General features: G+C 45.7%; 3 protein-coding genes across 9 annotated transcripts; all 3 read right to left on the bottom strand.

The window, feature by feature from the left end:
• Positions 1-4,993: 4,993 nt before the first annotated feature.
• LOC139061094 (uncharacterized) lies at positions 4,994-40,894 on the bottom strand. The gene is made up of 10 exons (XM_070540617.1): positions 40,847-40,894; positions 38,496-38,580; positions 32,949-32,997; positions 31,713-31,795; positions 30,287-30,376; positions 24,439-24,468; positions 21,486-21,518; positions 14,857-14,931; positions 7,835-7,885; positions 4,994-5,189 (listed from the first exon to the last, which is right to left on the bottom strand). The coding sequence occupies exons 2-10, from the start codon at positions 38,547-38,549 to the stop codon at positions 5,133-5,135; spliced, it is 522 nt and encodes a 173-aa protein (XP_070396718.1). The 5' UTR covers positions 38,550-38,580; positions 40,847-40,894; the 3' UTR covers positions 4,994-5,132.
• Positions 40,895-51,116: 10,222 nt separating this feature from the next.
• Positions 51,117-79,474, bottom strand: LOC139061095 (uncharacterized). 5 transcript variants are annotated; one of them, XM_070540620.1, is made up of 11 exons: positions 79,362-79,474; positions 76,104-76,186; positions 69,707-69,755; positions 68,811-68,893; positions 67,440-67,529; positions 64,329-64,358; positions 62,590-62,622; positions 56,653-56,715; positions 54,754-54,824; positions 52,635-52,685; positions 51,117-51,322 (listed from the first exon to the last, which is right to left on the bottom strand). In XM_070540620.1, exons 2-10 carry the CDS (start codon positions 76,155-76,157, stop codon positions 52,676-52,678), a joined length of 483 nt encoding a protein of 160 aa, XP_070396721.1. In that variant the 5' UTR covers positions 76,158-76,186; positions 79,362-79,474; the 3' UTR covers positions 51,117-51,322; positions 52,635-52,675. The 5 variants fall into 5 exon arrangements, with proteins under 5 accessions (XP_070396721.1, XP_070396719.1, XP_070396723.1 ...); XM_070540618.1 differs by lacking the exon at positions 54,754-54,824; XM_070540622.1 differs by lacking the exons at positions 52,635-52,685; positions 54,754-54,824.
• A 7,881-nt stretch (positions 79,475-87,355) lies between these two features.
• On the bottom strand, positions 87,356-112,646 carry LOC139061093 (uncharacterized). 3 transcript variants are annotated; one of them, XM_070540614.1, is made up of 10 exons: positions 112,523-112,646; positions 109,184-109,266; positions 102,825-102,870; positions 101,858-101,940; positions 100,488-100,577; positions 96,950-96,979; positions 95,213-95,245; positions 89,243-89,305; positions 88,892-88,942; positions 87,356-87,561 (listed from the first exon to the last, which is right to left on the bottom strand). In XM_070540614.1, the coding sequence occupies exons 2-10, from the start codon at positions 109,235-109,237 to the stop codon at positions 87,508-87,510; spliced, it is 504 nt and encodes a 167-aa protein (XP_070396715.1). In that variant the 5' UTR covers positions 109,238-109,266; positions 112,523-112,646; the 3' UTR covers positions 87,356-87,507. The 3 variants fall into 3 exon arrangements, with proteins under 3 accessions (XP_070396715.1, XP_070396716.1, XP_070396717.1); XM_070540615.1 differs by lacking the exon at positions 88,892-88,942; XM_070540616.1 differs by lacking the exons at positions 87,356-87,561; positions 88,892-88,942; positions 89,243-89,305 and adding an exon at positions 93,136-93,557.
• Between the last annotated feature and the right edge of the window lie 7,877 nt (positions 112,647-120,523).

Genomic DNA, 120,523 nt, shown 5'->3' with positions numbered 1-120,523 from the left:
TAATGCCAAAATTATCCTCTTAGGTGACATGAATGCCCGCATGCAGGATCTAGATGGATATACCGACAACAACTGGAAGTCGATGTGAACTTTGTGAGCAGCATAGCCCCGTTATCATGAGTAAAGGGCCTAAGTGTGACGGGCAGACCACGCGGGAAGTGAGAAACCGGTGATCGACCATTGATTACTGCCTGATGACAGAAGGAATTCATGATAAGTTGAGAGAAATTATTATTGAAGAGGAAGAGTGTAGAAGTATAGAGATTGACGCTAAAGCATCATTTTGAAAAGGGTATATATAGTCGGGAAAAAAAAGCAAGAAGCGCGAAATGGCCATTCCAAATTTGAACAATGAAAAAATAACAAATATTGTCACAAGAGTCGAGGATGAACTTGGCAATTGGCTAAGCAAAGAGTCGAAATATAGTGAGCTTGGAACTATAATATTGTTACGTAGGAAGACGCAGACGACAAGCTATGTACAAATATATTTGCAAGGAAAATACGCTGCGCTTGGCCAAGAGGCAAGAGCCCGCGCTAGCTTCTAAATCGTCGTCGTCGTCTTCACACTGCTGGCCTTTCGTGATCGCACATATTGTGCCGTAGACAGTTGTTTTTGGCTTCCTCTTTCTATGAGACCATGACTACATATATTTTGCGAAAGGTTTTGCAGATGCAACTGCAAAAACGCCTTACCGACAACGCTTACCATACAACGGCCAGAAAGGTCATCGGGAATTTTCGCGAAATTCTCGAAACATATTTGTCATTGTAACACATCGCGTCTGTGAACCGTAAGCGCCTGTATAAATAAATAGTTGATGTCCTGTTCACAAAGCCACTATATAGGGCTCTTCACTGTGAAGGTCGAGGACACGATGTTTTATAACAAGCCAGGCAAATGCCGATCAAACGAACCACAAAGCATTCTTTCTTCAAATTACATGTTGGCACGCTACAGGTCATAATATGGCTAGAGGATAAAAAGATTCCTTTGCGGCAGTGACAGTCAACTGCGTCCTCTGCAAAAAATCTCGTAAACTAGAGAACTCGCATTCACATGATTTCTGAAGTGAAGGCGCTAAAATGACGGAGGACAAAGAAGAAACACACGCACACACTTCTTTGTCCTCCGTCATTTTAGCGCCTTGACTTCAGAAATCATGCTTAACCAACACGCCCAACTATCCATCCTAACGTCGAATTCACAGGTGGCTCGGATCCAATGTTGCTTTGGGGCGTTCAGTGCCTGCCACCATTGTGTAGGGCGTGCGAACGCCGGCCACCAGGGATGCTCCGGAGCCACTCGGCGACGTCTAACGGTAGTGGCTGGGGACGAGATTAGGTACGTTGGCCGAACGCGCCCAGACGCTTCTTAATCTCGAGCCCAGCAACCACCGTTAGTCGTCGCTGGCTATCGCCGGAGCGCCCGGGCGGCTGCCGTTTCCGCGCTCTACACAACAGTGACGCGCACTGTACTCTTGAAAAAAAAACTTCCCCTAACACCGCATGGAACTGGATCCTTGACTCTAGACGATGCAAACGGCGTCTCCTACGATACGTCCATGATCCTCGGTCTTCACAATGTGTGGTAAAGAAGGATGCAAGTGCGTCTCGATGATGTTAACGCACTTTCCGCTAGAGGAAAAATCTATTGAACGTGTTGCATACATCCGGTAGGCCCTACCAAACTCCACCTGAGCTGCCTTAATGGCTCGCCGTATTAGGTTAACTTCCATGGTTAAGGAAGTTTGAACCACAGCTATTCCTTCTTTTTTTATTTATCTTGGTGTGTCGGTCTAAAGAAGGTCACTCGAACGGAGATATCACTGTCATGGTATAAGCACCCCCAAGTGAAGCAGCGCATTGCATTGCTCAACCGCTGTTTAATTGGCACCTGGCCCTTAGAGATTTCATGTAGTGTTTTATCAGTACAAAATTACGTCAACGGTAGCCTAAAGTAACGCCATCGAGGTAGAGCCAGTACTGCTCCTGAAAGGACAAAAGCGATACGCACGAAAAGAATGTTATTAACGCACAGTCGTGCATATCGCTCTTAATACTTCTCAAGGCAGTGACATACAACAATCGGACAACTGTAGAAATTAACAAACTTCAACTAAAAAATAAACACGAGGCAAAATTATACATAGCGTACAACGAAATAGTATGAGCTATCATTTAGCTTCAGAAATTTCTTCAACGATATCTGAAGAAAACTTTCTTTATCACCTAAAGCGCATTAGCGAGGCTTACTACTTTGTCTTAACAGTCAAAATCTATGCAGTTGCAGCGCCTTTTTTTTTTTTAATTCGCGATAATTGCAGTAGGTCCGCAGCATTCGGTTATCGTAATAATTTTAATGTCACAATTTTGGAAGTTGTATGGGTTATATGTCCTTGCATTTTTTTATTTATATTGTTACCCACTTCGCCAATCAATATTACATTAGGGGTGGCGGGATACAAGTCAAGGCAGTCTGCAGGTAAAGGAAAATTGGTTTTAAGGCATTTTACAATTTAGATAGCAAGGATGCAAATAAAAACGATAACGCACAAAATATAATCACTCCAATTCAAACGCTTTATATATATAGATTTTTTTTTCGTAAGATAATCGTAGATGCTTGACTTAAAACAGTTGTTGCAGCGCCAACGCGCCGCTTGTTCCATTCAGAAATTGAAGCAATAAAACGACGGACACCTACAAAGGGAAGTACTCAAAAAGGAATTAATCTAAACAGCGTTTCGGCTTCCCTACGGAAGCCTTGTTCACAATGGGATGAAGGAAAGTTCACGGAAGCTTACGTATACATCAGAACGTGACGTTAGCAGCGCGCGTATGAAGGGGGGGGGGGGGAGGGGTGTTGCCTCATTTCGATCGAGCGTGTGACGGGTTTTTTGTAACTCCAGTCATTCCCGATAGAGCCGCGATTTCCGGTTTCTTTTTTGGCCGTAGGGAAGCCGGAACAACTTTTAGATTTATTCCTTTTTTACTACTTCATTTGGTCGGTTTCGACGTTCTATTGCTTCAGGCTTGATCCCCACCAGACGGGCTTCCGTCGAAACCTCAACTTCATTCAGGAATTGCACGGCGGGAGAAAGGCTCCCGAAAGAACTTAGTTCTACAACTAACTTCTCTAACTTTATTTGCATGGTTTTACGAAGGGACACATAACAGCGCTTTTACAAGTATCGGTCTCTCTTAATGCATGCTTTCGAATAAAATGTTAACAAGAACAGTTAATCTTAGTATTTTTCTGCGTTCCTGTATGCTTCCTAATTTTAAAGTTTTATTGTCCTTTTACACACTGAATGCACGAGAGTACTTATTACAAACAAACCTGATGCTTATATTTTGCCCTCGTATTTTTACTACGTCAACTTTCGTCCACAGATCCCACACTGTACATGCGTACCCAAGCACTGACAAAAATTGTCTCATAGAAAGTTATGCAGTATCTTTTGTACACCACCTATTATTTCGTCACGACAATTCCAAAACACCACGTGCTTTCCCAGCCATGTCATCGATATGGCGTTGCCACAAATTTTCTCATGATAAAAAGACGCCGAGGTACTTCTATTTCTTAACTGTATTTAGTTTTCTTCCTTTGATTGTGTTTGCGCAGGGTTTGCTCAGCGACATTCTTTTGATGGTAGTTCTCGGTACCCCCCCCCCCCCCCCTTGTGTCATTCTGAGACGCATGCAAACTAGCCCGAGGTTGAGGATTCAAACCTAACTGTTTACATATCACACATAATGCAAGGGCGTGGGTTCGTATTCCACTTGCTTTAGGTTGTTTTCTTCGTCCACTTTCATTTCGCTTATTCAAGATTTAAATTAAAACAAATAATTCACCCAATGCTCTACATGCAGTCAATGTCTCTTTGGTTCATAATTTGGTGAATTACGAATATCATGCGCCTTTTTCCCTTCATCTCGTTCAATTCGTAGCGACGGCGTCTAATTCTGCAGTCTTGATGGGTCCAAGTAGCATACGAGGATTTTTTTTTTTTCATTCGAAAACGTCAAATGGCCGATTGAGCAAATCAGACGCCGTCTGTAGCAGCGAAACGGTACTTCAATTCCCATTGGATACGACGTACGACACGTCTCAACCGCATTTCGACGGAGCAGATACGACGATGCGAACCCGCGGGGTGAGGAGGGTTGCTGTCGACGAGGCAGTCACGTGACGCTCGCTTGCGGGTGTCGCCGTCTCGCTCTCGGAAGCCGGCGCATGGTGCCCTGCACTCTCTCTCTCTCTCTCACACTGGGCTTAGCTACTACGCGTGCCTGCTGGTTTGTTGGCCGCTGCTGCTTCCTAAGTCTATCGTCGCGCATCACGTCGGTGGCATGCGGCACCGCAATATAGACCAAATAATTTTGTTTAAAGCGAACGTGATAAAGCAGACATTGGGCAAAAGGTAGCTCGCACAAATTTAGCCGGGAGACTCGATAACATAGCACAACGGACCATCCAGCTGTGTTCACTTGCACATTAATGCTTTCGCATTCGCAAGTCGTAAGAATTGCTTAGGTGTCATTGAATTTTTTACCTGGGCGCCTGCAAATTTCACGTATCACGCGACGTCTTGCAGCAGAAACGATGTTACACACCCGCCGCCCAGTGTGCGATTTGTGGTGCAATCTATCACCTCCGTGCCTAGATCTTGCACATATAATATTTGAGGAAATGGATGTGAATATGGGGCCATGGTAGCTTCGCTGGCCAAAGCTTTCCGCACGTAATACGAAAACATGGGTTTCCATCCCTTTTATATCCAGCTATTCTGTCGTCCACTTTCAATTTCTGTTATTTACTAAGTCGACAATTCAATCTAACCTGGTAATTCAACATATATTTTCCTTGATGCCACTGTCAGTTTCCTTCAAATGATTGTGACTAGCCCCGAAAATGTTCCTACTTCATTGCCCTTCTCGCTCCTTACATAATGCTACTTTAAAGAACGTCGACGCAGAGGAAAACTATTATCGAAAATTTTAATTAGAACACGATGCTACCATAGAAACAAAAATGATGTAATAACAGGTACATCGAGAGGCACTACTCGTGTGCCACTGGCCACAGACGCTCTTGCAGTCCCATTCTTTCGCCGCAACGCCTACTACAGTGTTGACCACATCCTGTTGGAGAAGACTTGAAGTCGGTGGAGGACGAAAAACTGCACAAATGAAGGCCGGTATGATTGTTATTCAAACCAGATGCTGTAAATCCGGCACTGGAAAACGCCATTATTTTGTTTTTACTTTACAGCTCTGGCTCTGCGATAAGTATGAATAACGAGACTGTGCGCAAGTATTACCCGCAGTGCCAAACCCAAATTATCGGTTATTTATAAGCCTGAGACCTTGTAGCGTAGATTTCATACATACAAAATTAACAAAAGTGAAACCTATCTGCCAGGCACGAAATATACGCAACAAAGAAATGGTAAGAAGATAATCTGTGCTCAAAATTATTGCAGAACGGCACGACTTCCTAAAAACCTACGAATAGGATACAAACAATACCATGTGGAGGTTGTGTGGCATTTAATTGGCCGCTCACATGCGATTTCTCCAGCGTCTTTTCGGGCTCGCTGTGAGTAGGTAATGAAGATGGTGCTAGTATCCCGGCAGTCGAGCTGGCTCCGTGCAGCGTGCATAAATCGAGCAAAGTACTCCGGTAGTCGAAACGGTTCGGCTGTCGCATAGGTAAAGCGAGACGAGCTAATGCTAGCCAACGTTAAGCTGTCGTCGGAAGCACAACTCAGCAGAAATCCAAGCCAGATAGAGGCTCAATGAGAAGACTAATGAAATAACAGTCGTGTAAAAATAGTTGTGTCTAAGACATAGGTCTACGCATTAGGTGTGTGTGTGTGTATGTGTGTGCATGCGTGCGTGCGTGCGTGCGTGTGTGTGTGTGCGCATGTGTGTGTGCGTGTGTGCGTGCGTGTGTGTGTGTGCGTGTGTTTGTGTTATGGTGCTGTACATCGACAGCATGTGAAATTCGGCTTTTTACACGCTCTGGAATTTTGTTGCGTTCCTATCTCCTTTAGAAGAAAGCTATCGCTCATAGATGACAGGCATTTTCTTCGTAAGAATAAAAGCCGCACGTATATGTCCCTCTGCCGTCCCATGATTAGCAAAAATGGTAAACTTACTCTTCTTTTTCTTCTTTCTTCCTTTCTTTTTTGTTGTTGTTCACAAAGAACAGTTATTAATGTCGGATTCGACGAATATCCTGCTCGTCGCGCTCCCCGTGCCGAAAAGAAAGCTGCGAACTCTCATCGCTATTTGCTCACCCCCCGTTTACGAAATGTCGCGCGGCGAGAAAAACGCCGTCAATGGCACGCCCTTGTGCGTCGCGATGCGTCTTGCGAGGGCTTCGTCCTTACTGGCACAGCCGGGGTCGTTGCAGGCATAGGTAACTTCAAGAAATATAAAAAAAACATGTAGGCAGAATTCTAGACTGTAACAGATACAGCAAAGCCTGAGTAACTCAAGAAGGCTAGGTGACTATCTGTCGCCAATCCGTTTCGAAGGCGACGCCATTAGGGGATGTCTGCCCATTTCAAAGAGCATGCCACCATCAGCCGTGGACGGGAAGCAAAGCGCCGGATTCGGGCAAGCAATGCATTTCGCCGCAATAACACCAAATTTCGTCTTCTGCCGTGAAGAACCTCGTCGGCAGGGTGTTTGAAGTTTCTCAATAAAGCCAGCATTCCTTCTCCTTGCGGGTTATTTCTCAATCTAGTGTCCTTTAGTGGAGTGCGAAAACTAGTCGCACATGCCGTACGAGATCGCCTTCTGTGCATGGCGCCCTGTCATTGTTCTGAGATTCAGGTTCTCATGTGCAAACCTTGCTCCGTGCAGCGTATTCTTGAGTGGCGTTACGAGATTCTACCTCATAATGGCGGCCTGTAAAACGATCTAAATCATCTTTTGCACACTAGTACAATGTACACGCAGCATATACAGACTTCCTCATATTTAGAAGCCACGAGCACACTACCAATGGGCGTGCCTCGTTCTCAAGCGAACAGCGCAGTAGAAGACGCTTTCACAGCAGAAAGCATTGTGCGCCTATGCGTACTTCTGGCACTTACTGATTGTCGCCGTCGTAAGGAGCTAAAATATAGTACGGTCATTGCTCACGTGACGTAGCTGAAAATGCAGGAGACAGTACTTGTTGGGATGTTTCTCTTCCGTTTACCCAGCACCCATTACATGACCATCGTCTTTCAGTATGTCCCAATATAACTATGATTCCCCAAAAATAAATGCTATACGGAAAGCTTCAAAGGGCACGCAGTCCCTATTTACACCGCTATGATGTATAAATGATGCTAAAAAAAGTTAATATTTCGTTGGCCAATGGGGTTATGGCGAATTCAGATCGCTTACCTCACTAGGTGGTGGTAACAACTTTATTGAGATTCTGCTCAGTGATGTTCTGGCAGGCCCGAGTCGTAAACATATCAAAGCTCTCAAATGTCATTGAACCGGATCTTTAAGTAATAGAAGATAATGAATAATGGCGGCAAATTAGCTTCGGTTTTCCCAGTGCTTGCACTATCGAGCAAGAAAAACGTTTGTTCGGAAGAGTACCCATGTAACATGTGGCTTCAAGAAAGACGAATCGAGTGATGAAATCCAGCTGCAGAGCAAGAGTAAGTAAATACAAATTGTACACAAGCTCTGCTACCGTTTTGTGTTGTTTGTAAATATATAACCAGGCGCGATATGTCTCGTTGCCTACGAAAGGGATAACACTACTTAGCTGCTGTCATGCCCGAGTGGCGCCGTAGGTCGGACGAGTACTTACGTCAACTATTATTGTGAAGACCACGAACACGACTTCCAGCTTGAGATAATCCTGCATAAAACGAAGGATGCTTGGACCTTCCTTCCATGCACAAGATGCGGTTATGGTCTGTTATCAAGAAACCCCTAAGCCACTAACCAATGTAGTAATGTAATAAAAATTGTGTGATATAGTGGATGAGAAAAAGCCAATCAATTTGATATCGCTCTGCTAAGTGGGGCAGTGTCCGCCTGCGGTGACATTACATGGTTATACGATACTCAGTCGTTTTCGTGATCGCGGCTTCGGCTGCTGGATGAAACCGCCGTCTGCCGATAAATCGGAATCAGAAAAACCTCCTCATTTCACCAGCGTTCACAGCTAATCAAAGAATTCCGAGTGTCGAAAGATATCGAAAGCCAATATTGACAGCGTGTCTAATGGCATTAGTGGGATCTTGATGAGGGCTAGTTATTCGTATCTTTAACTTAGGTTAAACAGCGCGAATAAAACAAGGACATAAGGAAACACATACCACTGACAACATACCACTGACATACCGCTGACTGGCAACTGGAAGTTTATTCGAAATTCACCAGCCTTTATAACTTATTCGGCATAGGCATAAGCAACCAGTCGCAAAAACATCTGCAAATCACCAACATCATAATTGTTCATCCAAAAATGCTATTTCCTTTCCCGACAAGGCAAGAGAGGAAGGGCTTACACATTTATCTCCTTCTTTTCTAATGTGATAAGCCTCTACTATTTCCCTTTCCCTCTTGCCTTTACCTTTGCCTACGAATTTTGTTTTTTCAAATATGGGAGTGCAGTAACACCTGTTACAGTGCCCTGCTAAATGACTCCCACAGCCATTCTTTAGGTTACTTCTGAGCTGGCGAGCACTTTCACTGAAACACTGTCCCGTCTGATCTATATAAATGTTTCCACAGCTGCGCGGTATCTGATAGATAACGTTGCGCCTGCACTCAGTGAAACGGGATTTACGAATTGTGGTGAAAGGGGCCTGTCACGCTTTTTCATACCATCACATATCGAGAACACCTTATACGGGGCACTTGAAAGCAAATTAATGTTATGTCTATCGGAAATTTTCTTTAGCTTGTGTGACAACTCGTGTAAGTATGGCAACACATGCGCTTGTCTGTTGTTTTCATTCTTTTCTTTCTCGGAAGTTTCGGAACTTCCTTGCTCTTTCTGCAGGACGGCTTCGCATACTGAAGTGATCACAGAACTGGGAAAGCCTGCTTTCTGTAATCACGCTGTCTGATTTAAAGAACTTTGATTGCACTTATGCTCACACGACTAAGTGCTGTCTTAATGCGCGTGGTTGCTATGCCTCTCTTAATCAATTTAGACTGCAGCAAGTGTCACTGCACTCTCATATTTGAAAAAAAAAATTCACAGGGAAAGGTAAAGGCAAGAGGGAAAGGGAAATAGTAGAGACTTATTACATTAGAAAAGAAGGAGATAAATGTGTAAGCACTCCCTCTCTTGCCTTGTCGGGAAAAGAAATAGCATTTTTGGATGAACGATTATGATGTTGGTGGTTTGCAGACGTTTTTGCAACTGGGTGCTTATGTCTATGCTGAATAAAGTATAAATGGCTGGTGAATTTCAAATAAACATCCAGTGGGCAGCCAGCGCTTGTCTGTGGTATTTGTTTCCTAGCATCCTTGTTATATTCGCGCGATTTACCCTCAGTTCTCTAATGGCATTTGTGTTGTTTAGTGTGTTCAAGAGCTATGCTATATAGCTATCCTATGCTATATATGCTATGCTGTGCTATGCTATGCTATGCCAAGAGCTATAAATAAAGCAAGAAACTACTCAATCAATTCGTAATATTGTGGAGACTCTAGGCCACTATGGCAAGTTGCAGGTCAATCTGCGTAAGACAATAATTTATAACCGCAAAGCTGTTAGTGCTACTAGAAGTTCTTTACCAACTTGTGGCAACCTTTTCACGATGTCCTGCGACAACATGTCATACACTGAATTTTATTTGGAGGCAAAATGGCCATGTTAGGGCTGATGTTCGGAAAAAGATACACATATGTGAGTTAAATTATTGTTGCACAGAAATGCATAAACCATCGCATTCTACCTGTTTCTAGCCCGATTCGTACAACGCTTACATTCTTTCTACGGTCCCAAGGGAGTACAATAATTGTACAGAATTTTGTATGTGAATAATATACAGTCTTTGTTATGCGCGATATGCGCATAAGGTTTGTAGTGTGTCAATTTGCCGAATTGTCGATTTCTTTCTTTATTGAGACTTTATACGAGCCACGTTATTTCTGCATTATCTTTACAGAATTAAACATTTCGCCGACTATAATCATGCATAGGTATGGCGTCATCCTGTCACTGATATAGTTTCATGAAAGTTTAATCTGTTCAGTGTATTTACACCAGATGCATCAAGGTTGTTAGACAAGCGTCCCTGGTCGTCAGAACGGCGTGTTATGAAGCGCATAAGAAGTTTCGCCGCAGTCCTCAAAGCACAAATTAAGTTTTACGTTCTCTGGAATCGACATCAATATCTTCAGAATCATCACCGGCCTATTTTTGATGTCCACTGCAGGACGAACAGTTCTTCCATTGATCTCATCTAACCCACTTCTTGCGCCCGCGGAGTCACCCCCTCGGCCCCTCCCATATTAAGGCTGACGTGATGGCGTGATAGCGTGATGGAGATGTGTTTACGTAGAGAATCGCGGGCCTCTACTCAGGATCGCATGTTCGAATTCCCTTATTGCTGCATTTTTTCAGTCTCGGACAGGCGTCTCAAACATGGAAAAAGAGAAAAATTGCTGGCAGCACTTTGTGCCATACTGTTCGAGGTGCAATCACATTAGGAAGCTCCCCCGAGTTTAAAAAGATTTAAACGTCAGAACGTACACTGACCCTCTAGCGGAGTATTTGGCTGTCACTTTCCCCATTACACTTACGATCCCAAAGAAATAGGCGCATAAAACGCATGAGACGCGGCCCTACTTTAAAGAGCGTTAGATAAATAAGCAACATTCTGATCTTATATATTATCTACTGCAGGACAAACATTTTACACAGAGATATCGGTTCAGCCCTGTCCTGCGTCAGATGCCTGGTTCTATCGTATGCCTGCGAAATTTTTCAACTTCGTCACAGTGCCAGATTCGATGTCGTCCTCGACTGTCACTATCGCAGAGACTTGATTTCCTTTTCTTCGGTACCAATGATTTAGTTTTATAACGCCGCCAGGTATCTGCTCTATTATTTGTATTGCCTGGCACAATTACATGCTTCCCGTTAATACCTGTTATTCTGTACAAGCCAATATTATGTGGCGTGAGTAAGCACAATGTAATGTTCTCGACCACAATCGCCGCGAGCGCGAGTCAATGACCGAATGCAAGAGCACTCCCGTACCATGCACAGGTTGCATGTTAAAAAGACAAGGTGGGGAAAATTGGTCCCGAGGCCTTTACTACGGCATACGTCATATTCACACTGTATTGTCGGCACAACAATCCGCAGACGACCATCAATTTTTCTCTTAACTTAGGCAGGATTATGGCTCGCGCAGTTCGCACTCTAATGCCGTCTTGTCATATCGTGCCGTGACGATTATCATTTGTTGATGTCAGTGCAACGTCCAAACATCGCTCAGTGGGGAGAACCTACTTGTGTCCGATCATGTGATGGCAGGCAGTGGTGCAGCCAGGGGGCGGAAGTGCACTTCGAGAGCCCTTCCCCTTTCCAGAAATTTCTGTATACCAGAAGAATGTGCCATCCCTATTTCAAACCCCAGTGGTACGTATTTTGACTGCCCGTTTGTTTTCCTTTCGGTTTTATTTCAACAGCAGTGAGGACCAGAAACCCCTATAAAAGGCACACTCCGACAGTGGTGCCCTGAGCTGTACCAACGGCCACTTCCCAATATTTTCACCGGAGAACGACAAACAAGCGCACGTGTCAATGCCTCCATCTCAAAAAGCATCGTCCCGATTACGCAAAGTATAAAAGCGGAAAGAAAACCCTAAATAATAAAGAAGTCAAAAGGCCGGTAAAGAAACAGTTTCTAATTTTGTCAGCACACGTAGAAAGGCTCAAGACGCACCACGCGGACGAATTCAGGTACTGTGCCGCGCTTCTGTGATAGCGAAATACCGTCTGGCACGACCTCATATTCAAGTTCGCCAATACGTCGGAGGATCTTGTAGGATGAGAAATAGCGTCGTAAAGTTTCTCCCTAAATCCTTGTTGGTGTATCGAAGGTCCAGACCCACACATGGTCGCGTGCTGGTACTCGACGAAGCGTCGTCGATGATTGTAGTGCCGGCTGTCGGTCCTTTCTGTTCGTCTGTGACATGCGGCAGCATGGCGTCTAGTGTCGTCGTCGGATTCCTGCTGTAAACCAGCTTGGACGCCGTGATCTGCGTTGTTTCTTGCACTGCCATGGCATATGCAAAGGTTGCACCCTTAAGAAATATCCAGGGAAAAACGGGAGTAACTGGGCCGTTAGTCCTAAAAACGGCGCTTTCGTCCCTCAAAGGACTAACTGCATGAATGTGCGTGCCATGTGAAAATTTCGGAGAGTGAGTGTTTATTACCTTTATGGAAAGAGAGCAACGGGAAGACGAACGATAACAGTTACTCCCCATGCATTTCGCACACAATCATATTATAAAAGGTGCAGCGATAGCAGAAAACGGCTAGAACTATCGATAACATTCGAGAAACTTCCGATACATGCAGGCGCCTCCTGCGCTGGGCGATAACGTTTCACATTTGTCAGCCGGTGAACCGCGGCCGCCGGTGGAAGATGAAGAAGCACACGTGTCGATATGACCTGGACTGTTTCTTGTAGCAACCGCTTTGCTTACTTCTATCAGATAGTATGCGTGGGCGTAAGTGAGCGAGCTTACGAGGCGTCGAAAACAACGCGGTCACCATATGTCTGTTTGCAACCTTCTTCAGGTTGTGGGATACACGGTGCAATTATGGCGTAACATCAGGTCTTGGCATTCTGTGCGCTAGCTCTGCCCGTCTTGTATTCTTCGAGATCTTGAGTTTCTGGGGCAGTGACTCGGCGAAGACGGTCGCATTCAGGCAGATGATCGCATTGTCGTGTAAAAGTTGCCTGTACTGCGCGTTGGCGCGACCTTAGGAGATCAGATTCTAGGCAGTGACCGGCTATAGTTCACTTGGCTGTCTTGGAATGTGCTGAATCGTATGGCGTCAACTCATTCCTTACCCGTGGCGAGTTGCCCAGCAGGTGGGACCCTTCTGGAAAGTGATGTTGACGTCTGAAAACTGTAATGAATTTTCAGACTGCAGCTCATGTGCAAACTCCAATCCGTTCTCATGGCAGCGAAAAGCCGTAACGTCATCAACGATGTGCTGGTACGTATCTACACATTGATACTTTAAAATAATTAAAAAGATCATCGACATCTCTAAATATGCGCGAAATATTCCCCCCCCCCCCCCCCAATAAAATGCTGGTGTAAGGTACGGTCAATAGTGGAGAAAAATTGCTCACAAAGCACAGATGCGACGCAGGAACCAATGCGGATACCTTGTCTTTGTACATAAAATTCATCTCTAAACCTGATGAAGGTTACTTTTAGCCAAAATTAAGTAATGACAACAAAGCGTGGACCGTCGAACCTTGTGCATTTTGGAAAGCAATGATGCTGTTCTCGTCAGTGCAGTTGCTGACACTGGCAAACAGCCTATCGCGTGGGACAGAATAAACTCAATCCCGGCGATCAACAGAGAACAAGTATCCAATCGAAGAAGTTATTTGCGAAAATTCCCTGACATCATTCAAGTTTTCCGTTGCAAATGTGTCACTAACCCGAGGTGAACTAAGGTGCTTTAACAAAAACAGTGTAATCGCGTTCCGCCAAGCGCTGCATTTGGGACTGACAATTGTCCCAAATGTAACTTCAGTTTAGTGTGTTGTGGCTGTGAAAAACGCAGCCAAGGCATTTCTCTTACAAATACGAATAGCCCACGCAAGTTTCGTCAATTCTAAGTCTCTGCGCAAAGGAATTACATGGTTGCTTATCACCCTCGTTTCACTGGTATTTATCCTGAAGAAGTTATTGGCCGCACCTCATCCTGCCTTCATGCTGCACAAACCTGCTGGCATCACTACGACGCCCCCAACTCTTGTCACCTTGGAGTAGGCACGCCATTTTCTTTGCTTGAAAAAGGACACCACAATCGTTATAGGGTGTTTACGTTGGTCGGAAGAAGGTGTGTCAACAGTCCTCGAAAGAGCGCCCACGGCCTCTTGTAGGCATCGGTCCTTGTCTTCGTTCTCATCTTTCGTCTCAACTCGTCGGGTCATGGCTACCAACGCGTGAACAGGCAGGCAGGGCTCATGGCTGAACTTTGGCTCCTTAAGCAAGAGATTCGATACGTTCTCCGTCATGCTAATATTTCAGGTGGGGGCGACGCCATCCTGCGTTGCGCGTTCCGCACAATGGAGTCGATTCAGCCTTGGATTGGCTGAATAACGCCTTGCGGTACTTCGTCAGAGCCAACCATGAAACGGTAAATTTAAGCACAGCGCATGAGGCAGGCCATAAAAGTCCATTCATTTAGTCATTCTTCTTTTCGTTTACTTTCGTCAGCGGTGAGCGCCATAAACTCTAGAAGTACACGGAAGACATACCACGACAGTGCCGCCCACAATTGTACCTATAGCCACTTCCCGTTAATTTCTTGGTAAATAGGCAAATCGTTCCAGCTCAGGTGTAACGCTTATTTGTGTGAACAAATGAACAAAAAGTTTTTTTTTTTCACATTGCCATTTTTTTCAACAAATGCGTCGCGCGGTACGTACAATGCAATTGATGGAGCTCGAAAACTTCATCTAGGCGTCTGCAGTCGCGACGAATTAAAGGGCTTTCTTTGCTTCTTTAATGAAATCACCACTGTCGCTCTTGAACGCCTCTCTGGCATAAGAAGCGTGTCAGCCTCTAATATGCAAGAATTTACGACTAGAGGAAGACCAATACTTGCGCACTGAACCCCGCCTTCTTCTGCTCGAACTTCCCTGCGGCCAACCTTTCGCCAAGTCTTGTTGGAAGAAACTGAAAGGCATAATCTAATAATTAATTCATCATTACTTCTATGATATCCATTTTCATCTTAAAAATCAGTATACAAAATTTGCGCTTAGACCACGACAATCTTGCTAAAATTTAAGGCTTGCAATTCATGATCCCAATTCTTCAGTCGGCACTAGTCACTTGTAATGAAACAGGGGTGCGTCGTGCTTTCGGTGGCAGCTTGAAGACGATGATGACGACACGCGCGGTAATTGCGAGGCAGATCGTGCTGTTCGCTGCTGCTAGGCTGATTGTCACCTTTGTAATTTGATTTCCTTACATTTCGTGCAGACACTACGTGGGAAGCGTAGGAGACCGCTGCCAACGCAGAAGCTTCTGGACGAACAGAGGAAGTGCGTCAGATGTCTGGGCACGCATGGTTTGATACACGGCGGCACTCAGTGGTAGGACAGGCTCCTGGCTATGAAGCAGCAGCGAAAGCTGGCCGTTCCACTTCCTCTCGAATGAAATCTTTCCGCTGAAGTACGAGAGCAGAAGGATCGGCATGGGGGGCCAGTGGGAAGTGCAATGGCCGATATGGTGTCAGCCTGCGAGACGTTTGGTACGTTGTCGCGCATTTTGTATAGACTCTGGCACAGGTTGAGGAAAATGGCGACAAAGGTTGGACTCTTGGAATGCCGCATTTTACACGCGTCGTCCTCACTGCCCTTCAGAATATTTGTTTGATCTCATCCTCCGGCATGGTTAGACTAACACAGCTGCAACGGCCCAATGCAGTATCAATATAGCTGGGAAAAGTCTCGCCGGGCTGCTGTACTGGCTGGCATAGACGCTGTTTGGCGCGAAGCCTACGGACAGTGGTGCAGACAAAGCAGTTCGGTATAATGTGTCCTGCATGCGGACGAAATCGAGATACGCTCATAAGAGGACAGCCGGTGTTCGACGTGATGTTCTTAGGTCATAGCCGGGTCGCGCTCACGGCGAAAACTGGCGCAAGTGATAGCAGCCATGGGTGCAGTTGGTGCGTTGGTCGCGGCACTCATGGTGTTGCTACACAAGGTACGAGTGCAGAGCTCCAGGGAGACTTCAAGGATATGAACGAGACCTCCACGAAATGTAATGATATTTAGTTACAAATTTGTTAGTAAGTCTAGCAGCAGCCAAGCAGCAGCGAACGGCACGAGCTCCATCGCAATCACCGCATGGGTCGTCGTCGTCTTCGCACTGCCACTGAAAAGAGGCGCGCCTGCCTCCTTACGCTTGTATTTTTGTTAGGAAACAAATGCAAAGTTGCCTAATTTTAAGCTTCTTGCAATGAAAGGTTTCACTAACAACGCGACTATGTGGTCACCTGGTCACTTCCGCCGTCTACGCTACATAAGCAGAAGGCTGCCTCGGAGATCAAACTCACGTACCTGCTGAGAGGTGTGACTTCCATATCATAAGAGCCTTAAGGCAATCCGTATATATATATATATATATATATATATATATATATATATATATATATATATTGCAAACCAGGCAAGTGTACAAAGCACAATCGCGCATGATCAGGGGCAGACATCGCGGGATTTTGCATATTTCAGCGAAATTCATACTTTCTGGCGGACTAGTTGGATACTACTTGAATTATAAAAGTGCTGCTCAACATGCACAAGAAAATAAAAAGAGTACGGGACAGTACCGACTGCTAACTTTATTTCGTGAAACCACAGACAGCTTCTATAAAGTCAAACTAGTCAGATGCACTACCTGGAGGCGCGAAAACAAGAAAATCAGATTCCACCCCCGAAACGAAGTGTGCACACTATCTTTCACTGGCGAAAAAAAAAATTATACGACAGGAAAAACCTAATCATCAAGGCCGCTTTAAAAACACAACAGCAAAACAGAAAAAATACATCATAAATAACGCATAAAAAGTAAAAAACAAAATGCTAACAGAAACAATTGACAAAGAAGCTCATAGGAAGTTAATAATTGATGCGAATAAAAACACAAAAACACTTGATGATGCAAATACCATGACCTGAGCAATGCGAAAAGCATTATAACTCACAGATGACCGTCGAGAAAAGCAAATACTTTTTCTTAGAGTGAAATAGAAGGCGTGCCTATGCACTTACCCTTATGTTTCCTGATAAAGACAGCTTCAATAATCTGCCTTTCTGGCTTGTCATGTGATTTTGCCATGATCCTTACTTGATCGACCTCTATAAAGGCTGATCGAAGATATATAAAGGCTTTCTGTCGCTTCACGAAATAAGGTTAATAGCCTGTGCTCTGTCCTATCCTCCTTTTCCTTTCATGTGCATCTTGCCCAGCACATTTATAATCCAGCGCAATTTAAGTGCCTGGAGACGCTTAGTCTTTTCTTTTCATCTAATTTTTATGAGAAGAAACACGCTGGTCACCTCGTATATGTCTGCGCATGTGAGCGCCTGCACATAGGGTTCGTAAAATGACTAACTTTCTGGAAAAATCTAAGTTACTCAACGGCGCTCGAGGCGCCGGCAGAACGCGAACATGACTAGAAAAAGAAGGACAACAGAAGCGCCCTTCCTCTCGTTTTATTCTTCAGCGTATCACACGTCTTGACCTTCCCATACATTGATCTCTACCAACTTGGTGAAAGTCACTTACCTTCAACACTTCGGTAATGTTTTAAGTTTGATTCGTCAAATCGCCAAATCTCTTGAATATCACATGATTTAAAGTTCGAGCAACACAAAAGAGAAAAAAGACATAGCACCCACGAGACAGCCTAAAGCACCCGCAAAAGTTTCACTTGATACAAAAAAAGCCTATTGGCAACCCCCAAAAATTGCGTGTCATATTTTAAGAGCGCCACGCTAATGCAGCATGCAGTTTCCCTGAACAATTGTATGAAGGGAACTTCGTATTCTGTAGCTAAGGGTCACTTAAGGCACTTAAGCGGCTTCTGCAGCCCTGTGTTCTCCTTAAGACATGTTTTACCCAGCCCTACGCAATGCGGAGATCATATACCAACAAGCCCAAATTTCTACCATGTAAAGGGATTTATCTATACAGCTAGTACGCATCCACAGGACAATAGGATATGTCGCTTCAGCAGCAACAAGGGAACAATAGGTGATGCATTGATTAGTACAAAATTTGCATTTATGGCCTCCAGCCTTCTTTTGGCCTTGGAAATTAACCACATTTAACTCCTGAGTCCCCGCTATGGGGATTTGTCCAATGTATTGGACATTAAGAAATAAGACAGCACTTCTGTCACAAGGCTTTCATCCTCATAAAACCGCACTGTCCAACTTATTGGACACCTGCTTGCGCCATCTATGCAGCATTGATTAAAATACATCGTTCAAATTCCTGCCGAAAAAGTTTCACAATGGCGGCATTCAGCGGCGCGGCGTTTTACGGCAGCTGCCGGAGAAGTAAGCACGGTTTCTCGTATTTCTACCTGCTTTCAGGGCATATCTTTGATTTTATAATAAGGTTAATACAACAGCATAAGTGCAGAATACGAAATTTAAATTTTTGGCGCGCTTACTTTTTTTCACGCTTCCTTTGATTTCGCGTGTCCATTATGTTGGACGCTAGGACTCAACCCGGTTATTTAGACCGCGCTTTTGAGATGGCCTTGTTATGAACAGCAGGCGAATACTGTTGGCATTTAGCGGCTTGTGGACGAAATCGCGTCTCTTTTTTTTCTTTAGGGGACCGGCCTCGCGTGTTTGATGAATTAAGCGGATAACTTTTCTTTTTTCAATCCATGGCTAGGACCCGCAAGACACCTGTCGCAGGTGGTCTCGTAAGGAACGGAACATATCGATGTCCCTCCACCAGATATTGTGCGCATGTACAACGTCAACTTGGGGGGTGTTGACAAGGCAGACCAAATGATAAGTTACTACAGGATAAAAGCACGCGTCAACAAGTGGACAGTCAGAGCCATCTTTCACCTCTTCTACATTGCCCTCAGCAACTCCTGGGTGCAGTACACGCGGGACATACGCTCCCTAAAGAAACAGCGGAAAGAAATACTAAAATCTATGCAGTTCCGCCAATCAGTTGCTGAGACTCTCGTGGCTCAAGGGAAGAAGCAGGATGAAACGAAGAGTGAGAACAAAGCCGAGTGGCATCCGCCATCAAGGCAGGCTCGACTGTCTCCTCGAGAGCCCCCAAAAAAGAGCACTACCCACTGCTCAATGCTGGCTGACACTGCAAACGCTGCCCGTTGCAGACTACATGGCTGCGACATGGAAACAAATCTTTTTCACCAAATGTCGGCTCTCCTTCGGCATCACCCAGGAAAAAAAGTGTTTTGAAATTGCCCACAGGAAGTGAACACAAGAGCAAAATTTTTGTTGAGCACAGGAATGCTCTTTTTTGTACTTTATTCACTACTTTGCCTTTCGAGTTATTAAAATATTTTTGCACACAAGTTTGAGCAGAAATATCTGCGGTATGACACTACGTGCGCGCTGGGTGAAAAAGACCGGGTAGCATCCCAGTGTCCAATATATTGGACATCGCGCTGAGCTGAAACTATCAGGGCTGTTAAAAAAATATTTAACACTTTTCATCTTCATACACCTACTGACTTATTCTGAAAATTTGGAAAAAATCTGTGCACCCAAATGCACCCCGGGTCTCAGGAGGTTAACAAATAAGGGCGTGATGCACCAAAAACAATATTCCCAGTGGTTATGCTTGTCAGCTTGCGTATATTCTTTTGCCATGTCTAGAAACCTACGACTGCCTGCACACTGAGGAATATTAAAAGCGAAGAACAATAAGCAAGAACGACTGATCACTTCAGCTGGTGGATGAGTACGCGAGATTCTCGGCAGTGCCGTTTTTGAAAAATACTAATTGCGTTTCCAAATTATAAACAAACCATACGCACAAAGGACGCACAATCGATGACCTACCAATCGCCCCATATGAGCTGAAAGACAGCAGCACCACACCTTCCTCCAGTAATTTCTTTGAAACTCTGCTAACAAGGGGAATTATCAAACTCTGCACACACCCACATATCCATGTGCATGATTACGAGGTTAGGCGGGTCAATTACGATTCTTTTTTATTGATTCAAATGAGGACCGCGTTTAGCGTAAGAATAGCAATCGTTCTCGATGTTCACGGTCTTTGTGGATCAGGAATCCACACTTTTGAGTATTACCGTCAGGCTTAATGTCTGTTAAACAACTTGACGCTGATTTCTAAACCAAATTAGGTTATCGTAGACGTTGAGAAGTTCGTTGCATGATTTGCCTTCGATGCCTTCTAATGGACGCGTGCAGGGTTTTCACACGTAATTTGAGCTTAAGGTAAAGCTCAGCTACGAAAAGGTCTTGCATATAAGATGCGCTTAGGTTTCATGAATTATTTTATTCAATTTATTTTATTGTTCTCAAAGTCCCGAGGTTGGAAACTTAGATGAGGGGTTTGAGGGTAACTGGTACTGCACGAGCCAGGAAAGCTTAAATAATTGGTATAATGTATAGTCAAAGGCGACATTCCAAGGCAATCGCATATGCGTTTTGTTTGTGGGCTGCACGGCTTTAGAGCTGCCGATTTCTCTGCAACGAACCAGTGGCGCCATCTGTCGCTCCCGAGACTCTTTCGATGAGTTTTGTCGTAGCAGTGCCCAACGGCGTGAGTGTACCACATTCAGGGGACATGCCGTACTGCTTTTATGTAACCATTCCATAGGGCTTCGTACTTTCCTTTCAAGAAATAATCTCATGAAGAGGGCGGAAGTAACGCCATAACTTTGCTCTCTGATGAGACAAAGGATGGTGAAAGCCTGAAACGCCATACACTTCCATGAAACAGGACAGATGGGACAGAAACGGCTGCACGTTTCACTTGAACCAGGCAGGCCTACTAATGTCAGATGCCGCCATTATTGGCAACGAAGTGCTTTCTTATTGTGTGCGTGCAGGACGGCTGCCTAATACCCGCGCAAGGACATACTCGGCTGCAAAAAATTTACTTGAAATGTATGCATATCTTGAATAGGAAAGGTCCCATTTTATTTAGCATGCGATTTGTGGATGTAAAACCGAAACCTGAAGAATGTTTCTACCTCGTTGTGTATTATATTGCATGCAACAAGTGCCACTCTTGAGCACCTACGTTGCATTAGCTCGTTAGCTGGCTGCTGCTTCAGTGGCAGTCAGTGCAATTATAACATCTAGACATACTTTATATTCCGAGTTGTTTCAACTGTTGAAACCAGCAAGATTGTATTTCAATATTTTCCGCGAAGTCAATAAATCATCTGTGCTCTCAGTAAGGAAAGACTGCGTAGACATGATCTACCTTAAATGAGTATGGTCATGGTACGGCCGATACACGGCTAGAAGCGTTTTGATGTTTAGCCATATTCCATTGGGAGCGATATGCCGATCAAGTAGGCTTGAGATTAGACTCGTCGACCGGCACATTTACAAACATCACAAAGACCTCATTACATGTACAGTGTCAACGCTATCATTTTAAATAGATTATAAACATCATCCACATTCGAATTTGTTGCTTTCTGCTACAAAACATTTTTAAGGAAGCTCACTTACCTCCAGAGCAAACATGCCAGCTTCTCTGCCGCGCTGTAAGATCAGATAGAAAAAGCAGTGCAAGGGAAGCACGAATAAATCAATTTCGCAGCTTGGCTTACTCCAAAACAAGAAGTTTCTTCTTGCCTTGTGTGAATATAGGTAAAAAGCTGAAATACTTTTCTTAGGCAACTGCTTAATAGACTTGAATGAAGTGACAGACAGACAGACAGACAGACAGACAGACAGACAGACAGACAGACAGACAGACAGACAGACAGACAGACAGACAGACAGACAGACAGACAGACAGACAGACAGACAGACAGACAGACAGACAGACAGACAGACAGACAGACAGACAGACAGACAGACAGACAGACAGACAGACAGACAGACAGACAGACAGACAGACAGACAGACAGACAGACAGACAGACAGACAGACAGACAGACAGACAGACAGACAGACAGACAGACAGACAGACAGACAGACAGACAGACAGACAGACAGACAGACAGACAGACAGACAGACAGACAGACAGACAGACAGACAGACAGACAGACAGACAGACAGACAGACAGACAGACAGACAGACAGACGGACAGACGGACAGACGGACAGACAGACAGACAGACAGACAGACAGACAGACAGACAGACGGACGGACGGACGGACGGACGGACGGACGGACGGACGGACAGACAGACAGACGGACAGACGGACGGACGGACGGACGGACGGACGGACGGACGGACGGACGGACGGACACAGACAGACAGACAGACAGACGGACGGACGGACGGACGGACGGACGGACGGACGGACAGACAGACAGACAGACAGACAGACAGACAGACAGACAGACGGACGGACGGACGGACGGACGGACGGACGGACGGACGGACGGACACAGACAGACAGACAGACAGACGGACGGACGGACGGGCGGGCGGAAAACTATTGTCAGCCACCGCTGTGACATTACCAAGCAGAGCTCCACCGCTGACTCTTTCTTTGGTCACCTAGCTGCCGCATTCGACTTCTTTACAAAATTTAGCATCAACATTTGCGGCTTTCTAGGCTCATTTGTATCCACACATACATTATATTTATTGGTATTGCTTTTGATTTATTACTGTATTATATTTTTACTTCTACATTCATTTCATCAAGTTATACATATATTACGATATTCTACTGACCACACAAAGCAGTTGCTTAAGAAAAACAGTAATTAAAAACACAGCCTAATAAGAGGACGTACTACATGCAATAGAAAACAACAATAAAGAATAACACTTAACGTGTTAAAACTCTGGTAAGTTCATATCCAAGCACATGAAGCAATCCCGAAAATGTAAAAACCTATTAGGATATTACAAATGACCACGCAAAGCAGGTACACAAGTACGATAGTAACTGCAAACAGAGCATAATAAAAAATAGGTATAATTACAAACACCAAAGAAACGATAACAACTAACGCTGTAACCGTAGCAAGTTCAAAAATCAAGCACGTAGAGCAATCCCAAGCACCTGAATAAGTTGTCAGTTGCAGGAGCAAATACACACGGTCACTAATGTTTTCAGTACTACTGTGAATAAAGTTCCCATCTAGGAAACGTCTGTTTTGAAAATATGGGATGATGGTGTTGAACTGGTAGTGTATAGTCGTTTGCTTAATAGTGTTATTGGGGCAAATGAAAACAAAAAGCACCCATAATTTGGTTCGAATTGGTGGTGCTGCTAGAGAGCAAGCTGTAGGCAATCGTATTTGATATGTGGCTACAGGATTCGACAAGTTTACTGAGGGACAATAAACTGTACGATGAAGAAATTGTACAGTTTGCAGAGTAAGGTGAGAGGTGATAGTAAATCCATGGCTTGACGGACTGAACGTTTAGGGGCAAATATGCAAATGGAAACGAATCATGCTGTCTAAAAAGAAAAATGCACGTAGGCCATAACTTTGCGCTAGTTGCTGTGGATGTCATGTTGAACTATTAGACAGTAAACAGTGACCGCGCAGGTGATTTCGGTGTGAGTGAAATGGTGTTATAACAATAATAGTCTTGTTAGTGAAAAACGATGCCTCGGCTAATAAAACAAGAACCATCCTATATATTCTTTGTGTAATTTCGCGCGTATCCGTATGCGAGCGAGGTTTTAAAAATTTTCATGAGCATCAGGCAGTCCTTCATTACTTCCACATGTCTTAAAACAGTTATTCGTTAAGTGTGTTAGCAAAATGATGCAACAATAGGGAAAATTAGCGAGAGAAATCCAGTACATATCTACTGACTTCGCCTCAGTTTTCGTTTAGTGAATCACAGATGTTTTTTCCTATGATTGAGCTGATTAAAAATTACAACTGCCAAAGGAGAGCCTCCTCTTTTGTATTACCGTATAGCGCCACCTTACATTTAATTGATGTTCCCGCTGACCTTTGCATAAAATTTCATATTTACCAAACAATTCCTAAATACCTTAAATTTGTCTTGCCACTCAAGTAAGTCTGCGCGTACTGCACTCTGAGAGCGTGCTTTGAGTGCATGTTTTATAAGTAATACTTATTAGTACTAAGGCACGGTTTGACCAGTCAGCTTAGCCTTCCGCAGCGCAAATGTTTCTTTTACATCAATCATACATGGCCCTTGTATCCCAAGTTTTGTATCGTGAATATTCAATATAGCTTCAAAATTTTTAATTGGATGATGACATTCCTCTTAAGGTCACTATCAGAACGGACAGCATTGATTAAGAAATAACCATCACTGCTAAATGAAGGATTCTAATACGCGCGAAAGGTACCATGACGATCGCCTTTCTACGGGCATGTGTGCGTGTGCGTGCGGGTGTGTGCGAGTGTGTGTGTGTGTTCCAACTACTATACTGAGGATTACATGGCCCTTTCCTCACCAGATTTAATGAAGGGCACATCATCATCCCTTGCACGTGGGACATACTTACTTTAGGGGAATCATCGCCTTGAAGGAGAACCTGATAAGGAGAAAAAATTCAACTTCCTTGGTGCTCATTGTGTGCAGACAAATTTTCGTGTCTTATCCGGATTTACCTCTTAAATATACGGGAAAAGCAGAAGTGCTAAAGAAATTGGAATTACATTTGGTGAATTAACGAGAACAACCTATATTTTAACTGCCCTGTGAAGCAAAACATTAAAGAAAACCATAATTCCTATACTCTGTTCGCGGCAAATCGGCCACTATGGAAAAGACTGAGGCAAAAAACTGCAGAAGAGTACGCATTAGGGCTGGTTGGTTCATGATTACGAGCAGTAAAAACAGCGCTAAACAACAGGACGAGGAGAGGGACACAAACAACAGCGCTAACGACCAAGTGTCTTTATTCTTTCAGTCAGCCTATATATACTCCGCCGCTAACTCAAAGCTCAGAGTCAACAGAATTCAGCATGCGCAGGGGAGAAAAATGCAATCATAGCGATAGGAAGGCAATCTCCTTTGGAAGGAGAGAAATAAAGTGAAGGCTTGCACAAGCTTCGCCGCCAACATGAATGTGGAAAGCTTCGGAAATAAGACGTGCGCGGTCATCGCGGTATGTTAACAGGTGGGTCACGTCTTTAAACGATGGCTTGCAGCCGCATTCATTGCAACACAGTGATAACTATAACTGACTATCATTAGCTCGTTTTTGAACTTTGTGTGAGTGTACGCGCATGCGGTCATTGATGCACCGTTTGGTAGTACCGATACAAAGATGCTTGCATGAAAGAGGAATCTCGTAAACCACACAGTCACAACAGTCACCAACAAACCTCTGTCTGTGCTGCTTTTTACAACTCTTTTCAATTACAACGAGTCATTCGGGTGATCGAGAACAAAAAAAAATGACTTTGGCTTAGCTAAGGTTAAGCCCAGGATGCGAAGCATACTAGCCTTTATTTTAACACGACAGCGTTAAGGAGCTCGTGTCGCAGAAAAGCCGGTGTCGTCGGCGTCGGCTCAGGCGTGCGGCGCTTGCTCAGGCGCACATTTCGTTGTCGCGCCGAACGCTGCGTTGCGCGACGCTCACCACGTCCGATGCGGGGCGCGTAGTCGCTGCGCCGTAGCAAAGCCACCTAGAAAATCAGTCTCTGTAGCACGCCGCAACCTTCGCTTCTCATTCCAACGAGCAGCTCTGTCTCCAGGAGGCATCTCACCTCGTGAGTGTCTAGCAGAGGCAAGCGAAGCTGCTTATATCCCACCGCGACGCCGCGAGCGACGGCGCGAGTTGGAGCCCCGTTTCTCCTCTGTCGTGACGTCACGGTGTCACGTGGTATTGAAGGCGACACCGCCGCGCCTGAGGAGCTGGGTTGAGCTCTAGTAATATGCTTCGCATAAAAAAAGTGTCGCCCTTCTCTTTATTTCCGCCTGGGTTGATATCTGCGCTCGAAACGTGGCTGCCTTTCAGCCCCATGGGAAAAAAGTTGCCGCGCAAGAGGAAGTATTTTCTCGACTCCAAATCGCAAGAGGGCTCTGTAGAGATTCTTCCTCAAAGAAAAATTTGCGTGCTCTCCTTTGAGGACTCGCACGATGACAATTCTGTGGATGGACCAGCGATTCTTGCAGCTGTCTGAGCTATTCCCGAATTCACTAACTGTGCCTTTGTAGCTGCGGAAAACTAACCACTATTCATGTGCGCGTGCTTTGCACCGTTTTGATTCACTTAGTTTGGTATCCTTTTTTTTCATAACTCATTGAGCCCCACAATGCGCTCTGCCGCAAGAGCACTGTGCCATGCAGAAAAGCCTTCTTCAAATTTTGGTTTCACGAAATTTGGGAAATACAGCAACCTTAGTGAATAGACGAAATGGTGCTTAGTTCAAAAAAAGACGTTTTACAAATTGAACCAAATGCAGTCCTCATAGATTTGGTGCACATATAAACACGAGGAAAAAAATTTACACATTTGGCGTCCACTCAAGTGATCTCGATTAGATGTTAAGGTAAACAAATGAAGTTAACGCTCACTGTCTGCCATAAAAATGCATTTCAAGGAACTACGGTTTGCTGAAAATTTCGCCATGCGTCAATAATAATTTTGCTGAATCAAGACGTTTACAACTCGCACACAAAAATTTATTCTCTCGCGTGATTTTTTAGCTGTGCCACAATTGAAAGATCGCCTGTTGCATATAGCACAAATCAAACCCTAGAACTAAATTACACGATCAGACGTTCAATACTTCTCGTAGAAATTAAACTACATATTCGGCTAATTAAAGATATTACTAATCACCTCTGTAATTTATTACTCAACCTTGCAATTTACTAATTGTAGCCGGCAAGGTTGCAAAGCGTATGCACATGGAATGAACTCTCAGGGTGGCACCAGTTTTGTGTGCAATGCGACATATCGCGTTTCAGTCACATGCATAAAAGAGCATCAATGCATAAAATATCGTTTTCTTAAATGTAAGCGGGTGCCCAGACCCACTAAAAAGACGCCGGAATCAAATCTTATTGATTTGAAAACAAAGTTTACGCTTAAATGTAAGTGGAACGGCCCAGCATTTTTACCACAAGTTCATCATCATCATCATCATCATCGTCGTCATCAGCCTGGTTATGCCCACTGCAGGGCAAAGGCCTCTCCCATACTTCTCCAACAGCCCCGGTCATGTACTAATTGTGGCCATGCCGTCCCTGCAAACTTCTTAATCTCATCCGCGCACCTAACTTTCTGCCGCCCCTGCTACGCTTCCCTTCCCTTGGGATCCACAAGTTAGACGGTGCATATCTTGAAACCAGTGCCATGCTCAGAATTTGTTCCAAGTCGGAATACCTTGCCGACTCACTAGCTACAATTCATAAATTGCGATACATGTTGTAAATTATTTAGTAAAAAATTCAATTCACGAAATTTTGCCTTTTAGTCAACTACACATTTGCTTGCTTGTGGAAGTTTTGTTTGTCGTATTGAGTAACATAGTTTAAATCTTAGAATTGAGCTACGTTCCACCGACAATTTTAAAAAATTTGGCGGTGATAAAAAACACCCTACATAGCAATTTGATAAACTTGACTTATCGAGACAACTACGCTGAAGAATTATTCCAGAATTTATAGCAGGACTTACATAGTAACACATACGCGAAAGACTGAAACAATTCCATGATAGATATAAATTATTACATTCTATTTTTATCTTCAACCGATCTACATGCAAGACGAAGCTTAGAGAAAGACGATACATCGCCTAAGTTACAATGCTCTAAATATTGCCCTTACTTTTTATAAATGTGACTTTTTTTCGTGAGATCATTCAAAAAACATTGCCAGCAGCTTTCATGAAGTTGGTTAAAAAAATCTAGCAGAAACCGTCTGAGCAGCACTGCCACCGTTAATGCGAGTTACATTAAAGGAACGTAGCGACACACCCTACTTCCACCTCCGAAACGCGTCTCGTGTGAGGCGTGTACCGTCACTGCGCTTCGGTCTCAAGCGTTTGCCTTGACACTCTGCGCCATCTAGAGCTGCCGCCGAAAAGTACAAGCGTGGTGCATGTCTGAATACATATGCAGACAAGTTTGTCTGAAAAAGTTATGACGCGAGCTTGAGTCCACCCTACAGAGGTGAATTCAAAAAATACATATTTTTTCCAGGATTACCGGCATATACCCAGGGACACCTAGTCCGTGATCAAAGTTGGCCCGAAGATGGTTTCCAGTTATGTGCCCAATACTTATAAGAACAAGCTAATTAGTTACGCAATCTCGAATGAAATATACAAAAGCACACACAAAACATGTGTGAATTCCCAAGTAACGTTCAGTGCAAAAAAGGTTTCTTTGAAACTGTCAAAAATATTTCATTTTCTAAACGGAGTAAACTTCATTCAAATTGGTTCAGTGATTGCACAACAGCGCTTTACATTGATTGCAGTAGGGAACGCAAGCTCGGAGTTACGGTGCATTTTCGTACGTTGCTTGTCCATTGTTGAGACGTCATTAGTACTCAATCTCTCGTGGGAGCCCCAATAGGAAGCTGCAGCTAGGGCAAATATTCGAACCCTCTCTTTGCTAACGTGCACCGATGCCCATATCTGCAACCAAAGAAGCCATAATACTAAAATCACCTGCGTTTAACATAACAGATCCTAGCGACTTTTAGGAACAACTCTCTACTGAGCTCCTACCAAAAATCTATCAAACTCGTTCACACACCCATAACTTACTGAACTCCCTTATGCATAGGCGCTTCTCTTTCTTGTTCTCGGGAAGTAAAATCCTGTTACGAAATTACTCACAGAAGACTAACAACAGAAAGCAAATAAGTTTCATAAAATAGCATAGACAACATCTTAATCTTTTGCACTCTTGGCAGTTCAGCATAGCCTCTAAGTGATGTACTGAGTAAAGATAAATATTCAATGATATTATTATCGCGACCGCTGTGATGCACAAACGTAAACATTACATGAGGTTACACGTAACATAGAATAAAAATAACAAAGTTGCACCTATGACCATTATTTGTATTGTGTGTTATTAACCGCTTCCCAGAAGTTACGCTTAATGTAGATTACGTACAGCGCATCTGCTTAATTTTTACAACACCTTAGAAAGGTCCTTGACGTTGGGAACATGTAAGGCTTTGCAGCTGCAGACCATGCGCAGGTGGCAACGGCAGTTACCTGCTTGGAATGCAAACGCCTAGAGTCACATAAGCATCCCCAGCGAGTTCGGGAAAACTTTGAATCCGCGTGCTTCGTCGCCCCTTCGCCAGACGCGGGCAAAGACTCCTCAGTTCCAACGAACCTACTGGTATCAACTGGTATCGCCTGCGTTTTGCACATCATGCTGGGAAGTGCACGCCACATTTGACCTGAACGGCAAACGACAGAAAAGATCACTAAAATATTTCAAAGGGGCTCTGGAACACTGTCCTAACTAATCTTAAGATGACTGCACTAATAAATGGCGTCGCGTGACACATCACCCGCCTCTGACATTTTTTTCCAATCCCTCAATTACAAGCGGAGTTGGACGTAGTTATGACAGCCACGGCCTAATGCCTCACTCATTGCGTCTCTACTAGCGCACTGGTAGCTACACAGGGAAGATGGAAGGGGGAAAGGTCTCGCCCAAAAATTCATCGCCTCATCCGCTGAGAGGCCTCGTCGCTGAGAGGGCTCGTCGCAGCAGACCGTGGCAACCGCAGTTTCTACACTGCGCAGCACAGCACGCTTATCTCGGAGGCCACGCCCAGCTGAGGCAGCTACGCGCCACCAGAGAGCGTAGACGGGCAGTGCAAAGCTGCAATACTTTTCCTGACTTTTTGCCAAAGTAGACAGATACATGTCCCTCATTTGCATAAAAATTTGCAGTCATGCTACTACTCAAAATTTCGCCGCGATGCTGACACGAGCCAATAGTCGTTGGCGGTCTTCGTTGCTATCGATGACGCAGAAACAAGGCATTGCAGAGGCGAAAGTGAGCGATCTTTATGACAGGAGATTGTACATTAGTCGCCGCACGCAGCGCCGTAGTATTTGGCTTACATGTTCGCAGTAGCCTCTTCTACACACCGGCAGTGCTTCCTTACTATTTTCGAAAAGTGTTTCACGGCCACTTGAAAAGACAGTGCATGTTAGCCATTTGTAGGTTACATATGAACGTAAAATATAAAGTTTGCGTTAGCGTGACATAACCACCTTACTGCTACGCATTAAGCACTTCAACATGTAAGCACTTCATAAGGTGCAGCTAGTATAAAGACCTTTCCTAGAGGGGGCAGTCAACCGCGATTCATAGAGACAGCCTTTTTTTTTCGCGTTAAGTATAAAATTAACTTACCTTGATGATGCAATAGACACATCGGAGGCAATAGTACAAAATTCGTGCCTTCGTACACACTATGAATGCGTCCAACAACTTCTTGCTGGCCTGCATGGAAAACGCAAAGCGTGACTTTAACCGTTTGTCCCCAACGTGTGAAGAAAACATGACCCTTGCGTGGGCCTGTGACGTATTGTTGGAATCAAACACCGCTATGTAGATGCACATTTCAAGTATTGCTATGAAGACCTGGCTACAAAAACCATCAGCCGCGACGCTCGGGCATGTTAAACATGGACAGTTGCGTGAAGAGCAAAAGTGCGGCCATGGAATGTGGCATGAATGACAGCGGTAGTAGAGAGAAATGTAACTTTTCCGAAATCTGGAATGACGAGAAAGCTTACACTCCGCACCATAGTGTTCCTAGTTGAAAATTGCATTGCGAGACATTCTGGCTGCTTGACTGTATAAACCCAAGCGCTCTTTTAACCCCTTATTTTGAAACCGGCGAAGGCGGCAAATACAATATAACGTATATGCGGTAGCCGCATTTTCTATGGCGGCGTTGCATAAGCACCCTTTAATGCGCGAAAACTGGGATGCTCCCAACTTCGTGCGAAGGGTCGCCACAAATGTACTTCGATGTTTGTACAGCCACACGCAGCTTCGAGCGTAATAAATTTCCTTGCAAGCTCCAAACCACTTCTGAAACGGTGGCACACACACGTACACTATCCGCAGAAAACTGTGCACAATGTTCAGAGTGCAGCATAGGCCTACTTAGCCATCGCCTCCAGATTTAAAGGTCTTAATTCGTCATGCGCACGATCACCAAATAGCACTAGAGCTTACCACCTGCTGCACATAAGTTCACTCGGCCTGCAGAAAACAGCACACACACTCAAAATCCTGTGCACGCCTTCATTCGCCTGCGTACTTTTCTCGCAAATCGCTTGGTGCGAAATCACGACAACCGCTTAGGTTGAAGGCACACTAAACAGAAACAATGTATCAGGTTTGGGTGCTGAAGTTTTTTGTTTTCTTTCGTACTTGGGGTACTACACCGCAGTCAAACTTCAGCGAACTCACTAAGTTCTGTACTCATAACCTTCGATATAACAATGTGTTCTATCTTAACGGACAAAAAACTAGCTTCATGCAATGAAAACTCTGTCGAAATGCATGGCATAACGCTGAGTTGGTGCGCCAACTACGAGGCTGCGTCTGCGGCCATCTTCCCTTCTTGCGTTTGTCACGAAGCCTCTTTTCACAGCTAGAGTAGCTTTGATGTTGTTATGCTAAGAAAGATGAAATAATTTAGCCATACTTTTATTTTCATTTTTTGTTTGGCGTCTCCTAATAACAGTAGACTCGCTGGGTGCAGTGACACAGCAACGCAATATGTGCACTTTTGAAATGTCAAAAAGTGTCCAAAATGTCTTACAGTCATGGTGGCCAAGAGCAGGAGCAAGGCACAAAATGCAAATACGACTGACTCAATTGCATTTACGATCGCCTCAACGCCTTCTGCAAGGAAGCAATAAAATGCCGTGCAAGAAAAAGTATCAGTGCCTCTGTTCCTTTGTTAGGCAGTGAGATCACTATGCGATTGACAGCAGTCCGTAGAGACGTAGAATCAACAAATATGAGTGGGCGATATGAGCATCAACATTGAATAGGAGTAATGGCATGTGACGTGGTCGCCCCTTTCTGCCGCTTTTTCAACTGACCCTTATGAAGCAGGGTTCGTAGTGAAAGAAATCGAATCTGCAATAAATGTTCTGCACGAAGGCTGAGTTAAGGCGAAATGTAATGTTTCAAACATTGCCCTGCTTTTATATTTTTTGAACGAGCAATATTCCCATGAACGTCGACCAATCCGTTTAAAACTGCGAGACTCAAGACGACGAGCACATTTATTGCTTGCACATTCAGCTGTGGGAGCATATTGTGAAATGTGCAAGATGAGAGCAGTCTTCTGACTGAGGTGCTGCCGAAGGCAGCGATGTGAGTCTTTTTTTTTTCTTTAAGCAGACGTCCGAAATTCATTCTGCTCCCGATTCTTTACCTCCGAGAGCGAATGTCACTGCCTGTTGGCTTTTTAGGTGTAGTACTGAAAACTTAGAGAACCTCTTGACTCTATTTTTGTTGCTCTCCTTTGCCATGCACACGCTAGCATTGTCAGCTACACTTTAGCCTGTTGTGGGTTTTAATATTCATCCACAGACCCCACCGCTCTTGGAGTTGGCATAGCACCGAACACACCTCAGAAAACGCTGATTGCCAAAGCTGCCTGACCGCGCACTCGCTATTAAAATCGTATTGCTGTATTCCGCTTTAATTTTGCGCCTTACGCAAGAGAAAGAAACTTGTTCGAACATCGACATTTGTGATAAAGCAAATATTGTAATGTCTAACATATGAAGCAACCAGAGAACCTCTAGCTGCCCTACTGGAGCTATTCGTAATGGACGAGATTGAAAATTCGACAATGTAGTGGTATTCGTGGCATTCATAATATATATATATATATATATATATATATATATATATATATATATATATATATATATATATATATATATATATATGTATATATATATATGTATATATATATATATATATATATATATATATATATATGTCATGTGTGTGTGTGTTTGTGAACAATGTGACTTACCTACTCCCGTCGTCATGATCGGAATTATAAGGTAATAGACGTTGAGTAGCTGCAAGAAATAATCATATTTAATTTCAGCGTTCGGCCTAAGAGACGCCCACATGCAATTTACCCACAGAATTCTACAATACTCTCACCAAAGTCAAGCCAGTTCATTCGTATTATGGGTTTAGAACTCGGTTCACGTTATTGAGTGATGCGAACGGAACCACAAAGCACTTTCATTGCGACAGCAATTGCATACTCTAGGCGCGTTTCTGCCGTCCGATTTTCGATGTAGAAACTGTATAATATATGACATGACTCAGTGTTTGCCACGATCCTACTATCCCCTTTTCATGTTTTGTTAGGAGGTCCCCCCGACAGTTGTTACTTCGGGACCTCCGAAAGTGTACTTTTACCCACCTTGTATTTGTTTTGTCAAAATTAAATATTGATTGATTGATTGATTGATTGATTGATTGATTGATTGATTGATTGATTGATTGACGTCGCCGTGAGCTTCCCGTATAAAGTCCAAGGGCTCTGCTGCGCGCCGTATGCTGCATGTGCGAGGGAAAGCGTGCGAGGGTGAGTCGGCGATCACGGCTAAATCTTGCGCACACATGGGAGAGAATCGGGTCTGCGTAAGTGCGCCGTCTTCCGTCACGCTCAAGGTTTCGAGGCGGAGGGCAGAGAAGGGGAACGCGCCCTACTCCAGCAGGCCTGGGTGGCCGCACGCACCCACCCGGGCCGCTGTATCGTGAAAGCCATCTGCGCCTGGGACAAAACCCGCCGCGCGCTATCTTTGCGCTGCTTAGTGCGCGTTGATGCTGAGTCGCAGCACGAAGGTCACTTCGCTCGCTGCTGCTGCTGTCATTCTTGCTCACTCCAGAGTTTTGACAGCGAGTTCCCGCAGTCATCGAGTGACATACATGTTTGCTTGGGAGCGCACGACACCATGCTTGGTAATTTAGCTACTATGCTTGTGTTTATAAGTTTACATGGCCTATAAGTCTACTAACCTCATTTCGTATTGCTTTCCACTAATTTGCTATCGTATTCGATGCTTCACCCGAAAGGCGAACTGCAAGTTTCTTTTTTGACTATTCCGTGAGACACCAGAAACAAAACTTCCGCCTCCGTAAAGAAACTGACCAACTGTTCATAATGAATATAATAAAAACTGGTTCTTTTTGCAGTGACAAAAAACAGAAAAAACGATATGGTGTTGTGGGTTGTCATGTTTGCGCAGAGTTTTCGAGTTTTATGTCATGTCGAGGTATGTGAAACTCACTACATTGTTCATCGTAGTCTGTACGACACAACAGCCTATGTCAATTGAGTACAGTTTTTTCGAAGCCCGGCGGCAATAGTATAACTAAAACGCTTCCCTACATAAGAAAATCAATGCCGTAAAATACATGCGGACGCAGAACACACGCAACAACATGGCTACCTGTCCTAGTAAACCTAGTTTATCTATGGCCAATGGCTCTCTGCCCTAGCGAACCCAGTCTATGTGTAGTCAACTTGCGCCCAACTTGCCCCGTTGATTTCCTGATTTTGTGAGACACCAACAAGTTCAAGCTGAAAATCCACATACATATGAACTTTCGAAGGCACCTGAGTTCATACTCGGTGTTGCTATTTTACTTAATCATTTGAAAATGAAGTTTGAAAAGGATTGGAGGCAGTTCGGAGGAATATAATAGGCGATAGGTCTCAGAAGAATGCAGTTGGAAACACGTCGGTATTCACGATGACGACGCATTTATATAAAAATGACAGCACTATGCATGCCAATAGAGAAGCTGCTACATAGAGCAGCGTCTACAAAGGCATGAAATTAAAAGCTGCCTCACGAAAGCCAAGAGCGAGTCATGGTGCGCACGACGGTTCTGTAGACAAACCGATCAACGAATTTGCTTCTGGCAGGCGGCGATCACTCACTCAACGAATTTGCCCTGGCGGCGGCACGCCATATCCTGGGCTTCGAGTTCCCAAATTCGACGATGTTGAGCTTAAGCGTCTCAGTCTCTCTGTAATCAGGACAGGTGCAACAGAGAAGGCCGTTGCTTGCTGAGCAAACACCTAAATAGAAGTCTCTGAATGCGCCCCAGGCCTGTCGTTACCGGCTCGACTCACCGCTGCTGTGATTCTGTGCTTTGTGTGACCATGTGTGCGGCAATTTTTCTTATGGCCGAACAATCAAAGCTTCGTTTCTTTTGACTGCTTCCTAACCTTACGTGAGGCCTCCTTTTAGCGAATTACCGTTGGAGGAAGCAAGCGGAGTCGGAATGCGCTCTTCATCCGCCCTCGCCTAAGCAACAGTTGCCGGACGCCTGGGTTCGGGAGCATCCCTTATAAGCCGTTATGCGAACACATTTACACAATATAAAAAAAGGTCGCAGTTTCGCCAGAAACGCGAAGCGCTGATTTCAATAGCAAATTAGCAAACAGCCATACAAAGTAAGGCTTGCACCTTCATCGGTCATATCAAGTTGTGCACATTAGCTGGCAAACTAAATTAACAAGCATAGTGTCACGCGCGCCCTGCAAACATGAACACATCACACTCGATGGCAGCGGACAATCGCTGTCAAAACGCTGGCGTGAGGAAATGCGGCGGCAGCAGCGAGCGAAGTGATCTGCGTGTTTTCCTGTGCATCAACGCAAAGTAAGCGCCGAGGACACAGAGCACACACACACGAGCCGCCGACGCACGTAGACGCTGACGCCAACGCAGGAAGCTCTAAAGATACGCCGCGCGACCGCGCTCGGGCCCTTGATGCGCAGTTGCAGTTGGAATAGGACGCCGCCCCCCCCCCCCCCCCCCCATCCCCCCGGTGTCTCGCAAAGTTTGATGCCTCGCGAGCGACATTGACGGTGCGCTTGCTCTTGTAGTTTTGATCGATGGTTTTGATCCCTTTCGCGCGATCGAGGTAGAGACGCGATGGTCGGCTCCCGTCGCGCGCTTTCACTCGCACATACATCGCAGGGCGCGCGACGATGGCGTTATTGCCGTTCTAATTTGTACGGAACCTCACCGAGACGCTGACGCCGACGCCGACACCGACGCGAACGGCCGAATTACGTTTGGAGTTTCCACATAATTGCTACTGCAATAAATAAGATGAATACTCACATACCTTTTCAGTTGAACTGCTTATAATACAGAGACGCTTGGAGGCTTTCTTCCGGTTTTGCTTACTCATCGTGAGAAACGACCCCAGTCGAGCGCTAACCTTGATGTGTTCCAGCAACACAGGCACACCGGCGTCTCTAAGCGCCGCTCTTGCCGAACGTGCGACTGAAACGAATGCTGACGCCTGGTGCCGTTCTCGCGTTTCCAAGTAGCCGTGCGACAGCGCGCATGCGCAAGGATAATTCACGTGGGCGAGCACTGAGGTAAAGCGCTCGTTCAGGGCCAGGAGCAGAACAAGGACGCATGAAGGTACCTTCGGAGCAAGCTTATGCTTAGGAAGCACCAAGGAAGCCTTCACCGACGGTCCTTCAGTAAGGAAGCTTTTAGAGTGACATAAAGCGGCTTCACCACAATGATTCGCGGTTTTTGTTGCAACTTTTCGTTGTCATGCGCGTCTGTCTGCGGCGAGCTTATGTACTGCTCAGCGAAGGCAGCCCTTTCTCTTCGTCCCTATGAGGGGCGAGGGAAGCTTTCTTCAGTGCGGAAGAAAGCGATCAGACGCAGTAAGTTTTAACTCTGTCCTTACGATGAGGAAAATCGGTCTCTTTTGTAGGTTACGCCAGAACTTCTTTCTGAACGAACCATTGTACTGAATTTGTCATGTCATACATAAACAAAAAGCAGAATCAATGCACTTTTCACGCATAAAAGTTTTATTAACGACACATATGTCATAAAAAAGATAAATTGCCAGAATCAAGATTATCATAAGAAGCCGACAAACATAGACACCAAAGAAAACGCAAGGGAATTTACTTGTTCTTACTAATTAAAAATAAAAAATTAAAAATTAATGGAATGGAAAGGGGATGGAAAAACAACTTCCCCCAGGGGGAGGGCGGGGGAACGATCCCACGTCTTCGCATTACACGTGCGATGCTCTAACCAACTGAGCTACCCCGGTGCCGTTTTGCCATCAACTTTGTTAGGTACTAGCTAACCCTGGGAGTGTTAGTCACCGCCAACCACTCAGAATCCTTGGCGGCGGATGTGGAACATCCTGTCTGCCGCAGGCGTCACGAGTACGCGATCTTTTAGGGTGAAGGCAACTGGTCAGTAAAGCCACACGTGCTACCTGAAGGCATCAATGTTGCCGGATTCGACACCATCGTTATGTAATATGCCAGAAGAAAGGGGGTTAACCGAGGCGCCCGATTTTTGTTAGTCATATCACCAGAAGCCAACAAACAGAGACACCAAAGAAAACACAGGGGATAGTTCTTGTACTTACGAATTGAAAATAAAGAAATTATAAATAAATTGAAGTGAAAGAGTATGAAACAACTTCCCGGGCAGGTAAGGAACGATCCCACGTCTTTGCATTACTCGTGCAATGCTCTCACATCGCACGCACAACCTTGAGCCCAAGTAGGTCGCTTGATCTCACCCGCTCAAGGGAGGAAGGTTGGGAGCAAGGACGCCGTCTTTCACCGCGCACAATCAACCGGGGGTATGGTAAGGGGGGGGGGGGGAGGGGGCGATTCTACTCCTGCAGCGGCTACGCATGGCGAGGCTGAGCGCCGCCACGCGGACCTCATCTTTAACGAAGCAGCTACCAGTTTCAGTATCTCGTTTATTGGTCATGAGTTAAAACTGTTCAATTACTAAGTAAATTGAACAACCGGCCCTACCGGTGACAGGACTGTCAATGCCATTTGAAAGTGAAAACACCCTAATATGGTTTAAAAAACGGCAGAGTTTACATTTACACTATAAGAAATACGTACAACATCAGTGTTGTCCACTATATCATGGTGGGTTTAAAATACAATGTTTTACAAAGGGCTCCTAGTGCGCACCCGAAAGCTAGAGGGCGCCAGCTGAGGCCCATGTCTCTCTATTCCTTGAAATAAATTACTTCTCTTTCAAACAGGCCGCAGCCAGCGCGTTGCGGTTCCGGACTCCTCGATGCAGCAGTGCACTGGCTGCGCGCTGCTTTGTGGTCGCTGTACGCTACTCGAGGGCACTACTTGTAGTGCTTTGCTTTTCGTTTATTGTGCGCAGACCACCTACTGCGAACCTATTTAAAATATCTGAACCAAAGACAGTCCGAACGAGGAGCGCTGGCAACTTCATTCTGTATAAGGTCTGAGTGCAGCATATAAGCAGGGCATCAAGGCCACTCCCATGTGGGAAAAGGCCACGTAGGTCTATAGACCGCCTAAGCTGTTATTCGTGCGTGTGATAACCTTGCTCGAATCAGTATTTTAAACAGTTGTTCACACTTTTCTTTTGTCTCGACGTGTTTCTTCACGCTGTCTCAAGCATGAAATCATGGCGACTATGAAGGTCTTTTGTTGCCCTCTCGCCCGTAGTAAAAACATTACGCTCGCTATGTGTACGAGTGGAGGGGGACTCACCAGGCAAATGAGGCCCAACAAGGCGATCTCGAAAAGAGTCTCGCACATGCACATCGTTTCGCCAGCACTTTTTTGCTTGCAGGTCCTGAAATAGAAAAAGAAAAGATCATTCAGACGGCTCCTTCGGAGGCAAGACTCGCTCACTGCGGCAGCAGTAACAAACAAATGTGGCACATTTAAAGATCTAGTTTCAGTAAATCGTAGGTGAATCCAATATTAATAGCGTACGTATAGAATACGTACGCTATTACTATTGAAGAAGACATGTTGTGTGCATTTTTTCTTATTTTTCATTTTGATCATCACTTTTTTAGGTCAGCTGGTTTCTCGGTATCCAGCAAGTGACCGTTCACCTTCTGAACCATGTTTCTCACCATACCAACTATGCCCTTGAATCGCAGAGCACCTAGACACGGACACACCTCAACCCGTGACCCACGAAAGCCCGCGAGAACTGTTGGACATCGGAACGATGAGCTTTCCTGAGCGCTTGGCCTAGTTTCGCTGCACAATGTCCGGGATGGGTCTGCTCTTTATTTTACCGAGCTCTAAATCTGCCTGCATTTATGTCACACTCTCCGTAAATGCCGCCCCCTACTGACGAAAAACTAACCAAGCACACGCCCCAAACCACGTGGAGGGATTATTAGAAACCATCCCTGCGATAAAGAACATGATGCACTTCGGGGCGTATCCACGGGGAGTAATTCATAGAAAGCCAGGTTTTTATAGAGGACTCTGTGCGTTTGAAAGCGTATAATTATTGCCGTCAAAATATTTATTTAGCTTTTGCTGTTTCATTGCCTAATGCCTAGGAGAACCGAGCCGGGAACGCTCACAACTGTAGTAGTAGTACTACAGGCGGAAATATAAGCGTTTCCATTAAACACGTGGCTTACTGTATGTAAGCTATTCAACAAGGCAGCGGCAGCAGCAGCAGCGACTAGCAAAGTCTGGGAGCATGAAGAAGTGGGGCTCATGGACTGAATAAACAAGGACGTGTCAGTGCACGTAAGAGTTTCTTGGTCGCACATTGTGGGTTGCGCAATGTATCTTAGTGGCGTTATCTTCACGCTGCTGAACACGAGGTCTCGGGATCGAATCCCCTTCGTGGGGGCCTCATTCAATGAAGGCGAAATGAAAGAGCCCCAGATGGTCAAAATTAATCCAGAGTATCTCTCTACGGCCTGCCTATGGGTCAGATTGCGGCTTAGGCATATAATACTCCAGAATCTAATTAAATAATTGCGCAGCAAACACAACGACGAGGAGGAAAGATAAGGACGACACGCCTTTCTTCTCGTGCGTGTGCTTATTGCGGGACCTACAGTGTGAATTACTACCAACTCAACACGCTTTCAGTTCTTATGGGCCTTTGTCTATAACAGTGTGTGCTCGCTCCTTTCGAACATTCTGACTTTCTAGTTTATGCACCGCGAAATTCTCCTACTGCATTGTAGTATAGGTTGGGGGGACGGGGGGATATATATAAATATATACATGCATACACGAGCTTGCAAGAAAAGCGAGTCCTTGACAAGGACATACCACTTTATTCGCACGAGGGGTTATAAATTACGTTAGTTCGTCGCTAGCGCCACAACTATAATGCTAAAGGCCATGCGAGTAACCCTCGAATCAGAGAAGAATGTGAAAGGTTAACTCAGCAGGCACCAGCGACTGTTTTCAGATGGAAGCATAACGAAATCTGCTTTTCTGCGTCTCTTAGCCAATCAGGAAGCTAACAAATGGAAGACTGTGATTGCCGCCAGCGCTTCTATTCTGATCCTTGCTTCAGTCGTCCCTCTTGCTCTGAAGTTCTGTAATGTTCCGTAGATCAACTCGAATTATTAGGGCGCCTAACATTACGCCTTCATGCTAAAGTTGACCTACGATCTCGTACTTGTAAGCTTCATGATATAAACATAGCGTGGCACATGTGCGCCAGCCGTAAACGCCGACTGCCATATGTAGATTTTTGTATGGCTAGAAACGGATCCTTATTTGAACCCGGTTTGCATCGCGACTGCAATCGTTTGCCCCAGATGACGCTGACACCTGGGTGGCGGGGATACTGAACAGAGAGGCACCTAGGTGGTTGTCCCACGCTGGGGGTAGGGGATGGGGCAATAGACATATGAGACAGGGGTGGGCGACGAAGGACGTGATGAAATCGCATACCAGCGTACAGCAGCAGTGAGTCAGAAGGCTATGAAGGAACGGATCAGTTCCTTCGCAGCCTTGCGGATCGGCGAGCAGTAGGAAAGGTGTTCGAGTGGCGCCTGCATGGACAGTGGCCCATCGTCCAGTCATCGGTAATCAAAGCAGAAAATTAGCGTACAATCACTCACCGGTGTGATGCTTTCGTGCACGCTGGCTGTTGTTGCCTTGGTCGCTTGTAGATGTAAAGCAGAGACGTTGAAAAAGTCCTTCAACCGCCTTCGAGCTTCGTTATCTTCTTCAGTGCGCGCTCCGCGTGAGCTCGTTCCAGTGGTGCCATCTACAGTGAAAAAATTGCTAGTTTGAATGCCTACATGATGTTATGTACTTGCCACTTCTTGCGGCAAATGAAACACCAAGCATAGCAAATTAAACATTACGTGTCGGGACGTAACGATAGTGTTAAAACGTATAGGTGCGATATTCAAGAATTACTTTATTATTACAGTACAAAATATACATGTATCTGTATATAGCATTTCAGTTGATGGCATATACCCTTCCTGGAGCACTGGTCAAAAAGCGGGTAGTTTAAAATAAAATTTCAATTGTGAAAGAACTGATACAAATGTTGAGTAAGTATGTTATATTCCGAACAGACAGAGAGAGAGAGAAAGCACTTTATTTGCACCCGTCAGAGAGCATGGGTGATCGGGGTGAGACGCAGCTCCCTCTTTCACCGTCTACCTCCCCCCTAGACGTCGGCCGGAATCAGTTTGCTTCCGGCAAGCACCCTAAGCTTGACCGATGGCTTGTTTTTGGGCTTGTTCTTCCTGGCTATGGAGGGAGGATTCCCATGACTATTTGTTCCCGTGTAGACCGTTTAGCACTGGGCAAGTCCAGAGCATGTGATTTAGGGTTGCTATGCCTACACAGTTTTTGCATTTGGAAGAGTGCACCTCAGGATGCCATTTGTGTAAGATATACGGGTTTGGGAAGGCACCCGTCTGCAGTTTTCGCCAGATTACTTCTTCCTTCTTTGTGAGAGATCTATCTATGGGAGGGTTTCTCCTGTTCATTCTAAAGTGTTCTAGAATTTCTCGGTATGTGGTTTTGTCGCTTTTTGGACAGGGAGTGGTCTGCCTGCGCAGGGGCCCAGTGTGTGATTCCTCGGGCGACCTCGTTGGCGATCTCGTTCCCAGTGAGTCCGCTATGGGCGGGCGCCCATGTTATTCTAATTAGGTCATAGGGTACGTTCTACTCGCCCTCTTGCAGAATTTTGCTGGCCTTTTTGGACACCTTACCGGTGTCATAGGCTCTGATTGCAATTTTAGAATCGGTGATAATTTTTTTTGATTGATGGGTTTGTGATTCCCAGGGCAATCACTGCCATCTCTGCCTCCTCTGGTGAAGAGTGTCTCACGCTACAGCTCGAGATTAGCTCGCCTTTGTCGCTCATTACTACTGCAGCGCAGTGCCCTACTGGGTACTCTGCCGCATCGGTGTACACTACCCCCTTGTTTTTTGGAAGAGGGAGCTTTGGAGTCTGTAGATTCTGCTTCTCCTGCATACCTTGCTGTGTATGGGGTGCATGTTTCTTAGGGCGCGGGGTATTCTTAACCTGTTGGCAATTTCTTTGGGGATGGTGGTTATCCCCTCTCGCGATTCAGGGCTCTGCTAGCCCAGTTTTCTAAGGGTAGATCTGCCCGTTTTGCTGCCAGTTAGTCTGACATATTGTGCCGTGAGTTTCGCCTCGCACATTTCCTCTAGGGTGTTTGACATTCCTAGGTTGAGGTTCGTCTCGGTTGATGTGCACGGTGGAAAACCTAGGGAGGTTTGGCTCCTTCCCTGATGAGGGTGTCTACATTGTCTCTCTCTCCTTTAGTTGTTTTTAGGTGCGGGATAGCGTAGGTGATTCAGCCAATGATGAAAGAGTGGACGTAGGTTCGCCTAAGTAGGTTCATCTCCTTCATCCCCGCGTTTTTGATTGCTATCCTCTTGAGAAGCCTGAAAGTTTGGTTGGGCGAAGAAAGATATTGGAGAAAATGACTATATGTATATAAAGGTTTAATGAAAATCTAATACGTCACAAATGAAACTTAGATTCCAGAAAGAAAAGGAAAGGACAGCAGACCATCCTTTCCTTCCGCTATGAACTTATTTACTGCGACAGCAGCATACTCCCACAGTGACTACAACTATGTTATTCTCTGTTGCCGGCTGCTTGCTCGAATAATCTGCTTCATGAGAGCACGTTGTTGGGCGAGTCGGTCGTACATACTTAAAGAAGGGAATTGCGCTAAAAAAAGAGACACGGACGAGTAAGAACATCGACGGGCGCAAACTCGCGACTGATTTTATTCAGAAAGAACACAAATATATATACCTAGATTCTCATTGCCTAATCATTGCCTAAGCGCACATGCCAAGAACGTTTTCTCTTTCTTATACAAACTGATACTAGAATCGCTTACGCAATCATGACCTGACTTATCAATGTAAAAAGCTTCTGCGAGTTCACGTGCTACCTGGTTACGACTGCGCCTTAAGGTTTTGGTTCTAGCCAGCAAAGGCTGGCATGCTTTATCAGGAGTAGCCAAAGGGCATGCGCCGCAATGTAAGGGCAAATTTGACCCTTTTTTGTTAACCATAGAAAGCTTATGTTCCCTTAGTCGTTCATTTATACAACGGCCCGTCTGGCCAATGTAAACTTTTCCACACGTCAGGGAAATTTCATACACAGCCCCGACCGAACACCTGACAAACTGGGCGGCGTGACGTTTCGTGCAGTCTCGCATGCATTCCTCACCGGAGACAATCCGGGGGCACAAAGAGGCCAACTTGCGCGGGGCAGAAAATACCACCGGCACACCGTAGCGATTGGCTACATTCTTTAGGTTGTGGGACACCCTATGAATATAGGGGAGAACCGCCGGTCTGGTCTTCGGTTGACCGCCACCATCTTGAGGTGTTCTAGGTTTCAAGCTTTGCAGAAGCTTCTCTGCCACTGCAGCCACGACGGAAACGGGAAAACCAGCCTTTTGTAACCTGCCAATCTGATTGTTGAGGCTGTCCTTTACCAGGTGTACACATGATTTCTGCAGGGCTTCCTTCAGACACAGCATAACAATGGCGCGTTTTACCGTCTTAGAATGAGCGGACTCAAAAGGCAACAGGTCTTTCCGGGCTCGTGGTAAGTACATCCAACACGTGTGATCTGGTGTTAAAGTGATGTTAATATCTAAAAACTGCAATCTATCTTCTTCAGGTAATTCGTGAATGAGGGTTAGACCACTCCCCTGTCGTTTAAAGACAGATAAGGTATGGTGCCTAAATCTATAAGGTCACTTAAATCTGCTTCATCCACAACAGGTAACTCGAGAGAGAGAGAGTCATGAAACCGGAAAGGCAAGGGGATTAAGCAGAAGGCAAAACTCAATCTTCCTATCTTACACTGGGGAGAGAGGGGAGGGGAGGTGACAAGAATAAAAAACAGAGAGCGGTAAAGGGAGCACAGGCCCACAATCACAGCCGCCAACTCAGACCGCGCAAGACCACTTGTAGCTCTACAAACATTAGTTGAGGCTACATACGCTTGTGCAGGCTGTCCTCCTCGCCTTCGGCTACTGTGGCTTGTAAAGTCGGCATTCTCAAATAATTTCCTCTGTTGACAGTTTTATTGCGCTAGTGAATATATAAGGACACTCAAGGCGCACTTCCGCCGTTGTCGTCACCGTGAGGCACCGCATAAAGTGCAAGGGCGATAACACCGTGGTCACATGCCGTATGCTGTAGGTGCGAGTAAAAGCCTGCGAGTGTGAGCCGAAGTAAGTCGCTTGATCTCACCCGCGCAAGGGAGGAAGGCGGGAAGGAAGGGGGTCGTCTCTCACCGCGCGCAAGGAACCGGGGGTATTGGGGGAAAGGGGAAAGGGGAGGGTTCTACTCCGGCGGCGGCTGTGCTTGGCGTGGCTGAGCGCTACCACGCGGACCTTATCTCTGACGAAGCAGCTACCCGCTCCGGTTTAGGTGTCTCGTTTATTGGTTAGTTAAAATTGTTTATGAATTTCTAAGCAAACTGAACCACCGGCCCTACCGGTGACAGGACTGTCAATGCCATTTGAAAATGGAAATATCCTAATACGGTTAAAAAAAACGCCGGAGTTTGCCTTTAAACTATAACAAATACGTCCAGCTTCAGTGACATCCACTAGATCATCTATTGAAGGGTTGAAAATACAATGCTTTACAAAGGGCTCCTAGTGCACACTTGAAAGCTAGAGGGCACCAGCTGAGGCCCATCTCTCTGCCTTCTTTCAAATAAATTATTTCCCTTTCAAACGGGGGGCAGCCGGCGCGTTGCGGTTCCAGGCTCCTCGACGCCGCAGTGTGCAGGCCGGCCGCTGCTGGCTGACGTAAGCAGAACTTGACGGCCGCAGCTTTGCGGTCGCTGTAGTTTGGGTTTGGCGCACTAAAATAGCAAGAAATTTGTCTTGCCATAGTTTCACGGTTAACGGCATATTTCCAGATGCAAAAGTCGATGTCACTTGTGCAGAAGCTCCCTTCGATATACCATTTACGATGAGCCCATTGAAAGGGTAATGAATAATTTCTGGGTTGTTAGTGACTAATAGCCCGGTATCCGCCGCCACTTCTCGGTCGCCGCCATCGATGACGGGATGTCTCCGAAATAACGGTTATCTTATTTGAAAGTGGCTATATTTATATATTACACAAGGCCTTCGGGTAAACGTCATGTAAAAAGAAGATATAAGGGTAATCATTATGTTGAGCTTCAGTTCATATTTCTTAAAGCGGTATAATAACATTTGAACACGAAACGCCACCTACCCACAGTTTCCAAGGCACCACACTCTTTGCCTGTGGTCTCACTGAGTCGTCAACGAGCTTTCATCGGAACGCACGACGCGTTCAAGTCGAGTGGTGTCCAGCCCTCGCAGATCCTTCGCAAACTGCAGGCGTTTGGCTTTGTTTTCTTCACGAAGAAGCTGTTATCCGCTGGCGATGCACCTCTTCAACCTAGCTTCAACAGTCCTCTCCCAGCGTCACTTAGATTAAGCCAAGCATGTGCTTCAGCTTAAGATGCATCTCTGAAAACGGGGGCTGCTGTATTTCTCGAACTGTGGCCCGCGGACTCAATACTGCTGCAGCTACGATGGCCCTACCTTGGTTCTCCATCATTGCCCGAGTGCGACGCCTGTGCGTAGCGTCCTTTAAGCGGTGTTGCTTGCTGAAAGCTTCTGTTATCCCATTCACTACTTAAAGTAGTATTCCTCTCTTTGAGGGAAGATCCCGCTGGTGTTTTACGCTACTGATAAGTTATTGATTGAAAACTTCGCGAACATGAGGAAATCATTCACCCTTCAGTTGGTTGTACACCAGCATCTACGTTGCTACCATTACGGCTAAAGTCCAGTCACTGTGGTTCACTTCAGAAGCATCCAGTAGGTATAAGGCGTTAGAGTGCTTTCTCCTTTGGCAGACCGGTATGTTAGTTGACCGGTATGTAGTTGACCAATATCCCAAAAATTGCAGTTCCACCCGAAAGGCGAACCATCGATTGCGATAGCGAATCAGTATACAACTAAACTAAGTAAGGATGGTAGTATTATCAGGCGCTCAAACATGTAAAAATTCACTTACTAGATTAAAGGCACACTAAAGTGAAAAATGATTTCTTCTACGTCAGTAAATTACCGTTCTACAACACCAAAATCACCACTCTTACTACGGTAAGACGTTTGGTAAGCCAGAAAAAGCGCAAGAACGAAATACTGGTGGCGACGCCTACTCAAGTTCCCACACGTGGGCGCTGTGACGTCTTGAATTTTGGTGGCATCTTCTAGGGCATACTAATCATATATAGCGGTACAGATTTACTAGAATGTGTTATAAATGAACCAAATATCAAACATGGCAAGTTTCGGGAACCTTTATTTAGCCAACGCGGCCTAAACGCGAAAACATACTTTGGAATCCCTGAAGTCACGCTGACGTACCGGCGCTGCGGCTTCGGCGCGAGATTCAAATACTAATACTTGTACCTTCATGTTCTCATTTAATAATCATACTGTTATTTTGAAATGACTGCCTGCAGGGCTCTCAAGGAATGCTTCATTAGTCAAAACTGATTTATTGTTTCGCTTTAGTGTCCCTTTAACAAGCCTGGTGTCAAGCGCGCGCGAGCAAACATGAACACACCTCACTGGATGACCACGCAAACTGCTTCGAACCGCTGTAGTAAGGATGCCCGGCAACAGCAGCGAGCGAACAGACCTTCCTGTGACCTCTCACTTCAAGGTGAACTAAAAGGCGAAAGCACAGCGTACACGAAGCTATCAGGACTCGGTGGGCTTTGTAGATCGTATATCGCTTTCAAGATAGCGATAGCGATAGCGATAGTGCTTCCGCGGCCGAGTGTGAGTGCGCCATATCCCGCAGCCGCCGGAGGATAACGCCGCCAGCCCCCCCCCCCCCGCCCCCCCTTTCATCTAACCTCCCGGTGTCTTGCGCGCGTCAGAAAACGGCGCGCTCCCTCCCAGCTTTCCTTCCTTAGGCGCGAGAGATTGAGTCGCTATCGTCGGCTCACCCTCGTACGCTTTCACTCGCACATACGACATGTGGCTCGTGGCGGCGGTGTTATCGCTCTTGTATTATATGGGACATCACGGCAACGGTGACGACGATGGCAGAAATGCACCTGGACGGTGCATATGAGTGCCATGATAGAAGCGATCCTAGTGAAGCAGCCCTGTGCTTAGCTCTATCTATGCATTGCTCTACCGCTCTTTCCCTCGCATAGCAACAATCTACTTACAGGATTAAGAGCACGCTGTTTAACCCTGTTTTATATGGCAGCTAGCGCTTTCGGACGCGATAGAGAATTTACACAGCACATAAGTACGTCCGTGTTTGCCCAGTGCAATACCATCAAAGTCGAGCCAGTACCGCTTTACGAAGTGAGTATGCAGGACAAAAGCTACACACATGGTTAGCGACAATGTTAAGCTATGGCCACGCATACCGCTCTGACGACTTCGCTAGGCAGTGACGGACAACCATTTTTGGTTCGTTTTTCCCTGAAAGCGCATTAACCAAGCTAATTTGTCTTGACTGAAGAGCCTGCTGCGGTTGTAGTATTTTTTTATTCCTCATAGTAGCAGAAGGTGCCTAGCATTGAGTTATCTTAATAGTTTTACACTGCGCTAATTCTGCAAGCTCTATGGGCGTTACGCGCTTGTATATTTTATTTATTTCATTACCCGCAGCGCAAATCGGTATTAAATTAGCGAGGGGAGGGGGAGGAATACAAGTCAGGACACAATGCAGGGAGAGGAAACGCGATTTGCCAAACCTCTTCTTCAAGGTGTTTACAAAGCAAACTCCCACCGGTCGCTACCTCAACCCCACATCCGTGAACTCTCCTTCGCAAAAGAGGTTCTCTTGTCGGCTCTCTTGTTCGTCGGGCGAAAATCGTGGGCACAACAGCGCAAGAGCGCATGGTGGACAATGCACATGTGCGGGGAGAACTGACAGCTCTTGGATACCCTAGTACTTCATTGACTCAGTAGTGCGCCAACTGGCTCGCGCAGTACCCACCCAGCCTGGACCCCCCCCCCCCCCCCCAAAAAAAAAAAAACGGGCTTCGATACCGTACGTCTCCGACATAAGAGATACCCTTGTGCGCGTCCTGCGGTCATATGACGTGCAGACTGCGCATGTTCCCTCCCAGAAACTTAGACATGAGCTCGTGCATTTGAAAGACCGTTTGGAAAAGGACAGCTGCCCAGGTGGTGTATACGTCATTCCGTTTGCAGACTGTCCATACGTCTGCGTCGAAAAAACTGGCAACTTCAAAAAACAAGACATAAATAGCACAGATATTACGTCCAGAAACAAAACGTTGCGTCGGATGCCCTGGCCGAACACTGCAAAACCAGGTCACATACGATTAACTAGGAAAAACGTCGTGTGATTGCCAAGGAACGAAATCATTCTTTGCGTCTTTTTCTCGAGTCCCTAATCATCGAAACTATGGCGCACACTCCCATTCCCAACGAAGGCAATCTGCGACCCGTGTACGCCATGTGCTTTAGTCATGTTTTGAGCCGCCCATGAAAATGGAGCTATGCCGCATGTTTCACTGTCAGCAAGGCTTCCGTGGGGGAGCCGAAACGTAAGTATTTATTTTAAACCATTTTAAACGGTGTCCGGACCTCTTCCTTTTCAGTTCACAAAATAAACGATCTAGGTACCAAGCATACAAATAAACAGAGTTCTGTACAAAATGTCATCAAAATTAAAATAGTTTACATATATAGCTTTACCTATAAAGATGTAGTAAATACATGCTTTGACGCAATAGTATCAACGTTACCAGGCGCCTTCTTCCATTCAGACATTGTACGGTGGAAAAAAAACATCCGAAATAACTTAGTTCATGTAACTTCTCTATCATCATTTCCATGATCTGCACGAAGCGACGCATATTCGGGTTGTAACAATTATTAGTCTCATTTGATACGTATTTTAGAAAAAATGCTATAAAAAGCTTTTAATCGGAGCACTCTTCTGCATTCCTGCAAGCATTTCCACTTTACTGTTTCTTTGTACATTGACACACTGAATACACGAGAGTACTTGTAAGCAAACCGGATCCTTATAGTTTACAGTCTATTTTTTATGTCAAGTTTCGTCCACTGATCAAACACTGTACATGCGTACGCAAGTACTGACAAGAAATGTCTCATACAAAATTTGTTCGCAATCCTTAGTAGGCTACTTACAACTTCGTCTTGATAATGCCAAACCACCACATGCTTTACCGGTGAGGTGATCGACATGACTATGCCGGATGAATTCTCATGATAAAAGTATGCCAACGTACATCTATTCGTTAACTGCATTCAGTTTCCTTCCTTTGGTTTTGTAATCGAATTCAGCACGCGCCACTTTTCCTCAGTGACACTGTTTTAATGGTATTTCCTGGTCCCCCTCACATTGTCATGTTGAGACGCATCCAAATTAGCCCGAGCTTGAGGATTCAGACCTAGTTTTTTTACATATTACACATAATGCGAGGACGTGGGTTCATATCCCACTTGCTTCCAGTTGTTTTCTTCGTCGACTTTCATTTCACTTATTCATTTCAACATTTGGATTAAAGCAAATAATTCCCCCAATGCTCACCATGTTGTCAATGCCGCTTTGGTTCATAATTTGGTGACTTACGGAAATCGCGTACCTCTGTTCCCCTTCTTCTCGTTCATCATTTCACAGCGAGGGCGCCTAATTCGGCTGCCTTAATGCATCCTAATAGCCTACGAGTCTTCTGATACGAAAGCGTAAAATGTTCCATTGAGCGAAGAAGGCGTCCTCTGTATTAGCGAAAGGGCACTTAAATTTCCATTGGCTGCGACGCCACGTCACAACCTCATTTCGACGGAGCAGATACGGCGTTGCGACGCTGCGGGGCGAGAAGGGTTGCTGTCGACGAGGCAGTCACGTGACGCTCGCTTGCGGGTTCCGCTGTCTCGCTCTCTCTCTCCCTCTCTCTCTTTCTCAGTTTAGCAACTACGCGTGCCTGTTGGTCTTGTTGGCCGCTACTGCTTCCCAAGTCTATCGTCGCGCAGCACATCGGTGGCGTGTGGCGTCCTCGATTTATCAGCAATATCGTCCAAATATTTTTTTGTCTAAAGTCAACATAACGCAGAAACATTACAAAAAAAATAACTCGCGCTAATTTGGTCGAAAAATTCGATGACACACCCCGACGGAACACTCAGCCGTGTTTAATTGATCTTTAATGCTTTCGCTTCACAACTGCTCCGGGTCGTAGTATGTTTAAGCAGGTCGCCTACTACAATGTTAACGCATCATGCGACGTCTTGCCGCAGAAACGATGTTCCACATCGGCCATCCCGGAGGTAAGCTCTATGCAGGCTGACACTCCGGTGCTTAGATCTCGTACACGTATAGCATTGGAGAATAGGTATGGCAAATTGGTGCCACGGTAACTAATTGACGTTTCGCGTGCCCTATTCGAAAACGTGGGCTTCTATCCCATCTAAAGCCCCCTATTTTACCAGAGTGTTCAATAGGGCTGGTTGGTTCATCTTTAAAATAAAAACAGGAACAGCTGAACACAGGACGAGCGAGTAAAGGGCACAGCACCTGTGTCTTTACTGTGCTATTTACCTGTCCTTGTCCTGTGCTGTTTACTCGCTTGTCCTGTGTTGCGCTGTTCCTGTTTTTATCCCTCTATTTTGTCGCCCGCTTTCAATTTCCTTTCTTCCACAAGTCGCCATTTCAGTAAAAACTAGTAATCAAACCAATCTTTTCCTTGATGTGCTTGTCAGTTTCCTTCACGTGATTGTGACTTGTGAAAACGTGCCTACTTCGCTCCCCTTCTCATTCCTTACATAACATTGCCAAAAACAGAAGTTGAAAGGAAAGCCATCAAAGACAATTTAATTTAGAGTACAATGATGTCACGCAAAGTACAATGCTGTACTAACAGCTACAATGAGAGGCACAACTCGTGTGCCGCTGGCCTCTGGCACTCTCGCAGGCGTGTTCTTTCACCGCAGTGCCTACTATGATGTCCCCATCGTGTCGGAGAAGATGCTTATTCGGTAGATGACGAAGCTCTGCACAAACAAACGCCGGTATTATTGTTATTCAAACCAGATGCTGCAAATCTGGCACAGGAAAACGCCTCACTTTATTTGTCTGTTTTTTTTAAAGCTTTCGCACTGCTACAAATGCTAATGAGCAAATTATGTTCAACTATTGCGCCCAGGGCAAAACCCAGCTTATCGATTCATTTAGAAGCGCTGATTATATAAAAACTAAAAGTGAAACATATCCGGCAGCAGGAACCAACGTTTCGACAAGTGGACTTGTCCTCTTCAAGAAGACTAGTCCACTTGTCAAAACGTTGGCTCCTGCTTTCCCCTTGTTCTCGTCTTTACCTCATCGTCTTTGTATTTTCATCTCCCGCCTTCCTACCCCCCTTTTCCCTGGATCTCAATTGCTAGGTAATTTTCATAAAGAATAGCATTACATGACCCCGCTGCCCACTTCTACTTCATCGTGGCTGTCTGTAAAACGAGCAAACGAGCTAAAGCATTTTATCTGCACTACAACAATGTAGATTCTGCACGTACAGACTTCCTCATTTCTAAAAGTTGCGCGAAAGCACTACCAATGGTCCTGCGTTGTTCTGAAGGCAACAGCGCAGCAGACGACGCTTACACTGGAGAATGCCGTCTGCTCCATACGGGTAACTCTGCAACTATGACTGATTATGGCCGTTGTAAGGCGCTAAAATACACTACGGTCAGTGCTCACGTGGCATCGTTAAACAAGTCGAATGGAGAACATGTTGGGATGTTTCACTCTTGTTCACTCCATACCGTTTACACGAGCAACGTCTTTCAGGCTGTCCCAATATAACCACCATTCTAAAAAAAGAAACAGACTCTTCACGGAAACCTTCGAAGGAAATTAATTTTTCGTTTGCAGCACTATGAGGTATAAATTAGGCTAAGACACATTTAGTGTATTATTTGATGATGAGGGCATGGTAAATTCAGATGCTTCACTTCACTAAAGCAATAAAATCTCTGCGCTGTCATGGAAACAGCTCTTGAAAGAATATAAGCGAATAAATAATCGGGCAAATCGGCTTGCGATTTCCCTTTGTCTTTACTGGAAAACAAGAATAACGCTTGTTCGAAAATGCACCCATGTGAGATTTAGGTAGCTTAAAGGAAGACGAATCGAATGATGAAATCTAGCTGAAGAGCAAGAAAAACTAATGTACACTATTTCAGTTAGTGTTCTATATTGCTGGAGAACATGGAATCCAGGGCAATATGTCAAGCTGTCAACTACAGGGCTAGCATTACTTCGCTACTTTAATGCCCGACTGGTGCCGTAGCTCGAACGAGTACTTACGTCAGCTATTATCTGAACGATCAGTTGTCCCATCCTCGCACCTAACTGGTTCTGCGGAAAACAAAGGATGGTGCGACACTCTTCCTATGTGCAAAACGCGGTTACGATCTGTCATCAAAAACCTCCTAAATCATCATTTATATAAAAACTGTTGTATGCACAATTTTTGCGAAGGAAACTCATATCTTAAATAATATTTACTTAATCAATTATTAAACAATTAAACAACTAGTTAAAACACAAATAATTACATCGCTATGATATTCAGTCGCTCTCGTGATCACAGCTTCGGTTGCCGGATGAAACCACCGTCTTACAATAAACCGGAATTTAAAAAAAAACCTCCTCGATTTACGAGCTTTTACAGCCAAGGAATTCCGGGTGTCGAAGGGTATCCATAGCCAACATTCGAAGCGTTTCTAGTAGCGTTTGCGTGGTTCAGGGTGTTCAAGAGCTCTGGATGGATAAATAAACCAAGAAACTACTCAGTCAATGCGAAATGTTTGTTATGACATTACACCACTCGGGCATTTTGGAGGAAAATTTGCGTAACACAATTATATCTAAGAGCGAAGCTGTCAGTGGAAGTGCTAAAAATTTTATGGTCATCTTTTCACGAGGTCACTGGCAGAATGAGGTCAGTCACCGAGTTTTATTTAGAGGGAAAATGGTCATGCTAGGACTGATGTTTGGAAATAGGTTAACATATGTAAGTGAAATAAATGTTGCCAAGAAATGGATAAACCATCGTTTTCTCCCTGTTTAGATTCACTTTATACAATGCTAAGTTTCGCCGGTCCTATGGAAGTACCATTGTTCAAAATTTTATATATGAGCAAAATGGAGTCTGATTTATGCGATATGTGGGTAAGGTTTAAAGAGTACAGGTTATTTACTGGCTTTACGAAGAAGTGATAAATTATCGCTTTCATTCTTTATTCGGGCATGTGGAGATATACTGTTCGAGGTGCAATCGCACTGGGAATTTCCACTGAGTTTAAAGAGATTTCAATGCCAGAACGCACACTGACACTCTGGCGGAGTATTTGGCCATCACTACCCACATGACTCTTGCGATTCCTAAATAGGGGCATATAATGCATGAGATGTGACCCCATATTGAAGAGCATTCGTTAAATAAGCAATATTCTGAGCCTTTTTAATAGCTACTCTAGCTACTCTAAGTATTTAATCCAGAGAGGTCGGTTCAGCCTTGTACTATGCATGTGAAAATTTTCAACTTCTCCACAGTGACGAATTTTCTGTCGTCATCGACTGTCACTATCGCACCGACTTGATTTCCTTTTCTTTGGTACCAATGATTTAATTTTTAAGACTACCAGTTATCAGCTCAATTAATTGCATTGCCTGTCGCAGTCCAACACTTTTTATTATCCCCTGTTATGGCTTCTCAGCCACTATTGTGTGTCGTGGCCAAGCACATGGTAATGGACTCGATGACAACCGCCTCGACCGAATTTGGATGAAGGCGGAATACAAAAAACGCTCCCCTACCGCGCATAGGCTGCACATTCGGGATACCCAAGTGGTCAAAATAATTCTCGAGTTCTTACTACGGCATGCGTCATAACCAGGTTTTGATGTAGGCACAAAATCAACAGACCACCATGAATGCTTCTCTTCCTTTAGCTATGACAATGCCTTCCACACTTTGGTGTCTTACCCACATTGCCCATCTCATGCCATGACGACTATTATTTATTGATCAGAGTGTAACATCAAAACATGCCTGACCTGGGTGAACCAACTTGTCTCCGATCATGCAGTGGTATTCAGTGGCGTAGCCAGAGGGTAGTAAACGCACTTCGAGGCCCCCTCCCCGTTCCCGAAATTTCTGTATACCGCCAGAACACGTCATTTCTATTTCGAACGTGGGTGGCATTTATTTTTTGCTGCCCTTTGTGTTGATTTTATTTCGTCACCGCTGAACGCCATACAACCTAGATGCGCATGGAAGACAACCTACGAATGTCACGCCCTCAGCTATACCAACGGCCACTCCCCGTAATTCCTTGGTGATTAGGCAACTACACAACATACAGAAAAATATGGCTGCTAAAAGAACGGATGAAATAGGTATGCTGCCTTTTTCACTCACTGGTGATATTGTCCCTTGGTTGCGTCTATTCTGTGACGAAAGTTGTCCCGGCTGAGATGGAAAGTTCCTTTCTGGGAACAAAGAAGTTTTACTGTGGAGCTATGTATGTGTTACCCTCCCATACGTTTTTCAATGACCGCGCCTCAAAGCACCCTCCCCCTCTATGAGGAGGCAAAGCAAACGAGGGTGTGTTGACACCTGGCGTGACAAGCTAAGAAACCGAACAATACACAGTTTCAAGCAATATTTACTAGCGGAAACTCTGGAGCTAATTTCTACGGGAGCTGGAACAATCCAGCATGGGAATTATGGGAAGTACATGGATTTACCTAAGCTCCGTCGTTATGGCTTTAAATGTTTGTTGGAACTTGTAAATTCGTTATTTTCAACAACACACTGTGCGATAAAAAAGTAATAACCATGTTAAATATCATTCCGCCGGAAGGTTTCGAGCTCAGGACTCCCAGCACAGAAGCCTGACGTAGAAACCATTACGCCATGGGCGCTTGCACCGAGAAGCGGCATAGAACGTCCTCATGAATTCCTTGCGGGCAAGCCAGTGACTTGAGACGTCTGGCACGTTTCAGTTTGGACAGCTGGACAGGTTGAGTCGCTTTTAGGAGCGATTGTGCGAGTTCAAAGAGCATTTACAGACGCGGAAGGGAAAAGCTCCCAAGTAAGTAAACTGTTACACTCAGTGGTTAGCTTTGTTTGAAGTTTAGAGCTCAGCTCTTAATGTCCCGTTCCTGCTGCGAGTGTCGGCGGCGGCCCCTGCGTAATCGAACGAATGAGCACAACAGCGAAAGATGAAAGAAAAGCGTAGCGCCGCCTGGTTCGCGAACCGTGGTGCCGTGCACGGCGTGTTCTGCGATTATCGCTAAGAGATGGCGCCAGAGTACATCCCGTCATCTGTTCACATCTTTTATCTTTCTTCCGTCATTGGTTTTCATCCGCTGACAAGTGTTAAACGTTATACCCGCCGTGGTTGCTCAGTGGCTATGGTGTTGGGCTGCTGAGCACGAGGTCGCGGGATCGAATCCCGGCCACGACGGCCGCATTTCGATGGGGGCGAAATGCGAAAACACCCGTGTGCTTAAATTTAGGTGCACGTTAAGGAACCCCAGATGCTCAAAATTTCCGGAGTCCTCCACTACGGCGTGCCTCATAATCAGAAAGTGGTTTTGGCACGTAAAACCCCAAATATTATTATTAAGTGTTAAACGTTATCGATCGACGCACGACGCGCCTGCGTGTATGAGAAAGTTTTCGAATGTTATCAATAGTTCTATCCGCTGGCTCTTGTCACCAAAGCATTTTGTAATCGGATTATATGGGCGACGCCAATTGCGTATTACTTTCTGGAAATCACGCTGGCACCAAGAATTAACCTGGAACCTTCCACAAGCCAGGTATAAAAGCTGACGCGTCAACTTGCAGATCAGATTTTGACGACCGACGACTCTGCTCACTGCTATTGTTGTACTTCAGTGTTACTCATTCTGCAACGCTTCGCTCCGTTTAAACCACGCCGCGCGAGACACTCTCCGCGCCATCCAACCAATCGCGATATGAAAGTACGTGCAGAGCTGCTCTCAAATTTCCCATTAGGGATTACGGTAATGGTCGTTGAAAGCTGACAGTCATGGAGTAGAATGGCGGCATCTTCATTTTTTTTCACGAAATGCGCTGCTGGGTATATACAAATGCATTTCGTGTAGCTTCAAAACTTGATCTAGGTGGAAGCAGTTACGAGGAAAATAAAGTAGTCTCTTTGCTTTTTCGTGAGACCACCACTGTCCTTTGTTGTGGGAGTGAGTCTGACACGCCATAACATGCGTGTCAGTCTGTAATATGCGTAGGAAGGTACCAGAAGAGGAAGACCAACACCTGTACACTTACTTCCATCAGCCAAGCCTTGATTTGCCCTTCGTCCGATTTTGCCGCAAGCTTCGTTAGAATAATCTGAAAAGCATAAGCCCAAAACACATGCGCGCATTACTTCCACGATATGCGTTTACTTCTCAAAAACGTGTTTACGAACTTAGCACTCAGGCCACAATGGCCTTACTAAAATTTAATGACAGCAGTTGATGACTTCAACCATCAATTATCAAAATAATGTCACTCGCTATGTTTTCAGAAAACAAATGCAAATTTGCCTCAGTTTAAGCCTCACCTCAAATGAGGGTTTCATGAACAACGCGACCACGAGGCCACCTGGTCTCTTGCGCCGTCTCCACTGTATACGACAGAGCGCTGCCTTCGTGATCAGTTTCCTGTGCCAGCACGGAGGTGCGATATGCACTGAGCCATAAGCAATTCGTATTTACAGAGCGTAGCTTTTAACAGCAGGTTCCTTCGGCGAACGTGGGCTGCGTCAGCATAACCCAGCGAACGAGCGCCGCGAAGAATAAAAGTGAACGCCGAGTGGAGCGCGAAATGAAAGAAAGCCGACAGCGATGAGAGGAGGAGGAAAGCGCAGGGGGAAAGCGTAGCAGCGGAACCATGATGCGGAAAGCGGAGGAGGACGGATGAGGAGAGGGGCTGCGCATGCGCTGAGTTGCCGGCGACTACGGCCTGCGCAGCTGCGTGAGAGAGCTCATCTGGGCTTCCGTGGGAGGGGGAGAGAGGAGGGGGGGGGGGCCGGGTGCCATGAGGTGACGTGAGCGACGCTCGTCCACAGCGTCAGCTGCAGAGGTCAGTCCGCGGTACCAGCGTGTGTGATGGGGACCGCTGCTGCTGCAAGGGGCGATGGCGAGCGGCTAAGAGTAAGCTTCTATGTGACTCTTCCTTGGGTGCTATCACCGCTGACACTGGTGGCTAGATTTTCCCGCGACCAAGGACCGCTCTCGTCGCTGGCGGAACGAAAGCGTGAGAATAAAAAAAAAACATAGTGACCGGCGATGATGGATACGAGATGGCGCCATAGTAGCGCGCGTCGTCTGCATGGAAACAAAGCGCTGCATGAGTGGAGCTCTGCCTGCGGCAACTGCTGTGAATCGCACCCACGCCTCACCCACGCGCTACCTCTCGAGATCTGCCGATTAGCGAACGTGCCGCATGAAATAGATCGTGCGTGCGAGCCCATATATTGCGAAATGAAAACACGTACAGAGTTGGACTCAAAGTTTGCATTAGGGATCATTGTAATCGTTGGTGAGCTTTCTTCTTGGCAAACCGGGGAAGTAAGTGTGAAAAGCACTAGAACGAATGTTCAGGATTATAAATCGCGACTTTTTTCACATTTCATCGAATACTTTCTTCCGTACTACTTGGTTCATACTTGAATCATAAACGAGCTGCGCAAGATGGACACTAAAAGTGAGAGCAGAGGGCATAGTGACGACTACCAACATTATTTCGTGAAACGGCAGAAAGCCTATATATGAGCAACCTAATCACATGTGGCAGCCTTAGGCTCCGAAATTAGACAATCAGATTGCAACTACCAACATGAAATGTGCGCACTCTGTTTCACGCGCTAAAAACATTTATACAACAGGGAAAAGCTCATCCATAAAGCCATTTTCGAAACAGGTCAACAGCAAAACAGCGAAAAATCCATCAGAAATAACGCGCAAGCAGTAATACATAAAACGTTAACAGACATTTTTTGACAAAACGCGTATGCGAAGTTAATACTTGATTCCAATAAGAACAGAAAAGCAGATGATGAAAAAATGGCTGTGGCTTAGCTAAGGTTAAGCCCAGGATGCGAAGCATACTAGCCTTTATTTTAGTTGTTGAACCACTGTTTAGCCTGGTGAACTGCTGTTGCTTGGCTATATTTGGTTCTGCTAGACGAAGAAACAACTCATGCATTACTCTGCTTCGCCTTCAAGAGTTCGTACACGACAGCGTTCCCGTCGACCCGCCAAGGGGTGGAAGACAATGGGCTACGGCGCAGCGACTACGCGCCCCGCATTAGACGCGGTGAGCGTCGAGCAACGCAGCGTTCGGCGCCGCAACGAAATGTGCGCCTGAGCAAGCGACGCACGCCTGAGCCTTAGAAACAGTTCGTTTCTAAGGCAACACCGCATTCACTAGAGGCGCTTTTGCACCGCTTTGAACCATCGTACTCGTGGCTCAGTGGTAGCGTTTCCGTCTCACACTCCGGAGACCTTGGTTCGATTCCCACCCAGCCCATCTTGCAAGAGTTGAGCCAAAGCCACCTAGAAAATCAGTCTCTGTAGCACGCCGCAACCTTCGCTTCTCATTCCAACGAGCAGCTATGTCTCCAGGAGGCATCTCACCTCGAGAGTGTCTAGCAGAGGCAAGCGCAGCTGTTTATATACCGCCGCGACGCCGCGAGCGACGGCGTGAGTTGGAGCCCCGTTTCTCCTCTGTCGTGACATCACGGTGTCAGGCGGTATTGAAGGCGACACCGCCGCGCATGAGGAGCTGGGTTGAGCTCTCGTAATATGCTTCGCATAAAAAATGGCTGGGGCTTAGCTAAGGCTAAGCCCAGGATACGAAGCATACTAGCCTTTATTTTAACGCGACAGCGTTAAGGAGCTCGTGTCGCAGAAAAGCCGGTGTCGTCGGCGTCGGCTCAGGCGCACATTTCGTTGTCGCGCCGAACGCTGCGTTGCTCGACGCTCACCGCGTCCGATGCGGGGGGCTATGGCGCGAGTTGGAGCCCTGTTTCTCCTCTGTCGTGACGTCACGGTGTCACGTGGTATTGAAGGCGACACCGCCGCGCCTGAGGAGCTGGGTTGAGCTCTCGAGCGACGGCGCGAGTTGGAGCCCCGTTTCTCCTCTGTCGTGACGTCACGGTGTCACGTGGTATTGAAGGCGACACCGCCGCGCGAGGAGCTAGGTTGAGCTCTAGTATTATGCTTCGCATAAAAGTTTGGAAGGCCCTTAAGCTTCGCCGTTAAGCGTGGAAAGCGATAACAGTCAAAGATCGCGACTGCTTGTCACGCTTTCCGGCAACTGTAGCTTATGTAACCGTAATGTCTAACGTGGAATGCTGGCAGTGGACGTTACACATGACGGCGACTTTTCTAGTGGAAACACGTGCTCTTGCGTCGGCCGCGGATGCGCTGAGGCGAGCGCCATCTGGATGGTGCTGCAAGGAACCAGCCGCTCCGCTCTATGAATGATGCAAACCCTGGAAAAGGGAGTTATGAGTTTCGGCGTAACAAATTTAAGCTTTCTCGTATATTCAAATTACTAGGCGACGCTATCATGCCTGCAGGTTGTGTGCAAGTCGTACTTTAGAATTTTTCTAACGAATTTTATTTCGAGGCATTCAATTTGTTCGGCAACGCGTTTGAGGCACATGGAGGGCCCACGTGGCTGGGTATGCGTGGTTCGGGGTAATGTTAGCTCACAAGATGGTCGATGCGTGTGCCGACACTGGATTGTGTGCGACATCGCGCGATTAACGCTATCACGTTCATACTGTTAGCAAAGGAATGCAAAATATTTTACAACTCACACATGGCCATCGAGGAAAGCAACTTCCTTGTCCGAGAGTAAAATAGAAGGCGTGCTTCCCCATGTTGCCGGATGAAGATAGCTTCAATATTCTCCATCTTGGCTTATCATGTGCTTGTCCCATGATGCTGATTTGATCGACCTCTAAAGGCTGATTAAAGCTGTATAAAGGTTTTATGTCATTTCATGAAATACGGTTGACAGTGTGCGCTCCGTCGTGTCCGCCTTTTCTTTTCTTGTGCATCTTGACCAACACGTTTATATTTCAATAAAATTGAATGACTTGGAGACGTTTAGTATTTTCTTTGCATATAACTTTTATGAAAAAACAGACACACTTGTCGCCTCGCATATGTCTGCGTGTGTATACGCATAGGCTTAGAAAAATATAAAGAAATTTCTGCGAAAATCTATTCTAAATAACAGTACCGAAAGCATGGCGTTGCCAGAACGCGAACAAGTCTAGGACAAGAACGCCGACATAACCGTCGTTCTTCACGTTCTGCTTCGTCCACGTATCACACGTCTTGACCTTCCGTTACATTAATCTTTAGGAACATGCTCAAAATTAATCATTTTTAACTCTTTGGTGAATGTTTCAGCTTTCTGCACCACCTTTCATTCGTCAAATGCACAAATCTCGTGAATATCGCACGCTTCAAAAATCTAGCAACACGAAGGAGAAGGGGGAGGGAAGGAAAGAGGTAAGAAGAAGGCAGGGAGGTTAACCAGAATCACGTCCGGTTGGCTACCCTACACCGGGGGAACGGGAAAGGGGGAAAACAAAGATAACAGGGAGAGAGAGGAGGGAAGGAAAGAAGGAAAAGGAAGAAAACGAAGGAGAAAAATGAAATAGCACCCATGAGACAGCCCAAAACACACGCACAAATTTCGCTTGACAGCAAACAGCCTACTGGTAAGCCGAACAATACCGCGTCGCATTTTCACAGAGCCACAGTAATGTAGCATACATCTTCGCCCAACAATTGTGTAAAGGGCACTGCGTATTGTGTAGCTGTATGTCACACGGGGAGGTCGTACAGCATTGTGCAATCCTGTGTCCTTCCTAAAACAGTGTTTACCGTGCACTACGCAATGCGAAGATCATGCACCAGCAAGCGCAAATATCCACGATATAAAGGGAACTACCACGCTGGTACACGCATGCACAGGTCAATCGAATATGGCGCTTCAGCAACAACAATAGGCAATGCAGTTATTAGTACAAAATTTGTCTTTCTGGCTTCCAGCGGTCTTTTGGCATTGTAAATTAGCAAGTTTTGGCAAACAAGGGCGTGATGAGTGAAAAACAACATGCCCAATGGTTACGCTTGTATGCCTGCACTTATTCCTTTACCATGACTAGAAAACTACGGCTGCTTGGACACTGAGCAATATGAAACACAGAAAACAATCTGCAAGAATGACTCATCACTTTAGTCGGTGGACGAGCACACAAGATTCTCGGCAGTGTCCTTTTTAAAAAATACCGATGACATTCCCAAATAAAAACAAACTACACGCACAAAGAATGCAGACATCTATGATTTGCTATCCATCGTCCCTGTATGAGTTGAAAGACAGCAGCGCCACATTTTCCTCTAGGAACATTTCTTTGAAACACTATGAACACACGGGGGCTTGTAAAACTCTGCACAAACCCACATATCGTTGTGCATGATTACGAGCGCAGATGGGTCAATTATTATTCATGTTCATTTATTAAAATCAGGACAGTGCTTAGCGTAACAATGATAACGTTTCTCGAAGTTCACCGTCCTGGTGGATCTGGACTCCAGGATTCTGAATATTACTATTAGGCTTAGCTTTTGTAAAAAAAATTAAGAAATCAATCTGAACTGAATTAGGTTACCGTAGACGTTGCGAACTTTGTTGCATTATTGGCCGTCGATGCATTCTAATGGACGCATGCAGGATTTTCACACGTAATTGGAGCTTAAGTTTAGGTTTACCAATAAAAAGGCCTTGCATGTGGTAAGAATAAGACGCCTTGAATAAGAGAAGTCCACTTCGCGAAAAATTGGTTGCCAATTTTACCTCGTTGTCGTTTTTCTCATCGTCTTGAATTTCCATCTCCCGCCTTCCCCGTCTCTTCCCTAGGCAAGAATAGGCAGACTCGTTATACCTTAAATGCGTATGGTCATGGTACCGCCGATACGTGCCTATCAGTGTTCTTATGTTTAGCTTTATTCCTTTGATTGCAAACGTAGGCTTGAGATTAGACTCGTCTTCCTGCACAATTACAAACATGGCGCAATCCTCATTACATGTGCAGTGTCAAAGTTGTCATTTTTTACATATAAGTCGCCATAATCCAATACGAATGTGCTGCTTTCTTCAAAAAAAAAAACGTTTTTAAGAAAACTCACTTACATCGAAAACGTAGGTGCCAATGAACTTGCGGGCCTGCAAAGTTTGAATGAAAAACAGTGCAAGGCAAGCACAGAAAATTATATTTTGGTGCATGGTTTTCTGCAAAACAATAACCTCATTCTTCCCGTTTGCAAATATAGGTTGAAAGCTGAAATTGTTTTTAGGCACCTGCTTAGTAAATTTGAGTTAAGAAATAGATAGACAGACAGAAATAATAGGTCAACAACCACTGTGCGCTCATATAGACCTTTTCATCGGGTGAGGAGGATATACCGCGGGTAGAGCCTTTCCTCCGCTCTGGCTTGGGCGATCCGGCGCGGCGTTGCTTGAAAGTATTGCTGCCACGTGCTGCGGAACGATTTCGATATGTTTTAAATCGTACTTTGTGAAATTTACGCCATTTCCGTTCATATAAGGTCGTCAGGAAAGCCTTTCACTGTATCGGTAACTACAGTAGGTGGATATACGTGTTGGGGGCGCAGAAATGTGACGCGCTTTATCAGCCGCAGTGTGTGTACGTTTTGGAACTATATATTTTGCTTATACCGGTTTTAATTCAACAAATAAAACCGGTGTCTCTATATCACCAGCATTAAATGATTATTCAGCTCATTGTCCTATCGCTTGGCGTAGGGAGTAAAACAAAGCATAAGAGCGCATGCTCGTGCACGGCCAACCTAAGGCAACGACGAAACATCTAAGCGGCAGGTGCTATCAAAAATTTGTGATGCACCGGCATCGTTCTCGCGCATTTCAAGTGTAGTAGGCTTGAAATTACTACATGTCTACGCTAGCCTTCCTGCATAAGGACGATGGCGCTCCTCAACACAGCGATCATTGTGGTTGTTCCACCGGCACGATACAAATGTAAGCTGTGCGTTTCGGCATTCGCTTCGGCATTGCCTTTTTGGCCCATATACAGCCATATTATATAAGAGGGATCGCATAAAAACAATGCAATGGCTATTTTTGACGGCAAAATTTCCGTAATACGTGCGAGTGCGTCGTAGAGAAAGGAACGAACACAACCGGAAAGAAGTTAGGTTTTCATCCTCTTTCTCGAAAAAGCAAGAGAAAACGGTTTAACGCCGCAATACGACCTCGCATAGTCAGGCCGCACAACATTCATAGATATATAACCGCCGATGCAGTATGCTTGGACCATGCGGTATTTAGAACATAGATATCTGTAATCCAGCACCTACAACTGCTTAGGACGCTCCCGCAGTTCGAAAACAGTCCCTTTGCTGGACAAGCTTAATTCAGACTGTATGGTATGCTGCTATTACTTGCCGAAACTATTTTATTCATGGGCGGAAACCTCATCCATCGAACCAAGTAGTCACACAATGTAACCTGCAGCGAACAAACAGTTTGAACACTTGTCAAAGTATAACATCTCCTATAGTAGCAGAACGGTACCCACGCTGTTACGATCGTCGCCTAAACCGCAGCTTAGAAATAGATGAAAATACTGCAATAAGGTCACATTAGTGAATGAAACATTCAGAAATACACAGTTGATATCCGAGGCTGACTGTAGGCTCAAATATGCGCGCACACATCGCGCTACATGTTCCGTTCAACTGAACGCCAGCAGTATCTCCAGCCATGACGCCTTAAACCATATATATGTCCCATATGTCTACACTACTGTAGTGTAGGTTGCATACGAATCGCTTCCTCATCAGATTTATCGTCGGACAGATCGTCATCCCTTTCACGTTGAACATACTTACACCTTTGGCGTCCGAGCCGCGCTTGAAGTACTGGAACAAAAAAAAAATCGCATTCTAACTTGATGTGCATAGTGCACCGACGAACTTTTGTGTGCTATTCCTATTTCCTTAACTAATTATACGTAAAAAACAGAAATGCTTTTGCAATGCGTGAAACTGTTGCACAGTTAATGAGTATATTTTTGAAGTTGTATGCGCACGCTCCACAGCACCGCGAACTTCACGGTGTGCAGCTTATCATTACAAATATCAAACAATGCTTGTTATGTTCAGTGTTGTAGTCATTGGCCTGAACGATTTCGTTGGTACAGTGTACTTGAATACAAAACTAAAAAGGCAAAATTTCGTGCTAAGCAGGAGCTTTGCCTTGAGAGCTCATATATCCTTTTCTCTGCCGCTGACGAGTAGTCGTCACGAACAAAACTGCCTGACACAGCAAACACAAGACGACTATATTCGTCAAATTGCGTCCAGTTGCAATATTTGACACTAGATGGCCAACCTTGTGCACGTTGGGTCATTGTGCCTCGTCTTTCTCCTCATTTTCGCCTGCGCTGATACCTGTGCTGGAAACATGGCTACCTGTCAGCCACATGAGAAATAAAACTGTGATGCAAAATTAAGTATTCTGACGGCTCCTCGTCAGAAGGAAGCTTTGTAGAGATTTCTTCGCAAAGGGAAAGTTATGCGCTCTCCTTTCAGGACTGGCACGACGGCGATTCTGCGGATGGACCAGGGATTCTCGCAGCCGCCTCTGAGCTATTCCCCAACTTAGTAACTATGCTTTTGGCGCTGCAAGAAATTAAGCACTATTCATTCACATCTCTTTTGCGCCGTTTGGTTTCTCTTCGCTTCGTATTCTATTTTTCATAGTTGTTGAGCCCTACAGGACGCTGTGCCGTAGGAGGTCAGCGGAGCAGCGTCATGCAGAAAAGCCTTCTTCAAACTTTAGTTTTCCGAAAAAAACAGCGACCTCAATTAATTGACAAAATGTTGCCGCTTTCTTCAGCAAAAAGAAAAAAAGAGAGCTCTATAAGCTCAGTGAAAAATAATCCTGATAAATTTTGTACGTTCCTCGTCATGGTGACACCAGTCAATGAACCCTCATGGTGACACCCTCATGGTGACACCAATTCATGGCAGCAGTTGCTCAGTAACACATATTCGCGAGAGCGACACAATTGCACGAGTGCTATAAATTATTACATCCAATTTTTTCTCCTGAGACAACCTACAAGGCGGAGCATAGATAATGATGATACATCAGTGAAATTACAATGTTCCGGATATTGCGCTTTCTTTTCATAAATTGCGATTGTTCGCCAAATCATTGAAAAAATTTATATTTATTTTCATGACAGAGGTAACAACACTGAGGCAGTAACAGTCTGACAAGCAGAGTCGACCTTAATGCCATTAGCATTGCAGCAATGTAGCGATACATCCTATTCCGAAACTGTTCCAAGTAATCATGACATGGCCGTGCCAACAAAGGACGGCACCTCACGAATCAGCTGCATGAAGAATTTTTCCATTCCCTCGGTTATAAGCGCAGTTACATGTATATATGACGAGAATCATCGTATGTATCTCTCCCTCCTTGTGTGTCTACTAGCCCACTGATAGCTATTACACCATTGAAAGGCCCCGGCCAAAAGTTGTTGGACTCGTGCGCTTAGAGGGCTCGTCGCAGCGGCCCCTGGCGGCTGCGACGCGCCACGGTACGTCATTACGCAGCACGCTACGCTTATCTCGGAGGCCACGCAAAGCAGAGGCATCTATGCGCCACTACAGCACGTACTATACAGTCAACAGCAAAAGTTTGCGGGATGTGCGAGCGCGTGGCAAAGCGACCCTCCTCCCCTTCTAGCGGTGAACCCCTGGTGTCGAGACCGGCCCTTGCACGCATGCGCGTCCCTCCGATAGTGCAAGCGTGCATGTTTTCACGCTTCCTCTTTGCGCGCCGGCGAGATGCCAACGTAGCCGCGAGGTAGCCCACTTGCGATATCCGCCGTGGCGGCTTCGACGGGCATAACTTCGTTGAGTACACAACGGAAATCAATTGTCCATTTTTGTCTTGCCGGTCTCCTTCTATATAGCACGTCTTGTGCCACGTTCTTCTGCGGCAGAACGCACCGTTCGTAAAAAGAAATAAACAACGAAAATTGGCCACGAGAAGGTGCAGCCCAGAAAAAGAAAAATGACATGTTGCGTTCCCCACCGGGCCGGCACTATGCGTCAGCACTCGTGACTCGACAAAAGGCGGCCGCAAGTTCCTGCTTCTAAACACGTTTCACGCAGTTTCGCCCGTCGAAGCCGCGACAGCGCATATCGCAAGAGGGCTACCTCGCGGCTACATTCGTATATCGAAGGCGCGCAAGGCGGAAGCGCGGAAATATGCACGCTTGCAGTCTGGGAGGGAAGCGCATGCATTTAGGCGTCGGTCTCGACACCAGGGGTCACCGCTAGAAGGGGAGGAGGGTCGCTTTGCCACGCGCTCGCACATCCCGCAAACTTTTGCTGTTGACTGTACACCTCCAATGCAAAGCTGAAGTATCTGAGGGCATTTTTTTTTACATTGTACACGGGCATTTTTCCTTATTTACCTACAAACAAGCCATTAGAGTAATATTGAAAATGTTGTCGCTGTCCTGAAATAAGCCAATAAATGTTGGTGGGCTTCGCTGTTTCCGATGTCGCTTCACGATGACATTCCAGAGGCGGAACTAAGAGGTTTTTGACAGGATATTTTATATTCTCTGCCGAGGGCAGTGAAATTATATTTGGCTCTCGTGTTCACAACAGGCCCTTCTACAAACCAACACTGTATTTTTAGTAATTTTGAAAAATGATTTAGCCCCTTGGAAATACACTCCATTTTATTCATTTTGAAGACTATTTATAATGGAGCAAACGGGAAAGGTTGCCAAGTTTTATTTATGAAGGCATAACCACCATATTGCACATAGTGAACTGAGTGAGCATTCCAAACAGTAAACACTTCAAAGTGTACTGATGGCATTCCTTCATAAAGCCCACCGACATTCCTTCGAGAGGGCAAGGGACGGTGGTATATAGCGAAAGCTTTCTTTGGCATGGTGTATAACTCACCAAAAAGGAGACGTAGAACAAAGCGACGATGAGGAACAACACTCGTATTTTCGCAAGACATAAGAATGTGTCCACCAGCGTCTTGTTGCCCTGTATGGAAAATTCAAAAACTGATTTGAACCATTTGTTCAGCACATGATGGAAAATGACCCCACCATGACTTTGCAGCGTATTACTGGAATCAAACCCCACTATGTTGATACACCTTTCAAGAATGGCTCACAAGACATGGCTAGAAAAGCGGTAAACCACACTGCTCGCACTTATTCAACATGGAAAGTTGCATGAAAAACAAAAGTGCAGCCATGAAATGTGGCATGAATGACACGAACAGTAGAAAGGAATGTAAATTGTCAGAAATGTGAAATGACCGGAAAGCTTACAGTCCACACCATAGATCTTCCTAATTGAAGATTGTATAGCGACATATTCTGGCTGCTTGACTGCATAAACCCAAGCACTCTTTTAACCCCTCACTTTGAAACGCACTCAGGCGGCAAATACAAATAACTTAAATGCAGTAGCTGAATTTTCTATGGCGGCTTTGCATAAGCACCACTTAACGCCTGAAAAGTGCGATAGTCTCAAGTTCATGCGAAGGGTCGCCACAAATTCGCTTCAATGTTTGTACAGCCACACGCAGTTTCGGGTGTAATCAGTTTGTTTGCGAGCTCCAAACCACTTCTGAACCTTGGCACGCACGCGTACACTTTCCGCAGAGAGCTGTGCACATGGTTCCAGTGTCCAGATTCGTCCTGCTTAGCTATCACATCCAGATTTAAAGGTCTTGATTCGTCATGCATGCAATCAGAAAATAGCACTAGAGATGAGCAGCTGCTCCGCACCAATCCATTCGGGCTGCACGAAAAGGCACACACACTTAAAGAGACAGCCTCTTCGTGTGTACACCCGCATTTGGCCGCGTTCTATTCTCGCAATTCGCTTGGTGCAAACTGCATAGGACAACTGCTTAGTTTCAAAGCACACTAAAGAGAAACAATATATCAAGTTTGGGTGCTGAAGTTTTTAATTTTTTTCGTACTTGGGGTGCTACAGCGCAGTTAAACTTCTTCGAACTCATTAAATTTTGCGCTCATAACTTTTGGTCTAACAATGTGTTCTATCTCAACGGAGAAAAAAAAATTTGCTGCACCAAACGCCGTCTATATTTATGGCATAACAGTGCCAGGAAGACTCTTTACACGGCTAGGGTAGCAATTATGTTGTTCTTTCCAAAAATATTTAATAATTCAGCTCTACTTTATCTTTGTCCAGCGTCTCCTCATTTGAATAGACTCCCTGGGCGCAGCGACAGAGAAACGTAATACGTGCACTTTCGAAATCACACAAAAGTGCGGAAAAAGTTCTTACAGTCATGGCGCCCACGAGCAGGATCAAGGCAATAATCGCAGACACGGCTGCCAAAATTGCAACTGTGATCGTCCCAGCGTTGTCTGCAAGGAAAAAATAAAAGTACGCGCAAGAGTACCAGTGCCTCTGTTCGTTTCTTAGGCAGTGAGAATGCTACGCGAATGGCAGCAGTCCGCTGAAAATAATGATGCTGATCAATACAACAAAAACAAAACTGAGTCGCTGATATGAGCAACAACATTGAATCGGAGTAATGGCTGCTCACGTGTTTACCGTTATGCAGCTATTTGGAATGCTCCTGTGATTTAGGGCTTGTAGTAAAAAGCACCGAATCTGCGAAAATTTTTAAGCCAAGGCTAAATGGTTGCGAAATATAACGTTCCCAGCATTGTGTCGTTTTACATCCTTTAAACCACAAATAGTCACGTCAATGTACACCAATCACCCTAAAAATCCGTTTACAACTGTGGATACGATGACGTCAAGCACGTGGAATTTCTCCACATTTAGGGATGGGAGTACACATTGAAATGTACAGGACGAATAGCGGTCTTCGACTGACATGGAGCCAAAGGTAGCTGCGTGAGTCGAATTTTTAAAGTTTCGTTTTATTCAACAGACCTCCGAGATTCCTTCTGCTCTGGATTCTTTTGCGCCGACAGCGAATCTCATTGCCTGTTGGTGTTCTAGGTGTAGTACTTAAAGCTTATGTAACCTCCTGACTTTATTTTGCTCCTTTGCTCCTTGATATGCTCCTTTGCTCCTTTGAGATGCACACGCTAGCTAAGTCGGCTACAGTTTGGCCTGCTGTCGCGTCTAAAATATATACAGAAACCCGAACGCTATTGATAGGGTTTGTATATATATATATATATTATTAACACTCCATGACTTACCTAATCCGTTCGTCTCCACTTCAACTAGAAGATTCAAACCATGGACTAGCTGCAAAAAGAAAGTAAGCATTCCTAATTTTAGCAGCTAGACTGAGAGACGCACACAGAAAATAACCCTATGGAATTCTACAATATTCCTTTGAAACTCGATGCTCGTTAATGGGCTTTATTATTTTGCAACTGCATTCTTGGTAGTGAATGGTATGGTAGGATTGCGACAACATTTTTTTTTACTATTTCGGTTAGGCGCCTGAAAAAAAACTTGTACTTGTGTAGAAAAACAGATCAACCCTTCATAATCTATATCACTAAAACAAGTTCTCTTTGCAGTGTACGAAAGAAACAAAGGACAATATCACGTTGTGGGTTGCCATGTTTGTGCATACGCTTGGAGTTTGATGTCATTTCGAGGTATGCATAACACACTGCATTGTTGACCTTCGTCTTCTGTGACGACACAACAGCCTATGTCAATCGAGTATTTTTTTTTTCAAGCCCGCTGGCAATCATACAACTAAAGTGTTTCCGTACATAAGAAATTCAACAGCGTAAAATACATGCGGACAAAGAACGCATGCAACAAGGTGGCTGCCTGCCCTAGTGCACCCGAAGCCTGTGTGGTCAATCTGCGTCCAACTTTCGCCGCTAATTTCCATGTGCATGACAAACCAACTCGCTCAAACTGAAAATCCACTTTCATGAACTTTTGCAGGCCCCTGAGTTCACGTTCGCTGTTGACATATTACGTAATCAATAAAAATTATTTCGAAAAGCAGTGTAGCCACGCTGGAAGAATATAATAGGCGGGAGGTGTCAGAAGGATGCAGTTAGAAACACATCAATAATCACTATGACCAGGCATTTAGTTTAAAAAAAAGGATTTTACTATTAGCCTACCGTTTGAAGTGGATTAGGGAGTCGGGGTGATGCAGTGATGATTCGAAGTGATGCAGCCTCTTCGACTAGAGAGGCTGCATCATAGAGCAGTGTCTACAAAGGCATGAAATGAAAAATTCCCTGGCGAAAGCAAAGAGAGAGTTATGGTACCCGCGATGGTTCTATATACAAAACATTCAACGAAATTCCTCCTTGCAGTCGGCGATCATTTCCTGCAGAATGTTTGGGTTGCGTGCCATATCCCGGGTTTTCAATTCCCAAACTAGATGGTGTTGAGCTTAAGTGTCGCGGTCTCTCTGTAGTCGGGACAAGTGCCACAGAGATACCCGTTGCCTGCTCAGCAAACGGACCTCAATACACGCCTCTGAATGCGCCCCAGGCATGTCGTGGTCGCTCAGAAGTGCTCTATCCGAGCATGCTTAAGCATCTTCTGTATCCCATTCTCAGTTTTCAATCAGATATTGTCCCTGGCAACGTCGTACTTTCTCTCTGCCGGGCAAGATATGGATAACGCTGCTGATAGACGCCAGCGCCACTTTCCAATGATTTCATTAGACGGCATCCACCATGCTGTATCAGTGCTATTTTAGGAAATTTTCCACAGATCCAGGTGGTGTAGCGGTTCGGCAGAAAGGCGCCCCATGTTCAGTCTTCCTTTGTTTGTGCATTTTGTATTAAATCTTGCTACAATTCTTTAACGGTTTCACAAGAATATACCCAGGATTCCTTGGAACTTCAACTTTTTTCAAAGTAGTGTGTGAGAAGTAAATCATATGGCCCTTGATAATGTAGAATCTGAAGTGAACCTACCATTCACACTCTTTTAGCGTTTCTTTATATTAAAAAAAAATGGCGATTACAAAAGTACTCAAGGAGCACTTTGTCCCTGACATAGGCAATTGCTTTAGACGTGGTTTTCTTCTAATTGCGGCATTGGTATACACTACGACTACTAGTTCTTGGTAGTCCTATAGATGTTTCCTTATTTCTAGTGTCCACATTTTTTATAGGTAGTGCCGCGAGTCCGTACAAAACATTTTGTGCATTAAAACCAGTTTTGATCCTGTTTTGATCTTTGCCAACTCGGTGCTTAGCACTCACAACGCAACGAAGCCATCTTTCGGAGTCTATTGACCGGCTGGAGTCAGTGCTGCGGTGGTTCTATGCGTTCTTGTGGCCATCTGCGCAACGATGTCTCTTGCTTTGCGGTATTTGCTACAACTTTTCCTTGCTCTGCATGCGTGTCTACGGCAAGCTTATGCGCCGCTGAGCCAATGCAGCGCTTTCTCTTCGTCTCTGAGAGGCGAGGGAAGTTTTATTTTTCTTTGCGGAAGGAAGGAGATCGAATGCAGCAAGTATTTCGAAAGCTTCTTTCCTACTGACTAATTGCAGGTGATTATGGCTGTCACATCGGTCAGAAACAAAACAGCACAATTACGGGACAGTGTAGCGGAAAGGAAGATGAGGTGCTGAGTTAGGACAGAGCATCATATGGCCACCTGGACCAGAATGTTTTTGCATCACATCCCTCGCCTTTTGAGACAGTGGCTATTTTTTTCTAGGACAAAAGCTGATATATACGTATTGGTGTTTTCGCAGTATGTATTTGGGAGCATAGTGCTAGTGCGTGCGTGTGCGTTCATCTGATGCGGTTACGCCTGCTATATATAGGCCTCAGTAGTGCTCAGCGGTGCTTTAATATATCCGGTGTTTTATAAAACATATTACTTGAGAGATTTACAATACTTGGGATTTCTAGCAGAGACGTACGAAAGACAACAGCGACGTAGATGGTATTAGATGGATTTGAAAACTGTAATCCAAGCTTCAATGCCCGAAATTTTGGGGTCCCCTCAGGCAGCACAGTAGACAAAAGTGTGAGAAACACGATACGGCGTCGTCCTTCATGTCTTTCTATGCCCCGCGTTTCTGTTTTACTCTGCGTTTTGTCCTCATAATCATCTAAGTTGTATGAATCAGTCACGGCTCAATCCTAAGAGCCATACTGAGTGAGCACCGATTTTAATCCATGCCACATGCCAAGTGGGATACAAGCAACGCCCTGCTCCACACATATACATCTTGTGAAGTTCACCAAGGCATTGGTCGGGGCAAGTTTGTCTTTCATACTGGCGACCTCGATATCAACTGAACTACAGGGAGAAAAGATAACACACGGTGCCATGTGTTGTCGTTTCTACATCTTTCCAGTATCATGTGAAGTCCATGCAATGCCTCATTCATGTGCTGTACATGCACTACGTGACAGAAAGAAGAAAGTTTTGTTGAGAGACTCCGGCAAGGGCCGTCTTCTTTTTTTTTCTTCGGATGTTACATAGGCCCTCTTGTGTCGCGGAGGAATACCGTGGTTAGCCTTCAACGCGGTGAATGTGCGCCAAAGGTGCGGGGATACACCCAGGTAAGTAGTGGCTCAACCATTCAGCGGGAGGGCGAGGAAGAAGGAATGTGATGAGGGGCGAGAATATAGGCAAAGGGACCGAAAGTGCTTGCTCGTGGGCTATCCTAGTACGTTTGGATGATGCTCGTAGGCTGCCGACAGACTTGGAGTGTAGGATGACATGCTCTGTGTTCGGTTCGGCAAATTATATCCTCATTTACCAATGTCTACGTCTGTCCCTGTCCAATAAGAGTGCCATGTGCGAGTGTGAACGAAACTGGCGATGGAGGAAAAAGTCTGCGGGCATTCACAGGCCTCTGTGAGCCGAGCGCTATGTTGGTTGCGGTGCTCGCCGCTAATTGCTCTTAGAGAATAGGTTGCTGGCCATGTGATCGTATTGTCCGGTGTAAAGGGGCCGCGATGAAAGGCCTATTCATTTGCCTACAGGCCCTGTTGGCCAGCGAGCCATTCCGGTAGTAGCTGGTCTTGCAGATGGGACAATGCATGGTCAGATACTTCGTTAAGCGCGAAGGCCCGAAGCTCGCTCTAACCATCGATCCTGACGCTGATGTCGACAGGGTGTTCATATAGACAAACAGCATCTGATATAGCCCAAGTTTCGGCTTTCGTTGCTGATATCACCACGATCCAATGCTTTTTCGATGTTGATAGAGGCTTGACAACTGCCGTTTTTGTAGTCTCCAGTGTGTCAGCGGCGTCCACGTAAGACAGGTCATAGGCTGGGGTGGATAGCTGTCTGGCTCTGGCCTTGCTTCTTCAGTGATTCCGCTTGAGTCCATGCTCCGAGGAAGGGGAAGTATTTCAATGACAGCTACCGACTCTAAAGGTGGCGGCACGTCTTGGCTCCAATGGAGGCAAGTACGGAGTCGTATCTGAACAGTTCCCACGATTTTCTGGCGCAGGATGGACGCTATTAGCCCGATCTCTTGAGTCTCGTGATGTGCTTGCATTTTCTCTTCTAGAATGTTATGGCCGCATTCCGCACTCCGCCGGTAGAACGTAGAAGGGTATTCCCATTTTGAAACAAGAAAGACTCAGCGCCCGTTCTTTCGCCTTCTGGGTTCCTAGACGCCAATTCTCTGCCTCTCCCAGTGCTTCCGAACGCGCCGCATGCCATATTCTCAATATTTCATCATTGTGATGGCGTCTGTCGCATCTCCTACATGCAAAATCGCATGTGCCGCTAGTTTCCTTTTTTTCACGTCCTTGTGTTGTAACGCTACCTAATGAGGGTGGGATTTCTCACACCTACTCACCCAACTTCCTGCACTTTTGCCTATGGGCTGCTTCTTCATATACAACACGAAAAACCCAAAGCGAATCGGCTGTTTTCCTCACCTACGAGTAATGGTACCTATTCCAACTGCAATTAAGCAAATGTGCCACAAGCTGTGTTGTCCTTGGCACGTTGAGAAAGAAGACTCGTACTGCGACTACGACATAGCCTGTGTTTCTGGCTAACATTGCAGTGCCTCTAACAGTGTTAACGGTCTTGATGATAAACCTCGTTATATTTGTTCTAAAACCTGGGATAACCCCTGCCCGTTCTTGGAGCTTACAACTCAGACGCTTTCCACCAGATCTTGAAACTGCATGACCGCCGGCGCAAGCGATCAATCTCGGCCCACGGCTGCAGCCCCTGTCATTTACGCCGCTGTGCCCGGTCAGAAAAATCCTGCCACTTTCGGCTGGACCGGGGTAGACAATGTGACAGACTGGCTCTCTTCGTATGCACCTCGTTGTACGATAAATGTGAGCCCATACAACCTGACCCCGACGCATTCCCGCGCCGTTTCCTTCCAACTAACCTTACAGTATGCTCTTCTGTACACGCACAAAGTGGCTATGCCTGTTCTTCATCCGTCTCTTTCTTTAGCTGCCGACGCTTTGTCTTCTTGCGCTTTCAAATGCACTGCTCAGAAACAAATTCAAGCCAAAGCAATCTAACGGACCTATGCACCTAGCTAGTTCCAATGACCCCTCGTCCTTCTTTCGCTCTGTGAGCAGGCTCTAGCTGATAATCGATCGAGCCTCAGCACTGGCCGCACATAAACAGGACGTTGATATTCGCCTGGCTGGTTCCCACTGCGCCTCCCGATCTTTGCTTTCTCTCGCGACTAGCACCAGGTGGAATTCCACCTATTTACGAAATCGATACGCGTACTGGATATGTAACTCTGAAGGCCGTGAACTTCTTGTGAATGCTTCCCCGTCAGAAGATTTTAGATACGCTGCACTTCTCGTTCCGTCCGCAATAGAGTGCTTCCCTGCCCGCTTCAGATAGAAGCCGCGATCTTGTGCTTAACTGCAAAAGGTTAGAGGCATTCACTTCCTTCTGCGAGTAATGTGGCGAGATTCAGTGCTGCTTCGACGATAGTAGCAGGGAAATCGACGCCGCCTATTGTCACATAAACCTAAACAGGTAGCTCAGGAAAGGTTTATAGAATATTTACGTGCGATTTTTATGCACAATTCATGGACAGCATCTACCCTTGTTGTCATACTGTCCTTTTTGTTTGTTGTGTACATACCATCCACAGTCAACCCGTTTGAAATCCCTGAATAATAGATTAAAAGAGAAACGCTGAATATTTTATTGGGTGTAAGCCCCGAATATTCAAGGTATAACGGCGCCACCTCTTCAACGAGTACAAAAGAAAACAAGGAACACAGACAATGAAAAGCGTTGCCGTTAAACTGGTACTCTTTATCCTCCTCGTTTAAGAAGTCGCGCTTTTATACATTGCATCATGCAGGACCAACTGGCCCAACATTTGACGTTACTGAGGCCCGAAGACGTCACCTGAGCCGAGCAGGAAGGCCACTCGTATATAAACGCGCACAGTTTACGAGACGTATACAGAATTCCTAAGGTATGATTCGTGACTTTCATTACTGGGTCCGAACTTCCATTAGTTTTGAACCAGTCATTTGCACTTATGTTTCGTCTTTGCGTGTTTCTTCAAGCTGTTCCAAGTGCAAATGCGTTGTCACCATGGTGGTCTTTCATTGCGCTCTAGTCCGCAGTCCTTCTTAACAAGAGGTTACGCACGCTTACAGCAGGAGTTGAATGCGACTTACGACGCAAAAGGCGGCCAGCAAGGTCACGGTGAACGCAGTTTCGCACAGGCACATTTTTTCACCAGTACTCTGAAGCTTGATCCCTGAAATAAAGAAAGAAAGAAAACTCCAACGACTCCCTCTGTTCTCGCCTCACTCACTGCAACAGCAGTAAGAAAATATATATATATATATCGCAGCTACAATGCCACTCATCCATTCACCTTTGGGTCGAAGCTTTGTTGAAGCACTATATAAATACTTAAATACTATCCAGGGAGTAAAACGCTTGCTTGGGCTAGTTGGTTCATGCTTGAATTAGTAAAGGCAAGGCACAAAAGACCAGGACTCAAGAAGAACACAAACGACAGGACCGGCCCACTCGGGCTTGAGTATTTGGCATACGCGCCTAGCGTGCCCAGAAGATGGTTCCAAGACGCCGAAGATGGACTGAACTGGTGCCTTTGGAAGTACAGCCTATCTTCGGCATCTTGGAACCATCTTCTGGGGACGTCAGGCGCGTATGCAAAATATTCAAGTCCAAGTGGCACCGGTCCTTTCGTTTGTGTTCTTCTTGAATCCTGGTCTTCTGCGCCTTGCCTTTACTACTTGTCCAGGGAGAAATGTTGCGTGCAAATGTTCCTTTTCGTTCGGAAAAGCACTGAGGACCAGTTCACAATTTCTCCTGTTACAGATTTTTGTGTCATTTGGCTTCTCGAGAACTAGCACGTTACAGTTCCTCTTCTGCACAGTGTTCTGCAGCACAGCAATTGCCTGAGTATATGTCGAAACGCCTAGATGCTGAGATCCCACTAAGTGACCCACGTTAACCGTGCGACCACGGATTAGATTAACTGAAGGATTGACCTAGTTTTTTTACACCAGCTGCGGGACCGGCCTGCTGTTTATTTTACCAAGCGTTAGATCAGCCTACCTCGCTGTTACACTGTCCAGTAACGGCGCCCTCCTCTAGCGAGTAACTAACCAAGCAAACGCCCCAAACCACGTGGAGGAATTCACAGAAAGCCATCCTTTAATCAATACCTTGATGCGCTTGAAGGCGTAAGACCTGAGGGGAATTCATAGAAAGCCTTGCTTTTAGAAAGGACCCTATGCGTGTGAACGTGTACAATTATTATGGTAAGATTAATTAGGTATTCTGCTGTTTCATTTCGTAATGCCGTACAAAACAAACACTGTGACTGTCACACCCGTATCTTTGTGACAGATTAGAATATGCGCAAATTCGTCAAATACTATTCAGAAAAGCTATTCAGCAGTCATCATAATCCAGGAGGATGTTTAAGCAGCAGTAATTGACCGTGTCAAGTTGAATGAACACAGACACCCAAGAGCGCGTACCAGATTCTCGGTCACATCTTGTGGCTTGTGCAATAAACACATGGACGAGAAGGAAAGGCATGGGGCGCGATCGGAGACATTTTGTTCGATACGCGTTCTGTTCAGTTGCTGCAACGTCACAAAGTTGCAGTATGCAAAATTTGTGACAGCGGGGCGGAGAGAGCAGCCAATCAGGATGCGGTGACCTCCCCGGAAGTTTACCTCCGTCGTTTGTCGTTTGCTTGCAAACAGTATACTACAAAGCCAAATGTTTCTCGTCTTCCAATTGAATGAAATGTTTAACTGAAAAAAAATGTATTTTTTTCTCGTCTTCCAATTGAATGAAATGTTTAACTAAAAAAAATGTATTTTTTCTTCTCAAGCCAAAACACGTTTTCAAATAGTAGTACGTGTGGCTACTGCAATTTATAGCTATTAGGTTCTTTGTGTCGTCCCTAGGTGGTGTCGCGCACAGCGAGAAGGAAAAAGAAAAAAAAACGACGGGAAGAGTGGCGCACTTTTCAAGAGGCAGTGACAACATCCCAGTGGCTCGCTGGCACCGATGATGTTGTCAATTTCTCTGTACAACCAACGAATTACTTGTATCGAGAAACAAAAACGACGCCGGAATTCACTTTCTGCCATTTCTTCAAACGCGTTTCGCACCGCCACCCGCTCTCCTCCTTCCTCTAGAAACGCCAGCGCAACAACCTAAGTTTCCAACGGAAGCGCCATTTTCTAGAATTAAACTATGGATTGGATTCAAACGTGCCATTCCGCAGCCGGAAAGGCCGCCTGTTGGATCCAATCCAATCCACCAGACGCGCCATGCGAAGCCGTATGATCGCTCCAAACTTCTCAACTCCCGTCGCGTTCGGACGAAATGCTCGATGGGCGGATGATTGACAGGAGCGTGTCGTCATTTTGACGTCACCAAAAACGGGATAGCGCCCCGCGGCTGGCGACGCCGGCGCGGAGTAGGCCAATCGCGCGCGCCGGTAACCCAACGAACGCACCGAACAACCATCTCCGATCGCACCCATGGAAGACACATTTCCTTCTCGTGCGTGCGGTTATTGCGTAACTCAAAGTATGAATTGTTAGCAGCTCGCAAAGCTTTTACTTCTGCTGCTTTGTCGGTCACATAGAGTGCCCGCTCTTTTTTAACATATCACTACCTAATATATGAACTACTTCTCTCTTTTCCATTGATAGTTGTGGGAGCTGTGGCGAAAGGAGGGAGGGGGGGCGTTAAGCTGTATAAAGGTATCTATAAAAGCGAGTCCTTCCCAAAGACAGGTCGCTTTGTTGAAGCAAGGTGTTATTAATTATGTTGGTTGGTCGCTAGCGCCACCACTACAGGGCTAAGCGCCGTGCACGATATACGACTAGAGTTGGAGAAAGATGAGAAAGATGCTCGCCAATTGATAGTGGCTGTGTGCTGACAGAAGCTCAAATAATTTCTTTGCGTGTACCCTAGCAAGTGGATCACCTAAGAAAGGAGCATCTCTGGCTGGCGCCAACGCTTCAGCACTGATGATCTCTGCTAGCCTCTCTTGCTCCGTGAAGCTCTTACCCTACAATGTCCCTAACATCAGCCAGAAGTATCAGCGCACATAAGATTACGCCTTCCCATTAAAGGGAAGCTGAAAGCTTTTCCAGAAAAAATGAGTGAAGGGCCGTACGTCGTGATTTTTAACCCTCTGCATTCGAATATCGCATCGAAATTATCAGCGTTTCAAGATACAGAGCAGAAAGATACCATTGCCGATGTTCAATCGCCTTTTGCGCACGCCACCATGGGAGGTATGTAGATTTTTAAACGGCTTAGAGCGGACTCCTTCTTTCACGTTCAATGAAATCCTGACTGTAATCGCTCGCCCTGGACGAGACTCGCGTAACATAATCAGAGGAGGAAATAACCGCATGTCTACTCACCGGTAATGGCAGAAGTAGTAGTAGAACCTTCCTGACTGGTGCACCGCACTTGAACCGCCTTCGGTCGTTGTCTTCGTCCGCACGAGCTTCACGTGAGCTCGCCACAACGCTGCCACCTACAGTGAAAGTATTTCTTATCTAATGTTTCCATCATAAATTATATTTGTTAATTTTTGCGCTAAATCATAGTCAAAGCTATCCTGCTAAATCCCACAAGAAATTCTGACAATCATCATAGTGCCGAAAAATTTTGTTATAAAACTTATTCGTTTGAACCGGGTTTCGTTTCGGTACCAAGAATGTGGGTGCGTCATGACGGCAAGATATACAGGCTCGGCCTATTCCTGCGTTTGAGGCATCTTGTAAACATGGCCGCATTAGGACAATACGCATGGAACATAGTTGTTCATTAAAAGGAAACTTTGTTTGTGCAGCTCATAGTTAAAAGAAATTGCGGCTAAGCTCATCTCGCCATGTCTGTCGATGGCAATGCCGTTAGCATTCGAACAATGTTGCGAGTGAGTGAGTAAAAACTTTATTGAATATAAATAAAATAAGGCGCAATCCTTGGGGCCCCACTGGCACAAGCGGCTCGCTGGGCCTGGTCCAGAAGAGCTAATTGGCTCTCACGAGCCTCGTACTGATCAACTAGGTCAAACCGAGCAATGTATCTCACTGCCTATTCCTCATTAGCGGATATCGGAGTAATATGGGGCTGTCTGTGTCAGGAGGCCTCCAGGGACCCTACCATGCGATGTGTTTTAGTGTGGGCGTGTCTGTGCACCACGAGCACTCGTCACTGAACCTCGTGGGGTGTATTCTGCGTAGGCGGTGCAGGTTAGAGTATGTATTCATCTGAAAACGATGCCAGTCGCGCTCCTTTTTGCTGTTTAAATCTGAGTGAGGATGTCCAAGTCATCTCCACTCCTGCCTTTGCTGTAGGAGGAAGTCCGGAGAATTCGGTGCAAGGTCGTCGCTAGGCTATGCCATTGCGCCGACGTTTAATCCTCGAGCTACCAAGGCCTGCCCTCTTGTTTCCTGCCATTCTGTGGAGTATTTCTGAATTCACGTTTATTTACCATCTGTAGTTCTGTTATTACGGTATCCTCTCACTTTGCTATCACACTTGCTTGCCAAGGTCTCGTATCGGCACGGCGGTGCGACTACGATTTTATGACGATGGAATGACAAAGAAGCAATGACGTCGATGGAAAGACACAGAAAGTACAACGACGACACGAGGGCAACGTGATGACCGCGAGGGCATGACGTCGATGGCGTTGCGACTTCAGTACGTCGAAAACGGGATGACGAAGCTGGATTGGTGACATGACATTACCGCGAAGGCATGGCGACGATGACATGAATACGAATGCGTGATAACGACTGTCTGGCGCCGAATGACGAAGAAGGATTGCCGTCGATCGACCAGCGAACGTAGCGTGACGACGACCGCACGACGACAATGGCCTAGCCTTGCTGAAGTGACGAGGATTGCAAAGCGACAGCGTGACGACTACCGCACGACGACTGTTGTGTGAAAACGATAGCGAGCCCACGACGTCACTATGGGAATCCCGTGGCTAAGGTAGAATAGGACGACAGAACGACGCCGATGTCACCCGACGACGTCATCAAAATGACGACTACTGTATGGCGGCAACACAATGACGACGATGGCAGGTGATGACAATGGGATGAAGAGGAGTGTATGACGTCAACGACAAGATGACGAAGGAATGACGAGAGTCGTATGACGAAGCTCCAGTGACGACGACGGCACCACCCCGCCAGCATGACGACAGCGCTATGACTGAGCAAGAATGATACGGGCTGTCTAGCGACGACGCGATAACAGCCACGGTATGACAACCGTAGTATAGTTACGATTGAATAGCGACAGCATGATTACGATAGATGGCGCTTCAGAGATTTCTAGAAGCGAGCGATATTCTCCGAAAATATCGAGCAAAGTGCTTAAGTTTGATGGCGCATTCTATCTTTTTCTGTTACCTCACTTCGGCCAATACAATGCTTGGTTTTTTGTACCTTTGTAGCAACTTGAGGGTGTCTACCTTGTCTCTCACTGCTTTAGTTATATTTAGGTGCGGGATAGCGTAGGTGATTCAACTAATGATGAAAGAGCGGACGTAGGTTCGCCTAAGTAGGTTCACCTCCTTCATCCCCGCGTTTTTTATTGGTATCCTCTTGAGAAGCCTGAAAGTTTGGTTGGTCAAAAAATGATATTGGAGAGAATGAATATATGTGTATAAAAGTATAATGAAAAGCTAATACGTCACAAATGAAACCTAGAATGCAGAAAGCAAAAAAATAAAGGACAGCAGACCATCCTTTCCTTCCGCTATGAACTTATTGGCTGCAACAGCAGCATACTCCCACAGTGACTACAACTACTTCATTCTCGATTGCCGGCTGCTTGCTCGAATAATCTGGTTAATCCACAACAGGTAACTCAAAAGACAGAGAGTCAAGAAACCGGAAAGGCCCGGGGATTAACCAGAAGGAAAAACTAAAGCTTGGATCTTACACTGGGGAGAGAGGAGAGGGAGGTGACGAGTAAGAAAACCAGAGTGCGGTAAAGGGAGCACAGGCACACAAACACAGCCGCCAACTCAGACCGCGCAAGACCACTTGTAGCTCTACAAACATCAGTTGAGGCTACATATGCTTGTGCAAGCTGTCATCCTCGCCTTCGGCTGCTGTGGCTTGTAAAGTCGGCATTCTCAAATAATTTCCTCTGTTGACAGTTTTATTGCGCTAGTGAATATATAAGGACACTCAAGGCGCACTTCCGCCGTTGTCGTCGCCGTGAGGCACCGTATAAAGTACAAGGGCGATAACACCGGGGTCGCATGCCGTATGTTGTAAATGCGAGTAAAAGCCTGCGAGGGTGAGCCGAAGTCAGTCGCTTGATCTCACCCGCGCAAGGGAGGAAGGCGGGAAGGAAGAAGGCCGTCTTTCACCGCGGGCAATGAACCAGGGGTATGGGGGAAAGGGGGGAAAGGGCAGGGTTATACTCCGGTGGCGGCTGTGCTTGGCGTGGCTGAGCGCAACAACGCGGACCCTATCTCTAACGAAGCAGCTACGCGCTCCGGTTTCGGTATCTCGTTTATTGGTTAGCTAAAATCGTTTATGAATTTCTAAGCAAACTGAACCACCGGCCCTACCGGTGACAGGACTGTCAATGCCATTTGAAAATGGAAATATCCTAATACGGTTAAAAAAACCGCTGGAGTTTACCTTTAAACTATAAGAAATACGTGCAGCTTCAGTGACGTCCACTAAATCATATATTGGTGGGTTGAAAATGTAATGTTTTGCGAAGGGCTCCTAGTGCACACTTGCAAGCTAGATGGTGCCAGCTGAGGCGCATCTCTCGGCCTTATTTCAAATAAATAATTTCTCTTTCAAACAGGGGGCAGCCAGCGCATCGCGGTTCCGGGCTCCTCGACGAAGCAGTGCGCTGGCTGCCCGCTGCTGGCTGACGTAAGCAGAACTTGACGGCCGCAGCTTTGCGGTCGTCGCAGTTTCGGTTTCCCGCACTAAAATAGCAAGAAACTTGTCGTGCCATAGTTTCACGGGTAGCCGCATATTTCCAGATGAAAAAGTTGATGTCACTTGTACAGAAGCTCCCTACAATATACCATTTACGATGAGCCCGTTGAAAGGTTAATTAATAATTTCTGGGTTGTTAGTGACTAATAGCCCGCTATCAGCCGCCACTTCTCGGTCGCCGCCATCGATGACGGCATGTCTCCGAAATAACGGTTATCGTATTTGAAAATGGCTATATTTATATATTACTCAAGGCCTTCGGGTAAAGGTCATGTAAAAAGAATATATAAGGGTAATCATTATGTTGGGCTTCAGTTCATATTTCTTAAAGCGGTATAATAACTTTTGAACATGAAACGCCATTTACCGACAGTTTCCAATGCGCCACACTCCTTGCCTGTGGTCTCACTGAGTCGTGAACGAGCTTTCATCGGAAAACACGACGCGTTGCCAGTCGACCATGGTGTGCAGCCCTCGCAGATCCTTCGCAAACTGCAGGCGTTTGGATTTGCTTTCTTCACGACGAAGCCGTTATCCGCTGGCGATGCGCCTCTTCAACCTAGCTCCAACAGTCCTCTCCCAGCGTCACTTATATTAAGCCAAGCATGTGCTTCAGCTTAAGATGCATCTCTGAAAACGGGGGCTGCTGTATCTCTAGAACTGTGGCCCGCGGACTCAATACTGCTGCAGCTACAATGGCCCTACCTAGTATCTCCGTAATTGCCCGAGTGCGACGCCTGTGTGTAGGGTCCTTTAAGCGGCGTTGCTTTCTGAAAGCTTGTGTTATCCCATTCACTATTCAGAGTAGTATTCCTCTCTTTGACGGAAGATCCCGCTGGTGTTTTACGCTACTGATAAGTTATTGATTGAAAGCTTTGCGAGCATGAGGAAATCATTCACCCTTCAGTTTGTTGTACACCAACATCTAGGTTGCTACCATTACGGCTAAAGTCCAGTCACTGTGGTTCACTTTAGGAGCATCCAGTAGGGATTAGGCTTTGGAGTGCTTCCTCCTTTGGCAGACCGGTATGTTAGTTTACCGTTATGTAGTTGATGACTATCCCAAATATTGCAGTTCCGCAAATTAGTATGCAACTATGCTAAGTAAGGATGGTAGTATTATCGGGCGTTCAAACTCGTAAAAATTAACTCACTAGATTAAAGGGACACTAAACTGAAAATGATTTCTTCTGCATCAGTAAATTACCGTTCTACAGCACCATAACACCACTCTTACAACGATAAGACGTTTGGTAAGCCAGAAAAAGCGCAAGAACGAAATACGGGTCGCGACGCCTACTTTATGTTCCCGCACGTGGGGGCTGTGACGTCTTGGATTTTGATGGCATCTTCTAGGGCCTACTAATTATATATAGCGGTACAGATTTACTACAGTCTGTTCTAAAGGAAGCAAATATTAAACATGGCAAGTTTCGGGAACCTTTATTCAGCCAACGCGGCCCAAATGCGAAAACATACTTTGGAATCCCTGACGTCACGCTGACGTACCGGCGCTTGGGTTTCGGCGCAAAATTCAAATACTGATACTTGTACCTTCATCATACTACTATTTTGAAATGACTGCCTGCAGGGCTCTGAAAGAATGCTTCATTAGTCAAAACTGATTTATTGTTTCGCTTTTGTGTCCCTTTAACAAGCATGGTGTCAAGCGCGTGCGAGCACACATGAACACACCTCACTCGAGGACCACGCAAACTGCTTCGAACCGCTGTAGTAAGGATGCCCGGCAACAGCAGCGAGCGAACAGGCCTTCCTGTGACCTCTCACTTCAAGGTGAACTAAAAGGCGAAAGCACAGCGTACACGAAGCTATCAGGACTCGGTGGGCTTTGTAGATCGTATATCGCTTTCAAGATAGCGATAGCGATAGCGATAGTGCTTCCGCGGCGGAGTGTGAGTGCGCCATATCCAGCAGCCGCCGGAGGATAACGCCGCCAGCACTCCCCCCCCCCCCCCCTTTCATCTAACCTCCCGGTGTCTTGCGCCCGTCAGAAAACGGCGCGCTTCCTCCCAGCTTTCCTTCCTTAGGCGCGAGAGATTGAGTCGCTATCGTCGGCTCACCCTCGTACGCTTTCACTCGCACATACGACATGTGGCTCGTGGCGGCGGTGTTATCGCTCTTGGATTATATGGAACATCACGGCAACGGCGACGACGATGGCAGAAATGCACCTGGACGGTGCATATGAGTGCCATGATAGAAGCGAGCCTAGTGAAGCAGCCCTGTGCTTAGCTCTATCTATGCATTGCTCTACCGCTCTTTCCCTCGCATAGCAACAATCTACTTACAGGATTAAGAGCACGCTGTTTTTAACCCTGTTTTATATGGCAACTAGCGCTTTCGGACGCGATATAGAATTTATACAGCACATAAGTACGTCCGTGTTTGCCCAGTGCAATACCATCGAAGTCGAGCCAGTACCGCTTCACGAAGTTATTATGCAGGACAAATGCTACACACATGGTTAGCGACAATGTTAAGCTATGGCCACGCATACCGCTCTGACGACTTCGCTAGGCAGTGACGGACAACCATTTTTGGTTCGTTTTTCTCCGAAAGTGCATTAACCAAGCTAATTTGTCTTAACTGAAGAGCTTGCTGCGGTTGTAGTATTTTTTTAATCCTCATAGTAGCAGAAGGTGCCTAGCATTGAGTTATCTTAATAGTTTTACACTGTGCTAATTCTGAAAGCTCTATGGGCGTTGCGCGCTTGTATACTTTATTTATTTCATTACCCGCAGCGCAAATCGGTATTAAATTAGCGAGGGGAGGGGGAGGAATACAAGTCAGGACACAATGCAGGGAAAGGAAACGCGATGGGCCAAACCTGTTCTTCAAGGTGTTTATAAAGCAAACTACCACCGGTCGCTACCTCAACCCCACATCCGTGAACTCTGCTTCGCAAAAGAGGTTCTTTTGTCGGCTCTCTTGTTCGTCGGGCGAAAAACGTGGGCACAACAGCGCGAGACCACATGGTGGACAATGCACATGTGCGGGGAGAACTGACAGCTCTTGGATACCCTAGTACTTCATTGACTCCGTAGTGCGCCAACTGGCTCGCGCAGTACCCACCCAGCCTGGACCCCCCAAAAAACGGGCTTCGATACCGTACGTCTCCGGCATAAGAGATACCCTTGTACGCGTCCTGCGGTCATATGACGTGCAGACTCCGCATGTTCCCTCCCAGAAACTTAGACATGAGCTCGTGCATTTGAAAGACCCTTTGGAAAAGGACAGCTGCCCAGGCGGTGCGAAAGCGTGAAATGATGCGATGATGCGAAAGCGTGAAATGTCCCATTGAGCGAAGAAGGCGTCCTCTGTATTAGCGAAATGGCACTTAAATTTCCATTGGATGCGACGCCACGTCACAACCTCATTTCGACGGAGCAGATACGGCGTTGCGACGTTGCGGGGCGAGAAGGGTTGCTGTCGACGAGGCAGTCACGTGACGCTCACTTGCGGGTTCCGCTGTCTCGCTCTCTCTCTCCCTCTCTCTCTTTCTCAGTTAAGCAACTACGCGTGCCTGTTGGTCTTGTTGGCCGCTGCAGCTTCCTAAGTCTATCGTCGAGCACCACATCGGTGGCATGTCGCATCCTCGATTTATCAGCAATATCGTCCAAATATTTTTTTTTTCTAGAGACAACATGATAACGTAGAAGCATTACAAAAAAATAACTCGCACTAAATTAGTCGAAAAATTCGATGACACACCCCGACGGAACACTCAGCCGTGTTTAATTGATCTTTAATACTTTCGCCTTCACAACTCCCATAACGTGCTCCGGGTCGTAGTATGTTTAAGCAGGTCGCCTACTACAATCTTAACGCATCATGCGACGTCTTGCCGCAGAAACGATGTTCCACATCGGCCATCCCGGAGGTAAGCTCTATGCAGGCTGACACTCCGGTGCTTAGATCTCGTACACGTATAATATTGGAGAATAGGTATGGCAAATTGGTGCCACGGTAACTAATTGAAGTTTCACGTGCCCTATTCGAACACGTAGGCTTCTATCCCATCTAAAGCCCCCTATTTTACCAGAGGGTTCAATAGGGCTGGTTGGTTCATCTTTAAAATAAAAACAAAACCAGCTGAACACAGGACGAGCGAGTAAAGGGCACAGGACATGTGTGTTTATTGTGCTCTTTACCTATCCTTGTCCTGTGCTCCTTACTCGCTTGTCCTGTGTTGCGCTGTTCCTGTTTTTATCCCTCTATATTGTCGCACACTTTCAATTTCCTTTCTTCCACAAGTCGCCATTTCAGTAAAAACTAGTAATCAAACCAATCTTTTCCTTGATGTGGTTGTCAGTTTCTTTCACGTGAGTGTGACTTGTGAAAACGTGCCTACTTCGCTCCCCTTCTCGTTCCTTACATACCATTCCCAAAAACAGAAGTTGAAAGGAAAGCCATCAAAGGCAATTTAATTTAGAGTACAATGATGTCATGCAAAGTACAATGCTGTACTAACAGCTACATTGAGAGGCACAACTCGTGTGCCGCTGGCCTGTGGCACTCTCGCAGGCGTGTTCTTTCACCGCAGTGCCTACTATGATGGCCCCATCGTGTCGGAGAAGATGCTTATTCGGTAGATGACGAAGGCCTGCACAAACAAACGCCGGTATTATTGTTATTCAAACCAGATGCTGCAAATCTGGCACAGGAAAACGCTTCACTTTATTTGTCTGTCTTTTTTTAAGCTTTCGCACTGCTACAAATGCTCATGAGCAAATTATGTTCAACTATTGCGCCCAGGGCAAAACCCAGCTTATCGATTCATTTAGAAGCCCGAAACGTTGCTGCGCTGATTTTATAAAATTAATTAAAAGTGAAACATATCCGCCAGCAGGAACCAATGTTTCGACAAGTGGACTTGTCCTCTTCAAGAAGACTAGTCCACTTGTCAAAACGTTGGCTCCTGCTTTCCCCTTGTTCTCGTTTTTAACTCATCGTCTTTGTATTTTCATCTCCCGCCTTCCTACCCCCCTTTTCCCTGGATCTCAATTGCTAGGTAATTTTCATAAAGAATAGCATTTCATGGCCCCGCTGCCCACTTCTACTTCATCGTGGCTGTCTGTAAAACGAGCAAACGAGCTAAAGCATTTTATCTGCACTACAACAATGTAGATTCTGCACGTACAGATTTCCTCATTTCTAAAAGTAGCGCGAAAGCACTACCAATGGTCCTGCGTCGTTCTGAAGGCAACAGCGCAGCAGACGACGCTTGCACTGGAGAATGCCGTCTGCTCCATACGGGTAACTCTGCCACTATGACTGATTATGGACGTTGTAAGGCGCTAAAATACACTACGGTCAGTGCTCACGTGGCATCGTTAAACATGTCGAATGGAGAACATGTTGGGATGTTTCACTCTTGTTCACTCAATACCGTTTACACGAGCAACGTCTTTCAGGCTGTCCCATTATAACCACCATGCTAAAAAAAGAAACAGACTCTTCACGGAAACCTTCGAAGGAAATTAATTTTTCGTTTGCAGCACTATGAGGTATAAATTAGGCTAAGACACATTTACTCTATTATTTGTTAATTAGGGCATGGTAAATTCAGATGCTTCACTTCACTAAAGCAATAAAATCTCTGCGCTGTCATGGAAACAGCTCTTGAAAGAATATAAGCGAATAAATAATCGGGCAAATCGGCTTGCGATTTCCCTTTGTCTTTACTGGAAAACAAGAATAACGCTTGTTCGAAAATGCACCGATGTGAGATTTAGGTAGCTTGAAGGAAGACGAATCGAATGATGAAATCTAGCTCAAGAGCAAGAAAAACTAATGTACACTACCTCAGTTAGTGTTCTATATTGTTGGTGAACATGGAATCCAGCGCAATATGTCAAGCTGTCAACCACAGGGCTAGCATTACTTCGCTGCTGTCATGCCCGACTGGTGCCGTAGCTCGAACGAGTGCTTACGTCAGTTATTATCTGAACGATCAGTTGTCCCATCCTCGCACCTAACTTGTTCTGCGGAAAACAAAGGATGGTACGACACTCTTCCTATGTGCAAAACGCGGTTACGATCTGTCATCAAAAACCTCCTAAATCATTATTTATATATAAACTGTTGTATGCACAATTTATGCGAAAAAAACTCATACCTTAAATAATAATTATTTAATCAATTGTTAAACATTTAAACAATTAATTTATTAAAACACAATTACATCGCTATGATATTCAGTCGCTCTCGTGATCACAGATTCGGTTGCCGGATGAAACCGCCGTCTGGAAGACGGTGGTTTCGACCAACACCTGTACACTTACTTCATTCAGCCAAGCCTTGATTTGCCCTTCGTCCGCTTTTGCCGCAAGCTTCGTTAGAATAATCTGAAAAGCATAAGCCCAAAACACATGCGCGCATTACTTCCACGATATGCGTTTACTTCTCAAAAACGTGTTTACGAACTTAGCACTCAGGCCACAATGGCCTTACTAAAATTTAATGACAGCAGTTGATGATTGCAACCATCAATTATCAAAATAATGTCACTCGCTATGTTTTCAGAAAACAAATGCAAATTTGCCTCAGTTTAAGCCTCACCTCAAATGAGGGTTTCATGAACAACGCGACCACGAGGCCACCTGGTCTCTTGCGCCGTCTCCACTGTATACGACAGAGCGCTGCCTTCGTGATCAGTTTCCTGTGCCAGCACGGAGGTGCGATATGCACTGAGCCATAAGCAATTCGTATTTACAGAGCGTAGCTTTTAACAGCAGGTTCCTTCGGCGAACGTGGGCTGCGTCAGCATAACCCAGCGAACGAGCGCCGCGAAGAATAAAAGTGAACGCCGAGTGGAGCGCGAAATGAAAGAAAGCCGACAGCGATGAGAGGAGGAGGAAAGCGCAGGGGGAAAGCGCAGCAGCGGAACCATGATGCGGAAAGCGGAGGAGGACGGATGAGGAGAGGGTCTGCGCATGCGCTGAGTTGCCGGCGACTACGGCCTGCGCAGCTGCGTGAGAGAGCTCATCCGGGCTTCCGTGGGAGGGGGAGAGAGGAGGGGGGGGGGGGGGCGGGTGCCATGAGGTGACGTGGGCGACGCTCGTCCACAGCGTCAGCTGCAGAGGTCAGTCCGCGGTACCAGAGTGTGTGATGGGGACCGCTGCTGCTGCAAGGGGCGATGGCGAGCGGCTAAGAGTAAGCTTCTATGTGACTCTTCCTTGGGTGCTGTCACCGCTGACACTGGTGGCTAGATTTTCCCGCGACCAAGGACCGCTCTCGTCGCTGGCGGAACGAAAGCGTGAGAATAAAAAAAAAACATAGTGACCAGCGATGATGGAAACGAGATGGCGCCATAGTAGCGCGCGTCGTCTGCATGGAAACAAAGCGCTGCATGAGTGGAGCTCTGCCTGCGGCAACTGCTGTGAATCGCACCCACGCCTCACCCACGCGCTACCTCTCGAGATCTGCCGATTAGCGAACGTGCCGCATGAAATAGATCGTGCGTGCGAGCCCATATATTGCGAAATGAAAACACGTACAGAGTTGGACTCAAAGTTTGCATTAGCGATCATCGTAATCGTTGGTGAGCTTTCTTCTTGGCAAACCGGGGAAGTAAGTGTGAAAAGCACTAGAACGAATGTTCAGGATTATAAATCGCGACTTTTTTCACATTTCATCGAATACTTTCTTCCGTACTACTTGGTTCATACTTGAATCATAAACGAGCTGCGCAAGATGGACACTAAAAGTGAGAGCAGAGGGCATAGTGCAGACTACCAGCATTATTTCGTGAAACGGCAGAAAGCCTATATATGAGCAACCTAATCACATGTGGCAGCCTTAGGCTCCGAAATTAGACAATCAGATTGCAACTACCAACATGAAATGTGCGCACTCTGTTTCACGCGCTAAAAACATTTATACAACAGGGAAAATCTCATCCATAAAGCCATTTTCGAAACAGGTCAACAGCAAAACAGCGAAAAATCCATCAGAAATAACGCGTAAGCAGTAATACATAAAACGTTAACAGACATTTTTTGACAAAACGCGTATGCGAAGTTAATACTTGATTCCAATAAGAACAGAAAAGCAGATGATGAAAAAATGGCTGTGGCTTAGCTAAGGTTAAGCCCAGGATGCGAAGCATACTAGCCTTTATTTTAGTTGTTGAACCACTGTTTAACCTGGTGAACTGCTGTTGCTTGGCTATATTTGGTTCGGCTAGACGAAGAAACAACTCATGCATTACTCTGCTTCGCCTTCAAGAGTGGAACACGACAGCGTTCCCGTCGACCCGCCAAGGGGTGGAAGACAATGGGCTACGGCGCAGCGACTACGCGCCCCGCATTGGACGCGGTGAGCGTCGAGCAACGCAGCGTTCGGCGCGGCAACGAAATGTGCGCCTGAGCAAGCGACGCACGCCTGAGCCTTAGAAACAGTTCGTTTCTAAGGCAACACCGCATTCACTAGAGGCGCTTTTGTACCGCTTTGAACCATCGTACTCGTGGCTCAGTGGTAGCGTTTCCGTTTCACACTCCGGAGACCTTGGTTCGATTCCCACCCAGCCCATCTTGCAAAGAGTTGAGCCAAAGCCACCTAGAAAATCAGTCTCTGTAGCACGCCGCAACCTTCGCTTCTCATTCCAACGAGCAGCTCTGTCTCCAGGAGGCATCTCACCTCGTGAGTGTCTAGCAGAGGCAAGCGCAGCTGTTTATATACCGCCGCGACGCCGCGAGCGACGGCGTGAGTTGGAGCCCCGTTTCTCCTCTGTCGTGACATCACGGTGTCAGGTGGTATTGAAGGCGACACCGCCGCGCCTGAGGAGCTGGGTTGAGCTCTCGTAATATGCTTCGCATAAAGAATGGCCGGGGCTTAGCTAAGGTTAAGCCCAGGATACGAAGCATACTAGCCTTTATTTTAACGCGACAGCGTTAAGGAGCTCGTGTCGCAGAAAAGCCGGTGTCGTCGGCGTCGGCTCAGGCGTGCGGCGCTTGCTCAGGCGCACATTTCGTTGTCGCGCTGAACGCTGCGTTGTTCGACGCTCACCGCGTCCGATGTGACGGGCTGCGGCGCGAGTTGGAGCCCCGTTTCTCCTCCGTCGTGATCACGGTGTCACGTGGTATTGAAGGCGACACCGCCGCGCCTGAGGAGCTGGGTTGAGCTCTCGAGCGACGGCGCGAGTTGGAGCACCGTTTCTCTTCGGTCGTGACGTCACGGTGCCACGTGGTATTGAAGGCGACACCGCCGCGCGAGGAGCTGGGTTGAGCTCTAGTAATATGCTTCGCAGAAAAGTTTGGAAGGCGCTTAAGCTTCGCCGTTAAGCGTGGAAAGCGATAACAGTCAAAGATCGTGACTGCTTGTCACGCTTTCCGGCAACTGTAGCTTATGTAACCGTAATGTCTAACGTGGAATGCTGGCAGTGGACGTTACACATGACGGTGACTTTTCTAGTGGAAACACGTGCTCTTGCGTCGGCCGCGGATGCGCTGAGGCGAGCGCCATCTGGATGGTGCTGCAAGGAACCAGCCGCTCCACTCTATGAATGATGCAAACGCTGGAAAAGGGAGTTATGAGTTTCGGCGTAACAAATTTAAGCTTTCTCGTATATTCAAATTACTAGGCGACGCTATCATGCCTGCAGGTTGTATGCAAGTCGTACTTTAGAATTTTTCTAACGAATTTTATTTCGAAGCATTCAATTTGTTCGGTAACGCGTTTGAGGCACATGGAGGGCCCACGTGGCTGGGTATGCGTGGGTCGGGGTAATGTTAGCTCACAAGATGGTCGATGCGTGCGCCGACGCTGGATTGTGTGCGACATCGCGCGATTAACGATATCGCGTTCATACTGTGAGCAAAGGAATGCAAAATATTTTACAACTCACATATGGCCATCGAGGAAAGCAACTTCCTTGTCCGAGGGTAAAATAGAAGGCGTGCTTCCCCATGTTGCCGGATGAAGAAAGCTTCAATATTCTCCATTTTTGTCTTATCATGTGCTTGTCCCATGATGCTGATTTGATCGACCTCTAAAGGCTGATTAAAGCTGTATAAAGGTTTTATGTCATTTCATGAAATACGGTTGACAGTGTGCGCTCCGTCCTGTCCGCCTTTTCTTTTCTTGTGCATCTTGACCAACACGTTTATATTTCAATAAAATTGAATCACTTGGAGACGTTTAGTATTTTCTTTGCATAAAACTTTTATGAAAACACAGACACACTTGTCGCCTCGCATATGTCTGCGTGTGTATACGCATAGGCTTAGAAAAACATAAAGGAATTTCTGCGAAAATCTATTCTAAATAACAGTACCGAAAGCATGGCGTTGCCAGAACGCAAACAAGTCTAGGACAAGAACGCCACATAACCGTCGTTCTTCACGTTCTGCTTCGTCCACGTATCACACGTCTTGACCTTCCGTTACATTAATCTCGAGGAACATGCTCAAAATTAATCATTTTTAACTCTTTGGTGAATGTTTCAGCTTTCCGCACCACCTTTCATTCGTCAAATGCACAAATCTCGTGAATATCGCACGCTTCAAAAATCTAGCAACACGAAGGAGAAGGGGGAGGGAAGGAAAGAGGCAAGAAGAAAGCAGGGAGGTTAACCAGAGTCACGTCCGGTTGGCTACCCTACACCGGGGGAACGGGAAAGGGGGAAACAAAGACAACAGGGAGAGAGAGGAGGGAAGGAAAGAAGGAAAAAGAAGAAAACGAAGGAGAAAAATGAAATAGCACCCATGAGACAGCCCAAAACACACGCACAAATTTCGCTTGACAGCAAACAGCCTACTGGTAAGCCGAACAATACCGCGTCGCATTTTCACAGAGCCACAGTAATGTAGCATACATCTTCGCCCAACAATTGTGTAAAAGGCACTGCGTATTGTGTAGCTGTTATCACACGGGGAGCTCGTACAGCATTGTGCAATCCTGTGTCCTTCTTAAAACAGTGTTTACCGTGCACTACGCAATGCGAAGATCATGCACCAGCAAGCGCAAATATCCACGATATAAAGGGAACTACTACGCTGGTACACGCACGCACAGGTCAATCGAATATGGCGCTTCAGCAGCAACAAGGGAACAACAATAGGCAATGCAGTTATTAGTACAAAATTTGTCTTTCTGGCTTTCAGCGGTCTTTTGGCATTGTAAATTAGCAAGTTTTGGCAAACAAGGGCGTGATGCGTGAAAAACAACATCCCCAATGGTTACGCTTGTATGCCTGCACATATTCCTTTACCATGACTTGAAAACTACGGCTGCCTGGACACTGAGCAATATGAAACACAGAAAACAATCCGCAAGAATGACTCATAACTTTAGTCGGTGGACGAGCACACAAGATTCTCGGCAGTGTCCTTTTTAAAAAATACCGATGACATTCCCAAATAAAAAACAAACTACACGCACAAAGAATGCAGACATCTATGATTTGCTATCCATCGTCCCTGTATGAGTTGAAAGACAGCAGCGCCACATTTTCCTCTAGGAACATTTCTTTGAAACACTATGAACACACGGGGGCTTGTAAAACTCTGCACAAACCCACATATCGTTGTGCGTGATTACGAGCGCAGATGGGTAAATTATTATTCATTTTCATTTATTAAAATCAGGACCGTGCTTAGCGTAACAATGATAACGTTTCTCGAAGTTCACCGTCCTGGTGGATCTGGACTCCAGGATTCTGAATATTACTATTACGCTTAGCTTTTGTAAAAAAAAAAAAATAAGAAATCAATCTGAACTGAATTAGGTTACCGTAGACGTTGCGAAATTTGTTGCATTATTGGCCGTCGATGCATTCTAATGGACGCATGCAGGGTTTTCACACGTAATTGGAGCTTAAGTTTGGGTTTACCAATGAAAAGGCCTTGCATGTGGTAAGAATAAGACGCCTTGAATAAGAGAAGTCCACTTTGCGAAAAATTGGTTGCCAATTTTACCTCGTTGTCTCTTTTCTCATCGTCTTGAATTTCCATCTCCCGCCTTCCCCGTGTCTTCCCTAGGCAAGAATAGGCAGACTCGGTATACCTTAAATGCGTATGGTCATGGTACCGCCGATACGTGCCTATCAGTGTTCTTATGTTTAACTTTTCTCCTTTGATTGCAAACGTAGGCTTGAGATTAGACTCGTCTTCCTGCACAATTACAAACATGACGCAATCCTCATTACATGTGCGGTGTCAAAGTTGTCATTTTTTACATATAAGTCGCCATAATCCAATACGAATGTGCTGCTTTCTCCCAAAAAAAAAACGTTTTTAAGAAAACTCACTTACGTCGAAAACGTAGGTGCCAATGGACTTGCGGGCCTGCAAAGTTTGAATGAAAAACAGTGCAAGGCAAGCACAGATAATTATATTTTGGTGCATGGTTTTCTGCAAAACAATAACCTCAATCTTCCCGTTTGCAAATATAGGTTGAAAGCTGAAATTGTTTTTAGGCACCTGCTTAGTAAATTTGAGTTAAGAAATAGATAGACAGACAGAAATAATAGGTCAACAACCACTGTGCGCTCATATAGACCTTTTCATCGGGTGAGGAGGATAGACCGCGGGTAGAGCCTTTCCTCCTCTCTGGCTTGGGCGATCCGGCGCGGCGCTGCTTGAAAGTATTCCTGCCACGTGCTGCGGAACGATTTCGATATGTTTTATATCATACTTTGTGAAATTTACGCCATTTCCGTTCATATAAGGTCGTCAGGAAAGCCTTTCAGTGTATCGGTAACTACAGTAGGTGGATATACGTGTTGGGGGCGCAGAAATGTGACGCGCTTTATCAGCCGCAGTGTGTGTACGTTTTGGAACCATATATTTTGCTTATACCGGTTTTATTTCAACAAATAAAACCGGTGTCTCTATCAATAGCATTAAATGATTATCCAGCTCATTGTCCTATCGCTTGGCGTAGGGAGTAAAACAAAGCATAAGAGCGCATGCTCGTGCACGGCCAACCTAAGGCAACGACGAAACATCTAAGCGGCAGGTGCTATCAAAAATTTGTGATGCACCGGCATCGTTCTCGCGCATTTCAAGTGTAGTAGGCTTGAAATTACTACATGTCTACGCTAGCCTTCCTGCATAAGGACGATGGCGCTCGTCAACACAGCGATCATTGTGGTTGGTCCACCGGCACGATACAAATGTAAGCTGTGCGTTTCGGCATTCGCTTCGGCATTGCCTTTTTGGCCCATATACAGCCATATTATATGAGAGGGATCGCATAAAAACAATGCAATGGCTATTTTTGACGGCAAAATTTCCGTAATACGTGAGAGTGCGTCGTAGAGAAAGGAACGAACACAACCGAAAAGAAGTTAGGTTTTCATCCTCTTTCTCGAAAAAGCAAGAGAAAACGGTTTAACGCCGCAATACGACCTCGCATTGTCAGGCCGCACAACATTCATAGATATATAACCGCCGATGCAGTATGCTTGGACCATGCGGTATTTAGAACATAGATATCTGTAATCCAGCACCTACAACTGCTTAGGACGCTCCCGCAGTTCGAAAACAGTCCCTTTGCTGGACAAGCTTAATTCAGACTGTATGGTATGCTGCTATTACTTGCCGAAACTATTTTATTCATGGGCGGAAACCTCATCCATCGAACCAAGTAGTCACACAATGTAACCTGCAGCGAACAAACAGTTTGAACACTTGTCAAAGTATAACATCTCCTATAGTAGCAGAACGGTACCCACGCTGTTACGATCGTCGCCTAAACCGCAGCTTAGAAATAGATGAAAATACTGCAATAAGGTCACATTAGTGAATGAAACATTCAGAAATAGACAGTTGATATCCGAGGCTGACTGTAGGCTCAAATATGCGCGCACACATCGCGCTACATGTTCCGTTCAACACAACGCCAGCAGTATCTCCGGCCATGACGCCTTAAACCATATATAGGTCCCATATGTCTACACTACTGCACTGTAGGTTGCATACGAATCCCTTCCTCATCAGATTTATCGTCGGACAGATCGTCATCCCTTTCACGTTGAACATACTTACACCTTTGGCATCCGAGCCGAACTTGAAGTACTGGAACAAAAAAAAAATCGCATTCCAACTTGATGTGCATAGTGCACCGACGAACTTTTGTGTGCCATTCCTATTTCCATAACTATTTATACGTAAAAAACAGAAATGCTTTTGCAATGCGTGAAACTGTTGCACAGTTAATGAGTATATTTTTGAAGTTGTATGCGCAATCGTACACGCCCCACAGCACCGCGAACTTCACGGTGTGCAGCTTATCATTACAAATATCAAACAATGCTTGTTATGTTCAGAGTTGTAGTCATTGGCCTGAACGATTTCGTTGGTACAGTGTACTTGAATACAAAACTAAAAAGGCAAAATTTCGTGCTAAGCAGGAGCTTTGCCTTGAGAGCTCATATATCCGTTTCTCTGCCGCTGACGAGTGGTCGTCACGAACAAAAATGCCTGACACAGCAAACCCAAGACGACTATATTCGTCAAATTGCGGCCAGTTGCAGTATGTGACACTAGATGGCCACCCTTGTGCACGTTGGGCCACTGTGTCTCGCCTTTCTCCTCATTTCCGCCTGCGCTGATACCTGTGCTGGAAACATGGCTACCTTTCAGCCACATGAGAAATAAAAGTGTGATGCAAAATTAAGTATTCTGACGGCTCCTCGTCAGAAGAAAGCTTTGTCGAGATTTCTTCGCAAAGGGAAAGTTATGCGCTCTCCTTTCAGGACTGGTACGACGGCGATTCTGCGGATGGACCAGGGATTCTCGCAGCCACTTCTGAGCTATTCCCCAACTTAGTAACTATGCTTTTGGCGCTGCGAGAAATTAAGCACCATTCATTCACATCTCTTTTGCGCCGTTTGGTTTCTCTTCACTTCGCATTCTATTTTCCATAGTTGTCGAGCCCTACAGGACGCTGTGCCGTAGGAGGTCAGCGGAGCAGCGTCATGCAGAAAAGCCTTCTTCAAGCTTTAGTTTTCCGAAAAAACAGCGACCTCAATTAATTGACAGAATGTTGCCGCTTTGTTCAGCAAAAAGAAAAAAGAAAGCTCTATAAGCTCAGTGAAAAATAATCCTGATAAATTTTGTACGTTCCTCGTCATGGTGACACCAGTCAATGAACCCTCATGGTGACACCAGCTGGGTGTGCGAAGATAGTCTCAGCGTTCCAGAAACTTTCTGTTTTCAGTGCATAAAAGACCGTTTTCTTAGAAAATTTAACTCGAACGACAGAGCATTTTCACCCCAAGTTAGACAGTGCATTTTTTAAAACCAGTGCCACCCAGATAATTCGTTCCAAGTCGTTATGCCTTGCAATTCACTAGTTACAATTCATAAATAGCGATATGTGCTGCATATTATTTCGTAAAAAATTTAGTTGACGAAATTCGGCTATTTAGTCAACTAAATAATTGCTTGCTTGAGGACGTAATGCTCGCCTTATTGAGTAATTTACTTCAAAAGTTAAAATTGAGATATCTGTCACCATTATTTTTTGTAAGGCTAAAACCCACTCTATTTAAAAATTTCATCAACTTGAGCGATCTAGTTAGTTACGCTCACAAATTACTGCGAAATTCATGGCAGCAGTTGCTCAGTAACACATATACGCGATAGTGAAACAATTGCGCGAGTGCTATAAATTATTTCTTCCAATTTTTTCTCTTGAGACAACCTACAAGGCGGAGCATAGATAATGACGATATATCTGTCAAATTACAATGTTCCGGATATCGCGCTTTCTTTTCATAAATTGCGATTGTTCGCCAAATCATTGAAAAAATTTCTATTTATTTTCATGACAGACGTAACAACACTGAGGCAGTAACAGTCTGACAAGCAGAGTCGACCTTAATGCCGTTAGCATTGCAGCAATGTAGCGATACACCCTATTCCGAAACTGTTCCAAGTAATCATGACATGGCCGTGCCAACAAAGGACGTCACCTCACGAATCAGCGGCACGAACAATTTTTCCATTCCCTCTGTTATAAGCGCAGTTACATGTAGTTATGACGAGAATCACCGTATGTATCTCTCCCTCCTTGTGTGTCTACTAGCCCACTGATAGCTACTAGACCATTGAAAGGCCCCGGCCAAAAGTTGTTGGACTCGTCCGCTTAGAGGGCTCGTCGCAGCGGCCCCTGGCGGCTGCGGCGCGCCACGGTACGTCATTACGCAGCACGCTACGCTTATCTCGGAGGCCACGAAAAGCAGAGGCATCTATGCGCCACTACAGCACGTACTATACTGTCAACAGCAAAAGTTTGCGGGATGTGCGACCGCGTGGCAAAGCGACCCTCCTCCCCTTCCAGCGGTGAACCCCTGATGTCGAGACCGGCCCTTGCACGCATGCGCGCCCCTCCGATACTGCAAGCGTGCATGTTTCCGCGCTTCCTCTTTGCGCGCCGGCGATATGCCAACGTAGCCGCGAGGTAGCCCACTTGCGATATCCGACGTGGCGGCTTCGACGGGCATAACTTCGTTGAGTAGACAACGGAAATAAATTGTCCATTTTTGTCTTGCCGGTCTCCTTCTATATAGCACGTCTTGTGCCACGTTCTTCTGCGGCAGAATGCACCGTTCGTAAAAAGAAGTAAACGACTAAAATTGGCCACGAGAAGGTGCAGCCCAGAAAAAGAAAAATGACATGTTGCGTTCCCCACCGGGCCGGCCCAATGCGTCGGCGCTCGTGACTCGACAAAAGGCGGCCGCAAGTTCCTGCTTCAAAGCACGTTTCACACAGTTTCGCCCGTCGAAGCCGCGACAGCGCATATCGCAAGAGGGCTACCTCGCTGCTACATTCGTATATCGAAGGCGCGCAAGGCGGGAGCGCGGAAATATGCACGCTTGCAGTCTGGGAGGGAAGCGCATGCGTTTAGGCGTCGGTCTCGACACCAGGGGTCACCGCTAGAAGGGGAGGAGGGTCGCTTTGCCACGCGCTCGCACATCCGCAAACTTTTGCTGTTGACTGTACACCTCCAATGCAAAGCTGAAGTATCTTAGGACATTTTTTTTACATTGTAGACGAGCATTTTTCCTTATTTACCTACAAACAAGCCATTATAGTAATATTGAAAATGTTATCGCTGTCCTGAAATAAGGCAATAAATGTTGGTGGGCTTCGCTGTTTCCGATGTCGCTTCACGATGACATTCCACAGGCGGAACTAAGAGGTTTTTGACAAGATATTTTATATTCTCTGCCGAGGGCAGTGAAATTATATTTGGCTCTCGTGTTCACAACAGGCCCTTCTACAGACCAGCACTGTATTTTTAGTAATTTTGAAAAATGATTGAGCCCCCTGGAAATACACTCCATTTTATTCATTTTGAAGACTATTTATAATGGAGCCAACGGGAAAGGTTGCCAAGTTTTATTTATGAAGCCATAACCACCATATTGCACATAGTGAACTGAGTGAGCATTCCAAACAGTAAACACTTCAAAGTGTACTGATGGCATTCCTTCATAAAGCCCACCGACATTCCTTCGAGAGGGCAAGGGACGGTGGTATATAGCGAAAGCTTTCTTTGGCATAGTGTATAACTCACCAAAAAGGAGACGTAGAACAAAGCGACGATGAGGAGCAACACTCGTATTTTCGCAAGACATAAGAATGTGTCCACCAGCTTCTTGTTGCCCTGTATGGAAAATTCAAAAACTGATTTGAACCATTTGTTCAGCACATGATGGAAAATGACCGCACCATGACTTTGCAGCGTATTACTGGAATCAAACCCCACTATGTTGATACACCTTTCAAGAATGGCTCACAAGACATGGCTAGAAAAGCGGTAAACCACACTGCTCGCACTTATTCAACATGGAAAGTTGCATGAAAAACAAAAGTGCCGCCATGAAATGTGGCATGAATGACACGAACAGTAGAAAGGAATGTAAATTGTCACAAATGTGAAATGACCGGAAAGCTTACAGTCCACACCATAGATCTTCCTTATTGAAGATTGTATAGCGACATATTCTGGCTGCTTGACTGCATAAACCCAAGCACTCTTTTAACCCCTCACTTTGAAACGCACTCAGGCGGCAAATACAAATACCTTAAATGCAGTAGCGGAATTTTCTATGGCGGCTTTGCATAAGCACCACTTAACGCCTGAAAAGTGCGATAGTCTCAACTTCATGCGAAAGGTCGCCACAAATTCGCTTCAAAGTTTGTACAGCCACACGCAGTTTCGGGTGTAATCAGTTTGTTTGCGAGCTCCAAACCACTTCTGAACGGTGGCACGTACACGCACACTTTCCGCAGAGAGCTGTGCACATGGTTCCAGTGTCCAGATTCGTCCTGCTTAGCTATCACATCCAGATTTAAAGGTCTTGATTCGTCATGCATGCAATAACAAAATAGCACTAGAGATGAGCAGCTGCTCCGCACCAATCCATTCGGGCTGCACGAAAAGGCACACACACTTAAAGAGACAGCCTCTTCGTGTGTACACCCCCATTTAGCCGCGTTCTATTCTCGCAATTCGCTTGGTGCAAACTTCATAGGACAACTGCTTAGTTTCAAAGCACACTAAAGAGAAACAATATATCAAGTTTGGGTGCTGAAGTTTTTATTTTTTTTCGTACTTGGGGTGCCACAGCGCAGTTAAACTTTTTCGAACTCATTAAATTTCGCGCTCATAACTTTTGGTCTAACAATGTGTTCTATCTAAACGGACAAAAAAAAAATTTGCTTCACCAAACGCCGTCTATATTTATGGCATAACGGTGCCAGGAAGCCTCTTTACACGGCTAGGGTAGCAATTATGTTGTTCTTTCCAAAAATATTTAATAATTCAGTTCTACTCTATCTTTGTCCAGCGTGTCCTCATTTGAAGACTCGCTGGGCGCAGCGACAGAGAAACGTAATACGTGCACTTTCGAAATCACACAAAAGTGCCGAAAAAGTTCTTACACTCACGGCGCCCACGAGCAGGATCAAGGCAATAATCACAGACACAACTGCCAAAATTGCACTTGTGATCGTCCCAGCGTTGTCTGCAAGGAAATAATAAAAGTACGTGCAAGAGTACCAGTGCCTCTGTTCGTTTCTTAGGCAGTGAGATTGCTACGCGAATGGCAGCAGTCCGCTGAAAATAATGATGCTGATCAATACAACAAAAACAAAACTGAGTCGCTGATATGAGCAACAACATTGAATCGAGCTAATGGCTGCTCACGTGTTTACCGTTATGCAGCTATTTGGAATGCTCCTGTGATTTAGGGCTTGTAGTAAAAAGCACCGAATCTGCGAAAATTTTTAAGCCAAGGCTAAATGGATGCGAAATATAACGTTCCCAGCATTGTGTCGTTTTACATCCTTTAAACCACAAATAGTCACGTCAATCTACACAAATCACCCTAAAAATCCGTTTACAACTGTGGATACGATGACGTCAAGCACGTGGAATTTCTCCACATTTAGGGATGGGAGTACACATTGAAATGTACAGGACGAATAGCGGTCTTCCGACTGACATGTAGCCAAAGGTAGCTGCGTGAGTCGAATTTTTAAAGTTTCGTTTTATTCAACAGACCTCCGAGATTCCTTCTGCTCTGGATTCTTTTGCGCCGACAGCGAATCTCATTGCCTGTTGGTGTTCTAGGTGTAGTACTTAAAGCTTATATAACCTCCTGACTTTATTTTGCTCCTTTGCTCCTTTGAGATGCACACGCTAGCATAGTCGGCTACAGTTCGGCCTGCTGTCGCGTCTAAAATATATACAGAAACCCGAGCGCTATTGATAGGGTTTGTATTTATATATAAATATATATATATATATATATATATATATATATATATATATATATATATATATATATATATATATATATATATATATATATATATATATAGATATCAGTAACACTCCATGACTTACCTAAACCCATCTGCCACTCAACCATAAAATTCCCAAGGTGGACTAGCTGCAAAAAGAAAGTAAGCATTCCTAATTTTAGCAGCTAGACTGAGAGACGCACACAGAAAATAACCTTATGGAATTCTACAATATTCCTTTGAAACTCCGTGCTCGTTCATGGACTTTATTAATTTGCAACTGCATTCTTGGTAGTGAATGGTATGGTAGGATTGCGACAACATTTTTTTTTACTATTTCGGTTAGGCGCCTGAAGTAAAACTTGTACTTGTGTAGAAAAACAGATCAACCCTTCATAATCTATATCACTAAAACAAGTTTTCTTTGCATTGTACGAAAGAAACAAAGGACAATATCACGTCGTGGGTTGCCATGTTTGCGCAGACGCTTGGAGTTTGATGTCATTTCGAGGAATGCAAAACACACTGCATTGTTGACCTTCGTCTTCTTTGACGACACAACAGCCTATGTCAATTGAGTATTTGTTTTTTCAAGCCTGGTGGCAATCATACAACTAAAGTGTTTTCGTACATAAGAAATTCAACGGCGTAAAATACATGCGGACAAAGAACGCATGCAACAAGATGGCTGCCTGCCCTAGTGCACCCGAAGCCTGTGTGGTCAATCTGCGTCCAACTTTCGCCGCTAATTTCCATGTGCATGACAAACCAACTCACTCAAACTGAAAATCCACTTTCATGAACTTTCGCAGGCCCCTGAGTTCACGTTCGCTGTTGACATATTACGTAATCAATAAAAAATTATTTCGAAAAGCAGTGTAGCCACACTGGAAGAATATAATATGCGGGAGGTGTCAGAAGGATGCAGTTAGAAACACATGAATAATCACGATGACCAGGCATTTAGTTTAAAAAAAAGGATTTTACTATTGGCCTACCGTTTGAAGTGGATTAGGGAGTCGGGGTATATCTTCGACTAGAGAGGCTGCATCATAGAGCAGTGTCTACAAAGGCATGAAATGAATAATTCCCTGGCGAAAGCAAAGAGAGAGTTATGGTCCCCGCGATGGTTCTATATACAAAACATTCAACGAAATTCCTCCTTGCAGTCGGCGATCATTTCCTGCAGAATGTTTGGGTTGCGTGCCATATCCCGGGTTTTCAATTCCCAAACTAGATGGTGTTGAGCTTAAGTGTCGCGGTCTCTCTGTAGTCGGGACAAGTGCCAAAGAGATACCCGATGCCTGCTCAGCAAACGGACCTCAATACACGCCTCTGAATGCGCCCCAGGCATGTCGTGGTCGCTCAGAAGTGCTCTATCCGAGCATGCTTAAGCATCTTCTGTATCCCATTCTCACTTTTCAATCAGATATTGTCCCTGGCAACGTCATACTTTCTCTCTGCCGGGCAAGATATGGATAACGCTGCTGATAGACGCCAGCGCCACTTTCCAATGATTTCATTAGACGGCATCCATTATGCTGTATCAGTGCTATTTTAGGAAATTTTCCACAGATCCAGGTGGTGTAGCGGTTCGGCAGAAAGGCGCCCCACGTTCAGTCTTCCTTTGTTTGTGCATTTTGTATTAAATCTTTCTACAATTCTTTTACGGTTTCACAAGAATATACCCAGAATTCCTAGGAACTTCAACTTTTTTCAAAGTAGCATGTGAGAAGTAAATCATATGGCCCTTGATAATGTAGAATCTGAAGTGAACCTACCATTCACACTCTTTTAGCGTTTCTTTATATTAAAAAATGGCGATTAGAAAGGTACTCAATGAGCACTTCGTCCCTGACCTAGGCAATTGCTTTAGACGTGGTTTTCTTCTATTTGCGGCATTGGTATACACTACGACTACTAGTTCTTGGTAGTCCTATATATGTTTCCTTATTTCTAGTGTCCACATTTTTTATAGGTAGTGCCTCGAGTCCGTACAAAACATTTTGTGCAATAAAACCAGTTTTGATACTGTTTTGATCTTTGCCAACTCGGTGCTTAGCACTCACAACGCGACGAAGCCATCTTTCGGAGTCTATTGACCGGCTGGAGTCAGTGCTACGGTGGTTCTATGCGTTTTTGAGGCCATCTGCGCAACGATGTCTCTTGCTTTGCGGTATTTGCTACAACTTTTCCTTGCTCTGCATGCGTGTCTACGGCAAGCTTATGCGCCGCTGAGCCAATGCAGCGCTTTCTCTTCGTCTCTGAGAGGCGAGGGAAGTTTTATTTTTCTTGGCGGAAGGAAGGAGATCGAATGCAGCAAGTATTTCGAAAGCTTCTTTCCTACTGACTAATTGCAGGTGATTAAGGCTGTCACATCGGTCAGAAACAAAACAGCACAATTACGGGACAGTGTAGCGGAAAGGAAGAAGATGAGGTGCTGAGTTAGGACAGAGCATCATATGGCCACCTGGACCAGAATGTTTTTGCATCACATCCCTCGCCTTTTGAGACAGTGGCTATTTTTTTCTAGGACAAAAGCTGATATATACGTATTGGTGTTTTCGCAGTATGTATTTGGGAGCATAGTGCTAGTGCGTGCGTGTGCGTTCATCTGCTGCGGTTACGCCTGCTATATATGGGCCTCAGTAGAGCTCAGCGGTGCTTTAATATATCCGGTGTTTTATAAAACATATTACTTGAGAGATTTACAACACTTGGGATTTCTAGCAGAGACGTACGAAAGACAACAGCGACGTAGATGGTATTAGATGGATTTGAAAACTGTAATCCAAGCTTCAATTCCCGAAATTTTGGCGTCCCCTCAGGCAGCACAGTAGACAAAAGTGTGAGAAACAGGATACGGCGTCGTCCTTCATGTCTTTCTATGCCCCGCGTTTCTGTTTTACTCTGCGTTTTGTCCACATAATCATCTAGGTTGTATGAATCAGTCACGGCTCAATCCTAAGAGCCATACTGGGTGAGCACCGATTTTAATCCATGCCACATGCCAAGTGGGATACAAGCAACGCCCTGCTCCACACATATACATCTTGTGAAGTTCACCAAGGCATTGGTCGGGGCAAGTTTGTCTTTCATACTGGCGACCTCGATATCAACTGAACTACAGGGAGAAAAGATAACACACGGTGCCATGTGTTGTCGTTTCTACATCTTTCCAGTATCATGTGAAGTCCATGCAATGCCTCATTCATGTGCTGTACATGCACTACGTGACAGAAAGAAGAAAGTTTTGTTGAGAGACTCCGGCAAGGGCCGTCTTCTTTTTTTTCTTCGGATGTTACATAGGCCCTCCTGTGTCGCGGAGGAATACCGTGGTTAGCCTTCAACGCGGTGAATGTGCGCCAAAGGCGCGGGGATACACCCAGGTAAGTAGTGGCTCAACCATCCAGCTGGAGGGCGCGGAAGAAGGAATGTGATGAGGGGCGAGAATATAGGCAAGGGGACCGAAAGTGCTTGCTCGTGGGCTATCCTAGTACGTTTGGATGATGCTCGTAGGCTGCCGACAGACTTGGAGTGTAGGATGACATGCTCTGTGTTCGGTTCGGCAAATTATATCCTCATTTACCAATGTCTACGTCTGTCCCTGTCCAATAAGAGTGCCATGTGCGAGTGTGAACGAAACTGGCGATGGAGGAAAAAGTCTGCGGGCATTCACAGGCCTCTGTGAGCCGAGCGCTATGTTGGTTGCGGTGCTCGCCGCTAATTGCTCTTAGAGAATATGTTGCTGGCCATGTGATCGTATTGTCCGGTGTAAAGGGGCCGCTATGAAAGGCCTTCTCATTTGCCTACAGGCCCTGATGGCCAGCGAGCCATTCCGGTAGTAGCTGGTCTTGCAGATGGGACAATGCATGGTCAGATACTTCGTTAAGCGCGAAGGCCCGAAGCTCGCTCTAACCATCGATCCTGACGCTGATGTCGACAGGGTGTTCATATAGACAAACAGCATCTGATATAGCCCAAGTTTCGGCTTTCGTTGCTGATATCACCACGATCCAATGCTTTTTCGATGTTGATAGAGGCTTGACAACTGCCGTTTTTGTAGTCTCCAGTGTGTCAGCGGCGTCCACGTAAGACAGGTCATAGGCTGGGGTGGATAGCTGTCTGGCTCTGGCCTTGCTTCTTCAGTGATTCCGCTTGAGTCCATGCTCCGAGGAAGGGGAAGTATTTCAATGACAGCTACCGACTCTAAAGGTGGCGGCACGTCTTGGCTCCAATGGAGGCAAGTACGGAGTCGTATCTAAACAGTTCCCACGATTTTCTGGCGCAGGATGGACGCTATTAGCCCGATCTCTTGAGTCTCGTGATGTGCTTGCATTTTCTCTTCTAGAATGTTATGGCCGCATTCCGCACTCCACCGGTAGAACGTAGAAGGGTATTCCCATTTTGAAACAAGAAAGACTCAGCGCCCGTTCTTTCGCCTTCTGGGTTCCTAAACGCCAATTCTCTGCCTCTCCCAGTGCTTCCGAACGCGCCGCATGGCATATTCTCAATATTTCATCATTGTGATGGCGTCTGTCGCATCTCCTACATGCAAAATCGCATGTGCCGCCAGTTTCCTTTTTTTCACGTCCTTGTGTTATAACGCTACCTAATGAGGGTGGGATTTCTCACACCTACTCACCCAACTTCCTGCACTTTTGCCTATGGGCTGCTTCTTCATATACAACACGAAAAACCCAAAGTGAATCGGCTGTTTTCCTCACCTACGAGTAATGGTACCTATTCCAACTGCAATTAAGCAAATGTGCCACAAGCTGTGTTGTCCTTGGCACGTTGAGAAAGAAGACTCGTACTGCGACTACGACATAGCCTGTGTTTCTGGCTAACATTGCAGTGCCTCTAACAGTGTTAATGGTCTTGATGATAAACCTCGTTATATTTGTTCTAAAACCTGGGATAACCCCTGCCCATTCTTGGAGCTTAGAACTCAGACGCTTTCCACCAGATCTTGAAACTGCATGACCGCCGGCGCAAGCGGTCAATCTCGGCCCACGGCTGCAGCCCCTGTCATTTACGCCGCTGTGCCCGGTCAGAAAAATCCTGCCACTTTCGGCTGGACCGGGGTAGACAATGTGACAGACTGGCTCTCTTCGTATGCACCTCGTTGTACGATAAATGTGAGCCTATACAACCTGACCCCGACGCATTCCCGCGCCGTTTCCTTCCAACTAACCTTACAGTATGCTCTTCTGTACACGCACAAAGTGGCTATGCCTGTTCTTCATCCATCTCTTTCTTTAGCTGCCGACGCTTTGTCTTCTTGCGCTTTCAAATACACTGCTCAGAAACAAATTCAAGCCAAAGCGATCTAACGGACCTATGCACCTAGCTAGTGCCAATGACCCCTCGTCCTTCTTTCGCTCTGTGAGCAGGCTCTAGCTGATAATCGATCGAGCCTCAGCACTGGCCGCACATAAACAGGACGTTGATATTCGCCTGGCTGGTTCCCACTGCGCCTCCCGATCTTTGCTTTCTTTCGCGACTTGCACCAGCTGGAATTCCACCTATTTACGAAATCGATACGCGTACTGGATATGTAACTCTGAAGGCCGTGAACTTCTTGTGAATGCTTCCGCGTCAGAAGATTTTAGATACGCTGCACTTCTCGTTCCGTCCGCAATAGAGTGCTTCCCTGCCCGTTTCAGATAGAAGCCGCGATCTTGTGCTTAACTGCAAAAGGTTAGAGGCATTCACTTCCTTCTGCGAGTAATGTGGCGAGATTCAGTGCTGCTTCGACGATAGTAGCAGGGAAATCGACGCCGCCTATTGTCACATAAACCTAAACAGGTAGCTCAGGAAAGGTTTATAGAATATTTACGTGCGATTTTTATGCACAATTCATGGACAGCATCTACCCTTGTTGTCATACTGTCCTTTTTGTTTGTTGTGTACATACCATCCACAGTCAACCCGTTTGAAATCCCTGAATAATAGATTGAAAGAGAAACGCTGAATATTTTATTGGGTGTAAGCCCCGAATATTCAAGGTATAACGGCGCCACCTCTTCAACGAGTACAAAAAAAAAACAAGGAACACAGACAATGAAAAGCGTTGCCTTTAAACTGGTACTCTTTATCCTCCTCGTTTAAGAAGTCGCGCTTTTATACATCGCATCATGCAGGACCAACATTTGACGTTACTGAGGCCCGAAGACGTCACCTGAGCCGAGCAGCAAGGCCACTCGTATATAAACGCGCACAGTTTACGAGACGTATACAGACTTCCTAAGGTATGATTCGTGACTTTCATTACTGGGTCCGAACTTCCATTAGTTTTGAACCAGTCATTTGCACTTATGTTTTGTCTCTGCGTGTTTCTTCAAGCTGGTCCAAGTGCAAATGCGTTGTCACCATGGGGGTCTTTCATTGCGCTCTAGCCCGCAGTCCTTCCTAACAAGAGGTTACGCATGCTTACAGCACGAGTTGAATGCGACTTACGAGGCAAACGACGGCCAGCACGGTCACGGAGAACGCAGTGTCGCACAGGCACATTTTTTCGCCAGTACTCTGAAGCTTGATCCCTGAAATAAAGAACGAAAGAAAACCCCAACGACTCCCTCTGTTCTTGCCTCACTCACTGCAACAGCAGTAAGAAAAAAATATATATATATATACATACATACATATATATATATATATATATATATATATATATATATATATATATATATATATATATATATATATATATATATATATATATATGTATATATATATAAATATATGTATATATATATCGCAGCTACAATGCAACTCGTCCATTCACCTTTGGGTCGAAGCTTTGTTGAAGCACTATATAGATACTTAAATACTATCCAGGGAGTAAAACGCTTGCTTGGGCTAGTTGGTTCATGCTTGAATTAGTAAAGGCAAGGCACAAAAGACCAGGACTCAAGAAGAATACAAACGACAGGACCGGCCCACTCAGGCTTGAGTATTTTGCATACGCACCCAGCGTGCCCAGAAGATAGTTCCAAGACGCCGTAGACCGACTGAACAGGTGCCTTTGGAAGTACAGCCAATCTTCGGCATCTTGGAACCATCTTCTGGGCACGTCAGGCGCGTATGCAAAATATTCAAGTCCGAGTGGCACCGGTCCTGTCGTTTGTGTTCTTCTTGAATCCTGGTCTTCTGCGCCTTGCCTTTACTACTTGTCCAGGGAGAAATGTTGCTTGCAAATGTTCCTTTTCGTTCGGAAAAGCACTGAGGACCAGTTCACAATTTCTCCTGTTACAGATTTTTGTGTCATTTGGCTTCTCGAGAACTAGCACGTTACAGTTCCTCTTCTGCACAGTGTTCTGCAGCACAGCAATTGCCTGAGTAAATGTCAAAACGCCTAGATGCTGAGATCCCACTAAGTGACCCACGTTAACCGTGCGACCACGGATTAGATTAACTGAAGGATTGACCTAGTTTTTTTTACACCAGCTGCGGGACCGGCCTGCTGTTTATTTTACCAAGCGCTAGATCAACCTACCTCGCTGTTACACTCTCCAGTAACGGCGCCCTCCTCTAGCGAGTAACTAACCAAGCAAACGCCTCAAACCACGTGGAGGAATTCACAGAAAGCCATCCTTTAATCAATACCTTGATGCGCTTGAAGGCGTAAGACCTGAGGGGAATTCATAGAAAGCCTTGCTTTTAGAAAGGACACTATGCGTGTGAACGTGTACAATTATTGTGGTAAGATTACTTAGGTATTCTGCTGTTTCATTTCGTAATGCCGTACAAAACAAACACTGTGACTGTCACACCTGTATCGTTGTGACAGACTAGAATATGCGCAAATTCATCAAATACTATTCAGAAAAGCTATTCAGCAGTCATCAAAATCCAGGAGGATGTTTAAGCAGCAGTAATTGACCGTGTCAAGTTGAATGAACAAAGACACCCAAGAGCGCGTACCAGATTCTCGGTCACATCTTGTGGCTTGTGCAATAAACACATGGACGAGAAGTAAAGGCATGGGGCGCGATCGGAGACATTTTGTTCGATACGCGTTCTGTTCAGTTGCTGCAACGTCACAAAGTTGCAGTATGCAAAATTTGTGACAGCGGGGCGGAGAGAGCAGCCAATCAGGATGCGGTGACCTCCCCGGAAGTTTACCTCCGTCGTTTGTCGTCTGCTTGCAAACAGTATACTACAAAGCCAAATGTTTCTCGTCTTCCAATTGAATGAAATCTTTATCTGAAAAAAAATGTATTTTTTTTCTTCTCAAGCCCAAACACGTTTTCAAATAGTAGTACGTGTGGCTACTACAACTCATAGTTATTAGGTTCTTTGTGTCGTACCTTGGTGGTATCGCGCACAGCGAGAAGGAAAAAGAAAAAAAAAAACGACGGGAAGAGTGGCGCACTTTTCAAGAGGCAGTGACAACATCCCAGTGGCTCGCTGGCACCGATGATGTTGTCACTTTCTCTGTACAACCAACGAATTATTTGTTTCGAGAAACAAAAACGACGCCGGAATTCACTTTCTGCCATTTCTTCAAACGCGTTTCGCACCGCCACCCGCTCTCCTCCGTCCTCTCGAAACGCCAGCGCAACAACTAAAGTTTCCAACGGAAGCGCCATTTTCTAGAAATAAACTATGGATTGGATTCAAACGTGCCATTCCGCAGCCGGAAAGGCCGCCTGTTGGATCCAATCCAATCCACCAGACGCGCCATGCGAAGCCGTATGATCGCTCCAAACTTCTCAACTCCCGTCGCGTTCGGACGAAATGCTCGGTGGGCGGATGATTGAAAGGAGCGTGTCGTCGTTTTGACGTCACCAAAAACGGGATGGCGCCCCGCGGCTGGCGACGTCGGCGCGGAGTAGGCCAATCGCGCGCGCCGGTAACCCAACGAACGCACCGAACAACCATCTCCGATCGCACCCATGGAAGACACATTTCCTTCTCGTGCGTGCGGTTATTGCGTAACTCAAAGTATGAATTGTTAGCAACTCGCAAAGCTTTTACTTCTGCTGCTTTGTCGGTCACATAGAGTGCCCGCTCTTTTTTAACATATCACTACCTAATCTATGAACTACTTCTCTCTTCTCCATTGATAGTCGGGGGAGCTGTGGCGAAAGGAGGGAGGGGGGGGCGTTAAGCTATATAAAGGTGTCTATAAAAGCGAGTCCTTCCCAAAGACACGTCGCTTTGTTGAAGCAAGGTGTTATTAATTATGTTGGTTGGTCGCTAGCGCATCCACTACAGGGCTAAGCGCCGTGCACGATATACGACTAGAGTTGGAGAAAGATGAGAAAGATGCTCGCCATTTGATAGTGGCTGTGTGCTGACAGAAGCTCAAATAATTTCTTTGCGTGTACACCAGCCAGTGGATCACCTAAGAAAGGAGCATCTCTGGCTGGCGCCAACGCTTCAGCACTGATGATCTCTGCTAGCCTCTCTTGCTCCGTGAAGCTCTTACCCTACAATGTCCCTAAAATCAGCCAGAAGTATCAGCGCACAGAAGATTACGCCTTCCCATTAAAGGGAAGCTGAAAGCTTTTCCAGAAAAAATGAGTGAAGGGCCGTACGTCGTGGTTTTTAACCCTCTGCATTCGAATATCGCATCGAAATTTTCAGCGTTTCAAGATACAGAGCACAAAGATACCGTTGCCGATGTTCAATCGCCTTTTGCGCACGCCACCATGGGAGGTATGTAGATTTTCAAACGGCTTAGAGCGGACTCCTTCTTTCACGTTCAATGAAATCCTGACTGTAATCGCTCGCCCTGGACGAGACTCGCGTAACATAATCAGAGGAGGAAATAACCGCATGTCTACTCACCGGTAATGGCAGAAGTAGTAGTAGAACCTTCCTGACTGGTGCACCGCACTTCAACCGCCTTCGGTCGTTGTCTTCGTCCGCACGAGCTTCACGTGAGCTCCCCACAACGGTGTTGTTGTTGTTGTTGTTGTTGTCCTTAGTGGCCGTGGCACATACCCACAGTGGGGGATTGGCCAAGAATCGGGCGGTTTAATTAGGTGCCTAAAAATAATAATGATAACAAGGGAGTTAACAATTTGGGCGTGTGAGTTTAAAAGTAAACGTTTTGTGTTTGGAGAAAAAAGGAAATAATCAGATCAAAACCGGGTATAAGATAATAATAATAATAACAATAATAATCAATAAAAGATAAGAAAGCCACAACGCTGCCACCTACAGTGAAAGTATTTCTTATCTAATGTTTCCATCATAAAGTACATTTGTTAATTTTTGCGCTAAATCATAGTCAAAGCTATCCTGCTAAATCCCACAAGAAATTCTGACAATCATCATAGTGCCGAAAAATTTTGTTATAAAACTTATTCGTTTGAACCGGGTTTCGTTTCGGTACCAAGAATGTGGGCGCGTCATGACGGCAAGATATGCAGGCTCGGCCTATTCCTGCGTTTGAGGCATCTTCTAAACATGGCCGCATTAGGATAATACGCATGGAACATTGTTGTTTATTAAAACGAAGCTTTGTTTGTGCAGCTCATAGTTAAAAGAAATTACAGCTAAGCTCATCTCTCGATGTCTGTCGATGGTACTGCAGTTAGCATTCGAACAATGTAGCGAGTGAGTGAGTAAAAACTTTATTGCATATAAATAAAATAAGGCACAATCCTTGGGGCCCCACTGGCACGAGCGGCTCGCTGGACCTGGTCCAGAAGAGCTAATTGGCTCTCACGAGCCTCGTAGTGATCAACTAGGTCAAACCGAGCAATGTATCTCACTGCCTATTCCTCATTAGCGGATATTGGAGTAATATAGGGCTGTCTGTGTCAGGAGGCCTCCTGGGACACTACCATGCGATGTGTTTTAGTGTGGGCGTGTCTGTGCACCACGAGCACTCGTCACTGAACCTCGTGGGGTGTATTCTGCGTAGGCGGTGCAGGTTAGAGTATGTATTCATCTGAAAACGATGCCAGTCGCGCTCCTTTTTGCTGTTTAAATCTGAGTGAGGATGTCCAAGTCATCTCCGCTCCTGCCTTTGCTGTAGGAGGATGTCCGGAGAATTCGGTGCAAGGTCGTCGCTAGGCTATGCCATTGCGCCGACGTTTATTCCTCGAGTTATAAAGGCCTGCCCTCCTGTTTCCTGCCATTCTCTGGTGTATTTCGGAATTCACGTTTATTTACCATCTGTAGTTCTGTTATTACGGTATCCTCTCACTTTGCTATCACACTAGCTTGCCAAGGTCTCGTATCGGCAAGGCGGTGCGACTACGACTGTATGACGATGGAATGACAAAGAAGCAATGACGTCGATGGAAAGGCACAGAAAGTACAACGACGACACGAGGGCAACGTGATGACCGCGAGGGCATGACGTCGATGGCGTTGCGACTTCAGTACGTCGAAAACGGGATGACGAAGCTGGATTGTTGACATGGCATTACCGCGAAGGCATGGCGACGATGACATGAATACGAATGCGTGATAACGACTGTCTGACGCCGAATGACGAAGAATGATTGCTGTCGATCGACCAGCGAACGACAATGGCCTAGCCTTGCTGAAGTGACGAGGATTGCAAAGCGACAGCGTGACGACTATCGCACGACGACTGTTGTTTGAAAACGATAGCGTGTCCACGACGTCACGATGGGAATCCCGTGGCTAAGGTAGAATAAGACGACAGAACGACGCCGATGTCACCCCGACGACGTCATCAAAATGACGACTACTGTATGGCGACAACACAATGACGACGATGGCAGGTGATTACAATGGGGTGAAGAGGAGTGTATGATGTCAACGACAAGATGACGAAGGAATGATGAGAGTCGTATGACGAAGCTCCAGTGACGACGACGGCATCACCCCGCCAGCATGAGGACAGCGCTATGACTGAGGAAGAATGATACCGGCTGTCTAGCTACGACGCGATGACAGCCACGGTATGACAACCGTAGTATAGTTACGATTGAATAGCGACAGTATGATTACGATAGATGGCCCTTCAAAGATTTCTAGAAGCGAGCGATATGCTCGGAAAGCATTGAGTAGAGCGTTTAAATGTGATAGGGCATTGTATCTTTTTCTTTTACCTCCCTTCGGCCAATACGATGCTTGGTATTTTGTACCTTCGTAGGAGCATAATCCGCGATTTCTTGCGTGCCCTGATTTTCGTCTACCTAAGTGACTGGACTTTGTGTTTACTTTAGTGCCCACATGGGACTGTACTGTGTTTCTGCGTACCTTAGTTGACTTTCAGTTTTGACTGGACATTGTTTCTTTGCGATTTGAGTTTTCCTACACTTAGAGTGGGACATGAGTGTACTTAGGTTACCGGAATTTGTGTTATGATTTCACCATTTCTATTGTGATTTATTCTTTTTTTAAATCACTATGTGAAAAGGATTAGCCGGCGTCAATTAAAGCAGACATCTACTAAATACCATAGAGTTAAAAAAAACATGACAATGACCTAGGCCAATAGAGCGATGAAGCCCGTATCGCGACCACCGCATGGCGACAATGGTTTGACGACGACTGTGACAACGACGGCACAGTCACGCCGGCGTGACGAGCATCGGATGACGAAGTTAAAATGACGACGATGAAACGAGCTCGATGAAATCACGACGACTGTGTGAGAACGACGCAATGACGACGATGGTTTCACAACTGTATGACAACATTGTGGTAAAGACGAGTATATGATGACAATGGTGTGACAACGACTGTATCGTAAAGACAGTATGATGACGATGGCGTGACAGCGACGGCATGGGGACAATCGGATGGCGAGGCTGGAGCGACGATGACAAAACAACCACAACGGCACCATGACGGTGGTTTGACAACGAATGCATGCAGACTGTACGACGACATAATGACGACGGCATGTACCGCATGGTGAGAGTTATATGACAAAGCTGGAATGACGACGTTGCTTTGATAACGAGGCAAATCGATGACAAGCACATATCTAGCGGTGCAAGTTAATATACAAGTTGGGTTGCTGTGTCGGCGTGGATACACGTCGATCACGCCTTCGAAGGCGTAACGTCGACGGCGTGACGACAGTCTAATAACGAAGTTATAACGACGACAACGGAACGACCACGACGGAATCACGAGCACAAGCCCAATGGCCCAAGCAGGTAGACAACTTGGTACACTTGGTTGGTGGAAGAGTACACATAGGTACGTGGGCACACATGCACAGGTATACCACATGTCCCGCATGTGCCTAAATATCAAAACATTCTAGCAGCATCGGAAACTTCTGGCTCAAAGAGCACTGCTCAGGAGGGACAGTAAAAATGACGTAGATGTAAGTCCTTGGGAAATACTGACATGTATCCACTGGGGGAGGGGGGGGGGGTACTCTCCAAGAATCGGATAGGTTAAAGAATGAGAGAGAAATAAACTTTATTGCTAGACCGGGCTTCTTGAGCCCAAAGATGGGTGGCCACCTCAGCCTAGGTACCCATGACTCGCTGCCGCCGCCCGAGCCCTGTTCACCAACCATAACTGGTTGTCAGGGTGTTGCGTCACCAGCAGAGCCTCCTACTGGTCTTCCGATTCTTCCTCTGAATCCGCTTTTTCCTGCATGTTATCGTCTGGTGGCGGTGATGAGGGTGGTACTTCTCGGTTATTCCTGCACGCCAGCACCATATGGCGCAAAGTGGTTAAAGTACAAAATAACAGGACGAACTTTGATAATGGCCAAATTAGAATCGAAAGATGGATTGCAGAGACTGCATTATTTTACGAAAAAAATATTACTATAACCATGACAATGAAACAATTGAAATTCCATTTTGGTGAAGGAAATATCAGCTTAAAATTTCAAATTTAGAGTCTAAATCTCATTGATGCTAAAGGAAAATCTTGGACGGCAGCGTTAACCTTCCCGTCGCTTTGAACAAGAGCAGGGGCAAGAGTGGAACAGCCAATTTTGAATAGTTAAATCTAATGCAAGGAGGCTGAGTAGTTTTTCTAAAGTTCTTTTCTTAAGCTAATAAGTTGTCGACAAGAAATTGTAAATATTTTGAGGGATCACATCCTCCCCAACGATATGACAAATAGATGAGAGGGCCAAACCAGTCCTGCGTAAGTAAGGTCTTACAGAAGGCATGCGACAGCGTAACCTAATAATAGCTACGTCGATGTTTCTCGTAGGACATAGATTACTTTCCCAGTGCAACAATACGTGTTTAAAATAAAAAAATGTCATAGATACAGAAAATTCTCGGAGCACTATTTCGCAGCCTGCGAAACCTTGCAGCTATCATACCGGCTGACTTATGGAATATTTTAATGGCTGGGCCAGCTATCGCGCCTTCACCTATAAATAAGCTATTTCCTTTAAAACTAGGCGTGTATACCCAGGTACACAGGCTAAATATATATTATTTCAGTGTTCGCGTACTAATAAGTTAAGCACTTTCATAAACCTTATTAGGTAATGTCAGCGAAGTAGACAAGGACAAAAAAAACAGTTACAATGCTTCTTGGCCAATACCCCATAGTGGGTTTGCGCCACTGTCTGGGATACAAGACAAGACAAGACTACACCACTGACAATGTAATAGCTACTGAAGCTTCTGTGTGCAACGAAAAGGAAAAAGTGGGATCTTCTCTGAATCTCTTGAATTGTGTTACTTCCTTCACCTTCCCGACTTAACACGCCTATTTCACGCAGAATGCGAAGTCAGAGCTCCTCTTCTACAAACCACTGAGAAGCGGTCCCAAGCCAAAGAACGAAATCAGAGACGCACACTCCATTACTCTCAGAACAAATGACGGGGGAACCATTCCACACGTCAGCAAAATCAGAGTCCTTGCGATGCTCATTGAGAGCAACGGCTCTAACGCCACGACAGTGGAGAAGATCGTGACAAAGTCGAATAATGCCTTTAATCTCATACGACGCGTAGCAAACAGACAACACGGCCTTAAGGAAGAAAATCTCCTCAAGCTAACACACGCCTTTGCGCTATGCCACTTCATCTACGAGGTGGCCATGCACAGATGGAAGGTAGCGGTGAAGGACAAACTCAGTGTACCACTGAGGAAGCTTGCCAAACTAGCGCTAGGAATCCCCAAGAACACCGAGACAGAGCTCCTGCTGCAACTGGGGGTACACAATACACTTGAATAAATCGCCGAAGCTCAAGAAAGGGCTCAATGGACAAGAATCTCTGGAACCAAACCAGGTAGAGAAATCCTAGCTAAACTAGGTCATGACCCACCAGTAATAGAAAATCTATATCAAAGCGTTCCGACGGACACACGCCACTCCTACATGGTTCACCCACTCCCGCGGAACATGAACCCCGCGCACCATCAACCCAGAAGGCTGACACGCGGATCGTTCATCCTGCGCGAAATACGTGATAAGAAGATCTTAGCCTGTTTCGTAGACGCGGCACAGTACCCGACCAGGTAGGCCTTCGTTGCCACCAGGATCAATAAGCAAGGTCAAGTCACAACCGCTGTCACAGTCCAGACCCACAAGTCCGAGATAGCAGAACAGGTCGCCATCGAACTCGCGCTCTCAGACCCGACCACCACCCACGTCTACAGCGATTCACGCTCGGACGTCAAAGCCTTTCAGAAAGGAGCAATTGCAAGCCACGCTCTACAAATAATTAATAGATCCGCACCGCTGCAGCATTACACCATCTGCTAGTTGCCGGCACACCTCGGAGATATCGAGGACGCCCCTTGCTTCACTATGGAGAGTGCTTCTATCATGATATCTACGTTCGATTGACGTTCTTTAGACACACACGCCAAAATCAATAAAGAAGAAGACATAGCTGTAGTTCAAACGTCGTTAAACATGGAAGTTCACCTAATACGGCGAGCCACTAAGGCAGCCCAGGTGGAGTTCGGTAGGCCTACCGTATATATGCAACGTGTCCAATAGATTTTTTCTCTTGAGGAAAGGGCGTTAACATTCTCCAGAAGCACTTGCATTCTTCTTTACCACACACTGTGAAGGCTGAGGACCATGAATGTGTTGTAGGAGACAGCGTCCTCATTGTCTAGAGTCAAGGATCCAGTTCCGTGCGGTGTTACGGGAAGTTCTTTTTCTAGAGTACAGTGCACGTGACTCTTGTGTAGAGCGCGGTAACGGTGGCCACCCGGGCGTTCTGGCAAAAGCCAGCGACGTCTCACGGTGGATGCTGGGCTCGAGATTAAGAAGTCTCTGGGCGCGTTCGGCCGACGCACCTAATCTCGGGCCCAGCCACTACCGTTAGACGTCGCCGGGTGGCTCCGGAGCATCCCTGGTGGAAGGCGTTCGCACGCTCTACGCAAGGGTGGCAGGCACTGAACGTCCCAAAGAAACAGTGGATCCGAGCCACCTGTGAATGCGAGTTCTCTAGTTCACGAGATTTTTTGCCCAGGACGCAGTTGACTGTAGCTGCCGCAAAGGAACCTTTTATCCTCTAGCCATGTTTTGTCCTGTAGCGTACCAACATGCGGTTTGAACAAAGACTGCCTTGTTCAAAAGAATGTTGAAAGAAACCGAAGTAACAGTTTCAACAATCTTCCTATAATTTAAAAAGTATTGAAATAGAGATAGTGCCTTCTTTCAAATCACTTAACGAGTATTTCTCTAAAACAATGTCATGGGATCGCCAAATACTTCGTTAATAGGTTGTCCAGAGCAATAGATAATATGCATTGCCATTGGAATTATTAGACTACATTCATAATTATGATTTCATATAATTCAATGCCTATGTTTAGTTCAGTACGGAACTCGTGTCTGGGGAACATGTTAATCGGAGATCTGCAGAAACTGACAGTATTTTAATAAGTATCAATACGCCTTGCCTCCCAGGCACCGCTGCTTTGTTTTCAGAGCTTGTAGCTATATAAATTGAATCCTTGTATTAAGCAATAGGCTTTCTCGCCTATAAAGAATTGGAAAAATTAAAAATGAGCACACATTAAAAAACTGGCATCCTTGCAGCAGCATGTGTGATTTATAACTTGCGTCAGCTAGAACCTTGCAATGTCAAAACGAGCAGAAGACCAAATGCTCCAAATGCCACAGTTTTGTTGTCGGACACTGCTAAATAGAATACACAAAGAGAATGGTCTCAATGTATCTATTCGTCCTGTGAAAAATCAACGCGATATATTTGTGTGATCATGTTTGCTGTCGTGACAAGTGCATGTTACTTTCCTTTTTTTCTTTGTTTCATCACTATGCATTTTCCCTCGTACAGCTGTGCGAAATATTTCCACAATAACTTTGTTAATAATTCGCAGTGCGGCTCCTTCTTTTAGTATAAGAAACTATTCATTATGTATAATGTAGGCTTTTGCTTAACCACTATGAAGCTGTCCAGTGTATCAGGAGGCCAGGTACCCCTCAAGCGCAGCTTTTTGCCTGGTCATCCTCGCAATCTTGTTGCAGAATAAACTTAATCCTATTAATTTCATAAAGTATCGTGTCACGCACGCTCTGGGAAACAAACACTTCTAACTCGATGAGCGCGGACACTCGCTGTCAAAACGCTGGCCTGAGGAAGAGTGGCAGCAGCAGCGAGCGAATAGATGACCGCCCTGCCTTTCGCTTGAACGCGAACCAATGGGCGAGGACACAGCACACACGGAGCTATGAGCCCCTGCCGCAGCTAGAGTCTGTACTCATGGCAGAACGCTTTCAAGATAGGGACCGCGCGAATTACCCATCGCAGATCGCTTTCTATAGATAAGGCCCGCGTGGCCGCGCTCAGCCATGTCATACGCAGCCGCCGCCGGAGTAGAACGCCCGTCTCCTCCCTCCGGTGCTTTGCGCGCGGTGAAAGACGGCGTGCTTCCTCGCCGCCT

This window comes from Dermacentor albipictus, chromosome 6, assembly GCF_038994185.2.
Source record: "Dermacentor albipictus isolate Rhodes 1998 colony chromosome 6, USDA_Dalb.pri_finalv2, whole genome shotgun sequence".
NCBI lineage: Eukaryota > Metazoa > Arthropoda > Arachnida > Ixodida > Ixodidae > Dermacentor > Dermacentor albipictus.
This window is presented reverse-complemented; position numbering and strand designations above follow the sequence as displayed.

What these genes read in the sequence shown, in the direction of transcription:
- LOC139061094 (XM_070540617.1), bottom strand. Translation starts at nt 38,549, where the DNA reads ATGTGCATGTGCGAGACTCTTTTCGAGATCGCCTTGTTGGGCCTCATT. An exon ending in GATCATGACGACGGGAGTAG is followed by an intron (nt 31,796 to 32,948) that starts GTAAGTCACATT and finishes GCTTCCTTGCAG; the next exon opens with AAGGCGTTGAGGCGATCGTA. An exon ending in CTGGCATGTTTGCTCTGGAG is followed by an intron (nt 14,932 to 21,485) that starts GTAAGTGAGCTT and finishes TATGCCTTTCAG; the next exon opens with TTTCTTCCAACAAGACTTGG.
- LOC139061095 (XM_070540618.1), bottom strand. Translation starts at nt 76,157, where the DNA reads ATGTGCCTGTGCGAAACTGCGTTCACCGTGACCTTGCTGGCCGCCTTT. An exon ending in TGCTGGCCGCCTTTTGCGTC is followed by an intron (nt 69,756 to 76,103) that starts GTAAGTCGCATT and finishes TTCTTTTTGCAG; the next exon opens with CTAGTCCATGGTTTGAATCT. An exon ending in AGTGGAGACGAACGGATTAG is followed by an intron (nt 68,894 to 69,706) that starts GTAAGTCATGGA and finishes TTTTCCTTGCAG; the next exon opens with ACAACGCTGGGACGATCACA.
- LOC139061093 (XM_070540614.1), bottom strand. Translation starts at nt 109,237, where the DNA reads ATGTGCCTGTGCGACACTGCGTTCTCCGTGACCGTGCTGGCCGTCGTT. An exon ending in TCGGCTCGGATGCCAAAGGT is followed by an intron (nt 95,246 to 96,949) that starts GTAAGTATGTTC and finishes CAAACTTTGCAG; the next exon opens with GCCCGCAAGTCCATTGGCAC. An exon ending in TCGTTCAGATAATAACTGAC is followed by an intron (nt 87,562 to 88,891) that starts GTAAGCACTCGT and finishes TTGTTTGTGCAG; the next exon opens with GCCTTCGTCATCTACCGAAT.